The sequence below is a fragment of the Hippopotamus amphibius genome, chromosome 1 (assembly GCF_030028045.1).
Source record: "Hippopotamus amphibius kiboko isolate mHipAmp2 chromosome 1, mHipAmp2.hap2, whole genome shotgun sequence".
Taxonomy (NCBI): Eukaryota; Metazoa; Chordata; class Mammalia; order Artiodactyla; family Hippopotamidae; genus Hippopotamus; species Hippopotamus amphibius.
Window position 1 is genome coordinate 154,197,428 of NC_080186.1, and position 144,179 is coordinate 154,341,606.

At 36.2% G+C, this 144,179-nt stretch overlaps 3 protein-coding genes and 2 long non-coding RNA genes across 7 annotated transcripts in view; all 5 read right to left on the reverse strand.

The window, feature by feature from the left end:
• SPINK14 (serine peptidase inhibitor Kazal type 14 (putative)) overlaps positions 1–2,169 on the reverse strand; it is a 4,919-nt gene extending 2,750 nt beyond the window's left edge. Inside the window, exons 1-2 of the mRNA XM_057718797.1 lie at positions 2,096–2,169; positions 564–570 (exon numbers count right to left, since the gene is read on the reverse strand). Coding sequence (XP_057574780.1) covers positions 564–570; positions 2,096–2,169 — 81 coding nt within the window. The remainder of the gene's footprint in view (positions 1–563; positions 571–2,095) is intronic.
• Positions 2,170–10,927: 8,758 nt separating this feature from the next.
• Positions 10,928–15,134, reverse strand: LOC130842187 (double-headed protease inhibitor, submandibular gland-like). The gene is made up of 5 exons (XM_057718865.1): positions 15,068–15,134; positions 14,434–14,447; positions 13,781–13,902; positions 12,265–12,307; positions 10,928–11,044 (listed from the first exon to the last, which is right to left on the reverse strand). Exons 1-5 carry the CDS (start codon positions 15,132–15,134, stop codon positions 10,928–10,930), a joined length of 363 nt encoding a protein of 120 aa, XP_057574848.1.
• A 9,372-nt stretch (positions 15,135–24,506) lies between these two features.
• SPINK5 (serine peptidase inhibitor Kazal type 5) lies at positions 24,507–96,077 on the reverse strand. Of its 3 annotated transcripts, XM_057731787.1 has the most exons (30): positions 95,946–96,077; positions 94,554–94,579; positions 90,424–90,551; positions 88,756–88,822; positions 78,790–78,917; positions 77,261–77,327; positions 74,318–74,445; positions 72,832–72,919; positions 70,997–71,124; positions 69,426–69,507; positions 65,684–65,811; positions 63,019–63,067; positions 60,276–60,403; positions 58,584–58,683; positions 54,970–55,097; positions 54,271–54,331; positions 51,522–51,649; positions 49,545–49,641; positions 47,975–48,102; positions 44,347–44,419; positions 43,332–43,459; positions 43,135–43,213; positions 40,936–41,063; positions 40,085–40,142; positions 39,292–39,381; positions 39,055–39,182; positions 38,105–38,204; positions 33,081–33,211; positions 30,490–30,577; positions 24,507–24,814 (listed from the first exon to the last, which is right to left on the reverse strand). In XM_057731787.1, exons 1-30 carry the CDS (start codon positions 95,998–96,000, stop codon positions 24,806–24,808), a joined length of 2,856 nt encoding a protein of 951 aa, XP_057587770.1. In that variant the 5' UTR covers positions 96,001–96,077; the 3' UTR covers positions 24,507–24,805. The 3 variants fall into 3 exon arrangements, with proteins under 3 accessions (XP_057587770.1, XP_057587751.1, XP_057587760.1); XM_057731768.1 differs by lacking the exon at positions 39,292–39,381; XM_057731777.1 differs by lacking the exons at positions 39,292–39,381; positions 58,584–58,683; positions 60,276–60,403; positions 63,019–63,067; positions 65,684–65,811.
• Positions 51,667–54,255, reverse strand: LOC130851448 (uncharacterized). The gene is made up of 3 exons (XR_009053199.1): positions 52,227–54,255; positions 52,037–52,116; positions 51,667–51,863 (listed from the first exon to the last, which is right to left on the reverse strand). It is a non-coding gene; the product is annotated as an uncharacterized LOC130851448 (long non-coding RNA).
• A 20,687-nt stretch (positions 96,078–116,764) lies between the features above and the next one.
• LOC130858168 (uncharacterized) lies at positions 116,765–117,679 on the reverse strand. The gene is made up of 3 exons (XR_009055010.1): positions 117,649–117,679; positions 116,969–117,085; positions 116,765–116,818 (listed from the first exon to the last, which is right to left on the reverse strand). It is a non-coding gene; the product is annotated as an uncharacterized LOC130858168 (long non-coding RNA).
• Between the last annotated feature and the right edge of the window lie 26,500 nt (positions 117,680–144,179).

Consider the following 144,179-nt stretch of genomic DNA (forward strand, 5'->3'; position numbering starts at 1 on the left):
CACACAGGTCTTTAATCAGTGACTCCAGTAGGTAAATCTTCCTCACTGCTCTCCACCTGGGTGGCTCCTTTTCGCCCTTCACGTCTCAGATATCCCCATGCCCAAGAAGCCTTCACTGATCACATTGTTGACAGTAGTATCTCTACTTTCAATAGATATTCTCTATTGTACCATCCTATTTCTTTTATTTATAGAATTTACTGCAAATAACAGTCACACTCTTCCTTTTTTCTGGCTGTTTGTAAGCTTCATGAGAAAAATAAGTAAGAATGAGTAAGTTTATTTTTGTTTATAAATTGATGGGCAAGTGGGGGACTATGCTTGCAGGCAACCTTCTGAAGAGGAAGACTCTAGGACTGAACACTGTGAGACTAGAGTATAAATCCTGGACAAATTCTACAGATTCTTTTGCTGGAGCTATAGCCTCTGACAGGTTCTACACTCTGATCTGTGGGTCCCTTGAAGGCCAAGCTGCCCTCAAAACATGTTTCTCACCAGTCAGCTCATGAATGTGCTTTGTTAAGAAGTAAAATTTAAAATTTACTAATGAGACAAAAGCTTACAGTGCTCCTAAAGTGAAGGAGTACAGTGACACAAATCCACATCAAAAAAACCAAGACAAGCTTTCATTTCACCGTTCCCCCATTTATTAAACATTTATTTTACCTCATAATATATTCAGTTCTCAGAGGTATAGCTGAAAATGAAAAAGGTGTCTCTGTCACTTTGCCTTCATACAAGTTGGAAACAGAATTTGAGGCTCTGTCCAGAGGTTTCCTGTTCCTTACACTTCCTCAGTCTATATCTCAGAGTTGGCGTTTGCCACTCACAGCTCCTGTAGGCATTCTCTGGGCAGTTAGGCGCGTTCTCTCCACCAAACTGGGAGCCCCTCCAGAGCAGAAACCATGTTATGCCCAAGTCTATGGGCATATAAGAACCTGCCCTGCCCCCTGGCAACCGCCAGTGTCCGTAAACATGTTTCAGGTATTGCTGAGGGTTCTGTGGTGTGGTGTACCTATGACCAAATCTCAGCTTGGGTCCCAGTTTGGATTACTCTCCTCTGGGCTCATATACCTACAGTGTACCTGCCTCATTCATGTGCCTGAAACTTGAAGAACATCACTTGCCTCAGTAAGGTTCTAAAATAGTAATTCCAAAGAAAACTCAGCGTCTTGTTCCTACGAAATTTAGAGGAAAATTACCTTCATGTTTCCATGTGGTGGCCATCAGCGTGGAGGGCCTAAAACTATAGCAAATGAAAATAGTTACAGAATCTAGTATCTGGTAAGTCATAGCTTAATTTGTTGACAGAACAAGAGTTCTAATGCAGTACCAAGAAAGGTTGCAGTAATTGAAAACATTATTTCCTTTATACATATATTCATTCATTTTTTAAAAATGTGGGATAACTCTTTTACTCCTGGTAGATAATCAGCAGAAGACTATATAAATGCATCACTGCCAGCCCAGTGTACCAAATAATTTTTTGATTAACAGTAATTAGCCTAGGTTTGAGAGGATTCAGAGTTGACAGCCAATATATGAAAGAAATTAAGACATGCTAGAACTTTAAAGAGATCTTTTAACCCAATCCCCATATCTTATGAAATGCCCAAGAATTCATGGCAGGTATGGAAGAAAGCCCAGCTCTTCAGTCTTTGAAGCTAGGTCACCCTACGCGACTTCTCTGAAAAAGAACACAGAAGATAATGACCGATCAAATATATGGCAAAGCATTTTCAGAAGTTCTGAATTTTTGTGATACACTGTGGTGGAGGCATATTGCCAGTCACTTTCACACGTCACCTCACCCACCCACCCACGCCCCTGGTCCCCATCAGTTAGGTCTCATAGTCTGCATTAATAGATGGGAAAACTAAGGCCCCTGCCCACTGGCCCAGAGCCTTTTTTATTTTTATTTTTTTGATCACACTCCATTGTCTCTATCTCTATAGATACGGATACATGAGTATAGTAAAATGACACACTTAAATAAAAATATGTATAAATAAGAATTTCAAAGCATTCTCTTTCAGATTATAACATCAGAGCCTACCAATAAGCCTTACATCCCGGCCCAAAACAGCTATGTTACTCATCAAAAGGTAATGCCAAGTGTATCAGGGTAAAGAATAGAAGGGAGCAGAGTACTGGGAAGGATTTGGCCATTTTTCCTCCTGGCGTGTCCTTAGAATGATGCCCTGAGATATTGCTTCAGGATGTTGCCTTTTGATACAGTCACCAAAGAAGGGGTAATCAGGATATTAAGACCACTTCTGAAGTGAATTTTCATCCCCAGTTTACCTATTGTATGCTCCTTCCCCAAGAACAAATGCTCAGGAAAAGTTAAACTTTGTTTAGTTATAAGTAAACGTATAGGTCTCAGTGATAGACCTGTGACTACTTAGAAGTAAATCAGAGGTTACTGTTTGGGAATAATTGTATTATTTTAGCATGGAGGTATTTTAAATGTCTTGAAAAGGCACCTTACCTGACGATTCTCTCAAATTTTTTTTTGTTTGAGAGGAAACGAAGAAAATGATGAGGCCGCTGGAGGCCTCTAGACAGCAAGAGCTTCTCAATAGAGGAAGCAGGTCTGTATTAGGTCATGAAACAGAGATTTCCTCTTGGGATTAAGACAAAGATTTCTAACACTTCAGGCCTACTTGGCTGTGCTAAGAATCTTCTGGCTTGGAAAGCTAAACTCTCTTGGAGCATTCTGGGAGAGTGCATATGGAGAAAAAAAGAAATATTCCATCTCTCGGGAGTTCCAAAGCTATTTTCTTTCAAACACGGAAAGGAAGAATTCAGTGAGCAAATCTTCCCTTGGGATTGCCTTTCCTTGTAGCAGCCTTTCCAACCCTAGAGAATGGTATATGGAGGTTCCAGGGCTTAACCAAGGACCGCATTGAACTCTCCCTGTCTTCCTGATCCTGCAAAAGTGACCTGGTCCTCCCTATGTCCTAGAGGCCTTTATCTCTGCTCTGTAGCATATATTGATAGGTAATTTACGTGAACTCTTTGCCTTTATGCTATGGTGTGATATTTGCTATCTGAGACACTGAAATGTCTCCAGAGTACTCCACTCTCCAGGGTGTCTGGAGGCTCCTGGCACAATGTCCAGAACTGCCTACTTGGCCGCTCCTGAGTCAGTTTATGACTCCATGTTTTTGCTAAATACACCCCCATCTCTTCCTGACATCTTCCCTGGATTCCTTCAGGGATGGAGCTTCAACAGTGGAAGGTCCAGCTCCACTAGAAGACAATGCCAGATGCCCACTCTCCCTTTGTCTACCCAGGCTGACTCACCTCAGAAAGGAAGTGAGATGTAATGTGCTTCTTTGTGGCTGGTGCCTCTCCTTTAAGGAGCATGTGTTAGAGCCTCAAGAGTGGGTAGAACAGCTGCGTAGGAGAGAGAAGGCACTGATGCATTGTGTGCTGTGCTCAGCAGGCCTTGGGAGGCCAAACATTTAGGATGAGTCAAAGGCAAGCTCAGCAGGAGGTGTTGGGGAAGGGAGCACAGAGATGCCTACAAGACTTGGGGGATGGGAACAGATCGCTGGCCAGGGCAGCCCTGGGCGGGCAATCCAAAGAGGCAGTAGCAGAAGAAACATACCGCAGTAGGAAAGAGCATAGTAGGAAAAGTATAGAATGTTCCACAACAATAATTAGTGCCTTTGGCCGGAATGAAAAACGTGGAAACAGCTGAGGAGGAGAGGACGTTGCAATGACAGATGAGGTCCGTGGATGCCATTTGCAGTGGGTCCAGCCTTGTCCTGTAGCAGTGCAGACCTTTGCAATTTTGTGACAGGGAAGATACCTTAACATAGCTGGGTTTCCTCCTAATTTCTGGACTTCCTGCCTCTATATTACGTTTTGTAAAGAAAAATTCTTCTTATATCAAGGAAATACAAGTTTAGTCTAGAAAATTCAAAAAGTAGAAGTATTAGAAAAGAAATAAAAAGACAAGAAACCTCAAAACCCATAGACAACTGTGAAACATATACTGTATTGAATTACATCATTTCAGTTTTTTTAAATATATATATGGATACACAGAGATGAACATGTATACATGTTCTTGTCATATTTAATCAAATTTTTATAGTATATATTGTTTTCTGTTTTTTTGACTTGGAAATGTACTGTGACATTTTCTTGATCTTTAAATATAGTCATATAGAGCATAAATTTAGATGCCTAGTGTCATATTCCATCACATATATGGGGTTTTATTATATCAATATTCTTCCATAGTTGCTCAGTTAGGTTGATTTCAATTTCATTTATTCTTAACAATACTAGAATGAACAAATCTTTATTTACCTCAGTTAATTTGTCTCATAACTTCATTTCAATAAAAGCCTAAAAACAAACCTGCTGGAAACTTCCAGAAAGGACCTGGGTCACCTAGAATATGAAAGAAGTGGTTTTCATCCAACCTGTAGGCTCTGTACTTGTAATTCTAATATGGAACAATCTGAAAATACCCTGTCATCTTCCTAAGTAAATCAGTCATCTCCCAGTTCAGAGAGGTAGAGGCACTCCATTGTTTAGAAAGGATTCTGGACATAAAACCAAGAGATCAAGTTACAATATTTTTGTCAACTTTAAAAGTAATTTCTCCTCTCTGGATGGTATTTTCCCATTTGCACAATGGGGTAATCAAACCTTCCTTAAGGAACTCTTTGGAGGTTTAAGTGAGTAACATTTAAACAGCTTGGAAAACTGCCTGCCTCAGCGACTGATATGGGCTCAGAGCCACAGATTCATTGCATTGTATGAGTATTCAAAGGTAATAATGAGCGAGAAATTACTTCCCACCCGATAATGAATAATTTACATTTTTTTTTCAACTTTGCTTTGTCACAAATTTTGTTATTAGTAGGGCATCACTGGTTAAATGAGTTCCTGTAGGCTTTCCATTGTCTGCGATTCTGGTTTGTCATGAGTTGTATGGGTGCTGGAAATATAGCAGCGAGAAAGAATGGCATCTTCTTTACCCTAATGGAGCTTATACCTTGGCAGGAGAATATCATTAAACAAACAATTACTCATGGAAAGCAGACTTGAGGAAGCAAATTTTAACATTCGTGTTTCCTGAATCTTATGACATTCCAGCATTAATCATGGCCCCTCTGATTCTCATCCATATCAGCACTGAAAAATCAAACAATAAATTCCGTAAATCCAATATATTGACTAGGTAAAAGTGAAGCAGACTTTCCTAAGGTAAAAGCAATTGCGTATTATCACCATGTGATTCTGTTTAATAGACACAAAAATAAAAGTCTACAAACAGTATTTAATCCTATAGATTAAATAACATAAAAGAAAATACATAGAAGAAAAAGAAAAACATAGGAAAGAAATCAGGGTAAAATATTTTTTGCTTTTCCAAATTCCCCCAAATTCCAGTTGAACTAATATTGGGAGAGGAGAGTAAATAAGGCAGAGGGACCACATCTTCCTCAGACAATCCTTAGTATCTGACTTCCTCATCATCTGCCATACCTATGGTCTAATTCCGGAAGCTGCAATTTGGGGCTTTGTCCGTGGTTGTCAGGCTCCTATTCCTAGCTATGAAATAATTCAGTTTGTATGTTCCAATGTCACCTCAAATTAATATTTTAAAAAACCAACTCCTCACTATAGTCCAAAGCAGATTCTTTTTTTTTTAATTTTATTTTTTTATTGAAGTATAGTTGGTTTACAATATTGTGTTATTTTCAGGTGTACAGCAAAGTGATTCAGTTATACATATATATTATATGTATATTATATGTATTATATATGTATATATATTCTTTTTCATGTTCTTTTCCATTGTAGGTTCTTACAAGGTATTGAATATATAGTTCCCTGTGCTATACAGTGGGTCCTTGTTGTTTATTTCATATATAGTAGTGTGTATCTGTTAATCTGAAACTCCTAATTTATCCCTTCCCCCCTTTCCCTTTTGATAACAGTAAGTTTGTTTTCTGTGTCTGTCTGTTCATTGGTATCATTTTTTTTAGATTCTACATGCAAGTGATATATGATAGTTCTCTTTCTCTATCTGACCTCACTTAGTATGATAATCTCTAGTTGCATCCATGTTGCTGCAAATGGCATTAGTTCATTACTTTTTATGGCTGAGTAGTATTCCATCATATACATGTACCATGTATTCTTTATCCATTCATCTGTCAGTGGACATTTAGATTGTTTCCATGTTTTGGCTATCGTGAATAGTGCTGCTGTGAACATAGGGATGCATGTATCTTTTTGAATTATAGTTTTCTCCAGATACATGCCCAGAAGTGGCATTCCTGGATTATATGGTAGCTCTATTTTTAGTTTTTTAAGGACCCTCCATACTGTTCTCTATAGTGGCTGCACCAAATTTGCATCCCCACCAACAGTGTAGGAGGGTTCTCTTTTCTCCACACCCTCTACAGCATTTTTAATGATGGCCATTCTGGCTGGTGTGAGGTGATACCTCATTGTATTTTGATTTGTGTTTCTCTAATAATTAGCAATGTTAAGCATCTTTTCATGTACCTCTTGGCCATCTGCATGTCTTCTTTGGAGAAATGTCTGTTTAGGTCTTTGCCTATCTTTTGATTGAGTTGTTTGTTTTGATATTAAGCTATATGAGCTGTTTGTGTATTTTGGAAATTGATCTCTTGTCAGACACATCATTTGCAAATATTTTCTCCCATTGTGCAGGTTGTCTTTTCATCTTGTTTATGGTCTTCTTTGCTGTGCAAAAGCTTCTAAGTTTAACTGGGTCACATTTGTTTATTTTTGCTTTTATTTCCATTCTTTAGGAGACAGGTCCAAAAAAATATTGCTACAATTTATGTCAAAGTGCATTCTGCCTGTTTTCCTCTAAGAGCTTTATAGTATCCAGTCTTACATTTAGGTCTTATTTTTGTATATGATGTTAGAGAATGTTCTCATTTCATACTTTTATATGTAGCTGTCCAATTTTCCCAGCACCACTTACTGAAGAGACTGTGTTTTCTCCATAGTACATTTTTGCCTCCTTTGTTGAAGATTAGTTGACCACAGGTGTGTGGCCAAAGCAGATTCTTACCACCTTTAGGGATGTGAAAATCCTTCACAGAATTTAGCCTAAGACTCCATGTTCTCCAGTAGATAGGAAAGTCTCAATTCTACTGCCCAAACCATAGAACTTTCACAGTCTAGCCCATTCTTTAACCAATTATAACCACCACAGTACCAAGCTTCCATTGTTTAGATCCCCAAAGCTTTTTCTCCATCACAGAAAAGCCACCACACAAGTGATTAATCCTTCCCTGGGCTGTAGGGTAAAGTCTTTCCCTTCTTAGGGGTTTTATGGAAGCCACAGACAACATTGTCCAAACTTGCATATCCACCTAGGAAAATTTTGTTTAGACCAAAACAGAGTTTATATGAGTAAACTCACTCTCTTGATTTATAGGTTAAAAAGAAAGTTATGTAATTATTGTATAATTACATATCTTTTTAAAACATAGGTTACATAATATACTCTACAATATATCCACTTCATAATATGTAGACTTTTTCATTGTTGTTGTTTATAGTTAAGCAAATTACTTATTATTATAGAGTCAACACCCACGTGCCCACCATTCCAGTCATGAGCTAGAAGGACCATCATCCTGAAAGTCTCCCATGTGTTACTGCCTGAATATTTGTATCCACCCCCCCCAAATTCATATGTTGAAGCCTAATCCTCACTGTGATGGTATTAGGAGGTAGAACTCTTTGAATAAAGGTCACGAAGGCACAGCCGACATGAATGGAATTAGTGCCCTTATGAAACAGAGTCCAGAGAGCAACCTTGCCCCTTCTACCATGGGAAGACACAGCAGGAAGATAGTAGACTGTGATCCTGGAAGTGGGCTCTTACCTGACACCAAATCTGCTGGTGCCTTGATCTTGGACTTCTAGAACTGTGAGAACATAAATTCCTATTGTTTAAGCCTGTCAATCTGTGGTATAGATGGTTCCCTACTTAAGATGGTTCAGATAATTTTTTGACTTTATGGTGAAGGGAAAGCAATACACACTTAGTAGAAATTGCACTTGGAACTGTGGTCTTCTCCTGGACTCGTGGTGAGCAGTACAGTGCTCTCCTGTGATGCTGAGCAGTGTGCTACAGCACCCCGTCGGCCACACGATCACCAGAGTAAACAGCCCGTATGTGGACAGCCATTCTGTACGCATACAACCATTTTGCTTTTCACTTTTGTAGTATTCAGTAAATTACATGAGATATTCAACAGCTTATTATTATATAAAATAGGCGGTATGTTATATGATTTTGCCCAACTGTAGGCTAATGTAAATGTTCTGAGCACATTTAAGGTAGGCCAGGCTGGTAGGTTAGGTGCATTTTCAACGTATGATATTTTCAGTTGATGATGGGTTTATCAGGATGTAACCCCATCCTAAGGGGAGGAAGATATGTGTTTTTTACGGCAGCCTGGGCATGCTGATACACTAGCTCATTGCGTGATTATCACTCCCCCCTCTTCAGTTCTTACTGAAATTTTAATAATTCTGAAGTATAGTCTTTCTACATTTAGTGATCAGACTTTTCTTTAAAAAGTCTGTCTCTTTGACTAGTCTACAGATTCCTTAGTGGCATGCACTCTTCTTTTTGTCTGTCTGTATTGCCTCTCCCACACAACACATTCCTTAACCTCTAGTGACCTTTCTATATGTGTTAGAAAAATCACACAAATCTTTAACAGCATAGCTGGCAAGCATTAAACCAGTTTTGCTAAAAAACCATTGTGCTTTGTTATTTACAATAGCCAGGACGTGGAAGCAACCTAAATGTCCATCGACAGTTAAATGGATGAAGACGATGTGGCACATATATACAGCCATAAAAAGGAATGAAATTAAGTTATTTGTAGTGAGGTGGATGGACCTAGAATCTGTCATACAGGGTAAAGTAAGTCAGAAAGAGGAAAATACCATATGCTAACACATATATATGGAATCTAGAAAAATGATACTGGTGAACCTAGTGGCAGGGTAGGAATAAAGACGCAGACATAGAGAATGGACTTAAGGACACGGGGGAAAGGGGAGGCTGGGATGTAGTGAGAGAGTAGCATTGACATATATACTCTACCAATTGTAAGATAGATAGCTAGTGGGAAGCTGCTGCATAGCACAGGGAGATCAGCTCGGTGCTTTGTGACAACCTAGAGGGGTGGGATAGGGAGGTGGGAAGGAGACTCAAGAGAGGGATATAGGGATATATGTTTACATACAGCTGATTCACTTTGTTGTACAGCAGAAACTAGCACAACATTGTAAAGCAGTTATACTCCAATAAAGATGTATTAAAAAAATACACTACCATGTGTAAAATAGACAGCTAGTGGGAATCTGCTGTATAGCACAGGGAGCTTAGCTCGATGCTCTGTGATGACCTAGATGCATGAGATGGAGGAGCAGAGGGAGGTCCAAGAAGGAGGGGATATATGTATACATATAGCGGATTCACTTCACTGTACAGTAGAAACTAACACAACATTGTAAAGCAATTATACTCCAATTGAAAAATTTAAAAAATTTTAAAAACCGTTGTGCTTTGGACACATGAACGTATAAGGCATTACGGCGCTCATATTTGGAGACCCACTATTAGACAGTTCTTTACCAATGTAAATATTTACCTCTGCACACTGGCCTTAATGACCTGAGCACTCTCTGTGGAGTCCCAGACATTAGAAAGTTATCATATCTCTCTCTCTTGAAAGTCCAGCACATAACCTAATATTCCTCAGGCCTTTTTAGTGGCTTCAACATTTGATTAGAGTATATTGTTTTCTATCACTTCCCCCCCCCCCCATGAACAACAAGATGCCTCCCTTTGCAGATGCCCACACGTGACTGAGTTCTCTTTAAATGGTGATACTAAAGTATTGTGTTATTCCTGGCCTGTTCTGATTCAGTTGTAGTATTAAGGATTCTCACTCTTTCCCCAAATCTGGATTTTCCACTTTTCATTAGTGTAGCTAAAGGTAATGTAATACTAATGGTCAGATCCACTCTTTGATCCATGTTTACTTAAAAAAAAGAAAAATTGAGTCTTTTTAAAGTGGGATGCTGTGAGCAGATTCTTTTCTTACCACCATGTGTATAATCTCTCCAGCTCCCAGCTTGAGTAGAAATAGAGGAAAGATTTCTGTGTGACAAAGTTTAGGAAAAGGACCAAAGATAAGAGAAGAATCGCACCCACAGAGACAGGCCTGACAATCTTCTGCTGAGAATCTTTTATTGAGGAATCAAATCCCTTATACCTGTCCCCACAGCCATTGCAGAGAAACCGATTCACTGTGTGGAATCTGCCAAAGGAAACTCGGTGCCCTTGAGCACCAGGGAGACTCAGCACGGTCCATAATTCACAAAAAAAAGTGTGCCGTGGCTCAGCCTACAAGGGAAAGAAATCGTAATTTTAAAAGGAAGGCTTTGGAGACTTAAAAGTTGCATATTCTTAAAAAAAAAAAAAGTTGCATATTCTTAGATCAAGCCAGCTAAATGAGTACACAGCATGAAAGGTTAGCACTTAATCACTGAGCTTCAGCATGGTAGAAAAAAGGAGTTCAGTGTACTAGTGAAAGCAAATGTTAGGAGCCAAAACTTCTGCACATTTCTCTTTTATCTGCCACTTAACAATGTTATGATGTTGATCAAGTCTCTCTTTCCCACGCTTCAGTTTCTTCTTCTTATGCATTTTCTTTCTGTCTCCCTTCCTCTTTCTCTCTTTTGACTTCTTTTTGTAAAATATTAAGATTATCAGTCAGCCATCTCACTCTCATGCTTCATAGCAGCAACTGGCTTATGTAGCTAAAATGGTTTCTGTCTCTGTGGGAGAGGCTCTTTTCTGCAAATAAAATATTGAATTAAGCACTTACACAACAGCGTTGCAAAACGAACATTTGTTGCCATAAACTTTTCCATCAGATCCGCAGTGAGGAATGTACTCCATGGTGCATATGTCCGAATATGTGGTGCACTCAACCTGCCTCTGTTAAAAAAAAATAATAACAATTTCAAGTCGTTAAATTATAGAAAAGAAACTTTTTAAAAGCCTGAGGGACCATTAGTTCAAAATCCCACATGCAAAAATATGTATTCTCAGCAGTTTACATAATCTGACCCAACAATGGTGAGAATCCCATCTCAGCAAGGGATTGCTCAGCCCAAGTTTAGGTCTGCCCTCTCACTCATTCTCCATATCTAGTTGATGAGTAGAATCCATCCTGTGGATTCTATCTTATTCTTAATTTCCAGATTAGTCCTTTCCTCACCGTAGTGTCCTCTGCTTATTCAGGCTCTCACTATGTCTTGCCAGCACAGTTGCACTACCTGCAATTTACTGCCCAACCTCCATGCTTATCTGAGATTTCAGTCACCCTCCACGTTGATGTCAGAGTGGTGTTTTTAGAAACCAAATCCGATCTTGTTCAAATATTTAACTGATTCCATCAATAGAAAGCCCCCTCACGACCAGTGCTTATCTCTCCAGTCTCACCTGCTCTGCCTTTCATCCCAGCTGAACTTAAGGACAGAATTCCCAGTGTTTCCTGCTCCTGTGCATCCTTGTGCCTTTGCTTCTCGTATTTATCCTACTTTGCATGACCTTACCCACTTCACCCATCAGACCAACCCCTACTCCTCCTTCAAATGTCAGTTTACGTTTGTAACAGTTTCAGGGGGACATTTCTCTCCCTCACCCATCACAATGGGTTAGGTGTCCGTCCTTAAAATGAACTGTCTTTACTACTACAACCCCATGTTTGCCGTTCTCTTATAGTATCACATTTCAAACTCTATTAAAATTACAGACTTTCCACTCACATAGCTCTTTACCCCTAAATTATCTCTACACTTATGTTCTTGAATTTTTTTGTGCTTTTTAAATAACTTTTGTACTGTTATGAGAGTGTTCTTAAGTCTCTACTGTTCTCTTCTTAACCTGCTAATTAGTTGAAGTATTAGAAAATAACCATGTCTATCAATCTGCCCCAGTTAAGGGCTATGAATAAAGTTTGTGGCGTCTTCCTCTGGGTAAATAAATTATACTTCAGGTTTTCTGTTTAGTCTGGCCAGGTGTCTTATCCATGACTACTAATAGTCATAGATAATTTCTAGAATACATATTTTAAAATAGTTTTTCTCAATGAAAGTGAGACATTGTTGAAACATTTTATATTAAAAATAAAAAAAAATTCTGTGTATACTTACACATTTACCATCATGAAGTTTCCTGAGTTGAGATCCTTCCTGTCTGGAAAAGATTTTAATGAACAGGTAATACAGTTATTTGATGTTTCGTAACATCTGCAGAGTAAAACATAGTCATATGTCGTTCTGTGTTGTCTGACCTGAACTGAGAATGAAGAGTTCTGGTTAACACTCTACCTTAGTTAGCTAGTATTTACCATTAACATCTTTGATAGATGATCATTTTGCACACAGATAAAAATATAAAAAATGAGATAAACATTAAAAGGAGATTGGACACTTTTAAAATAGTCCATGAATATTCAGATGGAAATCAAAAGTATAATATAGTGTGCAAACACTTTTGCATTTTTTAAAAAGAATATGCACATATCCATCTCTGGCACTTATAGGCTGAGTAATTTTGTAACAGTCATTTCTCCTTTCTGAGTATTAGATTTCTTCCTTCTAAAGAGAGGATATGAGATAATGTAATCAATACCATCTCAGTCTTTACTCTCTGATGGTTTTATTAGGGCTTGAATTTGCATATCTTGAGAGACTATTTTGGATAATACTTGCTGTTATATTTGACTGTAAATTTTCAGAAGGTCTAGAAAAGAAGGAAGAAAATGATAAAAAGGAAGAAGAGTTTATTTCTTTGAGTATTCACTCTGTGTCAGCCGCTTAGCTAAGATTTGACATGCTTTATCACAGTGAATCCAAAACACCATTATAATTTCTATCTTACTGAATACAGTAGTGTGTAGCAGATTGGGTATTTGCCTCATGTCACAGATCTACTAAGTGTAGCGTGGATTCTAATCCAGATGTCTGACACGAAAGCCCATGATTTTCACTACTAATCAGAAAGGAGTGAATTCAGGTTGTTGGATTGGCCGGTAATAACCATTCTTAAAGTCTCCCAGAAGCTGAAATGTTGTTTATAATGAGGACTTAATATTTAACATGTGGGGCTGGTAGCGGTAAGGATTCCAACTAATTCCAACTATCTATTTGTACTTTCATTCTCTTCCCTAGACTTTCTAGACAATCAGAGAAGCAACATGATTTTCCTCTGGGGTATGAAAGATAGATTGCAGCCTTATAATAGTGTCCATGGCTAACAGCCCAAATAAAGACATCTGTCTTCTGAGTTTCCATTAAATGATAAGAAAGATGTAACACAAGAAATTCATGAAACTTTGACCAAGAATACATTTCCTGCCTGAGACCCAGTTTCATTAAATGTAATGTGGGAATAAACGTATCTATATGTAACAGCTGATGTCCAAGGGACATTGTATAATATAAATGAGAATTTGGCTGGATAGTAAAGAAGTATATGTGCATATATCTATCTCTACATATAGCTAATTTTTTTAACATAGCAATGTCCAAAGAGTACTGGAGGATCATGACAAAAGGTAAAATTTGTCAAACCATGTTTTTAAAAACCAGGCAGATTTTGGCCAATGTGAATTTTGTGATCATAAAACAAAACAAAACAGGGCTCCAAATTGTGTCCTATACTTACTGATTTAGTATACAAAACATGCATTCATTACTGTAAGTTTTCTGATCTATGCCACATAGTGGTCTCCAGTCCTTGGTGCATGCAATTCTGGAACTGTTTCTGTTGTATTTGGTGCAGTCCACCTGTAATTGGAACAAAAATAATACCTTACATTCTCTTCCTTCAATTCTGCTGTCATTCTCATATCAAGATGGTAAAGAGGGAGAAGAGAGTGGAAAGAGTACTAGTCTCTTCAACTTTTCAGCAAATGTGTCTAGAAGATCTTTTATAGACCAGGTGCTGTGCTGCAAAAATAAATCAGACCTGGAATAGTCCTTATATGAGAATTAGCAGTTTGGGAAGGAAATATTAATGTCTCTTTTTAGGGCTGTAATAAGAGTCCAGTAGACAAAATGAATGTGAAAATTACTGAGAAAAGTTTAAAATGCTAACCCAAAGGTAAAAGTTCAATTATCTACTCTTCCCCTTTTGCAAGGAGATTCCTTTTGCAACCTTTAAAGAAAGAAACACCACTAGGAAAGTAGAGTAGGAACAGTTTTACATCCTAGGGAATTATTTCAGTACACTGTGAGTCAGTTTAACTACTTTCCCGACTCATTTACACATTAGCTCTGATTCCATTTTACAAAGAGCATGCTGAAAAAGGTACTCACCTCTGTCCCTATTTCTTGATCACCAGAAGAGAGTAGGATGAGATTCATTTCGAGAGAAGGAATTGGAGAAATAGTAAATTCCATGGTTAGAAATGCAACACTGAGTTCATTGTTTCATTGTTCACAGTAACTAAACCCATTGCCCAACATCCCTTGCCCAGGCCAGGCCTAAGAGCAGTCACTTCTTTACTCAGAGCCAACTCAAGGGGAAGTCAGAGATATATGATCCTGACCAAAATTTTAAAAAAACAAAAATGAGGTGGGTGGGGTGAGGGGTGTAGAATCTCTGGTCCTTGGAGAGAAGGCTGTCATAGGTATCTAGGAGATCCTGTGGGCATGCCCAGCTTAGAGCTGGGGTTATGGTCTCAGACTTGTATAGGTGGTTTCTGAAAGGGCAAGTCAGAAACCTGAGAGATCCTGATGAGGAACTGAGCAGAAAGCTCACAATCCTTTTATTCTTCTCAGTCTCTCTTCCTCTTCCTGAAGGTCTGATTCACCCAACTCTGTTAAGCAGACCAATCCAAATAGATGTCTTCTAAATTTTCTTTTGACTTCAACATTCTGTAATTACTGAAGGCTGAATATGTTGCAGTTAATATAAAAGCATGAATATTGAAAAGGAATCCTAACTTACCAGGTGGAGAGAGAGCCCATGCAGTGGCTGCCACAGCAAGGATGGCAGAAGCAGTGAAGCTCTTCATAGCGCTGATGAATGAGGGTGGTAGAGAGATGCTGCTCTGAGGCAAGAAGTTCAGAGAGAAAAAGCAGGCTGCCAAATACACACACACACACACATATATATACACACTCAAGGCAGAGTCCCACCCTCATTAAAACTGGCCTTTGCAATGATGATTGGCTGTTAATCCAAGCTAGGGTATTTATTTCATTTGTCAAGGAAAGCTTCCTTATTATCTTGAGTTACGGACAGACAGTTGGAACAATTACATCCTGAAACTCAACTACCAGCAGATCTTTTACATAATAACCCTTTGATCGCTCAGCAAATATCATTGCATGGCTATATTTGAGACCAAATAAAATCGTAGGTGTAGTAAAGAGCAAACAGACATTTAAATGACATGTGTAAAGAGTATTAAGATTATATTAAATGCAGGAAAGTTGAAATAGATCATAGAAGCACATTTCTTTAAAATGTAATATAGTAGACAACGTTAATAGCACTATAAACCTTGCTTTTCTAGAGCATGAATACACTTTACATTTTATGAAAGTGTGTTAAATGATTAACCTTATGAAATATGAAGACCAGTATTATTGCTATTTGGCAGATGAAACAACAAAATCAAAAAGATTAAGTATATTCTTTTAGTCATATACTTAACAGTTGGGAGAGCCAGTTCCTCCAAATCTTAGGCCTATACTTTTTTAAAAAAACTAGGATATACTACTTCAGTCACTAAAATGGATAAAATCCAGATTTTGGCATGCTGTCTCATGCCTCTTAAGATTATAACCTTGATATTCCATTTAATACATTCCCCTGCACCCATATCTATATATTTCTCTTTATCCACATGGCCAATGTTTTTTCAATAACACAGCCCAGTGATTTCCAATTATTTAGCAATTTCACCTCTGTTATCTCATGTGGCCGTCACATCAGCTCTCCAGAAGACAGTTAATATAAAGAAAGAATTAATTCACAAAGGGCAAATTCAGAGATTGGAGGAGTGACACAGATTCTCCAAAGTAGACAGCTATTGTGATCTTGACCAAGACCAGATCTTCCAGTTTCAGATCTTATGATCTCCCAGTAACTGACTGCATTTGTTTTCAATTTTTTAAGGTAGGTCTCTCACATTCATAGTTTCCATTTTCCGATTCCACCTCTTTTTCTGAGATAGAATTCTACAACTTTAGTTTATGCTATTGTAAAAATTTGAATACTTCACTCATATCTCAAGGCTTCATAAACATTTGAAATACATATACCACAATGAAGTGCAATCCAGAAGGTTTTCGGAATGGGATAAACTGTCATCTTTCCAGGTTATAGTGAAACATCTGTTTAGATGGACCATTGTTCTAAGTAGACGACAGAAATAAGAACAGTGGCTCACAGGATGTTAGAACTGGTGAATCCCTGAACAAACATCTGGATCTGCGGTCTTCAAACTTTTTGTTGTTGTCTAATTAAAAAAGGGAACTTTTTTTCACAATCAAATGTAATTTTATGAGGCAAATGATAAATGAACAGATTTTTTAAAAAGTAACTTCGATAGAAGCAATACAAGTCTCATGAGTACTGGCATTTCCACCACACACCTCAAAACTGTGGAAATTCATTTGAAAACTTCTGATCTAGACTGGGAATAAAACAAAACAAAAACAAAAAAAACAAACAAAAAAACACCAGGAAATGAGATACTGAGAGGACGAGTACTTTGCCCAAGGCCACTCAGTGACTCGGATCCCCTGATTTAAGCAGCAGATCTTCCTGCTATTCCATATCTTCTTGCCAGCATACAGCTCTAAGTCAACATTTCTGCCCCAACTTACTTTCCAAAAGAAGGTGAGGGAGGATCTGCCACTGGGTCCTAGACCCAGCTCTCCACTGTTTACTGGGTAGCACTTTCTGGGCATCCGTAGGATCTTCCAGGTCAACTTGCTCCCCCAAAACCTTGCTGCTGAATCTCATTTTTAGGCTTCCCTCCAGTTTCACTCTGCTGATAGCTGTCAGTAGTAACCCAATCCAGGAAGATTTAGGAGTCCTCATTTCCTGTCTGATTTTCACACTCATCTAATCTCTCACCAATTAGGTTTTAATTTGTGTATGTGCTTTCCAGGAAGAATTTTTTTTAAAAAACTTTGTTTCATTCACTCATTCATTCATTCATTTAAATTCAGAGTTCAAGAATAATGACAAATAAATCCACCTCCCGTTCTTCCCTTTTTGGAAATCCTCATAGGAAAAATTAATCTGGTCAACAGACTAACAAGGCTGCATTATCATTTCTTCCTTTTGCCATCTATTCAGTAACTAAGGATTTAAAAACAGTGTATAGAATTATGTTAAACTCAACAACATCACGATACATTGCCCAAATCAAAAAACCCTGCAACGAATCCATACCCATGTCTATTACCAGTTCCTTAACAGGCTCAGGGGTTTTGTTTCAAAACTAGTTGTTTGCCTGTGATTCTGGGGCAGCCAGCCCCTTGATGTGGACATGTACTGCACATGAATTCCTAGCAGTCCCCAACCTGGTCCCACACAGAGTAGGTGTCAGTTTTCATCAATAAATATAGATGTACAACTTTATTTCTTTTTCTCTAAATACAATTACATCTGATTCTGAGCTCTTCATCCTGCCTGGATTTGGGGAGATTTGGTCTCGTTCATTATTGGAGTTCACGAGGAGTCGAGATGCTTAAGCGGTGCATAGAGAGTGAGAACAGGCCCTCTTATCTCTGGACAGTCATGGTTGCTGCCTGCATCTCAGCAGTGCAAGCCAGCCTTTAGTGGTTCCCCTCACTGAGGCTGCTGCCTGATTCTGTGCCACAAGAGACAGGGTGATTTTTGACTGAAATTGAGAAACCCGTGAATCTAGAGTTCAGCAGATACTTTGTATAGTCATACACTCAGCAGTCTCTTCCTCTTCAGGAAGCTGCCAAGCAGCAGTCTTGGGCAGTGTTAGAACTTGGTCCCTTTGATTTCTCTTGGAAATTTAATTTCTTCTGCTTTGATTTCCTTCTAAAGTACTCAAGCCATTAAGAGTAAATTTTTGCCTATTTTTATGTTTTTGTCCAGTTTATTTCAAACACTCTCTAAGGCAAAAGTACATACGTTTTTCTTCAAGCTTTGTGATAGAGGGTGGAAGAAAGATAAAAAGAAAACTATTTAATAGCTTTTACCTACTGCTTTAGTTGTTGATGCTGGGTTATTATTTCTTGTTTGACATATTGACATTAAAATGACCATATCAAAATTCCATTCTTCTTTAGAATCTTACTTTATGCTTCCAGATAAGTGCTAATCTGGGGGGTTAACAGCTCCACCAGAAATTCTTCAGTGGGCACTTATAACTGGAGGTTATCCAACTGCCTACACCTCTCCTGAGTGCCTGGGAACAGCCTCTAGGTAGAAACGGATGTGGCATTTCCTGCTTGAATCATCAACATCTGTCTTGTGACCAGAGGCCGGTACCAAAGCAAATATTCTTTGTGAACACAACATGTTCATAGCTCATTTTTAGAAACCTTGGCAGTTGGAGTTCTGGCAACTTTCTCACATAAAATTTTAGGAGCAAAGTGGATCAAGAGAGGAGAATATAATAGCTGGCAACTTTCCATTTTATTACTGCTCCCAGGACTTCTTTTATGTTAAGTCAAGCCATCAACGTTCACTTTTCATCGCTAATCCCATGACTCTATGCTAAAAAATCTGCATGTGTACTGTCTCCTGCCACATGATCCATAGATTTGGAATTGAAGCATTCCACAAATTAACAGAAGTGACCATTTCTGTAGATAATGAACAGTTTTCTAGGATCACTGGATACAAAATCCAGTCTTTTGTCTGAAAACATAATCAGATTATTTGCATGAAAAGCATGGAACTGTGGTTCATGAGGCCAGAGGAAGTGGTGTAAGGGACATGAGATTAAAAACCATTTATTTGAATTTGTATTTCTCATTTACACTCATATAAGTAAGCTTAGGAAATCACTTCACCTCTTTTGGCTTTAGGATTCCCATATACTGTACTAAACATGCTGGGTAGATCATCTCTAATTTTCTTCTAGCTCTGTCAGTATAGGAGTTTATCAGTCTGAAATAAAGTAACCTTTCCCTGATTGAGATTTTATTTACCACTACATATCATATATTTAGCTGAAAAAGAGCAATTAATTAGTTGAAAGTTACTACAAGGTTAATTATCACAATACACTTTACAGCATATTTTTTTCTGGGCTCATACTGCTTTTACATTCCTCTTTAGCTGCAGCTTTTTCTAATGTTTCTGAGAAACTCCTCACGAATCCAGCCTTCATCTGGAGAGGAGATAATTTTATAAGTTCATATTTTCATGTAACAAGCTTGTCTCCAACCATCAATGCCAGCAATTTTTAATTTGTATGGGGAAGGGAATGCAGAATCTCCAAGTTCTTTGAAAACAAAAGTTCTTGTAGGCTTTATGTCACTGACCATAACTGAGCATGCCTGTTCTAAATTTCCTTTTAAAACTCTTAAGGGTCTAGCTTTACTCAACAACTTTAGGCTTGAAAGATATTTACAAGGACTGTAACAGATTAGGATACAGCGCATGGAATAGCCTGGAGGAAGACAGAGCATCATCCCTCAAAATAATCCAGAAGGAACTACCATCAAGTAAAAAGTCCATCAAGGATGATGAATGTTTTATAAGATTTTTTTTCCTGGGACTGATTTTCAAATGACCAAGTCTTTTTCTTTGTTCTCCCTTCATGCTTGAAGGATGGTTTATAGTCACATATTATTTATATTGAACTTTAATTTCAATACTGGAAAGAAAAAGGGATTCGTGTGCCAGGATGGTATCAGGCAAAGAACAAGATGTCTTATTATGCTTTTTACTATGAGGGAAACAAATATTATCCATCATTGGTAAAGGCCACAGGGAGTGTTATTTGAGGGCACATTCACTTCATTTACCATAATCTAACTGTGTTATGTATGAAACTGGCCTTGGTCAAAGTCAACCAGCAAGGCCACAAAGAGTATTGGACTGAACAGATGTGAGTCTTGCCTTGTGCTTTTCTCAGTTTCAAACACATATTAAATGTTTAGAAATGTCAACATTTATTATTTTCTATTATCATAGAATAAGAAGTGTGTTGGTGTTTAAGTGTACAAAAGGGAGCAAAGAGAAGACAACGAAGGTACAAATAAGAAGGACGAGAGATTCTTTTTTAAAAATTGAAATATAGTTAATTTACAATATTGTGTTAGTTTCAGGTGTACAGCAAAGTGACTCAGTTATCCATCTGTCTACATCTATATCTATATATAGATATATATTTTTTCAGGTTATTTTCCATTATAGGCTATTATAAGATACTGAATATAGTTCCCTATACTATACAGTAAATCCTTGTTGCTTGTCTGTTTTATGTATAGTATTTTGTATCTGTTAATCCTAATACTTCTCATTTATGCTTCCACCCCTTCCTTTTCCCCTTTGGTAATCATAAGTTTGTTTTCTATGTCTGTGAGTCTGTTTCTGTTTCGTATATAAATTCATTTATATTCTTTTTTAGACCCCACATGTAAGTGATGTCATATGATATTTCCTCCTCTATTTGACTTCACTTAGTATGACATTCTCTAGGTCCACCCATGTTGCTGAAAGTGGCAATATTTCATTCTTTTTATGTCTGAGTAATATTCCACTGAATATGTATACCACATCTTCCTAAACCAATTATGTGCAGATGAAAACTTAGGTTGCTTCTGTCTTGGCAATTGTAAATAATGCTGCTGTGAATATTGGGGTGCATGTATCTTTTTGAATTAGGGTTTTCATCTTTTCTGGATATATGCCCAGGAGTGGATTTGCTGGATCTTCTGGTAGTTCTATTTTTAGTTTTTAAGGAACCTCCATACTGTTTTCCATAGTGGCTGCACCAGTTTATGTTCCTACCAACAGTGCACAAGGGTTCTCTTTTCTCCACATTCTCGCCAACATTTGTTTGTATTCTTTTTGATGACGGCCATTCTGGCTGTTGTGAGGTGATAATTCATTGTGGTTTTGATTTGCATTTCCCTAATAATTAGTGATGTTGAGCATCTTTCCACGTGCCTGTTGGCTGTCTGTGTGTCTTCTTTAGAAAAATGTCTGCTTAGATATTTTGCCCATTTTTTGATTGGGTTTTTTTTTGATATTGAGTTGTATGAAGTATTTGTATATTTTGGAAATTAATTCCTTGTCAGTCACATCGTTTGGAAATATTTTCTCCCAGTCTGTAGGTTGTCTGTTCTGTTGATGGTTTCCTTTGCTGTGCAAAAACTTTTAAGTTTGTTTTTTGTTTATTTTGTTTATTTTTTTATTTTTCATTTTATTTGTTTATTTTTCATTTTATTTCTTTTCCTTGGGAGACTGATATAAGAAAATATTTCTGTCAGAAATACGATTTCTGTCAGAAAATGTTTTGCCTATGTTCTCTTCTAGATGTTTTATGGTGTCATGTCTTATATTTAGGTCTTTAAACTGTTGTGAGTTTATTTTTGTGTATGGTGTGAGGGAGTGTTCTAATTTCATTGATTTATGTGTAGCTAAAGAGACAGATTCTTCACCTATTTTTGTAAATATAGTTTTATTGGAACACAGCTCTGCATGTGAATTTACATAATGTAAATTTATTATATTTAAATAGCATTGAGTGGTTGTGACAGAGACTGTGTGTCCCACAAAGTTTATATGGCTCTTTAGTGAAAAAGTTTGCTGATCTGTAGTCTACACAAGTGCTCTCTGTACTGGTTTCTGAAGTCTTGAGAGAGAGAGGGAGACTTCAGGTGAGTTCCTTACATGAAAAAATAAGGAGTTTGACAGTGGTACTTCTAACAAAACCCATATTCTGAAAATGGAACCTGAAGTATAGTTACAGAGAAATGCATAGTCTGTGGTAATGAGCAGGAAGAAGTGATAGAAATATTCTTTAGGTCCATCTCAGGATCATTTGTCACTTCCTGGTTGAGAATTTTAGGGCTGATTCATGAAACATCAGTAAGATGGGTCTGGTTTCATTGGTCTCCCATTCAGATATCAAGATATAACTCAAGAAGCAACTCAAAAATCAGTTTACTTGATAGTTAATGTGGCTATTTTGTTGTGACCATTTTGACACAGATGACATTATATATTTGCCTCTAGATTGTGTCTCCAAAATAAACAACTTTCAGTTTTGTTTTGTTTTTTTTTAATCCCAAGTAAGGTGTTCAACACATTCACGCTCTTAACCCTAATCCCTGAGCCTCAGTCCATTCCCCATTTATTTTCTTTGGTCCCCATTCCACTCCTGACCTCTGCAGCCCCACTTCCCCCATGACCTTCACTGCATCCCTGGGAGTTTCTCCATTCCTGTGTCTCATGTTCTAGACCACCCTGTCCTTTACCTCGCCATGTCCCTGAGCCACACTCTTTCCCTAGTGCTCACAGTGATTATCAGGGGTGCTTAAGTCTTGAGTGTGAGATGACATAGTCCTCTGTGCGTATTACCTGATAGTCATAATCAAAGTAATAATGATGAAGGCAGTACAAAGGGTTTTTTGTTTTTATCTCAATAAAAACATGACATGACAAAGTGACTACATCTCAAAAAGTCATATGTCTTGGCCATGAAAACAATGTTTCCGGATTTCCTAGAGATAACCAGGAAGGAGATACAGTCTCATAATGTTATAGTATCTCTAAACCCATTCTGTATGTCTTGGAATTACCAAAGAAAATAGCAACATGTTTTCTCACTTTTTTTTTTTTTAATGAAATGGCTCTGTGTTTTCCTGCTTGTGAAAAAATGATTTATAAGTCTTCTTTCTTTCTTTTTTCTTAATGATAACATAGGAAACAAACAAACAAACACTATAGGGAATGATTTATCTTCACTCAGTTAAACAGGACAAAGCTCACAAAATCCTACTATATTGGGCTAGTGGCAACTTATCTGAAAGAAAAAGGGCAGAGGAATAAATACAAAATTAACTTCCCAAATCCAAGTAGGCCTGCCATTCCTGACACAGTTCTAGAGCTGAGAACAACTTGAAGCATGATGGATTCCCCAGAGCTTCCTCCACCGACAGTATGTTCAGCATCAGCCTGGAATCAGCAAGTGAACAGCGTAACTGGGTACTGTCACAGGACCCTGGTAGCAAGGTCCTGAGCGTGACAGTGTTTCAGCGTTGAGGCAGGAGCTTACACACTGTTCCATCCCACTCCTAGCTAGTGCTTATATTCCCTGGTGTATTTCTCATGTGTGTTAGGTTGCTGTCTAGTTTAGCAGCCTCTAGCTACATGTAGCCCTTGAGCACTTGAAATGTGGCTGGTCCAAATAGCAATGTACTATAGGTATAAAATATATACCAATATCAAAGACTTAGAAAAAAAGTTTATATTGATTATTATATTATGATTATAATGTTATATATATTATATTATTACTACTACTACTACTACTACTACTGCTGGCTGTGTTGGGTCTGTTGGGTCTTTGTTGCTGTGTGCAGGCTTTCTCTAGTTGTGGTGAGTGGGGACTACTCTTTGTTGCAGTGCGCCAGCTTCTCATTGTGGTGGCTTCTCTTGCTACGGAGCACAGGCTCTAAGCGCGCGGGTTTCAGTAGTTGTGGCATGCAGGGGCAGGCTCAGTAGTTGTGGCGCACAGGCTTAATTGCTCCACAGCATGTGGGATCTTCCTGGACCAGGCATCAAGCCCGTGTCCCCTGCATTGAATTCCTAACCACTGTGCCACCAGGGAAGTCCCTATTACTATATTTTAAAATGATAATAGTTTTGAAATATTGGGCTAAATATATTGGTGAAATTAATTTTACCAACTTCTTTTGTAGCTACTAGAAAATTTGAAGTTACATATGTAACTGTTATTATATTTCTATTAGACAGTGCTGTTCAGACTTGCACACATTGGTAACTCTCATAGCCTTGGTCTTCCCCCAGACTATGTATGGGTCCAAGGCCCTGATATAGGAAATTATCAAGAAGCATGATTAATATGAGAAATTACTAGTTTGTGTCATTGGATGAGATCCATGTAACTGAGATAGTTTTGCTATTCATGGAAATACAGAAGATAGATAGAGGAACTAGTAAGGTACCAGGTAGTGAAGTTGAGGTTGATTCATAACTGGTTTGGCTTTATGTAGGTGTTGGCTGCCTGGGAACCCCTACCTCCCCACCTCTCCTCTAGACATTCCTTTCCAACTATGACAGCAACTTGAATTTGAAAAAAGCATTCTCTGTCCACTGATAGGCTTAGAAAGACAAAAGGGTAGAGTTCATTCAGTTTCTGCAAAAACAAGTCCCTATTATCCAGGCAGTGGCAAAGAAATCCCAGAAATGGTGTTCTGCTGGGTTTACTTTTATTGAATAAGCAGTTGAACAGACAGCATTGTGATCAGGAGGTTTCCACAGCACAGACTGGGTAAAGATGTCTCTGTGCCCTCAGATCACAGAATCTAGGAGGAAAGAGACGGGAAAGACTGAAAGTCAGTGAGTCCATTCCCCCAACAGTTCTGTATTGTTTTCTATAGTAAATAAGATGAGCTCTGAAGAATTCTTTGTATATACAGATGGTGAAGGTGGGCGATTCAGAATCGGGGTACGTATTTTCCCTCACAGCTTTCACCAACTCTTGCATCATTTGACCTAGAAGAGAAGATGCATAGGTTAGATGTTAGAAACTCAAACACATTGTAGAAATGTGCGTTATACATTTATGACAGTAACATAGTCAAAGAAATCCATAGATTCCAGCATTCTACCAAGAACACACAATTTTAAATCACTTTCACATTTTATTCAGTTGATTCAGTGAGTATTTATTATCTAGTACATACTACCTGTTGAGATGGATACAAAAATAAACTCTGCTCTTGATGAAATGTGACCCTCATGGTAATGAAAAAATGAAAGTGTCATTCACATATTTTTCACAAAGGAAGAAATTGAGCTTCAGAGACGTTCACTGACTTGCTAAGGTCTCACATTTGGTCAGGACTTAAGTCTAATTCCTCTAACAATTAATGTTTTACTATTATAGTTTGTTTTAGGCCATGAGATTTTAATCAGCTCTCTCCCTGCCTGACTCATCTGTGTAGTCATATATTCTTGAAATCAACTTTTAAAACATTAACTCAACATTTAAAATTTTTAAAAAGGTAACTGCATCTTCTCTGCCGGTACTACCTAGAACACTAGCAACATTATTATTCCAAACTCAAACCTCCAGTTTAGTTCTTGTATTAACACCATAGGACTTCCTTTGAGTTGGCAAGCTATGGCCTTGTTTGAATCCTTGAAAATCTTTGCCATGGAATTGAGAGTGGTTATTTATTCATCTCAAAAAATAGTATTGATATTTCTTAACATAGGATTTCCTTCGAGTGTAGCTAATCTATATTTAATTGAGATAATGCCTTTTCAAGAACCCTTGGTTTTCAGAATCTCCTGACAACTAAAGGATGGTGGCAGAGCACAAGAAATGAAGTCAGGGCTACAGTGGACCCAGAACGTGATTCTGATTGACTTTGGTAAATGGCAGGATTTCTCCCAGGCTGATTGTCTCTAAAATGGGAAAGATAATGACCCTTGTCCTAAATACAGATCTACTGTGAGGATGCAGAAGGAAAGAGCACATAAAACTCTATAAAGAGTTACATAAATCTTAGTAGTTACTGTATAATGAAAATTACTTCTTAGAATAGGAAGTAAAAGTAGGATTTTCAGTCTATTTTTCCAGGAAAGTTGTGACTGCCAGGCCTTTTATTTGTTCTTGGGATTCCAGACTCTCTTAGAGAATCTTCTACCCAGGAACAGGATTTAGGCAACAGGTACCAACCTCCAGGATTTGCACCCATAATGGTTATCAGAGCAATGCTGGACCATGACCCACGCATGTCACCTTGGTGTATCCAAGGTCACATAATGGAATCATACAGCAGGAACTGAACCCATGCCTAGGTCACCTCTTGCTGTAATGATCTGTTCCGCTGGATAAAACCATAGTAATTCCTGTCATTAATAATGCCTCTTACATAACTGTAGTGGAAGGAAAACACCCAGAATGAAAGGAAGGAACTTATAAAACCTTTTGTTCTTAGCTCTGGCAAGAGACTTCATTATTTAAATAAGTACATCTTAGTACTATTCTATGGCAAATTTCTCATAAAGTAGCTTTCATCAAGTTGTCTACATGAGATTACAACAAGGCACGGTCTAAGATGTGGTCTGTAGGACTTGCATAAAGATTATTTTTGAGATGTATGTGACCAGATGTGTCTGTAAGATGGAGGGACAGTATATTCTGGCAATAAAATTAGAAGCAAACTACTAACAGCTTATATGTAATAAGATAGAAAACACAATATAGGGACTAGAGCAAAAGTAAAAAAAAGCCTCTCTTGATCTTTGTGTAAAGACGCACAGTAGATAAATGACTTTTTTAACCCGCATGAGAAAACAGTGAAAGTCTCCTGATTTCATTCCAGTACCCTGCCTGCTCTACCCTGCCTTCCATCTGCCAGTGTGAAACCAGAAACACCTAGCTTATAGCTCTTGTTTTTCCACTTTCCCATATTAAGGCTTGCTGAGTAGTTCTTGTGAATATGGTCTCATCTAGTGTTGCTTAAGATCCTCAAATCTGGCAGAATCGTTTTTAATTCCATTATTGCCAAAGCTTTTTGTGGCAGTGGAATGCAGTAAAAACAGTTGTGAATAATAATAACTAGCTATTAAATCTAACTTATTAAAATGCTGTTTGTTTTATTAAATATAAGTATATTTTAATATCAAATATAAATTAAAATATAATTTATTAAAATTATTAAAAGGAAATAAGCATTGTGCCAGGGTCTGTTTCTCTACATTCATACTTTAGACTCCTAGGCCTGATGGTAATAATAATAAAAAATAATAATAATAATAGCCATTACTTTTTAAACACTGGGCCAAGTGCTTAAAAGTATTTATTAAATATTTTCAATAACTTATTGAGAGCTTTGGTTTACATATTTATGTGGTTTGCCAAAGATCTCATATATGAAAAACATCAAAAACTCTGAACCCATATTTATCTGATAACAAAAAATTTTCTCTAATTTGAAAATTCCTAGTTTTTTTCCCCAGGTCGCATATATCATCTTGCCTGAGGAAGAGATTCCTCAAATGCAATCACCAGGGAGAATGTTAAACTCAATGCGGTAGTCCTCCTTACCCTCAGGGTATACGTTCCAAGACCCCCAGTGGATGGCCTGAAACCACAGATAGCAACAAACACCACGTATACTCTTTTTTCCTATACATGCATACCTCTGATAAAGTTTAATTTATAAATTAGGCACTGTAAGAGATGTACAACAATAATAAAATAGAGCAGTTGTAAAGTTATGTGAATGTGGTCCCATTCTCTTTCTTAAAATATCTTATTGTACTGTACTCGCCCTTCTTCTTGTGATGATACAAGATAATACAATGCCTATGTGATGAGATGACCTGAGGTGAATGATGTAGGTATTGTGACGTAGCCTTAGGCTACCGTTGACCTTCTAAATAGGTCAGAAGGAGGAGCATCTGCTTCAGGTGATCCTGTGTCATCAAACTATGATGATGTTGATGGCTGGATGTCAGGAGCAGATGATGGCAATGGTTGGAAATCTTTGATAGCTGAAGGTATTTTTGCCAAAAACTTTTGGAAGGACATTGTAATTGGAAGCCGTTGCTCTTTCTTCTAACTCATCAAATTGTTGCTGCAAAGGTTGTAATCCTTTGGTGATCATACCAGTGACTTTAATGCTGTGTTCTGTCCAAGGATTGTATCCCATAATTTTGTCCTTTAATATCTGCAATGTGAAACACTTTGGCAAATTTTGGTAATGTTCACATCGCTGGTTCTGCTTCAGTTTCTTCATCTTCCTCTTCCAGTTCCTCAGTTTTTAACACTTCTCAGTGGCTTTCAATATGTTCTTCCACTTTATCAAGCACGTCAGAATATCCTTCTCCATCAACTTGTCTTGCCCTGTGAATGATTTTCCTAACTTCTCCACTGATCCCCAGGAAGCCTTTAAAATCATTCATGACTTCACTCCATAAACTTTTCCATCAGGGAGACGAAGCGAGAGAGTAGCACAGACATATATGTACTACCAACTGTAAAATAGATAGCCAGTGGGAAGTTGTTGTATAACAAAGGGAGTTCAACTCGAGGATGGAAGATGCCTTAGAGGACTGGGGCGGGGAGGGTGGGGGGGACTCGAGGGAGGGTGGGGGGGCAGTCAAGGGAGGGAGGGAATACGGGGATATGTGTGAAAAAACAGATGATTGAACTTGGTGTACCCCCCAAAAAATAAAAAATAAAAAATAAAAAATAAACTTTTCCAGCAGGCATTTACAGTTTCTGGTTCTAATTTATCCATTGCAGCTTTGAGGAATGTTATTGTGTCAGCAATAGGGAATGAGTTCCAGCAGTGCATTTTGTCCAGATTAGGGTCTGCATCAATTGCTGATCAAATGTAATCAAATACCAGGCAGGTGTATCTGACATTGACAAATTGAATGATGCCCTGGTCAAGGGGCTGAAGTCATGAGGTTGTATTTAGAGGCAAAAATACAACTTGACATTTTCATTTTCGTAGCAGATAGATTCAGGATGGACAGGTGCATTGTGTAGTATTGGTAGGACTTTAAATTCCAAGCCTTCCTCTTCCAAGTATTTTTTTCATTCCTGGGATGAAGCATTGGTGGTACCATTCCATATACAAGATGGCTGTCACCCATGCCTTTTGATTATGGTATCAGAACACAGGCAGATAATTTTTGGTTTTGAGAGCAAGTGGGCTCTTCGCTCTATACACTGTGTCTGGCTTAATCATATGCTCTATGGCATTACCATGTAGTACCAGAGTTAATCTGTCCTTCCATGTTTTATGCCTTGGTGCCTCCTTTGCAGTTTTATGAATGCAGGTTCTATTGGGTATCTTCTTTCAGAGGAGTCTCGTTGTAATTGAAGACTCGCTTTGGATGATATCCTTTCTCTTTAATCAACCTTTTCAATTGCCGGAAATGTGGCAGCAGCTTCCTCACTGGCAGACGCAGCCACTGCAGTAATTTTTATATTTTTCAGTCCAAATCTATTCCTGAATCTGTGTAACCAAATTTTACTTGCAGTAATGGCTTGGTGTCACTAATTTCAGGGGATGCCTTGCTGAAGTCTTGGTATGGGCTTGATGCTTTTTTTTGGCCCAACACCTTGCTGCCTGTCAGAACACATTTTCTGTGCGTGTCTTCCACCCATACATCTAATGCCTTTTTCATCTTAACTAAGCACTTATCACACAATGTGGCTGTAACTTTTGCAGTTTGGAGCAGCAAAACTAGCATAAATTTCTTTTTCCTTCTTCACAATTTCATGGATAGAAGATTCATTGTTACCAAAGATCTGAGCAACCTCAGCTTACAATTTTTTTTCTTTCCTTAAGTCGAGCACTTTCACTTTCACTTTGCACGTAGAAGAACTTTTTGGCTTCTCTTTGGCATATACGAATTGCCAGTATCACTACTCTTGCACTCTGGGGGCAATATTCAGTAAAATAAGGGTTATTTGAATAAAAGACTCTGATATCACAACAGTTGATCTGATAACCTAGGTGGCTACTAAGTGACTAAGAGGTGGGATATGCTGTACACAGGGAAGATTTACCTCCTGGGTGAGATGCAGCAGGATGGTCAGGATTTCATCATGCTGCTCAGAATAGCACACAATTTAAAACTCATGAATTGTTTATTTTTGGAGTTTTCCATTTAGTATTTTTGGGCCTTGGGTAACTAGAACCATGGAAAACAAAACCTCAGATAAGGTGAGATTACTATAATGTGTGTTGAAACATCTTTGTAGCGATTTAAATGAAAAGGTCAACTTTTCATGTTGGGAAACAGCTTAATGCAAAGTATTGATACAGGATATAAGGTTTAAGTCCACTGCTGTCACTCTCTGACCTCGCTTTGTCTCTGTCTTGTCTTTGTGTTGTAGATCACTGAAAATAAAACCTGCTCTGCAGAAGGGTTAGTTACATTGTGCACATTGCTCATAAAGTCTGTTAATAATTCCAGTAAACTATAAACATTTAAAAATGTTAACTACTATATTTTTATTCCCACATATTTCAGTAATTACTTAATTATCTTCACAGTGAAGATGTGACCAATTCTGGGGTTACCTGACCTGGGATCATTTTCCCGGCCAGAGAAATGTCCATCATTCAGTACAAGAGAACAGAAGCAGAACCACCTGGTTTTAACACTGTAATCTTGAACGAGGGTGTACTTACAGATGCTGGCACACTGAGAGTTGTTTCAGGGATATTGTTCTCCTCACACCTTCCTTCACTGCGTATGTATATATTAGTTTGGCGTATTCTAAAACAGAACAGGAAGTTTCAAAGATGGGAAAACTCACACTTATAATGAAAAACAAAAAACACAACCAAGGATCAATATGAGTGACCTTTGGGCATCAAACCAGAACTGAAATTAGGGGTAGGGGCTGGGATCTGCATTCAGCTATTTTCCATTAGGCATCATTCAGGTTTACTCTCTCTATTCTGATTTAGCTCCAGATTTGTGCTCCAGGCCTGGATCTATTTCATCACATTTAATTCTCCTATATGCTGTGCACTCATGGAATTGTTGAATGTTGGAAATAAACTTGAGATCATCTAGCGCAAAAGCCATTATTTTATAGATGGGAAAACTGGATCCCAGAGAGAAGTTTGACTTTATTGGATACCTATAATGTAACTTGGAGATTACAAAATAGAATATATTTTATAAAATATATTCTGTATAAATATATATAAATTCTATATATATTATAAAATATAACAATTTATGATCATAGAGTGAAGTTTATATCAATAGTTGGAAAGAATCTTAAAACATATGAATATTAATGCCTTTCTCACTAGAAATATTATATAGCAAACATTAATATAAATATAAATATAATATTAATATAAATATTATATAGCAAATATCTACTTGTTTGCTTTGGTAATAGGAAACTCAAAATCTATCAGGACAGTCCATTTTGTCTTTGAACATTGCACAAGTTGAAATTGCTTCCCCATAGCTTCCTCTAAGACCACAGAAACCAATAAGTTCCATCTTGCCTGGGATAGCCTGAGTCTTCTCTTCATAATATAATCTCCCAGTTCTTTAGCTAAACAATCCATCTTGAGGTATCCTTTATCAATATTTTTATTATGGACACTTCTGTAATTTCTAAAGTTCCCTTGAGTAAAGTATAACTTATTATGGGTTTATACAGTTAATGGAATGCTTGAAGAGCATTGGACGGATAATTTAGGGCCTGACATTTACAATAAAGAGAAGTTGAAGGATTTCTGGGGTGAAAATAAGGCAAATATAGTAATAGATTCATGAATGGTTTTACTCATTCCTTAAACATTTAAGAATTAAAATTCCTTAATTATTAAAACTTTGTAAGATCCATGGATGTATCTCAAGAGATTTATGTGCCCACAGATATTATGCATACACATTTTTAATGTTTCATCATTTTCTTTTCCTTTGTGGAAAGAGGTAACTTTCTCCATATTATCAAAGGAATCTTTGATCCCCAAATGTTTAAGGAACTACTGCCTTGGATATAACAGTTGAATAGTAGAGAGAAAAGAAAACTGTATTTAGACCCAAATAAATAAGGTTAAAACCCAGTCTGATCTACTTCCTAGCTTTGTCATTCTAAACAAATTACCTGGACTCTCTGAGCCTCAAATTAACCTTCTGTACAATGACAATGATACTACTCTGTAGTGAGGATTCAGTGAAACTGTGGCTATGAAAGTGCCTTACTTACAGGTATAACACATAAAGCCCTCATATTCAGATTTTAGTCTATGTATATGAACTGCATAATGGCTCCTGCTTTCATGAGTTATTTGATTTAAAAGGAAATAAATGTAAGTTCAGATATTTTCCTGGGATTGAAAAGCAGGTTATCAGGCCAATCCTCACATTCTGGGCCTTGCTTATAGTGTTCTAAGAAAGATAGAATGAACATATGCGGTCTGCAGTGTAAGTCTGAGGAAGGGTGGGGTAGAAGAGTCAAGATTTGCCACCATGCCCTTATTTAAAGCCAGTCAAATGAAGGCTGAGAACAGGTGAAGAATGTGAGTAGAGGTGAGAGTAAATAGCATTTGAGCAGAAAAGCAACAACAAATCTATAACCAATAATTACAATATTAAAACAAATTCCTTGTATTGAACTAAAACAAAAATAGCAATTCTTCTCAATAATCCTGTGAAGTCAGCTGGCTCAGAAAACTATCTCAAGTTTTCCAGTGAAAGAAATGAATCTCAGAATGATGAGATAATATGCCCGCAGATATTCAGATTATAATAAATCTGAGAATAGGTCTGCTGTTTGCCCCAGTGTGCTTTCTTCTCCATGATAGCACTTCCTGCTCCAAGAAGACTTGCAGAGGGTGGGAAATCTGTGACTATCAGGTAGTCATAAGGCCATTAGAGATTAGAGGCTGAGCTGACTCTGTATCACAGTGATTCCCAACTTTTTTCTCTTTACACAAAGGATAGATGATGTTCACGCTCCCATGAGTGACCATGGGCTTAGATTTTCTCTACTTATTGTAAACCCACCACTTTTTCCTTTCTCTTCCACTCAGTAAAGTATATGAACAATTTTCTTAAAGGGATAACCTTTGATCTTCTCTATTTTATGAATGAATAAGATCATTCACAACATTTGAATTTTTAACTGCTCTGATTAGTAAATTGGTTGCAACACACCTCACATTCATATCAGCACACTACTGTGGGTCAACACTGTTGTCAAGAACCTCTGCACTGGAAGATGGACTCGTTGGACTTGTATACTTACAGATTTTCATGACAGAGCATGCAGGGGTTGTTGTATGTCTGGCCATCATCACCACAGACAGGGTGTATATCCTTTGGACAAAGGTAACCCATCCTGGGCAATACTCGGTAGTGTTTGCACATCTCAGAGTTCTGGATAAGCAAAGCATAAAGCAGATTTGCTCAATGGCTTTCAAGAGATATGGGCTTGGGGAAAACCTCTGGGTTTCTTTAACAATTTATGAATAAATGGTTAGTAAAGGAACCGTAACATAAGTTATACAAACTCACATATTCGTTTCACACCATTGTTAGGTAGATTTAACCTCCTGGACTTGGCTTCTTTTTATTAGGGTAGATAAGTAGCTAAGCCAAGATACAAGGAAGAACAAAGTAGTAAGAAGCAGAAATCCTACATGATACTGAGCACAGATAAACAGAGGTATGCCCATAGGAGGAAAACTACCATGTGAGAAATAATATCCTTTTTTTTCTTAAATGAAGACACTGGTTATATACAATCTAGAAGGGAAAGACTCAGAGGTAAATGCTAGATAACCGCATGGATTTTTGAGCCCCCTCTCTGCCACTAGCTAGAGGAGTGATTTGCCTGACTTCTCTAAACCATGGTTTCTCATCTGAAAAACATGAATAATATAACTCTTGCCTCATACTGTTGTTTTAGGGAATCAAATCAGATAATGCATACATAACACAGTGTTTGGCACATACTAAGTGCTCAGTATATGTCAGCTGTCAGTATGCTTCCCAAGGTAAAAAATACATAGATTTTTCATGTAGAAGAAGAAACATATTTGTGCTTGGTAGTCTTTTGGAAGTGTGAGTTTAATAATGATGATGGTGATGATAATAATAACTTTATTAATCTTAAAAAAAGTAGGACCAAAGGGGAAAAAACAGAGAGAAATTTTAAAACTAGGATTATAAAAGACTTAAATTCAATGGTGTCAATAATTACATTAAATATTAAAAGGACCAAGTACTCCAGTTAAAGAACAGAGATTATCAGACTGTAGAAACAAAAATAACTCACCTTAAAGTAACTATATCTTTATATTTCAATCAATAGGTTGAAAATAAAAGGATAGGAAATATATATATGCAAACACTCATCATACAAAAGGTGGTATATCTATATTAATATCACACAAAGTAGAATTTAGGACAAGAAGTAATAGCAGAGATAAAGAAGAGGATTTCTAATTATACAATAATACAGACTCAGTAATTAACCATGCCAAACATTTATGTACCTAAAGTATAGTTTCAAAATACGTGAGGCAAAAATTGACTGACTGAAAGGAGAAATAGGCAAATTTGAAAACATAAATGGAAATATTAACATACTTCTTTTTTATAATTGATACCAGAGACAAAAAAATCAACATATATAATAGTTGAAAACCAAAATTAACCAGCTTGACCTAAATGATATTTATAGTCCTCTATATCCAACAACTGCAGACCATGCATTCCTTTCAAATGGACATGAAATTGTTGCCGAAATAGACCACATTCTGGACCATTAAGCCAATGTTGATAAATTTCAAAATTGAAGTCATAAAATGTAAGTTTTAGGATCATAGTGGAATAATAATAGTAATAAATATGATAGCTATAAAATTCCTCAGTATTTAGAAATTAAGCAACACACTTCTGAAGAACTCGTGACTCTAAAGTAATCATAATGGAATGTAGAAATGTTTTGAACTGAATGATAATGAAAATACCAAACATCAAATCTCAGCAGCTAATGCAGTGATTTGCAGGAAAGTTTTAAGTAAATACATAAATAGAAAAAGTTTTAAAATCAATAAACCTCCATCTCAAGAAACTGGCAAAAAATAAGCAAGTTAAGCTCAAAGAAAATAGAAGAAAACAAATAATAAAGAAAAGAAATTTACGAAATAGAAAACAGAACAAAGCCAAATGTTCGTTGTTTGAAAAGATTAATAAATTGATAAACTATGCAAAATTGACAAAAGGCAAGAAACACATATTACCAATATTAAAAATAAAAAGTGGTGCACTATATAAATATAGATATTAAAAGGATAATTGGAAATGTTATGAATATCTGTATGCCAATAAATTTAACAACTTGGAATTAACAAATTCCTTGAAAACCACTTTCTGATGAAACAGACACGGAGAAGAAATGGAAAATTTAATAGTAGTATATCTGTTGATAATTATTTCAGAGGTATTAAAGAAGTATTTTCTAATTTGTTTTGTTAAATAATTCAAACATCTAAAGGGACTGTTTTAGATTGTGGTGAGTTCCATATCAGTAGAGATACTCAGGGAGAGTTAAGACAAGCACATTCTATGAGTCACTGGCAAAGGTAGGACTGAAGCAGGTATATCCTTAGTATTTTTCAGGTATCTGCTGCTCCAAGGTTGAAAACTACTAAAATAAAGGATTATAAAGAAGCAACAAAGACAGAATTATGCTTCTCTTTTCTTACATAGCACATCAACTCTGAACAAATTCACCTCAAAATAGACCTAGGATTCAACCACCTCTCACGACTATAGCCTCTGTGGATTACTACTGCTGCTAACTAACTGTAGCTTTTGCTCTTGCCCTCCTGCAGTGTATTTTCAATTCAGCAGGCAGAATTCTTCTTTTAAAACATAAAGCAGATCAGGTCACTCCTCTTTTCAGAAACTTAACAGCTGACATCTTTAAAATGATTACAAAATCCTTCATTACATGGCTTCCTGTCACTTTAATGACTTCCTCCTTTATAACTCTCTCTGAGGTCAGTCTGTGTCAACTGTACTGGGCTCCTTGCTCTACTTTGATCCATGCCTCAAGGCTTTGCTGTTCCTCTTCTTGGAATGTTCTCCCCTCACTTACATGTATCGAATTAATCCCTTTAGGAGTTGCAAATGTTACCTTCTCAGAAAGCTCTTTCCTGTACAAGCTACTTAAAATTGTATCCCAGCATTTACTATAGCATTTTTCTACTTTATTTCCCCCTTGCTATAACATTTTATTTATTCACATCATCTATGATCTGTGTTCTTCCAGTATAAACTCCATAAGTGTAGAGAGTTCTATCTGTTTTGTTTATGGCTATTGTTCTCATACTCATAGTAATACTGGGAAAATAGTAGGTGCTCAATAATTATTTGTAGAATGCATAAATGATGGCTAAATAAATGACAAAATGAATAATGAATGTTGTTCTCTTCCGCAAGAGAAAGCTCAGCTCAAAACCAGGTTATACAGGAGGAAGCATGGTGGGGTTTCTGGTGATACCTTATTTCTTGATCTAGGTGTTAATATCACAGATGTGATCACTTTGTAATATTTCATTTAGCTGTACACTTATGTGCACGTTTTCTATATGACTATTATACTTCAGTAAAATGTTTTTTTTTAAATAACAGATTTGGGGACTGATAAATTGAGAGATTGGGATTGACATATACACACTACTATATATAAAGTAGATAACTACTATATATAAAATAACCTGCTATGTAGCATAGGGAACTCTATGCAGTACTCTAATTGCCTATATGGAAAAAGAATCTAAAAACAAAAAGAGTGGATATATGTATGTGTGTAACTGATTCACTTTGCTGTACACCTGAAACTAATACAACATTGTAAATCAACTTTAGTCCAATAAAAATTTCAAAAAAACCAGATTTTATTATTCACAGTAGCCAAGATACACACACACACACACACACACACACACACACACAATGGAATATTATTCAGCCACGAGAAGGAAGGAAATCCATTAGTGACAACTTTGATGAATCCTGAGGGCATGATGCTAAGTTAAATAAGTCAGACAAAGAAGGACGAATACTGTACGATATCACTTACATGTGGAATCTAAAAAAGCCAAACTCATAGAAACAGAGAATAGAAGGGTCGTTACCAGAGGATGGGATTGGAGAAATGAGGAGACATTGGTCAAAGGGTACAAGCTTTTAGTTAAAAGACGATAAGTTCTGGGGCTCTAATATGTGGTATGGTGATTATAGTTAATAACACTGTGTGATATACTCAGAGTTGGTGAGTAGATCTTAAATATTCTCACCACAGAAACAAATTATAATTATGTGAGGTGATGGAGATGCTAGTTAACACTACAATGGTAATCATTTTACAATCTGTAAGTCTTATCAATGTGTTGTACACAAATTTACATAATGTTACATGTCAACCATAGCTCAGTAAAGCTGGGGGGAAATAGCAGATTTTATGAATAGCTCTTCTCCATGCTTAGGTATCCCTAGTATAGCACCTAATTTACTAGAAATATGTAGTTAGTATGTATTTTGCTAGTGTATTTCATCTATTATTCTACTTGATTTGGGAAAATAATTAGATAAAATTCATATTTGATACCTTTCTTTATTCTTTTTTGGGTCATCAGACTAGGTGCTAAAGTCTCCCTTCTAGGACCCAATTTGAGTTCGCACTTTGTGAATGAATATACTTCATGCTCTGATATGTTCTTCTTTCTACTCCTGACCTTGACAAAGCTCTAAAAAAGCAATTCCATTAGGCTCAATGTAAATATAAATATGTCATTTTACACTTATAAGTGTATAAGTGTATAATAAATATAAATATGTTCAGCACAGCATTCCAGGCTATTGGGAAGAGGACTTGGTTTGGAGGAAGTTGGGTAAGGAGCCTTTCTGGTCTGCTGAAATTAGAGAACTGAGGCTGCTAGCTACTTATTTGACTGCATGTGCCAGAAGTCACATTCATTATATACCCACTGTTGAAAATTTCAAAAATGTATTTAATTCACTTGAAGTAGGGCTAATAATCTCAAAGAGCACAGAATAATGCACCAGTGAGTAACTCAGAACTCTTTACTAAGCATGAATTCCATTTAATCCTTGAAGGGACTTGAGGCTGTAACTGAATCAGTCTTTCCTAGACCTTTACATGAAATGAGGTTTATGGAGGGCAAATGGCAACAGGCCTCCCAAAATAAAGCGAATTAAGTTAATGAGTAACTTTTTAGAAATAGTAATTCTTACCAGAGAAGAAATGGAAGACTTTGGGCTGTCTTCCTCTTCAGAAGATCTAAGGTGAGATGGCTTTTCTTGAATTCTTTTCCTTTCCAAAACTTCTTTTTGACTAGAGAGGAAGACAAAAGTATTTTAAATTTACATCCACAAAGACTAGCTCCTATAACTTCCAGTGGGAAGTTAAACATTTCTAATAAAATATGATGGAACCACAGAACATTGAATGAGAGAGTGACCAGGGTGACATGTTAAGAAAAATACACAGCTGGGAGCTAGTTTAGCACTCCCATCACTTAATAGGTGTGTGACCTTGGATAAGGTTTTTAAATTCCTTGAACTTAGATTTCCTAAAATAAGAAAAGAGGATAGTGTTGGTAATTCCTTCCTCAAGGAACATACTATGAGGAGCTAAAAAAAATGCTGATTATTATTATTGTGTTCATACTGTTTTTTTCACAACCATCATCATCACCATTATCATCATCTGTTATGTCCATTGGTCCTCAAATATGGTTGTTTATCAGAATAACCTAGAAACCCTTTCTAAAAAACAAATTCCTTAGCCTTGGAGATTGTGACTTAATATATTGTGAGGTACAAAAATGTGTGTGTGTGTGTGTGTGTGTGTGTGTGTGTGTAAGACTTCTCTGTTGAGTCTGATCTAGTTGTAGAACAAATATTTGGAATAATTTCTTGTAACTATGATCCCGAGAGTTGAAAAACATTTTTTAAGTGACACAGCTAGTAAATATCATGGTTAGAACTTACGTCTGGATTTCCTATCTTCAAGCCGGAGTGTTCTTTCTCTCGTACCAGGTTTTCTCAACCTTAAGAGCCTTTCATCTAAAAACTTGGTTTAAGGCTCGCGTGAATACATGAGCACACGTGTATTTAATCAACAGTCTCTAAAAATGCAGTGCCCCTACTAGCTGAAGTAGTCACAGGATCCTCTTACTCACAAGATAGTTCTGCACATGTAGCACTTGTTTTTATATAACTTCCCATCAGCATCACGCACAGGGTCATACTCTCGAGTGCACATGAGCTCGTCATTCCTCACATACTCCCGAAAGTTCCTGCACTCATCCTGGAAAATGAGAAAGGGGACGTGGGCATGGCTTTTTCCCTTCTTGGCTTGGTGGTTTTCTCAAACTTGGTTTTAGGAAGTCCTCTCTTGGCTCTGGTATGAGACTCACTGCACTTATCCTGGCAATGGAGGCCAAGATATGCCCAGACTGTCTAAACTTTCCACCCTCCACTTCCTTCCAAACCTCTCTGCACTGGTCCTGGAAATGTAGGGAAACACAAAATGACACTTGAGAGACCTCCTTGTCTCCCTTGCCCTTTCCATCAATCCTTCCTTCCCTGCCTTTTCCACATGAGATATACTCTTGACCAAAGGACAATCACACAGGAATCTGAGTCTACAAATGTGATTATCACTGTTAAAGGACTGACTGAAGATGTCTTCTTTGTGATCTTGAAAAGCAAATAGAAAAGGAAGCATCATGCATGCTCACTATTGATTCATTGTTGCTCAGAAAACCATCTGGAGAAAACAGGGAAAAGACAACAAGGAGAGACACTAAAGAGGAGGCTTTGAGACTAGTTTATTTTACCTGAATTGTTAAAATCAATGTCCACAAGCAACATGAGGCCTCATTTCACATTTAAAGTGTCAGACATAAGCATGCAGTTGAGGTGGTAAAGAATTTTACCCACTATTTTCCAATCCACATTTCTCCCAAACAGGAGAGACTAGGCAATAATTGACACACACTGCAGGAGAATTCTCTATAAAATTGAGAAAAACATTAAACCTCAAAGCCAGAAGATAAATCTTATTATAACCCAAAGTGACAATATTGGCAAAATCAATTTTCTTTAAAGCAGAAGATTAGCAACTTTATTATCCAAAAAGTTGAGGAGAAGGCAAGAAACTAAGAATGAAAATTAAAGTAGTTATCTTTGTATCTTTTAAGAAATAACCTTTACGTGACTTAATTTTTCTTCTTTATTCTGTTTTCTTTCACTAGCTTCTCGCTCACTGCAGAATTAAAAAAGAAAAAAAGGATAAGGTAGTTTTCCAGAGTTATTATTGAATTTTTTAACCAAGTATTTCTCCAATTCTAAACATTAGACTATCTAACACTCTTTTCTCATATCTAAAAAATATCTAAGATACTTTTTAAAGAGTTCTGATCATTGGAATTTTCATAATACATTGGTGACAATGCTATCAACTTTCATAAATCCAGTTACTATACTGTTATCCAGATGATATAAATCTAAAAGGCCATTACTTTTTTTCCTTAATAGGATGTATTTATGACTCTCATATAGAGAGTTACTTCATTTCTCCTTTTTATTTTCTTATTGAGTTATAATGAAACTCTTCTGTATTGACTGTTGTTTACACAGTTATCATGCTTTAAAGTTTATAAACATTTAAAAAATACTATTTCCTTGAATCCCTATGAAAACTATACTGTGTAGTTATTATTCTGTTAAACACAGGAGGAACTGAGGCTCTGCAAAGTGAACTGGCCTGTCCCATGTAACTTATCTGATATGCTTCCTCCTTGAAGGTCAATGATGTTGGCATGATACAACAGGGTATTCTTCTATCCCTGGTGCTCCAGGTATGATTATGCTGCTCATAACAATCAAAATAAAAATTCCTTATGAAAGTGCTTTGGAAACTGACTTTTCTAAAATGAGGAGCTATTACTATGTTTTTAATGTGTGATGCCAAGCACCTTAAGTTTTAAATTAAGAGGAACTATTTTCTGGCGAACAGGCACAACATGTCAAACTGATCCATAAACTTCTTCACTTACAAGAGGCTCTGACACATAGCACACTTGTTGACGTGCATCTTGCCATAAGGACCTCGAACAGGGTCATTTTCTCTGGTGCAGATAAGCTTTCCGTTTCTCACCATGTTCTGGAATTCACGACACAGATCCTGCCAACAGGAACAAAGGGGAAAAAAGATGTTACTACAATAGTCTGATCTTTAAAACTGAAACATGATTGGTTGGTTATATGTAAAGTAACACTTGAGGAGGAAAATAAAAATCTAGAGAAAACTTTGGAGATGGAATGTGTTTTAAAGGCACTGTATTCAATATCTGCTTAAGAAGTTTGAATCCTCTCCATAACATCCCTCTCAAATAATTGTCTGCCCCAGTGGAATTTCACTGCCACCTAAGGCCATTTTTATACAGTATTCATTAAGCTGAATCCTAAACCTGTCTCTCTGCACCTCAGCTCATCACTCCACACATAAAAAGCCCTGGAATGAAATGAAAGATGCTCTCTGGCAAGACATATAAACATGTAAAGTTTTAGCTTTATTCATCAGAACAAAAAAATTTTTTAAATTGTTTCATCAAATCTGTATTATATTTCAGGCACTTAGTTGTGTGCTCTAATGGATTTCCTTTGGTGGTCATTAAAAAACCTGTAAGATAAACACTCATTATGCCCATTTTACAGATGAGAAAAATAAGGCTCAGAGAGAATAAGTAATGAAAATCAATGTTAAAACTGTGGTCAGAAACCTGCTAACAACCAGGCTATACTTCTTGCCTTCTTTGCCTTTACATGACAGAGAATAAGACTCCTACACATCTATAAGAACATGGAACCGCCTTTTTAACTCATTAAAAAATAAGAACCTTAAAAAGCAGGCAATGGAACTGAGCCCACAGGATTTGACCTCTGCTGAAATTTTTGGACAGTTTGTCTTAGACTTTTTTTAAGCCCAAAGAGCCATAGTAGAGATATGGGAAGATTACCTTAAAAAATACTGCCAGTTACCTAGATTGAAATTATCCTTCTTACTTTAAATTGTGGTACCCATGAATAACTCCAGACCTACTTTTATCTGTAGCATTTTAACAATTCTCTGGAACTGAATACCTGATCAACATTAAATGTCTCATAGCCATCATTTTTAAAACTTACTAGAAATTTTTTCCTCTTTCAGGTGCCCAAAATACCACATACGTCTATGTTTATGATAGCACCAATCTGCCTCTGTTGCAACGTGTGCTCTTTGGATGCAAATCTCTAGCTCTTCTATTGGTTATCTGTGTGTAGTTAACTCTGAGTTTTTCTCAACTGTAAAATTGGAACAGTACCACCTACTGCCTAGATTTGGGGCAGGTTTAAATATGATGGCATATGTGCTTTGTAAAGCTTATTTTACTTTGCATATGTAGATAAGACCAGAGCTTTCTTTTTACCACATTTACAAAAAATTTCTTGATATTTTCTATACATATACAGATTTTCTTCTTGTTTGAAATTCCTAAAATAGATATTTTAAAACTTGAAAAAAAAATGATCAATATTAGAACTAGAATAGATGTCCAGTAGAGATCATTTGAAGTTGTACAATAGTCTTTTCTCAAAGCCATTCATCTCCCAAAATGCATAACAGATTTTCCCAACATATTTTTCAAAGATGCACATTGCTATTAATGTTTCATTTTGTTTAGTCAGTACAGAACTAATGAAAAGTTGCCTCATTAATGGGAAAGCTTTCCTGGGGAAATTTCACTATTTCACTTTTCTAATTGAAGTCCATAGATGGATTAGAAGGGATTGTGCTATGTCATATTCTACGTGCTGGTGTTGTAAAGCATTGAACCTTGTTTTTAAAACCCCAAATTTAACACAAGATGGCACTAGAATACCAAGTGAAAAATCATCTGGAGCGCCAAGCTTTTGACACTTTTTTCTTTTTTGTCATTCTGGCATCTATTTGCTTAACTGTTTTCAGAAAAAAAAATCCACTTGATAATAAGAACAATATGACAGTGTTCCTACAAATGTGTGGTAATTGCATCAGAGTTGCTCTTAGGGCATTGAATTTCATGCTGTTTCTCTGAAGTTCTGGCCATGTCTTTCTTGTTTATCATTATATCCACAACTGGGACAGAGTAGGCCTTCCATAAGTGTTTGTTGAATGAATCAATCTTGTAACCAACCATCCAAATTTAAATATAAGCATGTCTAACATATATTACCTCTTTTCCATTGTTCTTTTCATTTGTGTTTCTCGTGTAGTCCTCCTCTTTGTTTTTTCTTTCAGCTGCTTCCCTTTCCCTTGAAGAAAAACATGAGAAGAAATGTTTAAAAATAATTGTCATTTTCTCAAACTGATGAGAAATGATTATTTCCTTTAAGACTCACAATTAAAGGCCCATTTTTGAAAAATACTCACAGTTTTTCCTTACACATAGTACACTTGTTGCCATGTGTCTTGCCATCTGGACCCTGGACAGGGTCACTTTCTCGGGTGCAAATAAGTTGTCCATTTTTCATTTGACTTCTAAACTCATTGCATACATCCTGAAAAGAAGGAAAGATTATATTGGAAATGTCTATTTTCACACAGTATTTGACTGAGCTTGAAAATTGGAAGATTTTGACTCAGGAGTTGGGCAGCCACTTAACCTTGCTGTGGAAGGCTCTATAATGGACCACAAAGGTGTCCAAGTTATAATTCCTGGAACCTGCAGATATGTAGCTTTACATGGCAAGGATGGAATTCGGGTGAGCTTAGAATGGAGAGATGATCCTGGATTATCTGGGTGGGCCCAACATAGTCACAAAGATTCTTGTTGAGTGAAACAGGAAGACAGGAGAATCAGTGTCATAATAATGCAGCATAAAAAAAAGAAAAAACTCAACTGGCCTCTGCTGATTTTAAAGATGGCCACAAGCCACGGAATGCAGGCACTTCTAGAAGTTAAAAAAAAAAAAAAGGCTAAGAAATAGAGCCTCCCCAGAGCCTCCACAGAGAAAAGCAGTCCTACTGACACCTTAGCTGTAACACAGGTGAGACTCATTTAGGACTTTCAAACTCCAGAAATGTATGATGATGAATTTGGGTTGTTTTAGCCACTGTTGGGAGTAATTTGTTACAGCAGCTGAACCTCATTTTCCTCATCTATAAAATGAGGTTGAAAAAAACTTGGTTGACCAGGCTATTGAGACAATTAAATAAACTACTATTTCTAAAGCTGTTTTGTAAAGTGTTAGACTGAAAGATTTCCATTCGGTGTTAAATTTCTACACTGAACAAATTATCAGTGATAGTCACATTAATGATGACTTCTGATCTTCTAAGGGCAAGATCTTGACTGGCAACCTTGACACCCTCTATCCACATTTTTGATAGTCAAGTAATGACTTACAGAAAGACCATTCTTGCCAAAACCTAGTTAATGATTCACCTGTCCTGATGCTGATTCAGTCCCATTTGATCTGTAGCCAGAAAGCTTTTTGTTTTCCTCTGCTTCTCTTTGCCTGGAAAAGGAAACAGTCAATAGTCATCTTGCAAACACATACTCAGATCTGGAAGGCACCTTAGAGTTTATGTATCCTAAACTACCTCCTTCACAGAGAATCTCTCTACACCTCTCAGAAATGGACAGTCACCTCGGTTATTAAGAAGCTCCCTCGTTACAAGGTAGATATTCTAGGTAGATCAATTCAAGTTAATCTCAGAGTCTCCTTTATTTGTATCCAAGTTAATCTCCCTATAGCTTTCATCCTTTAGTATTACTTCACATTCTCAGGAAAACACAGAACAAGTTTGCTGAATCCATTACCTCTTCCTGATAGCAAGCCTTCAGATATTTAAAGGCAAGTTTCAGGTCTCCAAGTTCAGCTTCCACAGTTCTTTTATCTTTTTATCATAATTTGTGGTTTTGATTCCTTACCAATTCACCATTCTTGTTCCTCGATTTGTAGGTCAATCTATCATAATATCATTTCAATTCATTATAATATCATTGGAGCCCAAGACAGACGACAAGTAATATAGGAAGCACCTTAGGATCGTGGTTTTTTGTTTTAATCTTTTACCTTTCTGATAAAATATTTATGCCAGTAGTTCCTAAGTTTTCATGTACATTAAGAATCACCTATAAGATTTTTAAAATCAGTTTCACTGTCAGTCCCAACAGTTTTACTGACAAGATCTACATTGGGATTCAGTACCTGATTTTTAACAAGCAAGCCAGGTGATTCTGATGCAACTGGCCCAAGATCCAAATACTGCAGAACTCTAGTACACGTATTTCTCTTTCAAAGTTTCATTTGGCTTTATGCTTAAGAGAAACGTTTATGAATGTAAATAACATGAATGTGTGTGTATGTATTTTAGGGAGATCCCTTTTCATATGTAAGAAATAGGGAAGTGGTAGTAAATATATCCTGAAGAAATTTTAATCAAATACTAGGAAAAGGAGACCACCTATAATAATTCAGTCTAGTGGAATTCAATTTACAGTCACAGACCTGCTCAAAAATCTGCAGTAGCTTCTGATCACACATAGAATAAAATCCAATGTCCTTCTCTTGGCCTAAAAAGCCTTACATGATCTTTCCAAATTAATTTCTTCAATTTTCCACACAATAATTTTGAGACATAATGACCTCCTCTCTCTTTCTTGAGCTTGTGAATTTCATATATATCTTCAGAACTTTGCACTGGCTCCTGCTCTGCCTGAAACTTCTTTCCTTCAGATGGCCAGATGGCTCATTTCACTCCCTTTTTCAGGTCTCCCTCACCTGTCAGGCTTTCCTCGCACACCGTAAAGTAGCAGCTCCAATCCCTTTCTGTTGCCTTCTCCACTGTATTTTTCTTATCATCACCTGGTCTGTTTTTTTTTTTTTTTTTTTAGCTCTTTATTGGAATATAATTGCTTTACACTGTTTTGCCAGTTTTAGCTGTACAACAAAGTGAATCAGCTGTATTTATACATAGATCCCCATATCCCCTCCCTCCTGCGACTCCCTCCCACCCTCCCTATCCCAGCCCTCTAAGTCATCACCCATCATGGCATTGATCTCCCTGTTTTATGCAACAGCTTCCCACTAGCTATCTATTTTATATTTGGTAGCATCATCTGGTCTTGTTATGTAGCTTTTTACTTCTTTGTTTATAATCTGTCTTTCCTATGTTATATTATAGTTCCATATGGCAAGAATTTTGTCTTGTTCACTTGAAGAGCACCTGTCCGTGAAGAGTGCCTATTATATAGTAGGCAATCAAAAACCATTTATTGTCGATGAATGGCTTCCAAAGACTGTAAAATTATTTCATTTATGTTCTTAAATATTTTGTTAAATACTCTAGGTAAGTATCTTATAACATAGATGACATGGGTTATATCAGCAAAGTTTTATCTTAATATTTGTTTGCATCAGAGAATCATCATTTATCCCTTCACAAAATTATCCACTATTAATATGTGCTGCAGAAAGAAACAGTCATATGTGGAGAGCTATCTCAATGACGTTCATCGTATCTACAAAGTATGAGGTGTGCAAAGGGGCAACATAGTATAGCGTAACAGATCATAATATTAGTCATTATTTTATTGCTATTAATGGTGACACCTGTTATTTGCTGAACACTGACAGTGCTAATAGTGACCATTCACATTTACTGTGCACCTACTTTGTGCTAGGCACTGTGCTAAGAGTTTTACCTAGTTCTTCTCATTTAACTTTCAAAAGAAACATTATGTGGCCACTATGATTATGGTTACCCCACCCCCACTATATATGTGAGCAGATTGAAGCCTGGGGAAGTGAAATAACCTGTCCAAGAACATGGAGCTGAAAACGCCATCTGATGCTAAAACCCTAGCACTGCCCCATTCTGCTTCTATTAAAGAATTTTTATAATGTGGAATAAATACTAGACTGGTATTCAGAAGAACTGGATTCTAGTTTCACCTCTGAAGTCACTCCCCCATGAGACCTTGTACTTAAAAAAAAAAAAATTCTGTTTTTCTTATCTGTAAAATGCAACATTTGGAATAATTAGATTTTATCACATGGCCTATATTACCACAAGATGTGATTTTTTTTTCAAGGAGGAACAAAATGTGTGTGGAGAAGCATTAAGTACTTATTAAATGCATATCAATTAAATACCATAATTAATAACACTGTGCTATGTGCATCAAATTTTAGAACTATGAGTACCTATCAAGGTCACCTAAAAAACTACCATAGTGGTTATATTACTTGCCCCAATAATACAAATCAAGAGTGGCTGAGTTGGATCATTAAGCACTCCAGTCAGTACCATTCACCAAAAGAAAATAAATAGAAGGAACAAACCCTGGATTATGCAATAAATGTGTCCCATACATATGACAAGAACCCTCTTAAACTATGCTGGTTAACTATTCCAAATGACCACAGCAAATCCTCCCTAGGATTTAGGCGTGATGTGTTCTAAAGAGCAATTATCTACCACAATGACACTTACAGTTCACAGGATTATGATAGCAAATAGATTAGGGGGCCTCCCTGGTGGCGCAGTGGTTAAGAATCCACCTGCCAATGCAGGGGACACGGGTTCAAGCCCTGCTCCGGGAAGATCCCACATGCCATGGAGCAACTAAGACCGTGCACCACAACTACTGAGCCTGCGCTCTAGAGCCCGCGAGCCACAACTACTAAGCCCACGTGCCGCAAGTACTGAAGTCCGTGAGCCTAGAGCCCGTGCTCTGCAACAAGAGAAGCCACCTCACTGAGAAATCGGTGCACCACAACGAAGAGTAGCCCCCGCTCGCCACAACTAGAGAAAGCCCATGCACAGCAACAAAGACCAAATGCAGCCCAAGGTAAAAAAAAATAGAGTAGGAATCAGCCACTGATTAGCTGCCCTTGCTAGGGCTCATTGTTCTTTAGGGGATGCAAGAGAAAGAGATAATATTTGAGAATTAACAAAAAGGGTCATTTTCATGAAAGGAGCTATTAGCCAAATGAGAAATAGCCATTAACTCAGGAGGAATACGTGGCTGTCTTTTAGACATGCAGGTTGAGAAAAGTACTTACAGTATCTCTTTACACATGGTACACTTATTGTTGTATGATTTGCCATCTGTGCCACGTACAGGATCCTTCTCCCGAGTACAGCTGAGTTTTCCATTTTTCATTTGTTTCCGATACTCAGCACATTGGTCCTGAAAAGGAAGAAGAGAACAGGCCTCCTGGATGACTTGGTCTGTTGTATTGTTACTAAGTTTGTTAAATGCTTTGAGTAAGAAGTTCTTGTCTGTCTCCTCTTATAAGGCATGTAACGTCTAGGATTGCTGTCTACAGAAGAAGAGGGGCTGGGACCATCCATATTCTAAGATGTCAGGTGTCATGGGTAATGTTGCTGTTAAGGTTCTACACGGGGAAATTACAAAGCTGGCTGGGATTTAATCGCATAGATCAAGGGTCAGCAAACTGTAGCCTACAGGACTAATCTGTCCTGCTGTCTGTTCTTACATATGAAGTTTTATATATAAAACTTGAAACACACCCTCACTCATTCATTTAAATATTATTTATGGCTGCCTTCCCACAACAGTGGCAGAGTTAAATAGTCGCAACAGAGACCAGGTGACTCACAATGCCTAAAATACTTGCTATCTGGCCTTTTATAGGAAAAAAAAAATTGCTGACTTCTAATGAAGATAGAAGGGAGAAAGAAGTGCTGGGAGAAAGCACAAAATCACGCGAAATGCCAAGGAAGACAGGCTTGAGCAAATTATGGAGAACACAGACAAAGGGTCTTAACAAGTCTATCACTTGAGAGTGAGAACTCAGCTTCCTACAGGAGAAAATATGGAAAAACAGAAAAGCCAAAATTTATCAGAGGCAAATATTGGGCCTGTGTCAGGTCTGGAGGCAAAGAGATGGTTTTGATATCCCCAGGTCATAAGAATAGAAATAAGGTAGCTGTGATCTCAGGCAGTTGTGTTCTCATGCCTGAGGAGTGGGCTTACATGCAACATTGTCATGCTGACACTTAAAAATGTCTCAGGAAATGTGCTAAACACTTGCCTAAATTATTTTATTGTATCCCTATAAGAGTACTGCTAAGTAAGAGAAACTAGAGTTGAGTGAGATGAAGTGATTTATTCAGTCCTTCACAAGCCCAAGGGTAGGATCATACCCCAAACTATCTGACTTGAAAACCTGTGCTCTTTCACCATATTATCCTACCTTGGAACAATAGAAAATATACCTCCAAAAAGTAGCTCCATTCAAAGAAAGAATAATGAAAGGAAGAGCACGTGAATGCTGATGTGGAGCGTCTCCACGTTGATACCACTTACTCTCCTAGGGTCATTTGTTGGCCTAAAAGCTAGATGATATAAAGAGGAGTAAAGAGACTGGGATCTCGTATTCATGTTAATTATTTCCAAGTTTAAAGAAGCCAAAGTGAGCCCGGGAGAAACTAAAAATTGCTCAGATATTACTCTACAGTCTGAAGGGGAAAACCCCCTGTCCTTCCAAGGATGCTTTCCAACTCAGCACTACATACACTCATAGCCTTTGACCACAGGCTCTGCCATGGTCCCAGTGCCACTGAGTTGAGCCCACTATGGTTGTGGAAATTAGAAGCTGCTCTCACCTGATCTTTCCCTCCTCGATTACCATTGGAACCATCCCCTGCAGCATTTCTCCACTCTTCCTCTTCTTTTCTCTTTCTTTCTTCATCTTCTTTCTGGCTGGAAATTAGAAGGTGGGAGGTAGGGAATAATAGATTACAGAGAGTGGAATGCATTTCTATGAGTTTCTCATCATATGACCAAATTAGATTTGTATGGAATTCACCAGCATTTATTGAACATTTTTTACACTGCAGGCCCTCTTCTTCGAAAATATCAATAGAAAGATGAATTATATTGCATCCTTTTGCCTGGAAGAGCTCTCACTGCAGTAGAAGGAAACCAACATTTACATAACCAGAAGCAAGACTAGCTGGGCGATTAATTAGCATTTCATATGTGCTCATGTGAGCCTCCAGCTGGATTTCTCTCCAATACCTCAAATTCAAGAAGCCTGAAAGTAATTATCTTATCTGCCAAATGTGTTCTTCCTCCTGGACTCTCTTTCATGAAAAACAAAACACTGGGGCCATCCCTGACTGCTCCCTCTCCTTCAGCTCACATGGCTGTTGCCACAGGACACTGGTTGCACTTTCACAGTGTCTCCCATGTTGATCTCTTCACCTTCTAGTCTAGCTCCCGTGCTGTCGTTACCTCTCACTGGGTTACGTAATCCCCTACTACCATCAGCAGTATTTTAGTCCCTTCCTTCTCTTCTCCTTTTTACTGCTGACATATGAATCTTCTGAAAGGAACCACAGTGATGCCACTTACTCTCCTAGCTGAAAAATTTTAGCAACTTGCCACTGTATGTAGAATTGACTTCAAAATCCATGATCTGGCATTCAAAGTTGGTAAAGTGGGTAAGGTCTAGCTAAACTAAAGTGACTTCTTTTTATGTACATACTACAGTTTCTATTGGGTCTTTGCTGCTGCACACCACGCTTTCTCTAGTTGTGGTAAGCAGGGGCTACTTTTCGTTGCAGTGAGCAGGCTTCTCAGTGAGGTGGCTTCTCTTGTGGAGCACGGGCTCTAGGTGTGTGGGCTTCAGTAGTTGCAGCACACAGGCTCAATAGTTGTGGCTCATGGGCTCTAGAGCATAGGCTCAATAGTTGTGGCACGTGGGCTTAGTTGCTCCACGGCATGTGGGATCTTCCTGGAGCAGGGATCGAACCTGGGTCCCCTGCTTTGGCAGGTGGATTCTTAACCACTGCGCCACCTAGGAAGTCCTCCTTAATTTTAGATTTTACCTATGCTGTTCTCTCTTTTCCTCTCATTCCTTCCTGTACTGTTCATACATTATCCAAATTACCAGATCCAGTTCTATCCTTCCATAAAACTGTCTATTAACTCTCCCTTTTCTAAACTACCATAACACATTGTATATATTGTTTTTCATTTAGCAATTCCTTCTTTGCATTATATTAATTTATGCCCATGTCTAATCCTTACTGAAATTTATGATTTCTGCTAATACTGTTTCATTCAACTTTGCATAACCAGTATACACATTGAACATTGCAGAAGTTCAGCAAATGACTGTTGAATGACAAATATTTTAGGTGTACTTCCAAACTTTGTGTAAAGAGCTATTTTTAATTTCCTAAAAGTGTGATTTTTTTTCAAAATGCAGGCAGAAGAGTTAGATTGGTAGTAAAATCCGTATGTGTTCTTCCCAATGGGGATTACAAAATAATCCAGGAAAGGGATCCACCTGATAGCAAAGGACTTAGAGTTTTATCAGAAAGATGGTATGATCCATTGAGAGGCGCTACCCCAGAACTAATGGAGAATGCAGGGAAATAACTTAGTCATGTACTGTCTGTTTCTAGAATCGTGAATCTTAGCCTCTGTAAAGAAAGACTCACCCCAGAGTGCTTTATGGACCATCATTTGTTACTTTTACATGTAAGGAAAAGACAAACACAATATATATTATCTTCCCAGCTCTTTGCTCCCAGCTCTGCCACCCACAGCGTGGGCTTCATCTGTGCACTCACAAGACTGCTTTGCACATGGCACACTTGTTGCCATGGGTCTTGCCATCTGGGCCACGCACGGGATCATTTTCTCGAGTGCAGAAAAGACTTCCATTTTGCAAAAGGCTCCGAAATTCACTGCATGTATCCTGAAAGGAGGAGAAAAGGCAAGAGCTTGGGTATTTTCTTAGAAATTACTTTGTTGGGTCCCTACTAAGTGCTTCCTGGAAACAAAAAAGAAAATGACCTATGAATGTTCCTTTCTGGGAGTTGTTTTGTTCAGTTCCTACTGAGCACACAGGATTTAAAAAGAGGTTTCTGTTTCTTTTTCCTTGAAGTATAGCCTCCAAATCCAGACTGCACCTGCAGTCACACACAAGCAAGAAGCTCTTAATAAACTGGTTTCTCTGCAGACTGGTCACAGTCCTTAGTCAAGATTTTATTGTCCATCTCTGTTATATTATACTGCAACAAAAGCACAGTACATGGCATAGAATTTTAAAGAATTAAGGTTTAGGTAGAACTTTGAAATTCACCTGGTGTAACCATCTGTACTATGTCTCAGTCCCCTTTATGTCATGCCTGCCAAGAAGTCGTCTAATTTGCACTGGAACACCTGCGGTGATAAGGAGTTCATTACCCTCTAGATAGTTCATTCCAAAATTTCTATCAGATCATGCCCACAAATTAGCCACAGTGCTACTTTGGGAGGATGTTGGAAAATACCTCTAATCAAGCCTATAGGATCCTTATTCTTAGGGTTTTATTTTTCTGAGATGTCACTGCTAATAGGATGAGTATGTTCCTTCAAACCACTGAGCAAAGTCAACATATTTTACTTCTCCCAGAAGAACTGAGGATATTTTTCTTCTTGCACACAGTCTTCAAATATTTGGAGAAAGCTTTCTTGTCCTTCTCTGTAGCTCCCTATGTCCTTTTCCAAGAGCAAAACATCCCCAGGTACTTCATTCATTCTGTTCCAATCTGTTTCAGTCATTTGCACCATTTCTCATTCTGAATTCTTCCCCGTTCCTAAAGGATTTAACATAATATTCCAGGCATATCCAGCGAAGCCCAATATGTTGACAGCTATATCATACTGCTAGTTAGCATTCCGATCTGTCACCAAGAGACCTTGGATGGGGGGTCTTGCCTCTGTGTGCCTCAGCTACCTCTTCTATAAAATGGAAATAATAATAGTATCTGTTCCACGCAATTAAAATAATAATGGCCAATATGTATTAAGTATTCAATATATGTGCTGAATTGTTGTGAGAATGATGTAAGAATAATGTATATCTACGTATATCTGTTGTACAATGATTGACACGTAGGAAGTACGCAGTAAATTTTAGCTTCAGAGTTAGGAGGATTGAGATAGAATAAGCAAATCACTTAATATCATACAGTTAATTACTGGTGGCAAGTAAGATTGAATTTGTGTTGTTTTTTTCCTGTATCTTTCAGTTCAAGTTGAAACTCAGTGATGATAAGAGTGAGTTTCCCTAGCTCTCGGGGTTCACTGCCTGATGCCCTAACTGGTCATATTTAGCAAAAGAAATGTGATATGAGAGGATAGTTTAGTGGCAGTAGCTAATGTGAAATCAGAAATTGTCTCATACTGAATATTCAGAATATTCTCTTGTTGATGTTGAAAGAGAAGCATATAAGGTACTCATTATTTTTAAATTCAGACTCACAATTGTGGGAAATACAATCGTAAACAAACCAATCATACAGAATTCCAAGTGATACTTCATTAGAGATAATTTGTTAAGCTCTTTATTGGAATATAATTGCTTTACACTCTTGTACCAGCTTTTGAGGTACACCAAAGTGAATCAGCTGTATTTATACATATATCGCCATATCCCCTCCCTCCCGGGACTCTCTCTCACCCTCCCTGTCTTGGCCCTCTAAGGCATCACCCATCATCGAGTTGATCTCCCTTTGTTATACAGCAACTTCCCACTAGCTATCTATTTTACAATTGATAGTGTAAATATGTCTATGCTACTCTCTCAGTTTGTCCCAAGAGATTATTTTTAATGTCAGTAGTTTTTGATGGGGGCAAGGAAATGAACACAAACCTGGAAAAATCTACCTGGAGTCAGTCATTTTGAAACCAAGAAAATATTATTTGGGGAAGTTGCTTTTCTCTTTTTTCCCCCGAATTCTGGGACCAGAGATAATTAAAGTTAAAGCAAGGAACACACCTGGTTTGACCAAATGTGCTCATCCAAAGCTACACAGTGTGTCAGGGATAATGCTAGATTTGGTGTTAGGAAATCTAAGTTTGAATTCTGTTGTTCCCATTTTTCAACTGTGAGAACTTTGAAATATGAAGATCCTGATATCAATATTCTCGCTACCTTTGTAAGCAAGTTCTCCCTCTCTCTGGATTTAAAAATCTTCATTTAAAAATAGGGCATGGAGTAAATCATAGGTTTGCAAACTATGGCCTGTGAGCAAAACCTGGCCTCCCACCTCTTTGTATAAATAAAGTGTTATTGGAACATAGCCATGCCCATTTGTTTGCATATTATCCATGGCTGCTTTAGAGCTACAATAGCAGAGTGGAGTAGTTGTGACAGAGACTGAATGGTCATAACCTAAAATATCTACTGTACAGTCGTTTGTGAAAATTTTATGAACCCCTGGACTAACTGAACCTTGAGTTCTCTCACATTGGCCTTCAGTGGTTCCATGAGTTATTTTTAAAGAGAAACTGCAAAACTTCATTGTGGTATGAAGCTTCCAGGATACCTACCTTTTCAGCTTCTCTCTTAGTTCTTCTGGATCCAGCTTCTTTTTCTTTTGCTTCTTGCTGGCTATGAGAGAAAGGCAGGGGGAACAATCATTGCTAGTACCCAATACCTATTATCCTAAAGGGGAATCTCTCTTGATAGATATATTTCATTACTTCTACACCTATACCAACTTAGCTTGGGAGTAGAAAGGTAAATGTACACCTCTCCATATTGTTCTTGTTTTTAGTGTTGCTTAAAGAATAAGACACACGTGCCATGGCAAACCAGTAAATAAATTTTCACTACTCTATTTCTTTTGGAAAACAAAGATATCACCCTTCTTCCCAGAAAGCAACTAGGATACTTAAAAAGTTGACTAGATGCTAGCAATTTTTCAGTTTGTTAGCACCATCTTTGGATTATTCATGATAGTGTGTATGCAGAGAACAAAAATCCCAATCCTTGTATGCCTTTAACTCTGGGGGAATTTCCCCTTAGTACATGGTCCTCCCTTAATGGCAATTCAAGTTCCTTTCAGAACACTGAGAACACTACAAAGAAGTGCACCAAGTATATGGCTTTGTAAGAGTAAATCCCCACACTGAGTGCAAAGATAGCCATCTACCTCCTACAGAAAAACTTCAATATCATCTCTGTTGCCCACCACAGGCCTGTCTTCTCCAACATGCAGCAGGAGCAGTGACTGCAGCTCTACTCACAAGAAGGCCTCACACATGGAGCAGGTGTTGCCATGGATTTTCCCATCTGGGCCCTCGATGGGGTCGTTCTCTCTGGTGCAGGGAAGGCGTCCATTCCTCACATAGTTACGGTATTCACTGCACAGCTCCTGCCAAATGACGGAGGATTTAAGAATCAGGTAAGAAATATTGGAAGCTTCCTGCACATTATCCCTTTGAAAACTGTGATGTAACACCCCAAACATAATGGATGCATCCAGAAGGTGATGCCGAAGGTCGATATTAGCCAAGACGCTTTTCAGAGGCCTCAGTCACACATTATTTGGAATATAAGATTGCTGTCACTTATCTAATTATAAAACCTTTGATTTAATTCAAATATTATTTTGGGCTAGGCACTGTGAGAGATACAAAAAAGAATAATTTATTGTCCCTTTTGTAAAGCAGTTTGTGGCTGGCAGAATAATAGCTCCTGCCTCCTAATTTGTCCAAGTCCTAATATCCAGGACCTGTGAATATATTACAGGGCAAAGGGGACTTTGCAGATGTGATTTAGTTAAGGACCTAGAGATGGGGATATTATCCTGGATTATTCTAGTGTGCCCAATGAAATCAAAAGGGTCAGTCCTTAAAACTGGAAGAGTAAGACAGGAGAGAGTGAGAGGGAGATGTGACTACAGAAGAACAATTAGAGAGGCAATGTTGTTGGCTTTGAAGATGATGGAAAGAGTCCAAGAGCCAAGGAACAAGAACGGCCTCTAGAAGCTAGAAAAAACAAAAAGACAGATCCTCCCACAGAGATTCCAGAAAGGAACGCAACCCTACCAACCCTTTAATTTAGCCCCTTGAGGTCCGTGTCAGAGTTATGACCTAAAGAATCATAAGATCGTGCTGTTTTTTTTTTTTTTTGTATTTCATCAGTTTTTAATTTCTATTTTTGTGTACATTGTATAATATTCATGCAACTCATAATACAATTGTGTAATTCATACCATTATCTTAGAAGGACCTATAGAAGCAATAATATATCAAAGTGATTAAGGGTGTGCCTCTGGAAGCTGAACACTTAAGTCCAAACCCTCCCTTCATCACTTACTAAATAAGCCAATTTCAACAAAATTACTTCTCTGTGCCTTATCTTTTTTTTTTATTATTATTTTTTAGAGGAACACCAAGTTCAATCATCTGTTTTTATACACATATCCCCGTATTCCCTCCCTTCCTTGACTCCCCCCCCCTCGAATCCCCCCCACTCTCCCCGCCCCAGTCCTCTAAGGCATCTTCCATCCTCGAGTTGGACTCCCTTTGTTATACAACAACTTCCCACTGGCTATCTTTTTTACAGTTGGTAGTATATACATGTCTGTGCTACTCTCTCGCTTCGTCTCAGCTTCCCCTTCACCCCCCGCCCCCTCCCAAACCTCGAGTTCTCCAGTCCATTCTCTGTATCTGCATCCTTGTTCTTGTCACTGAGTTCATCAGTACCATTTTTAGATTCCGTATATGTGAGTTAGCACACAATATTTGTCTTTCTCTTTCTGACTTACTTCACTCTGTATGACAGACTGTAGTTCTATCCACCTCATTACATAAAGAATCATAAGATCATAAGTTTGTGCTGTTTTAAGCTACTAAGTTTGTGGTAATTTGTCAGAGAAACCATAAAAAAAACTAGTATGTAGATTTTAGTTTCTTTGGAGAAAATACATAGAAGCATCTATAAGTTACAATTTTCAAATGGTATAATTGAGAAATAAAGAAAAATTGCTGGCATAATAGATAATAGAGCTATTAAGTATATGGTATAAATGGGGAAAATCTTTAGGGAACAGGAAATATTTAGTCTGAGCCATGAGAAGTGGTCAGAATTTTGACACCTGGAGGAGATGAACACTCATGAATGAGTAGCAAGAAAGCCACATAGAAGGTAGAGTTCATTGTATGTATAATATTGAGGACTTAAGATGTGTGAGAGACTATGCTGTTATATACGGGTAGGTCCCATGGGACTCCATAAACATAATATACATACTAATAACTATATTATTCTTTTATAAATGAGGAAACTAAGATGCAAAGATGCTAACTGTCTGACCTTAATGGTAGGGAGATGGAGCCAGTATTAAACCCTGACAGTCTGAGTCCAGAGTCCAGATTTCTAACCACAGTGTTATTGAGTTCACAAGCTGGGAAGCCAAGAATCAATGCTTGGCATGTCCACAAAGCAACCAGGTGACCAGTATGGCACTGGGTAGGAGAACAGGATATTCAGTCTGAGAGGTGACAGAGGTCAGATTGTATATGGCATTGTCAGTCACTAGAAGACCTTGGTTCTTACTCTTAGTGAGATGAGAAGCCAGTGGGTAGCATAACCTGCCTTACGTTTGTAAGTAATTATTTTAGTTTCAAAGTAGGGACCAAAGATCAGAGCAGAGAGAAGAGTAAGAAATGAGATCTTCGAAGTTAGATAAGGATAAAGGAAAGGAGTAATGGAGACGTGAGGCACAGCCTGCAGGAATGTCACAAATGGAAGTAGGGTGCAAAACCTAAAGAGCATCATGGGCTTCAAAGCCAGAACTTGGGGTTCATTTGTCAGCCCTCAAGTTACTGTGTGTGTGTGTATACACACACATGTACAATTATTACATATATATTTCCTAACTTATTATCTAAGCCTCCCGTTCCTCTTTTATGAAATACAGATAATAATATATACTTTGGTTACTACAAAGATCAGGTATAAAATTGTTATACAACATGTCGTACAGTAGGAACTACATAATTAACAGCCATGACCATCACCATCATCATCATCTTGTGAGATGTTACAGAAGGCAAACCCAAGGCTCAAAGATGCTTTTAAGTAATTTTCTTAAAATCTTACAGAGAAATAACTGAGATGGGTTTGTGGTTTGTTTGTTGTTGTTGTTGTTGTTTTTAACTAAACCTCCTTATGCAAAAAGATATGGAGGGACTTCCCTGGTGGTGCAGTGGTTAAGAGTCCGCCTGCCAATGCAGGGGACACAGGTTTGAGCCCTGCTCCAGGAAGATCCCACAGGCTGCGGAGCAACTGAGCCCGTGTGCCACAACTACTGAGCCTGCACTCTAGAGCCCGTGAACCACAACTACTGAGCCCAGGTGCTGCAATTACTGAAGCTCGAGTGCCTAGAGCCTGTGCTCCACAACAAGAGAAACCACCACACTGAGAAGCCTGCACACTGCAACAAAGAGAAGCCCCCTGTCTCCGCAACTACAGAAAGCCTGCGCACAGCAACAACGACCCAATGCAGCCTAAATAAATAAGTAAATAAGTAAACAAAAGGATATGGAGAAAAGTCTGAAATCTACCTCTACTGGTTTGCATTCAGACACATCTTTCCTGGGATACTATAATTTACATGGTCAGTGGAGAAAAGCATGGTTGTCTTCTTAAAATGCACAAGCAACTAGATCAGATCTGAGGTGGATAAACTGAATGAAGAAGAAGGGATCTTCTTAAATATGAGGATCCAAATATACCTCCTCAGTTGAGGTCACTAAGTCACTGAGGTTTGGTGGGATTAGCAGGAGGGAGCAGGAGCCTTGCCCAGAGAGAATGGGATATTTATGTGGCTCCGATGACCTGAAACAACTACCTGTACTGCTCCTCTCTTAACTTTCTCAGTCTTAGCTCCAGCCTTAGCTTTCTGCTTTTCTTCCTTGCCATTATTTTTCTTCTCTTCTTCGTCAAGTTTGCTGCAATAAAAAAAGAAGATACAAGCTAAATAAAATTTCCCATTCTCTTTGGTAATATATTTTAAGAAGGAATGAGGATCTCCTAGACCAAAGCTCAGATTCAGTCTTCAGTACAAATTTATCCAGTCAAGAGGTGCTAGCTAATACTTTGCCCAATAATGCAGATAAATTCAGTAGTTTAAAATCTCCCTTAAAAAAATAAAACTGGTATGCTTTTTTTTTTATCAGTATGTGACCCTGGGGTAGTCTTTTTTTCTATTGACTAGTGACTTCAATCAATGATCTGAAAAAAAAAAAACCCCACAGTTGCTTGATTTTTTTTAAATTGTGAAGCTTCTTCTATCTAAATAATTGCCATATTAATGATGAGAGCAGGGGGTGATACCACGTCAGATGATGGGCCCATAATCAAAATAAACCATGTTTCACTATAAAATTAAAAATTTAAATATTATTTTAATGGCATTAACATTCAAATTAAAATTCATATTTTAGAGTGTAATAATGATTCAAGCCCAAGAAGATTCAACAATTAATATTTTGAGGTCAATCATGAGCCTAAGATTCTGGCATCCTTATTATTTTCTACTGACATGTAGCATATCAGAGCTGGGAAAATCCTTAGCATTTATTACATCTAATATAATCATCTAATACGGCACTAGCAAATCAAGCAGGTGAGAGAAGAGCCCCAGTTTCTTGAATCTCAGGCACTGTTTAATCTACTGGCTGCCTCTATCAATCTCTCCTCTAAGGAACTATGTGCATATACTTAAGATTAGACATGTGAAAATTAAGGGGCAATAACTCTGCACCTCTTTAAATAGATATTATTTAAATATTTTTCTCAGCATTTATTTTAGTGTGAGGCTCACTAGGGGATTGAGAATCTAAGAAGGAGGAGAAGCAGATTTGGTAGTAATCCACTTCCATATCATCCCACACAAGGGAGCTTTGGGCCCACTCAGCAAAACAATAGCCCAGAGGGCCCTGGACATAGCTTAACAAGAAGACATTTTAGTAAACGTCTATCATGTAGGCCGACCTCTTAGGGATTTCACTCTCTACAGTAAGCCACTTATCCAAGTATTTACTTCACCTGCATATGGTAATGCCCCTGAAGAGATAAATATAATCCCTTCTATTCTTTTTCTTGTTCAGGCTGTTCCAGAAGTGTTTACATACTGGTCCCATAGACCTCTGTTCAGCTGGCTTTCCCTTAACCAGGATCTGAATATACTCATAGAATCATAAAATGTCAAGTGTGGGAGAAAACCAAAGAGATAAACCCACCCAGATCATCAAACCTGTACTCTCTTTTTGTTATAAATGATGATTGTCAGGTGTTAAAAACATATTAGCACTAAATTAAGACTCTTCCCATGACTTAACTAGAAGATAGAAAGGTAACTAAATAGAGAATAACATTGTCATTGTGTGATTCAATATTACTTAATGTCTTGTCCATGTGCTTTTAAAATTGTCTAGCATCCAAGCCATGGTATATATCCTACACATTTATGAAGACACTGAGACTCGGGGATGATAAATGGTGAAGAGATTCAGCGGAAGAGAAGAGCATGGATACTCACAGCACTCCTGCACACATGGCGCACTTGTTTATATGCATTTTGCCATCCGGGCCGCGGACAGGGTCATTCTCCCTGGTGCAAATGAGCATTCCATTCCTCACCTTGTTCTGAAATTCACTACAGAGTTCCTGGAAAATGAAGGAAATGTGTTCTCAGAGTGGTTTCCTACCCTCCCTACACTTTTGTCTATTATGAAGAATAAGTAATACAGAGTAAGAAGAAAGAAGAAAAGTGATTACATGTAGCAGTCAATCAGTAAGCATTTAAAAGCCTCCTATCATGGATTCAGAAGTGTGCTGGCACTACAGGGGATCTGTGAATATTTACCACCAACATTCTTTTGAGGGTGCTTAAATGTGAGTGCAGAAGACGACTTGAAATTGATGGAGACTAATATAAAATATATATGTTTATGATGTGTTGCACATCACAGTCTATAAAAGCTAGGAAAGATCAAAGGTGAGGAGATTCAACACGCCTGGAAGGGGAAGCTTCCTGGAAAAACTGAGGATATTACTGGGCCTTTATGAGAAAGGAAGAACTCCTACCATTTACAACAATTTAGATAAAACTTGAGGGCATTATGCTAAGTAAAATAAGTCAAACAGAGAAAGACAAATACTGTATAGTATCACTTATCTGTGGAATCTAAAAAAGCCAATTCACAGAAATAGAAAGTAGATGGTGGGGGTGGGCGGGTGTATGTGTGAGAAAGTGGTCAAAAGATACAAACTTGAAGTTATAAGATGAATAAGTTCTAGTTCATGGTGATTATAGTTAATGATACTGTATTATATACCTAAAAGTTCCTAAGCAATTAAATGTTCACAACACAAAAAACAAATGTAATTTTGTGACATGATAGAGTTGTTTGCTAACGCTATGGTGGCAATCATTTTGCAATTTATGTGTTCCAAATCAACAGGCTACATACCTGAAACATATACAGTGTTATATGTCAATTATATCTCAATAAAGCTGGAAATTTTTAAATTAAAATAATGTGCCAAAAAAAATATTGTGAACCTTCATTTGTCTTTAAAAGGCTGAGAAAGAGAAAAAAACATTCTCAAGCTAAGAAATAAAGACGTATCTCAAATAAAGATATGGGGGAAGAGAACAAATATAAGAGTATGATGCCTGGAGAAACTGACACCTTTCTGGGAGTTACGTGATAAAGTCCATGGATGGGGGATGCATATTTGAAACAGAGGAGTAACAGTGGGAGTGGAGAGAAGGAGGAATGTGTTAAGACCACTTGAAAAATCCAAGAGGATTTAGAAACTGATCAGACATTATGGATAAAACAAATTTTCAATTCTGAATTACTAATAGGAAGATGGTTCCAGATAACAGAAAGTTATTGAGAAAATGAGTCAGTTTAAAGGAAAACTTTTCCATCGTGTCAACTTTCCCCCCAAATTATTAGGCTTATACTTTGGCAGCTGTCGTTACTGGAGAACTCGAGGTTTGGGGGGGTGGGGGGTGAAGGGGAAGCTGAGATGAAGTGAGAGAGTAGCATAGACATATATACACTACCAACTGTAAAAGAGATAGCCAGTGGGAAGATGCTGTATAACAAAGGGAGATCAACTCGAGGATGGATGATGCCTTAGAGGACTGGGACGGGGAGGGTGGGGGGGAGTCGAGGGAGGGAGGGAATATGGGGATATGTGTATAAATACAGATGATTGAACTTGATGTACCTCAAAAAAAAATAAAAATAAAAATAAAAAAAGTAAACCTTGTATAAGGTTATGTGAAAGTAATCCAACACCTATGTAAAGACAGAGTTTGCTCTGCTACTTGTAAAATTGTAAAATTATAAAAATAATGTGAAGTAGATTAAAATAATTAGTCAAAGGATTTACTTAATAGTCATAATTGAGGGTGAGAATACTAGCATTCCTCTATAGCCGGGGGCTGACAGGATCAAATATGACAATATGTGTGTACTTTGCTTTGTAAATTGAACTAATGTGAATGACAGGTATCTTGTACCCTCTCTTTGAAATAACTAAGAGGTAGGAATTATGTAAACTAAAATTAGTAAATTGTAAAAATTGATAGTAATAACCTGTGCCTGACAACAGAAATCGAAGAAAAGCCAAATATGGGAAATATTCCTTACAAAGTAAGTTAAACTCCACTTTTTATGAAATAAACCTCAAATTTGGAATTATCATGAAATAAAATTGGTACTCAGGAAACTTGTAATCAAGACCTTTCTTTTTCAGGTTAAAGGTTATATTTGTTCATTTCATTTTTTAAATTAATTTCTGTTGGAGTAGAGTTGATTTCCAGTGTTGTGTTGGTTTCTGATATACAGCAAAGTGAATCAGTTATACATAAACATATATCCACTCTTTTTAAAATTCTATTCCCATATAGGTCATTAGAGAGTATTGAGCAAAGTTCCCTGTGCTACACAGTAGGTTCTTATTAGTTACCTATTTTACATATAGTACTGTGTATATGTCACTTCCAATCTCCAATTTATCCTTTTCCCCGTTGGTAACCATGAGATTGTTTTCTACATCTGTGACTCTATTTCTGTTTTGTAAATTGGTTCGTTTGTTCCATTTTGTTTTAGATTCCACATATAAGCGATATCATGTAATGTTTGTCTTTCTCTGTCCCATAACAATTAAACAGGGAAACATTTATGCTAATAAGATATCTTGAATGCTATTGTAGAGAAGAGAGTGTCAGGGTATAATATCAGAATCTGTGAGGAAATCACCTTTGCTGTTTCTCTTTTAGCCTTTGCACTTGCTCTTTCTTCTTGTTGACTGTAAGATACAGGAAAAAAGAGAGAGAAGAATCTGAGCGTGGTAGAGTAGATTCTTAACATTCACAGGTTGATCATTCATTGTTTTGATTATTCTCAAGCAGCTCCAAAGTTCCACTCATAGTAGGTGTAATTTTATTGGGTAATAGAATGATTTACCACACCTCAAGACAATGGTATTCAAGGGAAAATTCCTTAGTTAAGGAGTAAACCTATTTAGCTTCCCAGCAAATATCCTGCAATAGTACTTTCTTATTTGTGGATTCTTTTACATCTGCAAAAGGTGCAGAACTCTTTATAAAATGGTGATATTTAGCTTCTGGGAGGCAGTATAGCATAGTGATTAAGAAGAAAGACTCTGCAGCCAGATAGAATAAGGAACACAAAAAGTGTCAATGTCTCTGTGTTTTCGTCATCTTTAAATGCGGAAATGGAGTGCAGAGATAGAAGAGGTAATAAGAATACTTCTCTCATAGGACTGTTGTGAGCATTAAATGAGTTGATACTAATTCTAAACCAATTAGAGTTAGTATCTGGTACATAATAAAGTGATTGATAAAAGTGATTGGTATCATTAGCACTGTAAGCACTATTGAAAGTGAACACTCCCAAAACAGGCAAATGATGAAAATGAAATGACAGTAATAGCTCTTAATCACTTTGGATCAGTAACAGTGTTGCAAATTGAGTTTAATATAGTCTACAGCATAATTGGATCTATAATGCAGGTAATTCAATCATGTTGTAGAGACAAAAATAATTTGCTCAAATGTTTTCATGTTTCAATCAACATAAAAATTGCTCATTGATCAAATTAAAACTTTTTTAAAAGTTGAAAACACTATTTGTATATGCTATTAAAGTGTGCAAGAAATGACTATGGAGGGAAGTATGATTCTTAAGAAAGGCAATAGCCTTAGCTAACATATCCATAAAATACAAGATAATAAAACTTTTATGGCATAAGGAATTTTTATATTGATGGAAGAAACTAAAATAGCTCCCAAATTGTGGAGGTTCTTATACCTCTTTATATGGAAACTGATCCAAACTTTACTATGAGTCTAAGTTGACTATAAAATTTAAGAAGCATTTTCTTTCCATAATGGAAAGTTATCAGAGGAAACGGCAGAGATGACCACTAGGTGGCAGACTTACTTCCTCATCGCTGAAAGATTAATGTAAAGAAAAACAGACTGAAGACTAACAGGCAAATGTTACTACCAGAAGTTGATAATGGCTTTGCTAAATAATTACACCCTGTCTACACCCTACAATGAGAAATTTTATCATTTTCTTCATTTTTCCTGTGGCGAAATTTCGATCTTTCTCAACTTCTCTGGGCCTTAATTTTTTTCATCTATAACTTGTGATAATACAGAACACATTTCATATGGTGGTTGTGAAGATTAAATGAGATTGGGCAGCAAAGCCCAAGTATATGCCAATTATATGCATTCAGTAAATGTTGGTTATGATAATTATATGGTCATTGTCATGGCTTCCATCTAACAGATTTTTTAATGCTTCCATCGCTCACTTACACTATGGGACAAATCTGCTGGGTTACATTGCTGTCCGCTAGGGAAGACGGAATGACTGAACGCTTTCAGAGATTCTGGGCATGTAGAAAATAAATTAGCATATTCCTTGGGACAAAGAGCAACAGACTTAAGGAATATCATAGACTCTGGTTTGAGAGAACATACCACGTTGTCTATTCTAGAGTCATGCTTTAGTCTCTTATAAACAGGGTATCCCAACTCCTCTACAACAAAATCATCATTCCTGAAGCAGCCTGTCTCTATTGCAAAGTTCGTCTTCATGTTGTACCCAAATCTGTCTCCGTATAACTCTCATCAATTTTAATCCTGTTCTTTGAGGTCACACAGAATGAGCAGAAAGAAAAATTGTGAACTAAAAAAAAAAAATTCCTAGGGGCTTCCCTGGTGTCACAGTGGTTAAGAATCCGCCTGCCAATGCAGGGGACACAGGTTCGAGCCCTGGTCTGGGAAGATCCCACATGCCGTGGAGCAACTAAGACCGTGCACCACAACTACTGAGCCTGTGTTCTAGAGCCCACAAGCTACAGAGCCCACAAGCTACAACTACTGAAGCCTAAAGCCTGTGCTCTGCAACAAGAGAAGCCACTGCAATAGGAAGCCTGAGCACTGCAATGAAGACCCAATGCAGCCAATAAATTAAATAAATAAATAAATTTAAAAAAAAAATTCCTAAAAATTGCCATGCACCATAATGATACCAATATATTACATGTAATCTCAGCCATTTCCTCTTTCAGCTGATAATCCTTCAGAAAACTGAAAGCAATTATTATGGTTGTCATAGAGTATTCTCTTCTCAGAAAAAAAGATTCTGAGTTCTTTCTGAAGAGTCCTGAAATTATTCTGTGTTCTTTATATCACAGTAGTTATTATATGAAAGCTCTCCACTTGTTTTGTGGTTTGGATTTTTGTGGTTTTTGATTTTAGTTCATTTAAATGTGACACAAAAGAATGCTACACTGAAGAAGAAAATGCATTATTCATAATTGTTTGAAAGCTTCCCTTAGCAGTTCCCTGTCTCCACTGCCTGAGATGCCCCGAGCTCTACTCACAAGAAGGCCTCACACATGGAGCAGGTGTTGCCATGCATCTTCCCATCTGGGCCCTGGATGGGGTCATTCTCTCTAGTACAAGGAAGCCGTCCATTCTTCCTGGATTTGCGGTATTCACTGCACAACTCCTGTGAAATCAAGGAGGGAAGCTTGAGGTGTTGAACACGGGTTGGATCAGATTGCAAAAACTGCTGAAGTTTAGACTTTTTTTCTAAATGGGGGTCAGCACTTGGCAAATTTTCGAATAGTTCTTAATTTTGAAGACATGAATATTTTTAAATGATAAGAGTTACAGACCCTCCACCTAGAAATAGTCACATATGCACATGTGTACATACACACATTAAAACAAACACACATACAACCTTATTGATGTTACCCCCCCCCCCCCCCTCCTCAAAACCTCACCCAAAAGAAACAATGGGGAACCTGAATGCCAACAAATGAAACCAAAAGGTCAATAAATCCTGGACTTGTTGCAGAAGGTCCACTCACCTCAAAGAAGATGTATTCTCAGATTGCCTTTTCACCCCACCACACCCACACCAAAACAAACTTTTCTTTTCCTTTTCTTCTGCTTTGCTAAAAGAGAGTGATATAAAAAGAGATGAGTAATAATCATAGACACTCCCAGATTGAAAGTGTCTAAAATACTCAAATAATCATTAATTACTACAGTGATATATTATTACCTGTGTATGAACTGATATACTGTTGGCATATTGCTATGTTTGCTAGTGATTGTCATGTGATTTCGGATGAATTTCCCCTATCCACTCCTGCAAGAGTGGATCCTTGTTTCATATTGTTTACACTTCCACGGGTACTCAACCAGTGATTGATATGCCAGGAATCATTCTCTGGCAATTCTAACATTTGCAAAAATGTGTCACAAAACAAATGGCATTGACATGAAAGAAACAGTTAAACAAAATAGAATAAAATTCCAAAAAAAGAGAAATGAAGCAGTAAAGGACAAAACCTTCCCTCATTTTCCCAGCAGCAGCACTACTCACACGAAAGCCTCCACATGGAGCAGGTGTTGGCATGCATTTTCCATCTGGGCCCCTGAGGATCTACCAAATCAACACACTCCCACAGTTTTCCCATTTCTCACAGACTTGCGGTATTCAACATGCAACAGCTCCTGCCAAGATAGGAAGGTAATTTTTTTGTTTGGTTTGGTTTTGGTTTTGGTTTTTTACTCTATAGCACAGGGAACTTTACTCAATACTCTATGATAAACCATAAGTGGAAAAGATATAAAAAGAATGTATATATGTAAATAACTGAGTCACTTTGCTGTATAGAGAAAAAATAATGCAAATACTGTAAACCAACTATACTTCAAATAAAAAATTAATCTATGGAAACTTATTAAAGCATGATGCTTAAGTATGCCCATTTTTCACCCATTTTCCATTCCAGTGTTTCATTTTTCTTCACTGCTACAGATTGGTTCAACATTTTATAAATTTTATCATGATTTATTTATAGTGTGTTTTGAGTATAGACTTTTTCCTTATTTTATTGAAGTATAGTTGATATCTAATATGAGTTTCAGGTTTGCAACATAGTTGTTTGACATTTGTGTACAGTACAAATTGATCACAACAATGTCTAGTAACCATCTGTCACCACACAAAATTGTGGCAGAATCCTTGTCTATAGTCCCCATGCTGCACACCATATAACCATGAGTTATTTATTTTATAACTGGAAGCTTATACCTCTTAATCCTCTTCACCTGTTTTGCCAGAACATCTTACTCCTTCCTCTGTGGCTATCATAGGTGGTTCTCTGTACTTCAGTTGTTCCTGTTTTGTCTTGTTTGTTCATTTGTCTTTTATTTAGATTCTACACATAAGTGAGATAGTATGGTATTTGTCTTTCTCTGTGTGACTTATTTCATTTAGCAAAATACTCTCTAGGTCCATTCATGTTGTTGCAAATGCTAGGTTTCATCCTCTTTTTATGGCTGAATAATATTTGTATGTACACACACACATATACACACATATATATGTGGGTATATAAATACATGTATATACATACACACACACAGAGACACACACAGATACATCTCCTATCCCTATCCATTCATCTGCTGATAGACACATCAGTTGATTCCTATCTTCACTATTGTAAACAGTGCTACAATAAACATAACTGAATCACTGTGCTGTACACCTGAAAGTAACACAACATTGTTAATAAACTATACCCTAATATAAAAGTTTAAAAAATAAATATAAATAAATAAATAAAATAAATTGCACTATAACAAAAGCAAAAAAACAAAAACATAAGGGTGCATATGTCTTTAGAATTAGTGTTTTTGTTTTCTAGAGAAGGTAATTTGGACTACATTTTACTCTCATTCAAAGCAGAAGTTTGAAGCATCTACACTGGTAGAAACTAATCTTTGAGCCCAGGATTTTAGCTGTGTTTCTCTCAAATATAAAATTAAATTCAACAAACAAAACTTGTGATTTGCTGAGAGATGGAAGCAAATAAGACATAAAAGGATGTAAAATAAAAGAGGTTGACAAGTAAACTCCACTATAAATAGAATAAGTGCAAACATACAGGTACAAGAAAATCTGAGAACTCAGAGGTTGGGACGATAAAATCTGATAGTGAAAATCAGGGAAGATGTCAGGGAACTAGAATAATTTGAGTGCGACTTTGAAGAGTAAATAGGATTTTCTTAGTTAAGGAATGGATTGAGAAATATATGTTTTAGAGTGCTAAAATAAGCTGAGAAGCACATGTTGGAAACTACATGGCATATAGCAGAACATGAATTTCTGAATGACGGTAAGGAGCCAAATAAGAAGAGAGTTAAGGAGATTGAAATGCATCCGTTAGTTGATAATGAGTTATTAGTGCATTTTAAGAAGAGCAGTATTAGGATCTGGTTAGTATTTTGAAACTTTACTCCAGCTGTGTTAGGGAGGATGGTTGGATAAGAAAAAGAACAGAACTTCGACGGAAGATTAGGAGACTTTCATCATCTCAACAGGAAGTTATGATAACTTATATAAGGCCATGAAAATGAATATTGTAACATTACAAAGATAAAAACCATGTTTTCTGTGTGCGTGCAATGTATTTTTAACCCAACTCAGATGTGAAATTTCAAAAATTCACATGTAGAAAATATACACCAAGTATCTCTGGAAAGTGGTTAGCAAAAGCTAGGAGTCTGTAAGTGATAAAACTAGAACTAGAGATCATTTTTTTTTCTCAGATTGCAAATAAGTTCTTTTTATTTTACAGAGTTAGTCTCTGAAACAGCAAGAATTGATCAATTTCCCATAGCATTCATCTCAATGTCATCTCCAGATTGAAAGGTTAAGATTTTCTGAGGCACTTCCCTAGTGGCGCAGTGGTTAAGGATCTGCCTGCCAATGCAGGGGACATGGGTTCGAGCCCTGGTCCAGGAAGATCCCACATGCCATGGAGCAACTAAGCCCGTGAGCCACAACTACTGAGCCTGAGCGCCTAAAGCCCGTGCTCCACAACAAGAGAAGCCACTGCAATGAGAAGCCTGTGCACCACAACAAAGACCCCCGCTTGCCACAACTAGAGAAAGCCCATGCACAGCAACAAAGACCCAAAACAGCCAAAAATAAATAAATAATTAAATTTAAAAAAAAAAGATTTTCTGCGAATTTTTGCAAGGCAGTATTCCAGTCTTTAGGCTCTTTGAAGTGTGTTCAAAATACAGCCTACTCACTGCATATGAGGGTGCTTTTCCAGATTCTCTTTTACTTCTTGCTTTTGCATCACTCTTTTTCTTTTCTTCAGCTTCTGCTTGGCTGCATGAAAAAAACAAAAAAACAAGCAAAAAAACCCAGGATTGATCCATGGGACCAAACACAGGTAGTGGTTTCTCCACATTTCTGCACTGCTAATCTGTTCCCTCCTTAGGAAGGAGCAGTGTTGCCTCTTTATCACTACACATTAATGAGAAGCAACAAAACAGCCTCCAGTATGCTAAGATACCATAACTTCATCATAGATTCTACATAACATTGAAATAAAGATAGCAATACTCGTGGATCTGGGAGACTTGCTTGCTGTAAATTACCTTTCTTGGCTGTGGTCAGATAAGCAACATTATTAGTGTTCATCAAGGAGATATCAAAACTAGTACATGGTGACATTACACCTGGAGCCTGAAAGTGGCCTGAACAAAGCACATTGAGTGGTCCCCGTTGTTTTACAGAGAAAAGGTGAGGTAGTGAGGGCTTTGATTATAATCTTAGGATATGACCACAACTAACCAAGATCTCTCCTCTCAAGTCTGTGTTCTGCCTACCACATCATGTATACCCTCGCTTTATTAATTCAATATACATGTATTGCTTACTCATAGCTACATTATCTATAAGAAAATGTAGGATGGGTGGAAAAAGATTAATAATTTCCATACATTGATAAACCAAATGAGCCAAAATTTGCTTTGCACAATGGAATTACGTAGTATGTACAGTTAACTGATGGTATTTCAACCATACATAGCTGTCAATCAAAACAAAAGCCCGAAGGTTGCACAAGTGTTAGCCATCAAGAAGGAGCTGGATTCACTTCTGATGAAGAAGTGAAGACAGTGGCGCATTCATGCCTCGTAGCTCAGCCTAAAACAATTTTTAATGAGGAAATGCGAAAGCTTGCTGACAAAGTGTATTGAAAAGCAAGGAGATTATGTCAAAAAATGATCTATTTGTCTGTTCTAAAAGTCAATTAAAATAAATTCTACAGCCAAAACAAAACAAAAGCCCACAGATTCTAAATGTAGTCAACTACTTAATCTGAACTCAATCAAATAAACTGAGTGCAGTCCCAAAATTTAAAACCAAACTCAGTTATAACTTATTGAGAAATGTCATATTACATAAAGTAACATTAATTTTATAAAAGTTCATGGTTGTTTCTTGGGCAACTTTAATAATCAATTTCTGCAGTAAGTGTTAACGCTAGGTCCTAACCCCTCTGGAAGATGAGATGCTTATAAACTTGTACAACACGTTGACAACATGAAGCTTCGGCAGGAGGGAGAATTTGATATTTGCGTAAGTCAGGGTGTTCCAATGCTAAGAGAGTGAGTGTCAGGGGGAAAGAGACATCTTGGCATAAATAGCTCTAGCTACTTACTCCCAGCTCTATTACTAACATTCTCTGTGTAACTTCTGCAAGTCCCTTCCCAGTTCTGAGCCACAGTTAGCCCATCTATGAAACAAGCTACTTCGGTTAGATTACTGTAGGGTCCCTTATCTCCTTGACATTCTAAAACTCTGTACTCACTAGACGGCTTGACACATGGAACACAAGTTGCCATGCATTTTCCCATCTGGACCACGAACAGGGTCATTTTCTCTGGTACAGAAAAGCTTTCCATTCTTTGCATGATCCTGATATTCACTGCAGAGTTCCTGAGTAATGAAAATGAGACAGTTTAGATATGGTTCTCTGTTTATTAACTTTAGATACTTTTTATCAAAGGTATTGGAAAAGAGGAATTAAGGATAAAAAAATTAAAACTTTTAGGATTTAGACTTATCCAAAAATTTTGTTATATTTCTCTTCTCGTAAGATTCATCCATTTACGTATTCAACAAATGTATTGTTAAAGGGATTAAATATGAATGTGATTTAGCCCTTTTATGTCAAGTGAAAAGGATAAGGAATTACAGTATAAAAAGCTAGGGAATATGACACATGTCTAAATGTGCACCAGCAAAAAGGAAAGAATAATTCAAGGAAGTTCAGAGAAGGGCCTATATCTGAGTTGTATCTTTAGAATGTGCCTAGGAAAACAATGTGGCCAAAAAAGTCCTCCAGGAGGAATTATGATACACAAAGACATAGAGACATAAAAGAACATGTTGTTTTGAGATAATCTATTATAGTCATGAGTATAGTGGCTAAAGAATTAGCAGGACACAATGAAGAATATTTGGGAACTGGTCAAAAGGAGACCTTGAAGATAAGTCAAAATCAGACCACTGAATTTTGAAAGTACTTTGGACTTTATTCTTAGGAAATGGGAAAACAATATTTATAGCAGAGAAGGACCTAATCAAATCTTTGTTTTAGAAAGATTATTCAGTCAGATGTGTGGAGGGTTTAAGTGACTAAGGACTGAAGTTAGGGAAACTATAGCAGACAAGGAAAGAAGAGGGGAGGGAGGGTGGGAAGGAGGTGGGGGAGGAAGGAAGGGAGGGAGGAAGAAAAAGAGAATGAAGCAAGAGAGGAAGGAAGAAATTGAAAATGAAAGATAAAAAGAAGGTTGAGGAAAATTTGACAGCTAAAATTAAGAAGACTTTGTAACCTAGAATTGAAGGGAAGAAAGCAATTAAAACTGAGGCCTTAGCAATTAAGATAAGTTACATGAAGGCAGAAGGTGGACTAAGGGAGTGAGTTATTTTATGAAACTGAACTACACTTCGTAGAAGGTGGGATAACTCACTCTAAGAAATAAGTTAAAAAGGGTTTCTTCATGGAGTGAAATGGTCCAAATATACTCTAGAATACCTTTAAACATTAGATTTTCATAATGCCATTGGTTCATGGAAATATTTCCTACAAAACAACATGGAAGATGAGTTGAATCTTGAGGATTGAGGAAGATGTCGGCTAGAAGTATAGACACCAGGCAGGATGCTAATGTATCAATGCAAAGGAAAGCTGTTAGGTATCTGAGCTAAGATGGTAGCAGTGGAAAAAAGGCAGATGACTAGTTAAGAGAAGTTTTAAAAGTAAAATGTAGTATGATTTTAAAAGGAGCATATTAAAATTTTACATTGCTATAACTTTCAAAATGAAAACCTCCAAAACAATTGTCACATATTTGAAGAAGAATATATATCAAACTTTGAATTCAGATAAGGCTTTGATATATCACCTTCAATCAGGAGTGTGGAACTATTTTTACTAATATGCTTTAAATTTACTCCAAATAGAGATAAAAATTGTAATGCCATAAGTATTCTTCTAAATCTTATAAAATAAGAACAAAAAATTCGTTTCCAGAAAAACCATTAGTTGTGGAGGAAAAATAAATGTTGAAAAATGCATTCCACAGTAAAATACACACACACTACAAAAGTCATAAGTAAATAGATCAAACTAATTCTCACCTCAATTTTGCTTTTAACTTTAACTTTTTCTTTAGCCTTTCTCAGATGTTCATCTGCTTTATTTTTTTCTTCTGAAAAACGCTGTTTGCTGGAGAAAGAATCAAAAATTAGGAAGTCAATATAGATGTTTTGAATCTTCAAGCTACAAAATAGTCATTTAGGTGCAGGTGGAAAAAAGCTAAGTGTTCCTGATTTTTAGAACAAACATTTTCAAATCACCCTAAGGCCCTTTATTAAATTGAAATCTTTCCTATATCCCCATAGAACCCCTCTCATTTTGCCTTCAGGTTTGCCATTTCCTTCCACTGTAACAATTTTTTTTTGGTCACCTTCCCTTTTTTTATATCTCCCCAGCTTAAATTCTGCCTTCTTTAAGAAGATATCCCATACTTCCAACTGGAAATGAGTTCTACATCTTTTACTATATTTTTATACCTGGATATTCTTCTCTTATAGGATAGTTTTCATCCTGTCTTGCAGAGTGTATGTGTGTGTGTGCGCGCACGCGCGTGTGGTGTGTACATCCAAGGATTATTTTCGCTATTAGCCTTAAGTTTCTTGAGATCAGGGATCTCTGTCCATACATTCACTCATTCAAAGTTATTTATTCAACATTTAGTCAGTAATTATTTTTTGGTAAGCATTGGATAGCACCCTGGGCATATGGTACAGTAGTTCACAATATAAACACATACCTACCCTGCCTTCTTAGAACTTACAGATCAGTAGAGAAGAGTGACAGTCAACAAATAGGACTAGAAATAATTATACAAATACCAACTCTCATGATTGCTATAAAATAAAATTATCAAGTGTTCTAAAGATTGGATTTAATTCGTGATTTTAGATCTTATCCAAGGAAGGACAATCTTGAAATGCAATCCATAGAAGAGACATTAGCTGGCCAAAACAGAAGAACTGGCAGTCAGAAAGTGTAGAAAAGAGCTAGTAGAGTTCAAGGATCTGAAAGAAAGTGTGATCAGACCTTTCCTGAGCCATCTTTATAAATGCCATAATTTGTATGTTGTGGGATTTGCTCTTCCCCAGGGTCAGATGTCCAAGATGAAAAGATAGAGTTAATCTAGTTCATATATGAACATGAATTTTTTTGTGGGCATCCCACCTATTCTGCCACAGTGGGGTAATTACTGGAAGAAAAGAATCAAAGTCCTAGTGCCTACTTTTAACCCTCATTCTATACAATGACTAGCTCATAAAAAGGCTTACAAAGGTCATGGGAGGAAATGTTAACAAGTATTTTGTAATCCAGTCATCCAACTGGAAATTAGAATCCATTTGTATTAAAAAAGAAATATACAAGCATTAGAGCCTACTTAATAGGTGGTATTATGATTTGTGGAGGACATAAAACTGCTAAAAAATTCTCAACAATAAATCTTCCCATGAACATTGTTCTTATTCATCATTTTAGTCAAACTCCACTTCACCTTTTGAGTAACTCCAAAGAAATCACATCTATACTTACAAAATTTCAGCACACAGAGCACATTTGTTGCCATGCATCCTGCCATCAGGGCCACGGACTGGGTCATTCTCCCGTGTACAGAAAAGTCTTCCATTCCTCACTTGGTTTTCATATTCCTTGCAAAAATTCTTTAAAAGGACAAGTAATTACATTTAGCACTTTTCTGCTCCTTAATCTATAGAATGTACATCATGGATTTATAGTCAAAGAATGTCATATCTAGAAGGTGTTGGTAAACACACACAGCATATTAATGAGAATTATTGAGAAATAGTAATTACATTGTCAAATTACTCAGTACCTATATCTACTATGTGGTGTATTTATTAAAAGATAAAAGAGCCTAGGAAAGAATAAGGCTGAGCAAATATTTTCTAAAATCAGATAGTTATTGTTAACTTTCAAATCTATGAAAAAAGATAGTAAAAGATCTGTCATGGGATTCCAACAAGACATAACAAAACACAGCAGCCAAGACAAAAAAAAAAGTTGCCAATGAGCAGACTATAGAATCTGTGAGATGAGATACTTAAGAGCTACATTACATGGAATAAGTCAAGAACAGTCTGCTTAGTTTGCGAGGAAAAAGGAGTAAGATGGTATCCAACAGCACTATGCTTATGCTGTTCGTTTTCTCTGTGGATCTGTGGGTCATTTTTATATACTCTGCCTCCTTTATGAGTGTTCATTTCTAACACTGCAGGCGGAAACCTCAGAGACAGTGAACCTACTTTTCCTTAACTCTTCACTTAGAAATGCAAAACATCAAGACTAATCTTTACTTAGAAAACCTAAAAAGGTTGTGACTTCCTTCCAAAATTCAGAAGGTTTACACACACAGATTTCCTGTTTGATACTTTGATTCAGTATTTTCAAGTTTCTCTCTCTGTTTTGAAAATTCTATTTGATGAGGGATATAGATAGATAGATAGATACATAGATATAACCAAAATAGTTGTATTTAATTATATATGATAAATATAAATATATAAAAACTTTAAAATATATATTTTTATACCAAAACAGTACTTATACTTAATTATACTTAAATATATATATATATATAAAAAATTATTCTAGGCTTGAGAATCTATTTCAATAAATATATTTTGTAATAGCATATATGACTATAATATAATCTATAAAAAATGCTTCTCTGTGGCCTTTTTCAACTGTATGACCCTCATCTTCCCATTTCAGCTAAAAAAAAATGTGAGCATAAAAAGTATGGCTTACTCATTGAAGCAGTATTTACAGTAGCCAAGACACGGAACAACCTAAGTGTTCATCAGTAGATGAATGGATAAAGAAGATGTGATATATATATATATACACAATGTATATGTATGTATATATGGAATATTATTTAGTCATGAGAAAGAATGAAATCTTGTCATTTGTGAAAGTGTGGATGGGTTGTAGAGGGTATTATGCTAAGTAAATTAAGTCAGACAGAGAAGGCAATTACTGTATGATTTCCCTTATATGTGGATCTAAAAAACAAAGGAACAAATGAAACAAAACAAACTCACTCATAGATACAGAGAACAAACTGGTGGTTGCTGGCGGGGAGGGGGGGCAGAAGGGGGGCGGGAGGGGGCTGAGGAAAATAGATGAAGGAGATCCAGAGGTACAGACTTCCAGTTATAAAATAAGTCATGGATATGTAATGTAGACTATAGGGAATATAGTCAATAATGTTATAAGAACTTTGAATGGTGATAGATGGTAACTAGACTTATGGTGATCATTTTGCAATGTATATATATAATATCAAATCACTATGATGTATACCTGAAACTAATGTGATATTGTATGGCAATTATACTTCAATTAAAAAATTTATTTAAAAAGAGTGTGGTTTAGAGTCAAAAGTGAAATTAAACTATAGCTCTAACTCACTGGGAGACCATAGCAAACTCCCATCACCTTTGAGATTTCAATCTCACTACCAACACAAAGGAGGTTTTCAGAATAGCTGCCCTTTGGGACTTTTCTAGATCTAGTATTCTCTGATTTTTTTTTAATAACATACTTCATTAGGACACTTTGAAAGAGGATCTAATGAGAAGATATTTGTTTTTGGAAGAGTAATGGGTGTGCTCCGAACTTCCTGGTTGTGATAATCTAGGAATACAGATGCAGTCACCAGATAATCATAGCGTGGTAATAAAATTAAGGTTCAATGGTTCCCATAAAAGAAACAATGATAATTTCAGTTCATAAGTTGTGATTCATCCAAGGAGATTCTAAAGAAATGCTCTGTGATCAACCCACTGACAGGTTAATTATGGGGCACATATTGAGCCATCACTATAATACAGTACTGTTCAACAAAATCATGTCCAATGACCCCACCAAAGCAATGACCCCGGCCACAGAGAAAAAGAAGGAAAAATAGCTGAGACATGATGAAAGACAAGGGAAAAGAAACTCCCTGTTTATGAAATGATAAAATGTTGAATATCAAAGATGACCCAAAGTGTTATGCTGAAATTTAACAACCACCACAAAAGAATTGCTTTTCAAATCTCAGTGAGTGTTGAACAAATTATTGATAATTGTGAAAGTTCTGTGTTTCTTAATTTAAACTCTGAATGCCCTGTTTAGGGTGGGACATTTGTTTCATTGAATTGCATTATGAAGTGGAAGTTCAGCTCTTAACTACCAAAAATTGGACCTGTGTCTCCCCTTAGGAAATCATATGCCCTACAAGCCACAAAAATAGTATCCTTTTATTAGCACAAAAGGGTGCAGCACACAGAATCAGAATCCAACAGGAGGGTAAAATTGAGATCATTTACCTAGCCTCCTTATTTTACTAATAAGAAAATTGAGACCTGGACAGAAGAGATGAGTTGTTCAGTTTTACACACCCAGAGCAGGACTAAATTGTTAATATTTATGTCCACAAGAACCAAATTGTGTGAATGAGAAATTTACCTTTTCAGCACTTCGTCGAATTCTGGTTTCACCTTCTCGCTTGGCATTTTCTTCAGCTTCTTTTAAGCTGTTAAGAAAAGAAAATTGTTGGTTGATTTATGACTTTATTGTATTTTCATGTCCAGTTCTATGCTAAGCAATTTCATATCCTTTGCTCTTACTTGCTCAACCCATGCACTTACATGAGACAAGCTTTTCCCTGTCTAGAATGTTTGAGCCAGAAAATTGCCAAAGATAAGGATGGGTGTAAAACTGACTCACTGACAATCAATTAGAAGCTTTGTTCTGTAAAACTGGATGGATGTGACTCCTTGATTGACAAACAGAAGACTCTCAGGAAAACTTGCTTTAACAGGCAGAACCAAGAGCTTTAAAACAATGCTGTGACAAGGGTGAAACCAAACTGAGCATTTGAAGTGCATGTTGTCATCCACACCCTATGTATAGCTCTTTATACATTGTAAAGTATTTGTCTGCCTTCATGTAAAAGCACCCTTGTCAATAAAAGCTATATTGAACTGAGCGTCTAAGCCCTTTTAGATCTACTATCTAATTGCAGTCTCAGCTTGGAGACAGGCAAGACTGTCCTAGTTCTACAGAGGAAGAAACCAACTAGGAGTCAGGGAGGTCAAATTCTCTTTTTTAGCCAGCGCATGAGAAGAAACACAAAATCACAGAATTAGGGCAGGTTTGAGCACTAAAAGTGCATGCCTCCTACATAAGAAAGTGGAAATGAGGATGATTTCCTGTGTGGAAACCAGTTATAATCACTATTTTGTAAACCTGAGAGGACATGCCCTTGAATTCCACACAGCATATTGAAATTTTCGAAGACAGGTGTGAAGCTCTTTAATCTGTTAAATCTTTCTCTCTTCTGATTTTAAAGATCCAGTGATGTAAGTAGAGCACTTTAAGGCTTGTTGACACACGGATTAGAGAGTCTATGCTTTGTGTAACAGCCAGAATATTAAAGACTCATTGGATCGTATTCATATCTGGATCTCAGTGCTCAGAGCGGTGTCAAGAACTGAGAGATTAACCTAACAGTTCTTCCCTTTCATAAGGTCCCACCTTTTATACAGTTAATAAATTCATCCATGACATTATTATTCTCATTTTAAATTAGACTGTCATTTTCAGTAAGAGTATCTTACATGCCTGAATGAAGCAATGCACATCAAATGACTGACCTAGAGTGTTCCACGAGAGCACCTTTTAAATTTTGAAACATTGTGCCTTAAAAAACACTGCATTTTCAAGTCATTATAATTAAACAAATTAAGAGTCTTGAATTAAATAGCTAGCATAATCACTTTATCCACTCCTTTTAAGAAACTTTATCAGATAATACGAATTTAAAAAAGAAGAAGCCACTCTGGGAGCAGGGACCATTTTCACCTTATAAAGACAAAGGATAACATGCTTGAGGAAAAGGACTTTATCTCTCTGTGGAGTGGTTCTCAGGACAGCAACCAAGTGCATCCTCATCAGGTCCACCTGATGGCCCACTTGGGGATGAGGATACTTACAACAGTTCAGCACACATCGCACACTTATTGCCATGCGTCCTTCCATCAGGACCAAGAACTGGATCATTTTCTCTTGTGCATCCAAGTCTTCCATCCTTCACATAAGGCCGAAAATCACTGCATATATCCTGAAGAACGGGGAAAGAAACTTCACATTTACCATCCTGATGCTAATGCTTACAATAAATACTATTTTTAGAAATCTTATAGAGCCCAGTGCCCCTCTGCCCAGTGCACACTAGCTGTCTAGAGCAGTGTCAGTCATGTAGAACTAGGTCAGTAAATACTGTATAATTCACATGGTTAACTAGAACTCATTTACTTTTTATTGTTTATTAGTAAACATAGATAACCTATGCTGTGCTAAAATGAAGACAGAACACAGTCCTTGCCCTCAACTTGCTCAAAATCTACTGGGTGATACAAAGAGACATTTAAAATACAATATGCTACAGAGAACTGTATTCAATATCCTATGATAAACCATAATGGAAAAGAATATTTAAAAAAAGAATGTGTCAATATACATATAGGTACTGGGCTGCTTAAAAAGTTCATTCGGGTTCTCCCATGCCATCTTACGAACAAACTCGAACAAACTTTTTGGCCAACCCAATGTAACTGAATCACTTTGCTGCACAGCAGTAATTAGCACGTTGTAAATCAACTATACATCAATAAAAGAATCACGAAAGGTAAAAATGTTACCTTCTCACTATTTTTTTAATTATGGAAAATGTAGCTTTTTTATATAAACAGGTAATTTATGTTAATTTATGTTTACTATAATTTAAAATGAAAAATAGATAAATGTATTTTTAAAGTTCTCACTTTTTACTACTGATACAACAAATATCTATAGATATAACTCACATAAACAAAGCCCCTTGGGGTCCTCAATATTTTTGAGAGTTTAAATGAGCCCTAAGACAAAAAACATTGACAACTACTATCCTGGAGTAATCCTACTTTCCAGCAATAAACATATTTGTGATATTTTAGCTATCTCCCTTTTTTCCCTAAGCATATAAAAGCAAAAGCACATTTATACACATATACATATATTTTTTTCTCACAAATAAAAATATGCTATAAAGCTAAAAAAAATACAATGTGGTAATATCCTGTGATAAACCATAATGGAAAAGGAAATAAAACAGAATGTATATATGTATATATATAACTGAATCACTTTACTGTACAGGAGAAATTAACACAACATTGTAAGTTCAACTATACTTCAATTTAAAAAAGACAAAAAATATATATAGTTTAAATAAATCTGAAGAAAAAAATACAATGTGCTAAATGTCTTGGTGGAGGTAACCTCAGGTGCTGTAGTTGCGTATGGCAAGGGCACCAAACTTTGACTTAGGAAAATCATTCAGCTAGAAAAAATAAAGTATGACATGTATGAGACACTTACCTCCCCTATTATCACAGGCTCACAGAATTTTAGCATAGAAAGAAGGTATTTAGCCCAATTCTCATTTTCAAATATGGAAACAACTTTAAGTTATAAAAAGTGCTGTGAAAAATAAACTGCACAGTATGATAGCACGCAGGATGGTGGCTATTTTAAGCAGTGTCAAGAAAGATCTTTCTGCAAAGGTAACATTTGAGGTGAGATGACATTAATGAGGAGGACACGGGCATTAAAATTTTGCAGGAAGTACATTCCAGACGTGGAGGACTGCAATTGCAAAGGATCTGTGATAGGATCTAGATTCTCCTGTTTAAAAAGGGCAGAAAGAAGAGAAGTGTGGCTGGAGCATAAGGAAAAAGCAGGAGCATAAGGAAAAGCTGCTGATTTTCTCTCAAAAATCATTTCTGGAAAAATTGCAGAAGCATGGGGATAGGGATCCAAGCAATTAACTTGCGGCCATCCGTCCTCTGCCCCCTTCACCAGTGAAATCAACAGCAGCATACTAGGTCACAGGTGCTGGCAGGGTGATGGGCGGATCAAAAGCCCACCTGGGAGGTGATGAGAACAGGTGCCATCATTTACTACTTCACTTCTTCCTCCTCCAAACTCCAAGGTCTGGTGTGTCACAGCCTACAGAGAACATCTTCCTAATGCTGACAATTTCTGAGAGCTTACAGATAGATTCCTGACCTGTGAAGTGGCAGCAACCTGGAGGGGGCAACACTGGTTCTACAGCCTTCAGCTCTGGGCCTTATTCTTTGTCCTCTCCTGACACTCACCAGGAGAGGCACAGGCTGAAGCTTGACCTTGAAGATTTTCTAACTCACTTTAGCAGAAAAAATAATTACTAAAGAAAAATTAAAATTAAAAAGCACACAAATGTTATAATAGGATAAAAGATACAAGGCAAAAGTGAATAAGAAGAGAGCAGAAGCAACAATATTAATATTTAATACATAGAATTCAGTCCAAACTGCATCATAGATAACAAAGAAGGACATTACATGAAGTAATAGGAAGAAAAGAACAAGAAGGTGTAATAATCATGAGCATACATGCAATCCAGCCTCTAAGTACGTCAAACAATAACCCATAGAATGTAACAGATTTACACAAATCAATAACTGGTGTTAGAGGTTTTAGCACACACTTTTCAGAAATTGAGATATCAAAGGAAAAAAGTAAAATGCTTAAGTCATTAGATTTTAATAGAAAACTACATCCAAGAAACAGAAAATCAACATTTTTTTCAGAACATATAAAACATTTATAAAAGTAGACTATTTATCAGGCCACAAAGAAAGTCTGAGGAAATTCCAAAGGATCAATGTCATATTGCCTACGTTCTCTGACCACAATTCAATAAAATTAAAAGTTAATTTAACATGGAAACAAAGTACCATATATTTGTAAATCAAATAATGTATCAATAAATAACTTTGGGAGGGAGGAAAATTAAGAAATATTTGGCAAAGAATGACAAATGAAAACACTTCAAGTACAAACCTGAGATAGATGATCACTGATATCTTCAAATACCCTTGTCATGAAATTTAAAAAGTTAAAATTTAAAGAACTAAGTACTGCTCGGTTCATTGTAAAATGAGCAGCAGAGCAAACATTAACAGGAATGAATGACATAAAGAACAGACACTATGGAGAAAATTAGTAAAAAAGCTAATAAAAAACTAATGTTATAGTTTTCCAGGACAACTGGTAAAAGAGAAAGAGAAGATGACAACTCAAAAATATATATGATGATATTGGAAATAATTGTATGAACATTGAGAAATAAATACAATGAATGTATATTTCAAATATATAAGCTAATATATTTGAAAACCAAAATGGAGCTATGGCTACAAAAAGAGGATAAAATACCTACACTGGTGTACTAAGCAGGAGGAAAGTCGAACAGATCAATAAGTATATTAACTAATTAATATATTGATCTGAGATATTCTCTCCCCAAAGTGCCCCAGTTCTAATAGAGTTAAAATCCCTTTTTCTAAAACTTTGAATTTAAGGAGTATGTACTGGAGACATAGTTGCTTTTTTTAGCATATAATAATTGGGATGTTAAAATCATTTAAAATAATTATTTATTTTATTAAATGAAATATCTTTAATATATTTTATATTAAATGAAATTACTACATTTAATATAATTATTGATAGGATTGTATTTACATATGCTATGTTTCTATTTGTTTTCAATATACTCTTGTTCTTTTTACTTCTCTAGTCTTCCACTACTGCCTTCTTTTGGGTTAAATATTACTAATGCATCTTTTTTATTCTCCTGTTGATTTTATGTATTTATTATACATGTCATTTTCTGATTGGTTACTCTAGTGATTACAATAAGCACCCTAATTTATCACAATCTACTACCAATTAACGCTTAATTCTAGTAAAATATAGAAACTTTGCCCCAATTGTAGCTCTATTTTCTCTGTCCCCTTTCATACTATAATTATCATATATGTTATGTTTGTACACCCAGTAAAACAGCATTATAGTCATTGCTGTATACAATATTATATCTTTAAAAGTAGCTAGGTGAAAATAAGCGACATATTTATAGAGTACTTCGTATTAACCCCTATATTTACCCTGGTGTTTTTTATTTCTTTCTCTAATTCCAGGTTATCGTCTGCTGGTTGGTCATTTCTTTAAGGAACTATATTATTATTTGTAAGACAGATCTGTTAGCAACAAATTCTTTCAGATTTCATTGATATGGGAATATCTTTATTTTGCCTTAATTTTACAGGATAATTTTTGTGAATATAGAATATTGGTTAACATTTTTTTCCTTTCAGCACTTTGAGCATCTCATTCCATTTCCTTCTGACCTTCATTATTTTAAATAAGAAGCCAGTCATCAATTATAACCTGTATATATAATGTGTCATTTTTCTTTTGCTGCTTTTAAAACTTTCTCTTGCTCTCAACATATTGATCATGATGAGCCTTAGGTGTAGATCTCTTTGATTTTTCCTATTTAGAGTTTGTTGAAATTCTTTAACATAAAGATAATTTTTTCATCAAACTTGATATATCTTAAGCCATTACTCCTTCAAATAATTTTTCTATCCAGGCTCTCTCTTTTATTTCTGCCATTCCTATTTCACATGTACTGGCATTCATGTTGTCTCAAGAACTCTGTGACTGCATTTTTCATCAGTATTTTTTCTTTCTGTACTTCTTTTGTTAAACTTTATTAACCTTCAAGTTTACTAATTCTTTTTTTATACAATCTCAAAGCTGCTTTTGAGCCTTTCTACTGATTTTTTAAATTTGAGTTATTGTGCCCTTCAACTCCAGAATTTTCATTTGAATATATATACACACATATGCACATACATGTGTATATGAGGGTGTTTTATATATATATGTGTATATATATGTATATATATATATATATATATATATATACATAAAACTTTTCACTGAAAATCCCTATTTATGTATTGTTATATTTTCCTTTAATTCTTCAAATACTGTTTTCTTTAGTGTTTGGACGCCTTATAAATATAATTTTTAATTATTTATTATTTATTTTTGGCTGCATCTGGTTTTAGTTGCAGTACATGGGATCTTCGTTGAGGCATGTGGGATCTTTCATTGTGGCGCATGGGCTCTTCATTGCAGCACGCGAGCTTCTCTCTAGTTGTGGTATGCTGGTTTTCTCTTCTCTAGCTGTGGCTTGCAGGCTCCAGGACACATGGGCTCTGTTGTTGTGTGCGTTCCAGAGTGCATGGGCTCTGTAGTTTGTGGCATGCAGGCTCTCTAGTTGAGGCACACTAGCTCAGTAGTTGTGGTGCACAGGCTTAGTTGCCCAGCATGTGGGAACTTAGTTCCCTGGCCAGGGATGGAACTCACGTCTCCTGCATTGGAAGGCAGATTCTTTACCAGTGGACCATCAGGGAAGTCCCTGGACACCTTATAAATAGCTACTTCAAATCTTTGTCTGTCAAACTAACATCTGAAACCACTGAGACAGTTTCCACTATCTTCATGCCAACTATGGTTCATATAATCTAGTTACTTTGCCTATTTCATAATTTTTGTTGAAAACTGGACATTTTGGATAATACAGTTTAGCAAATCAATTTATTATTTTATTCCAAAGATTATTTTTGCTGTTTATTGTTTGCTTCCTTGGTTGGGCTAAATCTCTGATTTCTTGTTCTCCCATAGTGTGCAGCTGTTGATGTGTCTTCTAAGAAAATGTTTATATAGTCATACCCTGGTATTCACTGGGGGAGTGGTTCCAAGATCCTCATGGATACCAAAATCCATAGATACTAAAGTCCCTTATATGAATGGTATAGTGTTTGCATATAAACTATGCACCTCCTCCTATATACTTTAAATTACCTCTAGATTACTTATAATACCTAATACAATGTAAATGTTATGTAAATAGCTGTAAGTACAATATAAATACTATATAAATAGTGGCCAGCAGGGCCAAATTCAAGATTTGCTTTTTGGAACTTTCTGGAATTTTTGTTTATTTTTAATATTTTTGGTCTGTGATTGGTTGACTCTATGAATGTGGAACCCACAGACATGGAGGGATGACTGTAGTTTTTTATTTTGGGTTTTTTTTTTTTTAAGCCTGACTTTTTAGGATCCGTGTAACTTAGCAGTAGGCCAATGATTAGACATAGTTTATGCTCAAACACCTCAAGCCAGTAAGGTTTCCAATCTCCACGGACCTGTGTATGTAGGAGAGGGTATTCAAAATTCAGGCTATTTTTACATCTACTTCAGCATTTGCTTTCCACTGGGATTTTCTTGTGTCTTCTAAGTGCTTGCACACAGCCCTATGATTGGCCAGGACTTTGTGAATTACTTAGTCCCTTTTTGTCTCTGCCACCCTGTTATGAAGACTTAGCCAGAAATATGCTTACTGCTATAACCTAAGATCATTCCCCTTACTGGAGTAACCAAAAATATCTCTGGATGTGACAGTGGCCCAATACTCCAAATTAAATACACCCCTTTCAACACCAGCAATGTGGCTGCTGATTCACATAGCCTGCTCTGCTGTGGTAGACCCTCCATATCAACCAAGCCATGGGGGCAAGATGGGACTATCATTAGGCAAGAACATCATAGACTCCCATTGTTCTTACCCGAAGTTCAACAGTTTTTCAAGCATCACTGATTGTCAAATTAACATAGGCTGTTGGTCAATTTCCAGAGTGCTAAAATGGTTGTTTTACTCAATTTTGTGTCGCCTTATAGTTGTTCTTTGGGGAGGGAATTTGCTGACCTCCTTATTCAGCAGTAGTCTGAAGTGGCACCTCGCAGGGTAATTTTATATTGATTCCCAAACCAGATAAGAATAATTAGAAAGGGCAAAGTATAGACTCATTTTACTTATAAAAAAAAGTTTCAAATTTTCTAAATATTAACTAGGCAAATTCAACAGTGTATTAAAGCATTATGATTAAGTATAATTTACCCTAAGAAAATAATAATGATTTAACATTAGCATGGTTATCAAGAAATGTATTACATTAATTGAAAGAGAAAAATCGTAAAATTATTTCAATAGCTGCAGAGAAGGGATGTGAGAATGGTCAAAATGTATTCAGAAGAATAAAAACAGAAAGGAACTTACTAAGGTTTACAGAAAAAAACACCTGTGGTAAACATTATACTTAACGGAGAAACTTTAGCTATATTACATTTAATATAGGCAGAGAAAGGAACTGCTGTATTGAACTCTAGATCTTTGCCAATGATGTACGGGAAGAAGAAGAAAAGTGACAAGATTGAAAAGGAAGTTATAAAGCTTCTATTTTTTGCTGATGATGTGATCAACTTCCAAGAAAAAGACAACAAAATTAACAAGATATTATAAAGATCAACCTATAGAAATCAACAGAATTTGTCTATGCCAACAATAATCAGATATAAATCCAGTAAACAACAAAATACCACTCAAAAGAGCAGTAAAAATATAAATTTCCTACGTATTAGCAAAAAACATAAAAATACCTGTGGAGAATATTTTATAGATTTCATAAAGTACACAAAAATTATATGAATTAATGATAATATACCCTGTGCCTTTGACTTGGGCAAGTTACTATTATAAAAAGTCAATTTTACCCAAATTAATTTATAAATTCTCTGTAGCCTTAACCTCACGGAGTTCCCAAACTCAAGCTGTATTTTTTATGAACTTAGTAAATTTTTTACTTCAAATATATATGTGGAAAAATATATATCTGCATAGTTAAGTCAACTTTGAAAAAGTGAGCTAAGAAAGGGGACTTGTCTTAACAGTTATTAAAGAAACGAACTAATATGAACAAAAAAGGTAACTAGAACTACATGCATGTACCCCTGTGAATTTAATATCCTACAAAGTTGGCAACCTAAATCAATTAGAAACATTGAATGAATGAATTTATAAATTAAAAAACAAAAGTTTCTACATAGACCAAAGATGTTAGTGATTAGAAATTAGGGAGGATTTCAGAAAACTTGGGTGGTAGGAATGGAAATCATGAAAAGGAGTCAAATTGGAATATACATTGGATGCAAAACCAACAAGACTTGTTGATGGACTGGATACCAGAGTAATAAGGTGAAAGAATGACATACGTACTGATGAAGAAAAAATTGGTAATGTAAGAGAGAAAGCGAGGATATCTGTAGGAGGAAAATTCTTGAATAAAGCATCTTATTCTGAGAGTAAGAACCAGGGTTAATTTTTGATGGGAGAAATCTAAGCAGAGAAAGTAGATTGTTTTCTTTTACAGTTAAGAGAAAAATAACAACAATAGAAACATAGTATAATTGCATTAATGTCTTCAAGCACAGACAAGTAAAAATCTAGACAGCAATTACTTGAAAGCAAACAGCCAAATATTAACTGCCTTAATTTATAAGTAAATAATTTCCTATGTAGCAAAACATATAACCGTAAGAACTTTATCTAGAGGTCAAAATTATAATTCAAAAATGGTAACAGAGAAGTATAATGTCTTAATATTCTATAATTTTATTTCTTAAAAATCCTATTTCATTACAATTCAGTAAATGTATGTCTACATACAAAACATACCACTAGTAATATTTTAAAATAGTAGGTTTAAGAATGATATGTGTGTGTGTGTGTGTGTGTATTTGGGAGATTTTTGTTTGTCACTTTCTTGTATTTTATATTTTTAAACACCACTGATATATCAGTTTTTCCTGAAGAAAAAAGAGGAGGAGGACAAAGAGAATGAATTCTGCAGAATAAGCCTCTCTCTAAATGTGACAAAGAAAGGCATATTTGAAACATACCAGTAAACCTTTCTGACCCTCACAGATTTGGGGTAGCATAGAAGCAGCTCCCTTTTGCTCCAAGAGTTTATAATTATTGACTAGTTGTGTGGTAACTATATTATTGTTTTCAAAGTGAGACTGGTTGAGCCCAGGCACAGTCTCTGGTTGACTAGGTCTACTGTGGAGGCTGAGGTGCTCACACAGTCCTGAGTAACACTGACAAGGAAGACGGCAGCTTGGTTAGACCAGGGATATTAACATAATTTGGGTGTGCCTTCCCTGACTGATTATTTTAGTTATGTGTCAGAAGCAGGAGAGGAGGAAGAGAAAGAAGATACTGGAGAAGAAGCTACACAGGAGACCTGGAATAATCTGAGTAGTTGTCAGAATACCTGGTGATAGCCCCAGCTTTGTCAGTAACTTTTGTGAGATGTTGTAGGCCAGAGATTGCGCCCAATCTGAGCCTTGAATTTTTTTTTTGTATAAATAAGAATTTTTGTATAAAAAATTATTTATAAAGGGAAATGGTTGTGTGTGAGGTTGCATCTGTATAGTTACTTTCATTTTATTTATGAATAAAATGAAATCTTTAATTTAAAAAAAATTTTTACCACAGAACAGTTTTCTCCAACAAATATTAGCTTGAATCCCAATTTGCAAAATAGATATAAATAAGCAAGTCTATTTGAATTAGGGGAAATCTCCAACTATTAGAAAATACATTCAGTAGGAAGAAAAAGAGGAAAAGAGAAGGAAAATAAAATGAATCAAATGCCTGCTAACACATGTTAAACATTGTAGCTGGCTTTTTAAACTTAATTTCTCATTTGATGCATGTTCCATCTCACAGGTGACAAAATTGAGACCCAGAGATACATAAATTGTCCAAATTCTGAGACTTGAACTTAGTTCTACAGTCCCATGAGGGCTGTTGTTGGAGCTAAGACAGGACAGTAGGAATGAGAAATGGCCGTGGGAGGCAGACATCACCCTGGCTTACTCCACCTCTTAGCATCTGTCAATGCCCAACATGTTTTCAGAGAGTTGGGTCATGGGTTGGGCCTGTGGACAGCTATACTAGATATTTAGCCCATCCCTGGACTAAGCCACATTCCCTCCCTTCTAAGTAGCTGGCTTCACAACAGGTATGACCTAGTAATTAGGAAATAAACAGATCTGAATAGAGTCAAACATAATCTCCAAAGCAAATATGACAAGTTGACTCCAAATAGTCTCACCTTTGCAGTAGCCCTGGTGGCTCTTGCTAAATGCCTGGTTCTTCTCTGGGATTTTGCTTCTTTTTCCCTGGAAGATAGCAAAGAATAGAATAGCTCAGACATGCGTAATTTTAGAGCTAACATCGTAACATGGTAAACATAATTTTGGCTATACTTCTCAGCCTAATCCAGTTTGTCAGAAGTGGATATGTCCAGAAGTGACCACAGGTACTGCAGATCTCTCCTCAGGGCTGAAATATATCTCAAGTGTGGTTCTATTGAAGGCAAGAATCTCTACTGTTAATTGCATAACAGACCACCCGCCTTAAATACTTCCAAGCAGTCACCAACTCTAAAAACCATTTGTATCATTTTTGGAATGCTCTCTTTGAAAGGCCATGTTCAGACTGATCCATCTACCCACCTGTCTGGGTCTGAGGTTCTAACCTCTAAGGACCCAGAGAGCAAATACAGCAATTTAAAGATAACTTTAATGCATCATGCAGTCTCCTTTTCAGGTTAAGAAGCAAAGTTTATCCCAATATAATTTATATAAATAATAAAGATAATAATTGAGTGAATGACTTCAAAGTGGTAAATAACCTGCTCTGTATGTCTAAGTATGTTTTAAATTATTTTTCAATAAATTTATTCTATTTATAGTTTCGATCTCCTAACAAAACATCCTATGTAACAAGGAGGAAACTCTTTAGTAAATAATACACCTGCTGATTTACATTCAGCTTTCCAGAGACTAAGAAAGGGTTGTTCAACTTGCCCTGGGAGTCCCCCCGCCTTAAATTTTGCCCTGCCTTCCTTCATCTTCCTACAGTGTCTTCATTAGTAGCAGCACATGTGATCAGAGCTTCGTTATCCCAATATTAATGACTATGTCAGATTAAATCCCTTGATTACCAAGGGATTACCATCTTGGCATTTTCAATGCTAATTATAACATAATTATCTTCAATGGGTAAGCTTAGTATTGGCTTGGTACCAGAGTTGAAGTTTTGATGATAGTCAGAAACCGAGAATGAATTCCCTGTTCAAAACCAAATTAGATCCCTTTGATTTGAGAACTTGCAATTGATAACTCAAGGCTTTTTCACCTATGGAGTGTCACTGGAGAGAAGGAAATCAAGTTAAGAAGCACTGCAAAGATGACAGTAAACTTCCAGGATATTAATTCTTCTGAGTTGTGGGGAGTTGGAAGCCACTATCAATCCTAGAGTCCATCTCATGCTGGCGTAATCCTGGATGTCTGAAGACATCGGCAGCTCACTAAGTCAGGTTGTATCCTGCTTCTCCTGGTTGGCTTTCACAAGAAGAGTCTGGCATCATTCTCAGGGGTACAACAGAGTCAGGTCTTAACAGGCCCAAGAATTCTTTTCTCCCAGGGTCAGAAAACTCAACTTGGAACTACAACCTCAAAAGGCTATTAAGTACTACATAAGGTATTGATACAGGGCCCTCTGGGGGATTTTGGAATACCATAAGTGATTATTAAAATCTTTCTGGGTGGGTGGCATATATCCAACTTGATGACAGGTATCATAGTGATCTGCTAAGCATTTTTTTTACCCATTTAGGTTTAGAAAAATATACATGACAGAAAATAAAAATAATACATTTTGTAGTTCAGAGAATAGCTGGTAACTCAAAACACTTGAAAGATTAAACTTTACTCACAATATCATTTTACATTTGGCACATTTGTTGATGAACATGATTCCATCAGGGCTTTGAAAAAGTTTTTTATCTTCGGAACAGAACAGTTTTCCATTTTTCATCAATGCCCGAAATTCATTGCATGTTTCCTTAGGAAAATATGAAAAAAAGTGTTTATGGAAAACTCATCAAAGCAAGACTTTACCTTCTAAGAACAGTATTATTTCATGACCACCACCCCCTTTACATGGAAGACATTCACTCAGTTGATACAGATAATACAAATAAAAGTAATGATTCTGGATTGCCTGTTAGAGATTGAAAATTCACCTAAAAGCATTCATCTAAAACCATTAGTGAAGTGGAAAGAACAAGGGACTTGGAGTCAAAAGATCTGAGCCTATATTCCAGGGTTCTCATTTACAAGCCCAATAGCCATAGCAAATGAACTCAAAGGCTTACTTACCATGTCTGTAAGAACAGGGGACATGAGTATACATGTTTCATAAGTTTTGAGTGGATTAAATGTCATAAGTACGTAAATCCCTCAAAGAGTGCCTGATACATGACATATAGATATTCAGTAATTAGATTCTCTACCTCTCCTCTTCCTCCTGCTGTATTATTATAATTGGTGTTGTTGCTATTGCCATTATTATTATTGGGATATGCTAAGATGACACATGTAAAATACCTAGCACACAGTAGTTCAATAATATTTGCCATTAAAAGGTATATGAAAAGTTTGTCGAGAAGGTTAATTCAGTATATTTAATGAAGGCCTGCTGTATGTCACTTACTTTTTTTCTAGGAGCTTAATATTAAGGTGCATTTGCACTACCTAGTAAAGTACTGATTTAAAATGTTATACTACTTATTAGTTTAGATCCATTGGTCCTTTAAAGCCTTTGGAATCTATGGGGTATTTTGTTTTGTTGGGTTTTTTTGTTTGTTTTGTTGGGCTGTTTTGTTTTGTTTTGTTTTGACTTTGGAAAAAAAAAGAAAAGAAAAACATCAAGATCCTTGTACCAGAAAAAATAAAGAAATAAATCAAGCCTTTGCTCCAATTCTGACAAATGCAACCTCTTCCAAAGGCCTGATTATTCTATCCAGCCTCCTATATCTTTATAATAATCACTCAGTTAGTCAACAAACACTTATTATGAGGCTACTGTACTTTTCTAGGTGTCATGGATATAGCAGTAAATAAGGCAGATGGATCCTTGCCTAAATGGTGCTTACCGTCTAATGGATAATGAGGTACCTAACCTAGCATCTTATATGTGGGAGGCAGTTGGTAGCACTTGCAGAATGAAGAGTGAATAATGGTGAAGAAGAATAAGTAATTTCAGAGACCAGCCCTGGGAAATTTTGCTAAGGGTGACCTACTAAAGCATCTCTAAGATTATTATCACCACCCAGTGATCTTATCTGAGTAGCACAGCAGTAATTTCTGGGAACAGACTGACAGCTGGGCCTCCTGAGATCCACGTCTGGTCTCTGATTCTATAGTATCTTATACCAATATTGCAAGTTACAGCTTAGCTGGCCAGATATAACTGATTCTATAAAGTCTAGATAAAAACCTTGTCATGGAATAAGAGAAGAGCCTGGTGTCTTTGTAACAGAAATACATCCCTCGTGAGGTAGGTCTTAAAGAAAGTACTGAAAACAAAGATTCATGATAACACTAGAATGAAGCTTTAAATAGTTTTTAGTGGTCAACTGAAAAGGAACATTATCAATCAAGATAACTCCTGAATTGGACTTTTCCTATGTCATAATTAGATAAACACCTAAATCCTAGAAAGACACTCTTTATATATATATATATATATATATATATATATATATATATATATATAGACACACACGAATGGACAACTGAGTCCCAGAGAATAGGTGAAGAAATTTCTTTGCCAGTTTGTAATTAGTAAAGCTGGAACTCAGCGCTATTTTCCTGAGTTATGGTGTTATCCAGTGTATTCTCTTGGGAAATAGGAAAAGGCCATAAAAATTGAAAGCAGCAGTTACATTTTTCTCTGGAAAAAATGAAATAGCCTCCCAATGACCATATTAGAGAGGGCTGAAACAGGAGCAGTTCTGGACCGTAAAGGAATCCTGAGGTGGTGAGATGAATTCTCAGCAACTGCTTACTTGCAATCGAACTTTTTGTTTTGTTCTCTTTGTTGTAGTTGCTGTTTGTGTTTTCTCCACCTATCCCAGAAAAACTAGAGCCCTGTAGGGTCAAGCTCTTTCTGTCTTCCTTCAATGGCTGTGATAGCGACCATTGTCTTCCATTGTTCTTCCCCAGGCATCATCATAAGCCCCTCAGGAGCAGGCATTACCCCTGCTCTGTGGTAGAGCACTAACAAGCCTGTTGTGGCTTCATAATAACCCTTCTGTGATGTCAAATTTAAGCATATGGTCGAGATCCTTGCAGATTACTCCAGTGCTTTTCTGTGCTATTCTGGCTCATGTTTGTAACATTCAACATGTTTTTATGGTACTGGAAAGAACATGAGCTGCTGAACATGGAAAATAAAAATTCCAGCACTGTAAGAAAGACTAAATCAATAGTTTTCATTTCTGACAAAATATCCAAAGACTATGCTCAGAAATATTTCCAGATAATTACTTTTTATTTTCTTTTTGCTTATGCCAACATAAGAGGTGGCTAAATTTCTGTTTTTAAAATGTCTTTCAGTGAAATAGAGTTCAATAGTACAAGAAATATCAGTGCAAAATTTGAAATATCCACCAGAAACTTTCACCCATTATCATAGACTCTGAAAAGAGAAAATTATGGCTTCATGCACAGTGAGATTTACATAATACCCTTCTTCTTCCAGTATAAAATATCCAAATGAGTATGCTCTTTGATTCTCAAAAATCCAGCCTTTTTTTTTCCTACCCTACCATACCATTCTACTTATGCAATAGAAGTTTCCAAACCTCTCTTTAATCAGCAAACTTAGATGAAATAATGGAACTATACTGGAATTCTCTTGACTATTCCTATAAGAAGTTTCCTTTTTAAAAAAACTAGCAATAAAATACAGCAGGAGTATTTTAACCATGTTTATAAGCGTTTTAGTGTAGAAAAGAATCTTTTTACTATTTTATTCTTTTAATGTTCATGGTCTTTAAGAGACATAGCAAATATCTGCTACATAACGAAATATTTTAAATCTGAAATAATGGCACAGTTGTGTGTGTGTGTGTGTGTGTGTGTGTGTGTAATTGGCTGTTTCAATGTGCTTTTCAAAGAGATTAAATTTTTTTAATTTCTATAGAAAATGATTCTTTCATTTTTTCAATCAAAAGACCTCTAAGAGTTGGTACAGACCCTTCCAGAGTCAGGGCGTCTGCCATCACAGGTTCTTCTGCCTGGTCTACTGTGAGTTGCAAGTATCTTCAGGATTCACTCCCTCTGTACCTTCAGATCCTTGTTCTAATGCTGTCTTTTCAGAGAACTTTCCTGACTGTCTCAAGAAGAACTGATACCATCTCCATCCCCAGAAATTCCTATCTTCCATCCTGCTTTATTTTTCTTCTAGCACTGATCATTATTTAATATACTATATATTTTACTAATTTGCTTATTAACTTGTTTGTTTTCTTCCACTAAGATATAAGCTCCATGACAGCAGAGTTCTTTTTTGTTTTTATATCCCCAGTATCTCAAACAGGATCTGACATACAACAGATGCTCAGTAAATATATATCGAATGAAACATATACACTGACTATATATAAGATACAGACAACCCCTTTTTGCATAATGATCACAAGAAAACTTATTTCAGCTTCCTGTGTGTGCCATGACTTTTTCAACTGTTAAGCTGAACAATAGTAATTCACTAGTGTGTTTGTTTATGGAATTTTAAAGCACTCCTTTAGTGTGGTAGATTGCTTCTTGCAGACATCCATTATCATTAATACACTGGCTGGTGTGTGTGTGTGTGTGTGTGTGTGTGTGTGTGATTCATGTCTTGATTCATAAAGGCCTGCTTCTATGTTTTTAACAAAAGCTATTAGTGCCCATCAGTATAATGTGTCTGTATTATTAATATGAAGGTGTTGGCCACAGAACTTTTTTCTTTAGGGATCTTGGAATGAATTCAGTGAACAGAAAAAGCAGGACTAACCTGATTTTCATCTTCACTGGCAGCATCTGGGACAAAAATACAGAAACCAAAGTTAAGGGAATGTAAAACATTTAATAAGTAAAACAATTCACCGAGTGTAGTATCTTGCTTATTTTAATGGCAATATATTTTAAAACCACAAATTGATTTGAACACATTAAAATTTACCATGGTAAATAAAGTGAGAACACTGCATCAGGCAGTATGTATAGTCACAAAGATCTCTCGCTCATAAAGTTCCAATTACTTTGAAAAATAATACTCATGTACTTTCTGACCCCCTCAAAATATCTAATTTCTAAAAGATCCTTTCAGAACAAAGTACTGTAGGCCTCTTTTAAAATTATAACACACATATCAAACTTAGTTATAGTTTTAAGGTATAATGTAGTATAAAGTTTGTATTATATATAAACTTTACATAGTTTATATAGCATAAAGTTTATATCATATATAAAAAGCACTTTATACATGAACTTTATGATAAAAAGTTTATATCATATAAAATTAAATTTTCTGATTTCTGGTAACTCTGCCTCATTATAGCCACAAAAATTAGAGATCTGGTAAATATTAAGATTAATTAAAATCACAGACTAATATGCTTTCTCATTAACAGACTTCTTTGTACCTATACGCTTATTTTAGGAAAGTGGGCATCATATGTGTATAATGGTCTCTTCACTCTCCCTCTCTGAGGTTTCCTTTTAAAATATGTAAATGCTTCATAGCAAGTTAGGTATAGGCAATCTTGTGCTCCCTTCAAATTCAAATAGCAGAAGCAAAAACCTACCTCCTAGCTCCCATAGACATCCCTTACCATTTAGAAGAAATATTTTCAATCCATTTAGGATTTGAAAACACAAAAATAAAATTTGCTAGAAAGCACTACTTCTTTAAAATAAAAACAGATGGTTGAATTTGATTTTTGTTTGACTTATAAATACAATATTAAAATATATATATTAAGTACATCTAAGTTTTAAATATTATATACATAATTCATATCAGTATCAATTCATATGCTTCATATCCTATACATGCATAATATATATAATTCATATCATAAACTTATATGTTTGGTGCGGTGAATATGGAGAAGAATCTATTAGCTTTTCAGAATTAATGTTGAATTAATAGGATTTCTGATGGATAAAAATTCAGATTATCTCAAACTACCTGTCCTATCTAAAGATAACATAGTTATAAAGCCATATATGTAATTCTTCAAAGCTCTATGTCTGGCAATATATTTCAGGATTATACATATGTAGGTATATATATATAATATACATTATATATATGTACTGAGGAGGGAGGGAGGGAGACAAGTTCCTGCCTAGAGCTTTGGGATGTGTAGCAAGAGGGTTGGATTACAGGCAAACTGCTCACCTTGTATGAGGCAAAGAGCCAGGGTCAGAAGCACTGGCACTGTGGCTGTCTTCATGTTGAAAGTGATATAAGTTGGTTACAAGTCTGCTCCTTGCATTGCTCACCAGCTGGTGCTCTAAGACAGAACCTGTGGAGATGCAGCTCACTTTTATAATATACTGTGGGTGACACCCACAGCAACAGCTAACACTGTAAAACCAGTTGTTCAAGGTCATGCTAAACTTAATATACCACAGCCATTTAGTTTCCATTTTTTAGGATCCTGTCAAATTTGAACAGATACTATTTATAAAGTAGTTCTAATGTGTTTTCGTGATACCTCCCCTAAGAAGGCAATAGATTATGTGCAAGGACCCTACTCAAAGTTTAATACTCCATAGTCCTATATAAGAACTGAATTCCTCACCAACACCGGACGCATTTCCTCGTAGACAAACATATTTCTAACTCAGCTCCCTTCATAAGTGGGAGGGGAGGAAAAAAGAAGACAGATGAGTTGTCCTGCAAGTCAGGTAAAGATTTAAAGATTTCCACAACTGGAGAAAGCTGCTTATAGCAAGAGCACCTAGGATTCCTTTTGCTTCCATCTGCATCTGTTCCAGAGTGTCTCAATTCAGCATCACAGACTCATATAAGTTAGAATTGAATGACCCTAAGGGACAACTTATTAAAATTCTAACACTGAATGCATGGGGAAACAGAAACTCAGAGAAGAGCACACCATTTAGATGGAAGAGACAGAGGTGGCACCTGAAAGAAGACCACAATTTCAACTTTTTTTGCAACTCCATATCCTGCTTCACTATTACACATTAGTAAGGGCAGAAACTATGTGAAATCAAAGCTTGCACATAGCTGCCCACATTGTCCACCAAAAAACAAAACAAAACATAACAAAAAATAACAACCTTGTACAAGACTACTTTTAGAGTTTTTCAATCTGAAGGACATTTTATATTCTAAAGCCTTATCTGTAGTCTAACCAAATATCATAATCATAAACATTAGAGACATAGAGTTTAACTTTCCATAGTCCATCACTTCCCAAATTACTGTCTGGAAAATTTCACTCAATCAGTTTTCCCCTACATTAAGTTTACTCCTATAATGCCTCATTATTTAGTCTCCCCACCAAAAAAAGAAGAAATAAAATATTTAAAAGTATAAATATATAAATGTAACTTTTCTAGAGAAAGTATTTTCTCCTTAGTTCCTTCTTCCATTCTTCAAGTAATACCTTTTGTCTACCAGCTTATTTTAATTCACTCAATAAAACATCTGAAGAAGTATGCAAAGATGACTGAAACCAAAGCCAAATGGTTTGATTCCAGTATTCTACACATATCCACATCTATAGAAGGAAAGTTTTTGATTCAGTGGGATCGAAGTCCTTTTAAACATTGTTCCAGAAAACTGATCTAAGGCTAGACAACGCTGAAATCACGTCAATATTCTGAATACCATGAAAGCCAGAATATTTCCTTTTCTTTGTTTTCATGAGTTTCTTTCCTATAAAATGTAATCATTGGTCTCAAGGTCTGTGCTATTAGCTTTATTTCTTTCCAATGGTTTAGTGAGATTAGTGACCATGGAAAACAAGTTCAAATTGCATTACTATTACAGGTTAGAAAATAGACATACGTCATAGCTTCATAGAAAGAGAATGGGACAGGGAGTCAGAAATTTTGTTTCTGTTCCTGTCTTTGCAACTGTGTAGTGTAATGGAAATGAACCTGGCTTTGGTGCATAATAGATCTGGGTTCAAATCTTGACTCATGAGTTACTAGCTGTGTTGCCTTGGGCAAGTCATTTATTTGCTTTCAGCCTCAGTTTCTTAATATGTAAAACAGAGATAATAAAACTACATTGTACAGTTGTTATAAGAGTTAGAGGTAAATCGTGTGTGTGTGTGTGTAAAATGTTTAGAACAGTCCCAAGTGTATATGATGTTTTACAGTTAATGATAGCTGTTCTTACATTTTTATCTCTTTATAATGATGTGGTTTACCAGGTAATTTCTAAGACCCCAAGAAAAGTCAACATCTCTTAAACGTGGTCCACAATGACAGATTTAAGTTTACTCACCATAGAAATAACAATCCCCAAATATTCTGAAGTAAAATCAAAAAGTCAAAATATAGGTCCTCTTTTTCATCCTATCATTGTGTTCTAAACTATGATACCTAAAACAAATCAAAGTATTAGCCATCCAAAATTTGCCAAAGCCATTGCCATTTCAGTCATCATTGATTCCTGTAAAATCCTCTTCTGCATAATGACGTACCAATACTAATTTGTTAATCTTCCATTTGGTCTGTTAGACCATATGAAATGTGTCCCAACCATATGCTCTATTCTTGATGTGGGAAAGTTTAATGCCTTACAATAGAATTGGTGACTGTGTAATATGCTCTGATGAACACCCAAATGGACACTGTTCCCAGGAGTGGAAGTGGTGATAGGGTGTAATACAAGAACCAAAAGATGATTGCTTCTCTAAAGTATCCCTGCTATGAGGAAAGGTTGAAGGAGTTGGTTTCCTTCTTACTGGAAAAAGAATTCCTCACTGATACCCAGAACCTTCTGAAATGATGAATAAGAGGATTGAAACTGATAACGTCTTCCAGGAGAATAAGATGGCCAAGAGAAGTTTCAGTGAGCACCCCCAATACTGGAAGTACATGTCAGCTGGCTCTTGTCATCAGAGCTACTTCTCCATTTCATTTTAGAAATGTAAATTCGGAGGTGATTGATCATATACTCTGTTAATCACTCCTTATTTTTGAAACCCATGGACTTTAAATTCAAATGAATGGAACTGAGGTTTTAGAAAATTGTGTTTTGGGTTAATAGAGTACTTTTATATTAGGTCTATCAGAGTACTTTCCTGAAATTCTAAGTTCTTTTTTTTTTTTTTTTTTTTGCCAGCTCTTTCAGTCACTCGTCAAACGTGTAAAACCCCTTTTCTTCTCATTACAAAAGAATGGAGCTAGGTTGTAAAAAGTATAAACTTTATAATTTAGCACATGTATCAACTGGCCCACAGTCTGAATTCACATCAACGGTATTGACACAGAGGGAAGGGATGAGAAAACTATGACGTAAACAAGGTTTTGTAGATCAGTAATGTTACTAAAGACAAAGGTTATTTCCAAAATCCAAAGTTAGCAGATCATTGTTCAGATCTTCTGTTTTTCTATGCTGAGATATCCTTGACGATCATAATAGTTTAATAAATAACTATAGTTGCTTACAATTAAATCATCTTCTGCATCTTTCCAAGCAATCTGTCGTCCATTAGCTCTCTTGATTTGTTATGCAGTGCTGTGAGGCAGCAGGGTAGGTGTTATTGTCCTTTCCTTACCTGCCAAAAATGGTGCCATTAATAAACCTCAGAGTAGGAACTAGCTTGGATGTTAATCCCAGCCTTGCCACTTTCTCACCTTTTACACCCTATGTGGCCGTCACATAGCCTTTCAGGTAGTTTGAAAGAAAATCAAAGTTACAGTGCTTTAAACTAGGTACAACATTCTGCTACTAACATAGTCCTTTCTGTTTATCTCCTGCTCTCACAGATTCATACACACACAACCATAAACCCATAATGACAAAAAGAAGTATGTTGTGACCATGACTGAAAAAGTATATGTTCTAAAAGTTCTTAGAAGATGAATTAATATTTTTATTTTCTTAATTTTTAATTTCCTTTCCTAAAATTCTTACGTTTTTCCCCATTAATTTAACATGTCTGTATTCTTTTTTGAAAGACGCTAACTGGAAAACAGCCTTCACCTCCCTTCTTATCTTGAAATGTCCCATTAACAGGTACCTTCACTCCTTCTCTGGGAATTCCTTTCTGTTTGTCTGGAAAGGCTGAGAAACTATAGAGATAAGCATATCATTTTTTCTAAGAACAGGATGGGATGGGCACTCTTTGATCACTAAGCATACAGACCATACTATTTATAGATATAATTATTGCTTTTGTTAGATTAGGATTAAGAAAACAGGAAAGTTTTAATACCTAATTTTTAACCGTATTGAGTTTTATGCATCAGGTTATATTTGGTTCTTAAATACAATATCCAGCTTCTCCCTACAGTTGATGCTACTGGAACTCCTATTCCATGACCCTGCACTATCCATCACTTGAAAATTTGGTACATTCTTAAGTCTCCTAGGATTCATTCTGACTGTAGAAAACAGGTTTGTGGAGCTACAGTCCTTTGGGGGGAAAAAATCACAATGAATTAATTCCAAAGTATCTAGTATACTGAGTTTGGGCAAAAAAGTAATGCATATTTTACAGTGAAATATTTTTTTTGTGTGTATATATAATAAGAAGGAAATTGTTAGATTTATAAGCAAAATTAGGAAAAGATGGTGTATATATATATTAAACTATTTGCAAAGAAATATAAAATTTGCTATCATTTATGGTGCACTTACTAAGTGACAGGTACAATAATAAAAGGTAAGTATCATTTTTTTCTTTTTTTATAGGTTAAAAAATGGAGGTTTGGTGAGATTCTATAACTTTTCCAAGGTCATATAGCCTGTAAGCAGTGGTCTTTGCAAATGATAACAGCCAAAGCAAATAAAGGCAGTGAAATCCAGAGCCCAAGCTCTAAAATACCACACACTGTAGTGACCATACTACTTATACCTATAACTAATTTATCTCAGACACTCCCTGTTATAGACTGAACTGTGTCCCTCCAAAATTCATATTTTTAAGTCTTAATCCCCAGTATTGCAGAATGTGATTGTATTTGAGGAGAGGGCCTTTAAAAATGTGATTCAATTAAAATGATTACATTAAATTAAAATGAGGTCTTTAGGGTTGAGTCAGGTTGAGCCCAACCTGACGGGTGCCCTTATAAGAGGAAATTTGGACACAGAGAGAGACACCAGGGATGCCTGTGCACAGTGACTTACACCAGGCCACACGGTTTGTCTGTGGTCAAGCTGTGGCTCATATCTAGGTTTTAAGACTTAAAAATTTCATTCAAACAAGTAGCAAGTTTAATAGCACCAACCATTGTGTCATACCACAATCTTGATTCATTAGGCAGAAATAAGGAGTAAGAATGAATAATAAATCAGAGAATTCTCAGGTATGGGACCAAATTACCAAAATGTGATTTAAAAAGTTAAAAATATAAGTCCAAAGTTAGATGTTATAGTATTCCAGTAGATTCCATAATACTCCCTACATGAATACAACAAATATTTACTAAATGCCTACATTTATCTGGTATCATGTGAGAGCCCAGTGTTAAGATTGTGAATGAAATAGATATGATCTCTAATCTCTTAAGAAATTATAGTCTAGTGGAAGAAGTAGAAAATAATCATACAAATCATTGTTCATCTGAATCTGTGAAAATCTTTTAAAAATGATGTCCATAGAGTAAAACTAGCATATAATACAGATAACTGGCCTCTAGAAGGGGATTCCCTGATGATACTCTCAATTCTAAAAAAAAAACAAGCTGGGGTTAAAAAGGTATATAGCCTTAATCCATCTGAAAGATTCAGTTAATCAAAGTGAATCATTCCTTGTAACTTATGGTTACTGGGGGGTAAAGGAGGGGAAGGGATAAATTGGAAGATTGGGATTGACACATACACACTACTATATATAAAATAGATAACTCATAAGGACCTACTGTATAGCACAGGAAACTCTCCTCAACACTCTGTAATGGCCTGTATGGGAAAAGAATCCAAGAAAGAGTGAACATGTGTATAACAGGTTCACTTTGCTGCACACCTGAAAATAACATGACATTGTAAATCAATTATACTCCAATAAAATTTTTTTTTAATTTTTAAATGAGTCAGAGAACTGAAATTTTCCTGTAGTAATTTCTTTTATCTGAATTTTTAGTGCTATATTACTAGTTAGTTAAATAACACTATTTGGGGGCAGGAGTTGAATTTAAAAGTCAATATAGAAATTATTTTGCATTTAGTGGGTTTTTTGTTTATTTTGAGTGACAGCTCCCACATGATACTAATGCATTTCATCACCAAGTCCTTACTATGAAACACCTATGTTTAATAAAGTATTTTTCCAGAAAGTAATTTTAATATTTCTGGGCAAGAAGCTGTAAGTAGTGGACATTTATTTATTATCTATATAAACAGCCTTGGAAAATGCAATAACCAGCTTTAGTCTACAGTGTAAGATAGAGATTATTTTTTCTCTCACTTCTAAACAGAAAATACCACTTATGCTTCTGAGAAGTATGTAAAAGTGTATAGGAAGTTAAGAACTCTATGCAGTTACTAGCATTAATAAAGGCATTCACCTTATTATTGTACTTACATAGCAATTGTATATAAAATTTATTTTATAATAGAATAATATTTATAGAATGAGTACAATACCAATTTGTACACAATACATATATATAAAAATATTTATATACTGTCTATATTTTATATATTTAATCCTCACATTAACTCTTTGAGGTAAGCAGATAATATCTTATTTCCATTTCATAGTCAGTAAAACTGAAAATCAGCACGGTTGAATGATTTTCCTCAAGCCTATTAGCCACAAGAGGAAGAGCTGTGACAGGAATTCAAGTCTCCTGATATACAAACATATATGTGTACATATTTGTTCTGATATATTTTTTCACACTTTCCCATATTTAATAGAGATCTAAACACCAATTCAGTGAGATTAGGATAGGAAAGAAGAAAACATGGAAAGAGTACAAAAGAGAGGCATGTATTCAGAAAGAAACTAAAGAGACCAGAAGGACACCAAATATACTGAAAGAGAGAAATAATCAAGTTTGAACCAATCTTGGTAATGAAGGTCAATATTAACATGTAAAATGCTTTACAAATTACAGTTTTTAATACATATTCTCATTTGGGCCTCATGATCAACCTTTTGAGTAGGTTGGACATACATTATTGTTAGCATCCCCATTTTACTGAAATTTAGAGAGATACAGGAACTTTCCCAAAGATACAAACAGTAAGTGGTGAAAGTTGAAATCAGACAGGAGTCTACTCAATCAAGATTCCATTGTCTTTTTCCCATGCTCTTTGGCTTTCCTAACACTGTGAAAGATGCTTGAAGGTATAGTTTTCATAATTTCATTAGGAAGAAAATGATGAGAAGGCTGTGAGAGGGCAAATAATGAAACTAAAAACCTGCTTTATTTTCTGAAAAGAGAAACAAAAAATTAATATATATGCTAAGGGATACACCAGGCTTTTTTTTTTTTTTTTCCATTCTTTTTTTTAATGATAAGATTTCTGCTTCTGGCCAAGATGCAGTAACACGGGAAGAGTATTTCCTCCCACCTGAAACAATAAAGAAAACTTTTAAATTAAAAAACAAGCTACATGAAACAGTTTTTTGACACTATACATTAGATAAGGCAGGTCATGATTCCTGGGAGTGGGAACAAAACCCAAATTAGCTCTACATTGCCACAGGTTACTGTCTATAGTTTCCAGTCTGTTGACTAGAGAGAGAGAAAACACAGGTAGAGCACAGCAGTTTCCCTAAGATGAGGATGCAAAGCTGAGAGCTGGGGAGACAAAGGGAGCTAGAATTTACATGGCATGGTGCCAAGAGGAGAGAACTTCAAAGAGAGACTTGCAGCAAATTATCCACCTAGAGTCTTCAACTGAGTGATAATCAGTAATTGTATGTGAGAAAACTACTCAAGGCTGGGGAACAATCACCCTAAGAAGTAGAGGGAGTAATATCCAGAGTTAAACAGGAGAGGAGATGGCTTGTGTTCCTACCAATCAAAGGGAAAAGCCTGTCATTCAGTTAGAGATTGAGAATGGTATTTCCTAGGGGGAGACAAAATTAACCACAAAAGGCTGCTCTGTTTCCACCTAACAAAGCTTAAAAGCAAGGCTGGAAGGGATCAAGGTATTTTCAAGTAACTTCACTGTGTCCCAGAACAAACCTCAAGGACATTTAGAGGCAAGAAATATATTCATCACCTAACAAAGCATACAATCCAAAATTACCAGACAAATCAAGAAATGGGAAACAGAATTCATGTTAAGAAGAATAATCAGCCAAAAGAATTGACTGGACTCATGATTCCAACCAAAATAAAGTAATAGGAACTGGAGTTATACTGCTGCCTGCAAGAATTAAACAAATAAAAACAGATAAAATATATGAAACAATGGTTTTCAAGATACTGGACGATAGTCTCTTGAAATGAAGACAAGTGATCCATGAGAGAGAGTAAACAAACAAGCTGAGCCTTAAAATTGCTCCAGCTTACTGTGGAGAAATTTGCCAAGTCATGGAGAATGAAAGAGAAACTCTGGCACAGCCATGCAGACTCTGCGTTAAAGAGACAGCTGAGATTCCAGGGAGACAAGGCAGCTGGAATTTACCAAAACAGAGTACTGGAGATGAGAGAGCTGAAAAGAGCAGGAACCCTAGAAATATGAGTAGCCCTTAAGGATGCAGCATACATACATACAAAAACCTGCAAACAGTCTTTCACAGTAGCTTATCTGTAATAGCCCCAAATTGGAAACAACCAAAACATCCCTCTGTAGGTGAATGGTTAAACAAACTTTAGTAAACTGCACCATGGAATCCTATTCAGCAATAAAAAGGAATGAATTATGTATACATGTAATCACTTGGATGGATCTCAAGGGCATTATGTTAAGTGAAGGAAGACTATCTTCAAAATGCATATACTATAATTCAATTTTTATAACATTCAAAATTATAGACATGGAAAACACATTAATGTTTGCCAGGGGTTAAGGACGGCTGCTGGATGGTGAGTAAGGGGCGTAGATACTGAGGTAGCATGAGGGAGGCAGGTCTTTGTGGTGATGAAAAATTCTATATCGTGATTGATGTGTTGATTACACAAAACTATGCATTCAATAAAATAACATCGAACCACACACACACATTTTATCAAAATCAAATTCCTAGTTTTGATTTTGTACTATAATTATGTAAGATTTAATTATTGGGGGAAACTGGGTAAAGAGTACATAGGACTTTGTACTATCTTTGCAAAATTCCAAAAAAATGTTTTTAAAAATGTAGATTACAAAATTATACATTCTTTCTATAAAGTTAACCATATACTTACCATAGGACCCAGAAATCTCACTCTTAAATATTTACTCAAAAGAAAATTAAAATCTATGTTCATACAAAACTTAGAATATTTATAGCAACTTTGTTCATAATCACTGGGAAACCGACAATCCAAGTGTACATCAATTGGTGAGTGGATTAAAAAAAACTATTGTACATCCTTACAGTGGATTTCTATTCAGGGAAAAAAGAAATGAACTACTATACCTGCTCCAGCATGGATGAACATCAAGAACATTATTCTAAGTGAAAGCAGCCAGATACACAATTCCATTCATATAACATTTTTAAAGTGACAAAATTACAAGGGCAGAAATCAGATCAGAGGTTGCCAGGGGCTCTGAATCAAAGGAGAGGATACAGGATTGTCTACGAAGGTGAAAAAGTGAAAATAGTTTGAAGTGATGGTAGTTACATCAGTGATTATCAAAACTTATTAAACTGTACACGCAAAATTTTGAATTTTGCCTTTATAAATTTCACTTCAGTAAACTTGACTTTAGAAAAAAAATGACATTCAATATAATACTATTTTAAAAAGTTATACATTTATGTATTAAGGAAGATAGAAATGGATTTACAAGAAAGTCCTAACATTCATTATCTCTGGTAGAATTACTTGTGATTTTTTATGTTCTTTCATTTTTCTTGTCTGATAAGTCTTTGCACCAAGTAGGTATTATTTTTAAGAATAAAAATGCTATTTTTAAAAATTAGGTATTTTTAGGGCTAGATAGGACATTGAAAGTCATCCAGCTCCCCCCTTTAGTTTACACATGAAGATATGAGGGTTAAGACAAATAGAATGATTTTTCCTAATAATTTAAATTAATATCACACATCCTCAGTGCCTTCACCCCCTAAGCAATGATCTAACTGCAAAGGTCATAATTTATTTTGATGGGGTGCGGGCAATTTTCATCCTTCCAAACTCTCACTTGATAAGGCCAAAGCACAGTGTCTCAAGACTTTCTTCTCCCGGAGATCCTGGAGGTGGATCCCAATAGTGTCTGGACAGAGATTAGGTCTCAAATCTGCAGCACAGAAGACTAGTGGTTTTTGGAAATGTGTGACTTGCTAGCATTTTGATCTCAGCCAAATCATAAGAGTATCTTTCACCTGACGGAACTGTTGAGCAGATTGACATGATTGTGTGAAAAGGCTAAAGCAACTATTATTATTGGTAGCAGTTCAAGTTATACATGCTGAAGCCTATTTGAAAGTCAAAGGAGATATAACTTAGAAGTGTTGGGCTTTGGAGCAATGCTACCTGGGTTTTAAAACTGGCCTTTTTGCTGTGTAACCAGGGACAATTTATCTAAACTGTCTGTCTCAGTTTCTTCACCACTAACCTGAGAAGGGTAACGTGACTGCCATGAGGATTACATGAGGTAATTCATGGAAAGCCTTTAGATAGTACCTGGTATATGGAAGTGCACAGTGTTATCTCTTGTTAGAAAGGTCTTCTTGTTAGTCTGTTGGCTACACTGAATTAGAGATCACAACGGGGAAACCCACTTCCAGGTCTTACAAAGTATTGAATATTTTGTGGGAAGTGCTAAAAACCAGTGCTAATTTTAGGGACACGACTAATAGCCTCCAGGGTGAAGGAGTCATTTCCTCATTTGTGCCTGTCCCTTACTGTACTTCAGATAGTGCAGCTTTTCTAAGGAATTGGGCCACCCGCAATGAACACACGGCTGGATGCACTGACAGGTCATCTGAGCCATCAAGAAGTGACACCTTTTCAAATAGGTCAGAAAATCAAATAGCTCATTCTAAGCTCTTAAATTTTCAAACATTTTCCCTCTTTAAAAGGGAAGAAATGTCTTATTATCCAGCAGGGGATGAGACTGGAGGGAATGCCTTTTCCTGCTGTTACCAGTCCCTCTTAAACATTTAGCTCATTTGTAAGTTCGTGAATGAAGTTAAAATAGTGTTTGATGTGGAATTAGGAAGTGTGCATTTTAACTCCAGTGCTCACTTTTAGCTGAAGTGAGACAGATTAAACTCCTAAACTACTAATGAGGTGAGGCACATTGGGAAATGAACAACGGGGATGAAAAGAAAGACCCATTAAACTATACTAATGAGGTGTATCGACCAATACAATAAAAATATTATCTTCACCGGGGATTTTTAAGACAGTGAAACTACCCTGTATAATGCTATAATGGTGGAAACATGTCATTATACATTTATACATGTGTCCAAACCCACAGGCTGTACAATATCAAGCGTGACCCCTGACAGAGATATAATTAAAGAGTACAAGTGGAAGAACTTCACGAGCTATGAGGTGCTAAGCAGAAGCCAGCTGCTGTTCTTGGTGTAGATGGGTACTGTGTGCCTCACGCTGCCCCAGCTCCTATCTTTATCAGGCATATTCACTTAAAAGGCTAGTTCATTACTTGTCAAAATCGCAAACAAGTGTGTGGGGTTCGGGAGGAAGAGGGGGAAGAGCTGACCCATTTTTTTGCCCCCGGATTAATGACTATATGTAAGTTTTAAATTAAAGGTAGGCCCTAAAAAATACAATCTGCTGTCACCTGGGCGTGGCTGCATTGTAAGATGCCACTGCTCTGAGGGCAGCTGGCAGCGGCACCAGGCCAAATCCAGTGTGGGTGTGGAGACATCCAGAATAATAAAGTATCACCCCACCCTGTTGTCTTGTCACCTGATTAGCTGGTGTACTCTGAAAACAACTCTTGGGAGTCAGAATCTTAGAGGTGTGATGCAATGGGAAAGTGGCAGCCTACTTAGGGCGGAAATGCAGGACATCCTCTGATGCTGTTTTCTGGGAAGAGAGGCCAGTGGAGAGAAATGGGTCTGCAGTTGCCATGGAAGTTCACTCTTGATTCTTTGTCCACCTGGCTTATGTTTCTGAGCTCAGCAGAAGGTGCCTGAATAACCCAAACAGCCTAGCCCCAGGCCTCTTCTCCAGAGGTGGAAAAAATGAATATCATCTTAGGGCCCAATAAATGCCTTTGCCAGAGCACAGTTTTTCCTTCCATTTCTCATGGAAGTAAACAGTGAGAGTAGATATGCAGTGAATCCTGTCACAAAAGGAAAAAAGACGGAAAACCTTTCAGGTCAAGCCCTGACAAGAAAACACACTCAGCCCTCTTGAGTGTCTAGTCTTTGCGAGAGTTCAGTACCCAAAGAACCAGGTGCATGCACATTTATAAATAGTCACAAACTTATCATAGTCTTTGAAAAGAAATGGGCCACGGTGTATTCTCATATTTTCAGATATCTTCATTTCATCAGTAAGGCCTGACAGGGGGAAGCTGTAGAGTCAAAGACAAATAGCTAGAGACTGGCAGAGCTGGAACTCATTTCACTTCTGACTCCTAGCCCCATGTGTTTTTCCCAAACCATAACTTTTTCAACCACTCACTCATGCCTAATTTGGGGACCCTTTTTTTTTTTTATCACTCTGTATTCCAGGGAACAAACTCAGACTCATATATAGTATTTCATGTCATGGGGGCTGACCGCTAGTTTACGTTTTTATTAGTTTTAATCAAGTAAAGGCAATTTTGCCCCCCAGGGGACACTTAGCAAAGTCTGGAGAGATTTTTGGTTGTCACAGTTAGAAATGTTCTATAGCCTCTTGTGGATAGTGGCCAGGGATGCTGTTAAACATCCTGCAATGCACAGGACAACACTCCCCACCCCAACAAAGAATTATCCAGTCTAAAATGCCAATAGAGATGTTGAGAGACTCTACTCTAGAATTATTAACCAGAATTAACTTCAAAGCTTCATTAATTATCTTGGTGATTATATACTTGATTCTGGAACAAGGGATTCTGCTATGCCCCACAGAGGGTATAATATACTGATAGAAAAGCCAAGTGATACTTATTTTCAAAAGTTTTGCAGGATCGGCCAATTTCTTATTTCTGATTTTAAAAATCAAATCCTTGCCTGAGTGCCGAATACATGAACAAATCTTGAATCCATCAATAACCGGTTTTTGCCAAAGAAAGGACCACTTTCAAAAAAAGATGTAGAATATTGGACTTTTTCTTTGGCCTTCTTTCTGTTTCCTCCATGTTTTCCAATCATTATTTTGTCATTAGCATCTCCAGAGCTGAACTCTTAGATATAACTTCAAGACCCTTTCCTTCCAAGGACCTTTTTTGAGTGACTTTTCACCTTTGATGAAATGTCACCAAACTAACTAGGATATCACAGTTGGTCACATAATAACGGTTTATTTGTATTTCTGATTCTCTTCACTGTTAAAACCACAGTCTACCTTAAGTTTGCATTCTAAAGATGCTTTCCTAACTTCTGTTCTTCTCAACTCTCTAGAACTTTCCTAAGTGTCTTCTGTTCTTTCTTTGGAGATTTGGAGATTTGGAGATTGCAACATTTCTGTCTTTGCTACATGTAATTCAATGCTTAAACAATAAAATTTGTTCAAATAAGATCTTGACTATAACCATAACATACATAATACATAAAAGTATTTTGTTTTCAAGCAGAGATCGGAGGACAATATACCTCATCCAGCCTCCCCCTTCATTACAAGTGCAGACACCATAACTTTTTAAATCATCCATATATATCTAGTATCTTGGACAGGGGTACATGCAAAGAAATATGTACTTATTTTATTGATCAGAATGAAAGAAGGAAAAGGTACAAACCATTTGAAAATCACAATGATGTGAAGTATGGACTTTTCTCCCTTTTCCCCCCCGTACCTGTATTTCAATTGCTTGGAGGTATGCTAAATCTTGTATCAGTTGAATATTCCTCATGTTGTGAAGAATTGTATTGTTCCTCATTGAACACATTATTCAAATTTGCTCCCCTCCTCTTCATTTTTAAAGATGACTTCTCATTTTCCATTATCTCTATCAAAACTATTTACTCACTGTGCTTGCTTTGGCAGCACACATAGTCAAACCATTCATTGATTCACTGAGTCATTATTGAGCATCAATTTCTAAGTCAGTACAAGTTACTGAAAATGAATCAGATACAAGTCTTGTCTTCAAGAACCTTGTAACAAAGTAGACAAGGCATATGCCCAATATAGCTCTACTTTGAAATAAAAAGCTGTAACTGATGAAAGATAAAGTAGCATGGGAATTTAGAATGCAAAAATTTACTATCAGCTGAAATACTAAGCTCATTCACTTGGTTGTACAACAGAAACTAACACAACATTGTAAAGCAATTATACTCCAGTAAAGATGTATTAGGGGACTTCCCTGGTGGCGCAGTGATTAAGAATCCGCATGCCAATGCAGGGGAACAGTTTCAAGCCCTGGTCCGGGAAGATTCCCACATGCCACGGAGCAACTAAGCCCATGCACCACAACTACTGAGCCTGTGCTCTAGACACTGTGTGCCGCAGCTACTGAGCCCATGTGCCACAACTACTGAAGCCGATGCACCTAGAGCCCATGCTGAGCAACAAGAGAAGCCACTGCAATGAGAAGCCCGCGCACCACAACAAAGAGTAGCCTCTGCTCAACGCAACTACAGAAAGCCTGCGTGCAGCAACAAAGACCCAGTGCAGTCAATAAATAAATAATTTTTTTAAAAAAAAGATGTATTAAAAAAAGAATAATTAATAGAAAGTAAAGATTTATAGGAGACATGAAATTTGAAAAAAGTCTTGAGAGATGAATGTTCTGAACACACAGATATATGGGAGAGGCTCAGGAGAAGTTTATTTGGAGGAAAAGTGATATTGCAGAGCTTAATTCAGCTGTAACAAAAGGTGAATGAAAATACTGATAGATGCAATTAGAAGAGGATATTGGGACCAAAAATGCAAAGGGCACAATACCTGGATCTTGGGTCTCATTCTGCTTTCTCTCTCGTGGCTTTTTCTACCTAATTTTTTTTATATCAAATATTTTATAGGAAGTCTGTATACTGGATTAATGTTCTATTAAAATAAACATCTTAGTTACCTATTCTGCTTTAAATATTTTCTGAGTATGTGAAAATTTTGACATGCCAAATTGAAGGGTAATCTGATATACCTTCATAAATTAGAGAATATAATGAGTGGAAACATCATCTACACATAATCAATAAGGAAATATTATTTAAAAACTTGGCGAAAGTTAACACAAATGACATTTTAAAATGAAATTGAATAAGCAATTTCACTGCAAATGAGCCAGGCTTTATGAGTAATATTTTGAAAAAAGTAAAATGAAAAATTATCAAATTTGTTTAAAAAGAATACTGAAAGCTTGTGGTTTTAAAATATACTTGTATATCTATATATCTGTATCTATCTTTACCTCTCTATCTATTCAAATATTCAGTCATGATAACAGTTACTACGACAAATGCAATAATAGATCAGTGCTGCTAAGGAAAAGTGTTGCTATATGATAATTTTCTTTAACAGTACTGATTACCACACTGAAAATACCTGATATAGGAGAGACATCGGAAACGGAAATCCAGAGACATAGACTACAAGCTTGGTTCCTAATTACGACTCATCTGGCCTTGGACAAGCTACACTGTCCTCTTAGAACAGAGATTACTTGTTTGTGGCATATAGAGAATAGACCAAATGTCTTCTATTTCCAACAGCAACAATAATAGTAATTTTGCCTTCCATGTTGCAATGCAATGTCTATGAGGAAATTGCCCCACGTGATTTACTTGAAGAAAAAGAAGCTCTAGGCTATTCTTTGAGTATGGGAAGGCATGGCCACTAATTGGACAAAGATGGACATATAGTCCAGGAGCAGTCAATCCATAGGCTGAGAATACTTTGCTCAAAGACTCTGCGTAACAGGAGCAATGAATATTGTTTTTGCTAAATAATCCTCTATTTTAGCTAAATTCCCCTGATGGAATTTGAGTGGTACAATATGGAGAGAATCAAAATACTGACAAACAGAAAAAGAAATAAGACACAAAAAAGTAGCTGAGGTTAGGAGAGTAGTGGATCAGAAGAACTAATGAAAGGGTTGGTAAAAAAAAATCTATTGTTACCAGAGATGAAGCAGTTCTGAGTGTTGCAATTATATTGACATGGCTGTCTACAAAATATGGAATTCAAAATTGTAAAATTACTAAACACCAAAAGATGTCTACAGCAGTTCAACACACGAGTTTTAACTTTATGACTATGCACTGATTGTAATGTAGTATTAAAACCTTAAAAAATAAAACTCTGGTACCTCAGCTTTGTAGGTCCCTTAAGTACATTGTCAGTCTTCCTGTTGGATCATTTATTTGAACTGCTTTTGGTCTTCAAAAAGCCTTTTGAGGGTTCCCCAACGATCCTTCTTTCTTCTCTTTTATTCAAATTGGGTAGAAACTACACAACTTGAGATTTACCCTCTTAAAAAAAATCTTAAGTGTACTGTACAGTATTAACAGTAAGCACAATGTACAGCAGATGTCTAAGATGTTTTTCATCTTGCATGACTAAAACATGCATGATTGAACAACTACTCCCCTTCCCCCTCCCCCAAGTCCCCAGAACCCATCATTCTACTTTCTGTTTCTATGAGTTTGACTACTGTAGATATCTCATTCAGGTAGAATCATGTAGTATTTGTCTGTTTGTGTCTGTCTTGTCTCAGCATAATATCCTCAAGATTCATTTATGTTATAGCATGTGACAGGACTGCTTTCTTTTCTGTGGCTAAATAACATTTCATTGTATGTATATACCATACCTTCTGTCATCCTTCTTTCTTATTGCCACATGTTATCCTCACAATTCATTCCCGTTACTAGAGGTAGCTTAGGTAAAATCTCTTCTCCTCAGGGCCTAGAGAAATAACTAATATATGTTTCACCTGTCATCTGATTTAATGTTTCCCATAGACCTGTGAGATATTTCATCTCCATTTTAAAATTAGAAACTGAGGCTAAGAATCTTAACCTAAATCACAAAACTAGAGAGTGGCACAGACTGGATTCAAACCTAGAAATGTGTAACCACAGAGGCCATGCTATTGTGCTGCCTTCCAAACTTAAAATGCCAATGGCTGGGAATGTAAATTGGCACAGCCACTATGGAGAACAGTAGGGAGGTTCCTTAAAAAACTAAAAATAGGGCTGCCATATGATCCAGCAAGCCCACTCCTGAGTATATAACCAGAGAAGACTATAATTCAAAAAGATACACGCACTCCAGTGCTCATAGCAGCACTATTCACAATAGCCAAGACATGGAAACCATCTAAATGTCCATCGACAGATAAATGGATAAAGAAGATGTGGTTCATACATACAATGGAATATTTTTCAGCCATAAAAAAGAATGTAATAATGCCATTTGCAGCAACATGGATGGACCTAGAGATTATCATACCAAGTAAGATAAGACAGACAGAGAAAGACAAATATATGATATCACTTATATGTAGAATCTAAAAATAGTGATACAAATCAACTTACTTACAAAATAGGAACAGACTCACAGACATAGAAAACAAACTTATGATTACCAAAGGGGAAAGGGGGTGTGGGAGGGACAAATTAGGAGTTAGGGATTAGCAGATACAAACTACTATGTCTATAACAGATAAACAACAAGGTCCTACTATATAGCACAGGGAACTATTATATTCAATACCCTGTAATAAACTGTAATGGAAAAGAATATGAAAAAGAATATGTTTATACCTGTATAACTGAATCACTTTGCTGTGTACCAGAAATTAATACAATAAATCAACTGTACTTCAATTAAAAAAAAATTTTTTTTAATGCCAGCAGGCTGTGATCTCATACTTCTAACTGAAAATAATAGTGTAATATTTTAAAAAATACTTTCATATCTGTAGCCCATTGGGTAATAAGAATGTTTTACTTGTTCCTATGTGGGATATAAATGAGAAAGGTAATAACATTCTAATTTTACAGATGAGGAAACCTAAGATTCCACCCAATCTGGAGACTACGTAAAGCAAACTATTGCAGAGGAAAAGACACATGCTTTAGAGCCAACCGCCTCCACATACCAGGTATATGAACTTCTGCACCTTTTTAGTAGAGAAGGAGAAATAATGACACTGATCTCACAGAATAATGTGAGAATTAAAGTTAAATGAAATCTAGCCCAGTAATTGGCAAATAAAAGGTGTTTAATAAATGACTGTTCTCTTCCTCTTCCATTCTAGATCCCACTCACCAATTTTTTTAAGAATGAAATCACACTGTCCTTAATAGCCACCAAACTCTCCAAGGTCAAATTATCATCTGAAATGCATGAAGTATGATTCATCATATAAGATTTCCTTAGATATAAAGAATGTCATTTTATCCAGGACTACTCATGTCTATTTATGCTTACTTGCTAATTTATTTCCACCCCACCTTCTTCTAAAAAGTATTTGAGGCAGACAACTCAACTCCTAAATCAAATTTCATCCATATAAACAGTGACATAAATATAAGAGCGCTCATTCTTTCTGAGGTCTTCCAAGGAAACAACTGCCTATAGAAAAGGAAAGAAATGCTAAGGTACACAGATCTAAAAGTCTCATACATTTAGAATTGAGTACTGATTATATCATCAAAAAAGCTACATTCTAAAACTTTGCCCTCTCCGAGCCCTAATTTCCACATTGGTAAAATGAGAAAGTGGGATTAGTTGAGCCTTCATTTTCTTCTCAGTTTTATGATGTGATGTCATTATGGAAGAAGAGCATCAATCAGGGAGTCTGCCCACTACCTTAAAATTGAAATGGAAGAGAGTTCCAGCTGCTACAAACAACCTTCCCTATCCACCTGGCTTCCAGGCCCACTCCCTCCTTGAACCTCCTCTAGCATATATATGTTGACTCGATCACCCATTTGACACATTATTTTAATGATTAAATTATGAGTTGCTTTTGTTTTTGTAGCTGTATATCTAACAGAACAGAGTCAATGCCTTATACATTTTCACAACCACAATACCTGATAAAGTATCAAAAGACAGTGACCGCCTTGCTGATAAGGGAAACTTTTCATTTTTTGTTCTCCCCAAATTTAAAAATTTAAATTCCTTGAATCTGTTTACAATTATGAATGTTCCCTGGTCCATACAGAACATTTTCTGTCGTTAATATTAGTCTCAAACATTATAAACCACTTTCACCTTAATTATTACATTTGATGCCGCCCATAATCTCAGATCTCGCATAGTTTTATCTGATCTACATTTCTGTAACATTTTATAAGCAGGAAAGCATGACAAGTAAAGAACAATAGGTTAGGTTATGGGGCCTAAATCCACCATTACCAGCCATAAGAGCTTCAGAAAATTATTTAAAATTTCTGAGATTTGGTTGAGATTAAACTATTTCACAGAATTATCATAAGGATTAATTAGAAAATATTTGAAAACTCCTAGGATTTAGGAGGTACTTAATAAATAACTATTAGTTCCATAAAAAATTAAGGTATTAGGAAGGAAAACATAAAACTGTCTTTGTTCACAGGTGACATGATCATCTGTGTAGCAAATCCAAAAGAATCATAAAAAGACTCCTGGAACTAATAAGCAGTTATGGCAAGATTGCACCATAGAAGGTTACTATACAAAAGTCAATCACTTTTCTATATTTCAGCAATGAACAACTGAATTTAAATTTTAAAACACAATACCATTTATATTAGCACCCTCAAAAATGAAATACTTAGGTATAAATATAACAAAATATGTACAAGGTCTATATGAGGAAAACTATAAAACTATGATGAATGAAATTTTTTAAAAAACTAAATAAGTAAAGAGATAGTCCATAATCATGGATATGAGGACTTGATATTATCAAGATGTCAGTTTTTCCAAACTTGTTCTATAGATTCAATGCAACCCCAATCAAAGTCCCAGCAAGTTATTTTGTGGATATTGACAAACTGATTCTAAAGTTTATATGAAGAGGCAAAAGACCCAGAATAGTCAATACGATGGTAAAGAAGTAAAACAAAATTGGGGGAGACATGCTACCTGACTTTAAGATTTACTGTCATGCTACAGTCATCAAGACAATGTGGGATTGGCAAAAGAAGACAAAAGATCAATGGAACAGAACAGAGTCCAGAAATAGAACCACATAAGTATAGTCAACTGATCTTTGACAAAGAAGCAAAGGCAACACAATGGAACAAAGAAAGTCTTTTAAATATATGATGCTGGAACAAATGAACATCCACAAGCAAAAAATAAATAAATCCAGACATAGACCTTACACTCCTCACAAAGATTAACTCAATAGAAAGATTACCTCAAAGTGTAAAATGCAAAACTATAAAACTCCTAGAAGATAATGCAGGAAAAAACGTAGATGACTTTGGGTACAGTGATTACTTTTTAGATACAACACCAAAAGCATGATCCATGAAAGAAATAATTGATAAGCTATAGATAACCAAAATTTAAATCTGCTCTGCAAAAGACAACATCAAGACAGTGAGGAGACAAGCCACAGTCTGGGTGAAATACTGGCAAAAGATATATGATAAAGGACTGCTAACCAAAATATACAAAAAACTCTTAAAACAATAAGAAAACCTCATTTCAAAATGGGCTGAAAACCTTAAAAGAGGCCTCACCAAAGAATATATACAGATGACAAATAAGCATAAGGAAAAAATGCACCACATCATATTTCATCAGGGAAATGCAAATTACGACAACAATAAGATACCACTACATACCTATCAGAATGGCCAAAATCCAGAATACTGCAAACACCAACTGCTGGCGAGAATATGGAGCAGCAGGAATTCTCATCCATTGCTGGTGGGAATGCAAAATGGTACAGTCACTTTGGAAGACATTTGGGCAGTTTCTTATAATACTAAACATACTTTTACTATACAGTCCAACAATACTGTCCTTGGTATTTACCCAAAGGAGTTTAAAGTGTATGTCCACAGAAAAACCTACAATGGATGTTTACAGCAGCTTTACTCATAATTGTCCAGACTTGGAAGCAGCCAAGATGTCCTTCGGTAGGTGAATGGATAAAGTGTTGTACATCCAGAAACAGGAATATTAATCAGTCTAAACAGAAATGAGATATCAAAGTATGAATATATATGGAGAAACCTTAAATGCATATTACTAAATGAAAGAAGCCAATCTGAAAAGGCTACATACTGTAGGATCCTAACTATATGACACTCTTGAAAAGGCAAAACTATGGAGATAGTAAAAAAAAAAAGTCAGTGGTTGCTAGGAGTTGGGGGTGGGGTGGTGTTTGGAGTGAGTAATACGAGCAAAGAGGATGTTTAGAGCTGTGAAAATACTTTGTATGATACCATAACGAAGGATTCATGCCATTACACATTTGTCCAGACTCATAGGTACCTCATAGGATGTACAAAGAGTGAAGCATAATGTAAACTATGGACTTTGGGTGATTATGATGTGTCAGTGCAGGTTCATCAGCTGTAACAAATGTACCACTCCCGTGGGGGATGGTGATAATGGGAGGCTATGCATATGGAGGTTGACAGGGGGTACATGGGAAATATCTGTATCTTCCTCTCAATTTTGCAGCGATTCTAAAATTGCTCTAAAAAATTAAGTCCTAATTTTAAAAAACACTTTTAAATTAATCTTACCTCGTGACTTCCATTTTCAAAAGTCTTCCAATGACTCCTCCCAGCTTCAGAATCAAAATCTTCCTACTAATCTCTGCTTTTCAAAGTTCACATAATTTGGCTATGACTTACCTATTGGAATATATGTTGAATCTATGTGAGTTCTTGGACCTTGACAACATCCTGGCTTATGAATATATTTTTTACTCTGCCACGTGTCACTGTAGAAAGAGTAAGAATTCTAAAGCTAGACACAAACTGAGTTTGAATCCAGGCTCTGCCACTTCATACCTATGGGACCCTACACATTTCACTTAACCGAGCTCCATCTGTGAAAAGGTGATGGTAACATAAGGATTGCTGATAATACCTATAGTGCTTATAACTCAGAACCTGGCACTGGTAGGTACTCACTAGTTGAGAGTACTAGTGATAATGAGGATGATGTTTTTTTGGCCACTGAGCAGAGATGCAGAAAGTGGAGAAAATCTCTCTCTTTGAATGATTCAACCAAGTCCTAACTAAATCAATACTTACTTATTCAGCTCACATGTATTTTTCCCTGACTACTAGAGTACCTGATATCTGAACCACATATTCTATCTCATGCTGTTGTCTGTATGTAAATAAAGCTTTCACCAATCGGATGGTTTGTAGACTGTCAACAGAATTTAATGATTACAAGTACGGATTCTGGAAGTAAATTGCCTAGCATTGCATCTGCCACTAACAAACTGCTTAAACTTGGGCAAGTTACTTTCTCTCAGTTTATTTATATATAAATTCTGGGCAGTAAAAGAAGTTATCTCATAATTAAATAAGCTAACACATATATAAAGTGCTTAGAATGGTTCCTGACAGTCGTAAGCTCTCAGTTAAGTATTTGCTATCATCATTATATCATTCTTGGTTCTCTTCGCTAATCTTCTCCCCACCTCCCTTCCAAAATAGTTACCATTAGCTGACCAAAGAGAGGGTCCTTAGTAAAAAATTACTTGAAATAGGATTCAATTTGGATTCACAAAGTTTAAAAAGAAAAATGCTGACAGTGTCAGGAGAGTTTGTGGAAACCAGCAGAGTTTATAGAATTTAGTATACTAAACTCTGGTGGCAGAAGGGTGAATTGGAAAGCCTTTCTGAAGAGAGCAATTTAACTGTCATGCCAATGAAACAGCAGACCAAAGGCACTAACCTGATCATATGAGACTGATAATTATATACCTTTATATAGAAGAAAATGGCAATTTAAACATATACCAGAAGAAAAACAGTAAAATAAATCACAGAATATTCACAATGCAGCTATTTAGACTTGAGCCTATAAGCCTTTGAATCCTAACTCTCCACTACGATAGCCTACCTCAGTAAACATCTCCAGCTTCAATTCAATTTCTCAAGCCAAAAACCTATGATTCCTATCTGACTCCTTTCTATCTAATCTTTCAGTAAGTTCTACCAATTCTTCCTCTACTAAATACCCTGAATTACTCAACCATTACCAACTTTACTAAGCCATTACCATCTCTCATTCGGACTGCTTCTATAGCCTCTTCATCAGTTTCTTTGCTTCCATGCCAATACAGTTTTCACAGAGTAATCTGAGAAGTCTTTTAAAAATATAAATCAGATCCATTAAAGCATCTTCTTAGAGCTTCTGATTATTTTCCATCAAATCTCACATGTGGAATTTGATCCAAACTTTCAGCTGCAGTCTACAAGATGCTAATTAATCTTTCCAATGTCAACTTGTACTATGGTTTCTTCTCCTCACTTACTATATTCCAGTACAATCAACCCTCTTAACTGTTTCTCCGACATGCCAGGCTCATTTCTATCTTAAAATCTTATACCTGCTTAACCCTCTGCCTGGAAAGTCCCTCCCCTAGATTTGTGAATGGTTGACTGCTATACAGGGCTCAACTTAAATATTTCTTTTCAGATAGACCTTTCTTCACAACCAAACCTAAAGCATCTACTTCATCCCCATTCCCAGCCATTTTCATGACACAGTTTATTTTATTTTCTTTGCAGAATAATCACTGTCTGGAATCCTCTTGCTATTAACCTGTTTACTTCTTTACTAGTTGACTTTTCCACAAGAATATAGGCTCCATAAAACAAAGAATTCTGGGTTATTTCTCAGATTTTACTCCATGAAAATGTATTTCGTGATTATTGTTGTTGTAATTATCACTGTCAACACTATTACTGTATATTGTCTGACTTGAGAATTTCCACATGATTTTCACTATTTCAGAGAAAAACAAGAGCATTCCTTTACATGGATCTCATAAGCCATAAATATACCTTTTCTCCCTCGTTTTTTCTTGTACTCCCATTTAAAAAATAGTAAATCCATTAATTTGGTGCTGATTATTTTTATTTTGCCTTAAATCTTCTCATCATATCACATTCCCAACCCTCTTTTAATAAATTATGTTTATATTTAACAATAGGACTTGAAGTATCATTAAAAACTGTCAGTCATTCAACCTACCTTATCTCATTTAACTATCTTCTATGATCTGAAGAGATGAGGTATCATTATGTCTATTTTGTGAATAAGCACTACCATTTATTGACTTATTATTCTGTGCCAGGCACTGTTAAACGTGTTCTTCTATGTTAACCAATCTTCATAACAACTTATACAACTCATTTTACAGATCAGGAAGGCAAGGAGCAGAGAAATTAACTTGTCTGATATTCATAGATATTGTTAATGGCAACATCAGGACTCAAACCCAGTTCATGTGACTCCATATTTTCTTTTCTTCACTTCTATGGTATATTGATTTTCTTAATTTCTATATTATATTAACTTCTTTATTATATTGCTTAACTTATTTTCTTAGCTTCTCTATTATATTGCTTTTATGCATGAAGAAATTTCCTTAGAGTTTGAGGAATTTGAGAGTAAGTGGCAGAACAGGATTTGAAGGAAAAACACATACTCCATTAATCTATTAAACTATTTTGTCTATTCCAAAGAGATTTGGTACCTTGGTCAAGAAAATGAAATGTTTTGTGATGAGAGAAGCTGTTAGAACCCGCATCTTTTCCCTCAGATCACTGTTTGTTCTCCTCATTTAACTGTCCTACTCCATTATCTATTGAAAGTTTTCTTCTTTGTGGATTGTTCACCACTCACTGATACATCCACTTTTGTCCCAGCAAATGTGAACAAATGGGACTGGCATAGAAAGGGAACTTCAGGGAGAAATTGTAGTCGCAGGAGCCCAGGATGGCAGACTTTGCTGAGAAGCACCAGCACTAATAGCTCTCCTGGATGGAGCACTGCCCATTTTCCAGGCTCTCTGAGCACTTTGCATGCATTATCTCATTTGGATCTTTATAACGACCCTGTGAGGTAGCTATCATTATCTCCATTTGCAGGTGAGGAAACAGATTTGGAGAGTTTAAGACGAGGTCATGCACGAGGGTAGAATATGAGTTTATCTAACACCACTGACTACTCTTAAACACTACCCATATGGATTCCTAAACAAAACGAGGAGGGAGGTTTGTACCACAGTCCTATTTTAAGCCTGTTTATCAATGACTTTTTAAATTGCAATACAGACAATTCAATTTAGTAATTCACACAGGGAGAATGCTGGATAAGGGAGGGCTCAGAAGTCAGTGAAAGTATCCTGAGATAGAACAAATTTCTATCCTTGCATAACACAGGTGCATAAAATGTTTCCAGCCCAGACATGCAATGTCAATGCTCTCATAGGATTATACATTCAGAGCTGTCATTTCCAATATTATTATGGTATCATGGCAACTGATTCAGGACAGAATTCCTGCATTTTAAATCTTACCAAACAGTGGAAAGAATGTCTCACTTATTTTCAGAACTCAAAAAATCCTTAGAGTTTATCTAGCCCCACCCATTCATTGTACAGATTAAGAAATAGAATCCCTGCTGACGTTAAAACGTGAGGTAGCAGCTTGGATGACTCATAAAGACAGTATGTGGAGTGAAAGAAGCCAGAAACAAAATACATGGATCACCATGTAAAGTTTTAATATAAGAAAAATAAAATGAATTAAGCCTGTTTAAAAAAAAAAACTATATGATATATAATTCCTTTTATATAAAGTTCCAGACAGATAAAACAAAATTCAAATAAGGGTAACTTCTGTGGCTGTGGGGAAGAGGCATTTACTATAAAGAGGCACAAAGAATCCTTTAAGGCAATAAAAAAAATTCTATACTTTGATCTGAATGAAGATTACACAGATATATGCATACATAAAAATGCATCAAGCTGTGCACTTAAGATTTGCAAATTTTATTGTATGCAAATTCTATCTAAAAAGAAACTGAAAGAAGAAAATAAATGCCTACATACTAAGATGCTTGTCTGGATATCATCTTCCATTGAATAATACCCAGAGACTATTTCGTGGTACATTTAGAATTACATTTAGGATTGCATACGTAAAAAATTACTCTATACAGCAGGGAGGAAATCTACTCAAGATCATGTAATAAGGAAAAGACTAGGTTGAGATCTTACATTTCATGCCATAGTGGCTTAGAAATACCTGGAATTAAACGTAAGTTTTAATAAAGTCCCCTGCAATACTGTGGGAAAAGCACAGTGCAAAAAGTACTGAGTTTGAAGCTAGATAATTTGTATTTGAAGGTCAGCTTTACCATTATTTGTACAAATTACAAAGTTTGTCACATGATAGTCATTCAATTTATTTTTATGGGGGCAATGTGAAAGGATGATTGAATGAAATATGATAAATCATTTAACCTCTGTGAATTTAGGGACAATAAAAATGAAAATCTTTTATATACTCCAAAACAGTAACCTTTACAATATATTCTATAGAAGACTAAGTATTTACAATTTTATAATTAGAAAAATAGCATTTTAAGGTCAAATGTTGTTTGCTAATCTTGGTTTAAACAAATGAAATAACTTTCCTTGATTCCAGGACTTCTTTCACGTGCTAATATGCAAGTAAAATTCCTAGACAAAAATGAAATGTATAGCATTTTCCAAAATCATTTAACCACTAAATTATCATTAGATTGAATATTTATTAAAATCTCACAAAACAAAAATGTATTATACAATGGAAGAGTCATATCTTTTTAAAGGATGAAGGAAATAAACTTAGTCAATAATACGTGAACAAAAATGAATGAAATGAGATTTCACTTTTATTAATTTTCAAACCCAAATTTAAACATTATTATTTATTAATATCTTTAAAAGATGTGATGTCCTAAAGCAGAAATAATGAAATAGATTTGGGGGTTTATTAGATATGAAGAAATGAAACATAGGACCACAATGGGGCAGATGATTAAAGGGAAGAAATGAAAATATACTATTGTAAGGTTGTTACATAATAAGTGGTAGGCATAATATTTAATCAGAGACTGAAAAAAAGTTAAAATGTATATTGAAAACACTAGAGTAAAACTAAAAAAAAAAATTAAAGACATAAATAATAAGCAGTAGTGGAGATAAAATGGAATCATAGAAAAATAATCAATTAACCCAAAGATAGCAGGGAAAGGAGAAAAAGAAAACAAAAAACAGAGGAGAAAAAACTTATAAAATATGTAATAAAATAGTAGATCCCAATTCAATATTATCAGTATTTACATTTAATGTAACTGGTCTAAATACCCTAATTAAAAGGCAGAGATACTCAGATTGGATAAAAAGCCAAGACCCAACTATATAGTAACTATAGCCAATCCATTTGATTGATTGATAGATTGATTGATTTTCACTGCACTGAATGGCTTTCAGGATCTCAGTCCCCTGACCAGGGACTGAACCCAGGTCAGAGCAGTGAAAGTGTTGAATCCTGACCACTAGACCACCAGGGAACCCCTCAGCCAATTCATTTTTAACATAAAAACATAGATTAATGTAAAAGAGTGAAAAAAGTACAGTTTAGATAAACATTAAAGAACACTGCAGTGACTATATTAATGTCACACAAAGTAGATACCAGAACCAGAAACATTACCAAGAATAAAGAGGTATATTACATTAAGAAAAGGAGATTAAGTTATCAAGAAGACATAATATTACATTTGCATGTACCTAACAACAGAGTGTCAAATACATGAAACAAAAATTGATAGAATCTAACAGAAAAACAGAAAAATCCCAATTAAAATTGGAGATGTCAACAGTCTTAGTTATAGATAGAACAAGCAAGGGAAAATCAGGAAGGTTATGAAGATATTAACATTATCGCTAACCTGGCCTAATTAATAGTGAGAGAACACTTTGTCCAACAAGGAAAGAATTCACACCTTCTTTCCAACACACATAGAACATTCACCAAGATAGATTATATTATGGGCTATAAAACTAATTACAACAAGATTCGAAAGGATTTGAATCATGCAAGGGATTTTTCTCTTACCACACAAAAAATAATAATAAATTAGTAATCTTTGAAGTGCAGGACCTAATTTCCTATAGTCTTTCAACGCATACAACCAAAAGTTTCTTAATCAAAAGTCCAGAAAGGCTATAATAGAATCCAGATGTAGACTGAGTTTTACTGAAACTGCTTAACCCCAAACAACTTAACCCCTGATTTGATTGGTGTGATCAGGCTCTCACCCTGTCTGTCTAAAACAAAATAAAATGGAGGGGCTGGATAGCTCTGGTAGAAAATACCATCACCTTGATGAAGTTATGATTATATTATACACTGTGTCCAAAATACTATAAAAAATATCAGATAAGCAATATGGCAAGAAAATATCACTCATGATCAACAGAAAAAGCATGCAAAAGGAGCAGGTGCAATAATGATCCAGATATTGTAATTAGCAGACAAAGAACTTTAGTTAACTGTGATTAGTACATTCAAATATGGAAGAAAACATGGATAAATAGATGAAAGTGTGAGAAATTTGACCAAATAATAGACTCTTTAAAATTAATCAAATGGACTTTCTAGAACTGAAGAGGATAACATACAAAATTCTGAAACTGGTAGACATAGCAGAATGAAGAATTATTAAACTGGAAGACAGGACTATACGGAATTTCTGAAAATTCTGAAAAAATGTATATTAAAAAACTGAGATAGCATCATATTCTATACTGTAATATTAGCACTTGTTCCTTAAAGTCAGAGTCAGAAAAGTATATGAACTATCACCACTTCTATTCATCATTACAAAGTAAGTTTTACCAAAATTAAAAGAAGGGTTACAATCATTATAAGAGTAAAACTTTCTTTCACAGATCACATGATTGTGAACATAAAATGTCAAATAGATACAACAAAGTTTAAAAATCAAGTTAATTTAGCAAGGTCACTGGATCCAAGGTCAATACACAAAAGCCAGTTGTATTTCTCCATACTAGCAACAAATAATTTAAAAATAAGATAAAACAGTTCTCAGCATATAAGTCTTTCACATCCTTGGTCAAGTTTATTCCTAAGTTTTTGGGTTTTTTGTTTGTTTGTTTTGTTTTGGTGCGATTTTGAAAGGTATTGTTTTTTTTGTTTTTTGTTTTGTTTTTTTCACATTCTTTCTTATATTTCATTGTTAGTGTAAAGAAATGCAACCGATTTCTGTATGTTAATCTTGTATCCTGCTGCCTTGCTAAATTTGTTTAATCAGTTCTAGTAGTTTTTATGTGGTAACTTTAGGGTTTTCTATATATAGTATCTTGTCATCTGCATATAGTGACAGTTTTACCTCTTCCTTTCCAATTTGATGCCTTTTGTTTCTTTTTCTTCTTTGATTCTGTGGCTAGGACTTCCAATACTACATTGATGGGAAGTGGCGAGAGTGGGCATCCTTGTCTTGCTCCAGACTTTAGTGGAAAGGCTTTCATCTTTTCACTATTGAGTATTATATTGGCTGTGGGTTTGTCATAAATAGCTTTTATTATATTGAGATATGTTGCTTCTTTGGTAAGAGTTTTTACCATGAATGGATATTGAATATTGTCAAATGCTTTTTCTGCATCTGTTGAAATGATATGTGGTTTTTGCCTTTTCCTTTGTTGATGTGGTGTATCACACTGCTTGATTTGCATATGTTGAACCATCCTTGTGAACTTGGGACAAATCTCACTTGATTGTGATGTGTGATCTTTTTTATGTGTTATTGGATTCAGTTTGCTAATTTTTCTTGAGAATTTTGCATCTATATTCATCAATGATGTTGGCTTGTAATTTTCTTTTTTTGGTGGTATCTTGTCTGCTTTTGGTATCAGGGTGATGGTGGCTTCATAGAATATCTTTGGGAGTGTTCCCTCCTCTTCAAACTTTTGGAAGAGTTTGAGAAGGATCAGTAAAAATTCTCCTTTGTATGGTTCGTAGAATTTGCCTACAAAGCCATCTGGTTCTGGGCTTTTGTTTGTAGGGAGTTTTTCTTAATTACAGATTCTGTTTTGCTTCTAGTGATTAGTCTGTTCAAATTATATGTTTCTTCTTGATTCAATTTGGTGGGCTGTATGTTTCTAGAAAGTTGTCCATTTCTTCTAGGTTGTCAAATTTGTTGGCTATAATTTTTCATAGTATTCTTTTATGGTTTTTTGGTATTTCTCCAATATCAGTTATTTCTCCTTTGTCATTTCTTATTTTGTTTATTTGGGTTCTCTCTCTTTTCTTCTTGGTAAGCCTGACCAGAGGTTTGTGAATTTGATTTACCCTTTCAATGAACCAGCTCTTAGTTTTATTAATTTTTTTCTATTTTTTTAATCTCTAATTTATTTATTTCCTCTCTGATCTTTAGTATTTCTTTCCTTCTGCTGATTTTAGGTTTTGTTTGTTCTTCTTTTTTCTAACTTTTTAGGTGATAAGTTAGGTTGTTTATTTGAGATTTTTCTTGTTTTTTGAGGAAGGCCTGTATCGCTATGAACTTCCCTCTAAGAATTGCTTTTGCTGTATCCCATAGATATTGTATGATTACATTTTCATTGTCTTGTCTCAAGGTATTTTTTAATTTCCTCTTTGATTTCATTGTTGACCTGTTGGTTTTTTAGTTGCATGTTGTTTAGTTTCCATGTAATCTTTTTTTTTTCTCATTTCTTTTTCTGTGGTTGATTTCTATAAAACTTTAATAAAGGAAATTGAAGATGATTCAAAGAAATGGAAAGATATTCCATACTCTTGGATTAGAATTAATATTGCTAAAATGGCCATACTACTCAAAACAACCTACAGATTTAATGTAATCCCTATCAAATTACCCATGACATTTTTCATGGAACTAGAACAAATAATCCTAAAGTTTATATGGAATCATAAAAGACCCAGAATTGTCAAAGCAACCCTTAGGGAAAAGAACAAAGCAGGAAGTATAACCCTCCCAGACTTCTGACAATATTACAAAGCTACAGTAATCAAAATAGCATGGTATTGGCACAAAAACAGACATATGGATCATTGGAACAGAATAGAGCGCCCAGAAATAAACCCAGACACCAACAGTCAATTCATCTTCAACAAAGGAGGCAAGAATATACAATAGGAAAAAGTCTCTTCAGCAAGTGGTGTTAGGAAAGTTGGACAGCCACATGTGAATCAATGAAGTTAGAAAACACCCTCATACCATACACAAAAATAAACTCGAAATGGCTTAAAGACAAACATAAGACATGACTTATAAAACTCCTAGAAGAGATCATAGGCAAAACATTCTCTGACATAAATTATACCAGTGCTTTCTTAGGTCAGTCTCCCAAGGCAATAGAAATAAAAACAATCAAGCAACCAACCAAACAAATTAAAAAAACCAAATGAGACCTAATGAAACTTACACACTTTTGCACAGCAAAGGAAACCATAAACAAAATGAAAAGACAACTCACCAAATGGGAGAAAATATTCGTAAACAATGCAACTGACTTACTTTGCAAAATATACAAAAAGCTCATACAATTCAAAAACAAACACACAAAAAACCCCCAAAGACCAAATTGAAAAATGGACAGAAGACCTAAATAGACATTTCTTCAAGGAAGAAATACAAGTGGCCAATATGCACATGAAAAGATGCTCACCATGGCTAATTATTAGAGAAATGCAAATCAAAACTACAATGAGGTATCACCTCTCACTGGCCAGAATGGTCATCATTAAAAAGCCTACAAATAACAAATGCTGGAGGGGCTGTGGAGAAAAGGGAACCCTCCTACACTGTTGAAGGGAATGTAAATTGGTACAGCCACTATGGAGAACAGTATGGAGGTTCCTCAAAAAACTAAAAAGAGAATTATCATATGATCTAGCAATCCCACTCCTGGGCATATATCCAGACAAAACTATAATTCAAAACATAGGGATACATTTATCTCTGTGTTCATAGCAGCACAATTCAAAATAGCCAAGACATGGAAATAACCTAAATATCCATTGACAGATGAATGAATAAAGAAGATATGGTACATATATACAATAGAATACTAGTCAGCCATAAAAAAGAATGAAATAATGCCATTTGCAGCAACATGGATGCAAGTAGAGATTATCATACTAAGCGAAGTATGTTAGAAAGATAGATACCATATGATATCACTTGTAGGTGGAATCTAAAATATGACACAAATGAACCTATCTATGACACAGAAACAGACTCATAGACATAGAAAACAGACTTGTGATTGCCAAGAGGGAGCAGGAGTGGGGTAGGGATGGAGTGGATGGTTGGAGATAGCAGATGTAAGCTATTATATATAGAATGGATAAACAACAAGGTCCTACTATACATAGCACAGGGAACTATATTCAATATCCTGTGATAAACCATAATGGAAAAGAATATTAAAAAAAGAATATATATATATGTATAACTGAATCACTTTGCTATACAGCAGAAATTAACATATTATAAATCAAATATACTTCAAAAAATAAATAAATATTATATAATATAAAATAAAACCATTTACAATAGAATTTTTTAGAAAACCAAACAGGAATAAGTCTGAAGAAAGTTGTGCAAGATCTCTGAACTAAAGACTATAAACAATTGCTGAGAGAAATTGAAGACCCAAATAAATGGGGAGATATTCTGTGTTCATGGGTCAAAAAACTCAATATTCAAGATGTTAATTCTTCCAAAATTGGTCTATAAATATCACGCAATCCCAGTAAAAAAAAAAAAAAGGCCAGTATTTTTTGCTGGCTGTCTTTGCAAGTTTTGAAAATTAACATGCTGATTCCAAAGTTCATCTATAAATTCAAAGGACATAGAATAGCCAGGACAATATTTAAAAAGGAGAATAAATTTGGAGGACTTAAACTACAAGACCTTCTAGAAAGCAACAAGCTAAGACAATATGAATTTGATGCAGAGGTAGAAAAATAGACCAATGGAAAAGAATACTGAAACGAGAAATATTCTTATGAACTAACAAGAAAAGAACCTAACTAATAAGTAGGCAAAAACTTGAACACTTCAAAAAAGAGAATATTCAAGAAGCCAATGTGCATACCAAAAGCACAAAGCATTAAAAGTAATCAGATAAACACAAATTAAAATCACAGTAATATATCACTATACCCCCACCAAAATGAGCAAAAATTAAGAGGACTGACAATGTTAAGTATTGGGGCCAAGCTGAGCAACTTGAACTCTCATGCATTCCTGGTGGGAGTATAAATTGGTGCAACCACTTTGGAAAACTATTGAGCAACATCTCCTAAAGCCAAACATTTGCCTACACTGTGACACACCCATCAAACTCCTAGGTAGAAACAAGAGAAATGAATGTGTATTTCCACAGAAAAACATGTACAAGAATCTACATCAGCACCCCCACATGAGAAAAATTTAAATGTCCATCAATGGTAGAGTAGATACATAAATTGCAGCATATTCATACAATGTAATACTACTCAGCAGTAAATAGCAACACACATACATACATCCAAGTAAATAAATTTCAAAAACATTACATTGAGAGAAAGAAGCCAGACACCAAAGCATGAGTATACTATGTGATTCCACTTATGTATATTATGTTCAAGAATAAGTAAAACATATATTTATCAAGATGTTAATTTATGATATATACCTGTTGTATATAAATATCTCAAAAATATTCATACATCCAAGAAAATAAATATAATTAGACAAAACTCAACTTACCTAGAAATAAAAAAAAAAGAAATGTTAAATAATACTTTGGTAAAATAAGAAAATTCACACAAAAAGAATAAATATTTTAAATGAATGTTAAGAAAAAGATGCCTGATTAGGAATGCAGATAATAAGAGAAAAAGAAAAGAAAATTTATAGCTTTAAACATATAATTATTTTTAAAAGAGGAGTCAAAAAAAAAAATCAGTGATCTCATCTTCAATCCCAAGAAGCCTGAAAATGAAAGTAAATCCCAAGAATACTAAAAGGAAAGGAATAATAAACAGAAGAGTAGAAATCAGTGAAATAGAAAATAAATGTACAGTATGGAAAAGCAACAAAGGTAAACACTGATTCTTTAAAATTGTTAATAAAATGGATAAACCCTAGCAAAACTGATCAATAAAGGGGAAAAGCCCACAAATTATCAATATCAGAAATTAAATATAGGATACCATAAAATACTCTATGGACAGCGAAAATACATAATAAACAACTATATACTAGGACTCCCCTGGTGGTCCAGCTGTTAAGACTTCACGTTCCCCACACAGGGGGCCCGGGTTTGATCCCTGGTCGGGTAACTAGATCACACCTGCTACAACTAAAGATCCCGCATGCCACAACTAAAAATGATCCTGCATGCAGCAACAAAGATCCTTCGTGGTGCAACTAAGACCCAGCACAGCCAAATAAAACAAACAACTATACACTACCTAATTTGATAAAATGGAAATGTTCCTATGAAAACAATCTATGAAATATGACAGAATAAGTAAAAAATCTAAATTGTCTAGCATACATTAAGAAAATAAAAATGGTTACTTAGAAAGTTTTGCAAAGAAAGAGGAAACACCCCCAACTCTGCTTATGAAGCCAGCATAGAATTAATTCCAAAACTGACAGAAATAATACAAGAAAGGAAAATTAGAAACCAGCTCTCACATGAATATAGACACAAAAACCCTTAACATGTTAAATGTGGGGAGAGGGGAGAGAAAGGAGACGATATATCAAAACTGAGTTTTTCCCAAGTATGCAAGGATATATTAAAAAAATATATCAATGTTATTATCATATTAGCAAAGAAAATAAATGACATGTGATCATATAACAGCAGAAATAGCCTGAATAACAACTCAATACATGTTAAAAACATTTAGCAAACTAGAATCTTATAAAGAATCCATGGAGAAAATTAAAGCAATCATTATTCTCAATGGTGAAATATTAAAACTTTCACTTGGAATAGGAAACAAAGCAAGGATTTCTGCTAAAACCATTTGCATCCATCACTGTACTGGTGGTGGTCCTAGTCAACGTAACAAGATAAGAAAAGGAAATAAGAGGCATAAGAATTATAAAAGATGAAATAAAACTGCCATTATTTATAGACAATCCAATTGTGGGCACCAAAAATCCAAAAGAATCTATAAACAAATTATTAGAATAAATGTGTGAATTTAGCAATATTGCTATATGTCATTTTAAAACTCAATTGTAGCTTGATAAACCAGAAATAAAAAACAGGATGAAATTCAAAATGAAGCAGCAAAATTTAAAGAATAAATATAATGAAAGATGCGCAAAACCTCTACACTGAAAACTATAAAACAATATTTGAGAGAAATTTTAAAATATTGAAATAAATGGAGAAATACAACATGTTCATGAATAGACTCGATACTATAAAAATCTCAAATCTTCCCAAATTTAATATATGAAGCCAACTCAATATCCTTCAAAATTCTAACAAGATACTTTGTAGGAAATGAGTAGCTGCATTTATATTATGTATTGAAGATCTATTTTAATGCTAAAATAATTTAAATGATTAATTAACTAAAATAATTTAAATGGTGTAAGAATAGACAAAATGAACAATGAACAAAATCAAATCTAGAAACAGATCTACACATAAACAATAGCATGACTTGTGAAAAAGGCAACATTGAAATGTATTGTTTTGTTAGGGAAGATAAGGTCTTTTCAATAAAGGGTGCTCAATCAATTCGGTATGCAAGTAGGAATGAACACACACATACACACACGTGTGTGTATATATATATGTTTCATACCACACACAAACAATTCCAGATTAAAGATCAAAAGTTGAAAACTAAAACAGTAAATCTTTTAAAGAAAACATAAGCAATTTCCCTTGTTGCTAAATTAAAAAAATTTTAAATCTCTAACCATAATTTTTTAAAAAGTGGAACTATATTAAAATTAAGGAATTCTGATCACCAAAACACCTCTAGGAGTTGCAAAGGCAACTAAGAGGGTGGCAAGATATTTGCAATGCATTTATTCAACAAAGAACTCATTCAACCTCTTACAAATCAATAAAAAAAAACCACAGGCAACTCAATAAAAATTAATGAACACATCTGACACAAAAGAAGACATCCAGATAATCGACAAATATGAGAACGCTTTAATATAATGTCATAAAGGAAATGCAAAGTAAAACCACAATAAGATATAATTTCACACCTACCAGATTATCTATAAGAAGTAAGACAAGAAATACAAAGTGCTAGTAAGCGTATGGAACAATCAGAACTTTTAAACACTGAGAATATAAATCAGAATAAACACTTTGGAAAATTCTTGGGTAATACAGGCGGCCCTCTGCATTCTTGGGTTCTGCACCTGCACGTTCGACAAACTGCAGATCAAAGTTATTTTTTAAAAATTCCAGAAAGTTCCAAAAAGCAAAACAAATTTGTCACCAGTCAGTAACTATTTCCGTAACATTTACATTGTATTAGGTACTGTGAGTAACCTAGAGATGATTTCAAGTACATAGGAGGATATGCATGGGTTTTATGCAAATACTACACCATTTTATATAAGGGACTTGAGCATTTGTAAATTTCAGTATCCACAGGAGAGTCTGGAACCAGTCACCCTGGATACTGACAGATGACTCTATCTGAATGTATGCATACATACACTTTCTTAATCACATTTACTTGTTTTCCTTTCTTTCATTGCCTACTCTTAAGTGTGATATGTCTCACAATTTAATTCTTGACTCATTAAGTTTCAGCTATGTGAGTTTATCCCCAAACCATTATCTCCCATTTCAATCTCCCTCTTGATCTAAACTTCTAACTTTCTATCAGTCATTACTACTCACAAATCCAAAAGCAAACTCACTATTTCTACCTCATACCCAAGTTTCTTCCTCTTTAGTTCCCTATACTTAGCCTTCCTCACCCCCAGCTAGAAGCCTAGTCACTGTTAACATCCTTGTATCCAGCCACATCTAATTGGTCATGTCTTATTAATTCTATGCATAAAATCACAAATCTATGCCTATATTTTTATGTCCATTACCAGTACTTACATGCTTGCTTACTTGACTTTATTCATTTAGATAGAATGCTTGATTTCCTCTACCCAAACTCGACCTGCTGTCTGTCCTATTAAAGTAAATGAGAATGTTCTGTTTTAGAAAAGAACAATCTCCCATGACTGAATCAGGAAGAAATAGAAAATACAAACAGACCAGTCACAAGTACTGAAGTTGAAACTTTGATTAAAAAACTACCAACAAGCAAAAATCCAGGAACTGATGGTTTCACAGTAACCATCAATAAGTGCTCCTGCAGCCAAGGTGAGTCTAGCTTTAGCAGCTATAGATTTGTGGGCACATACATGTGGGGGTTGGGTCAGGCTAGAGTCTGAGCTGCCCTGACAGCACCCACAGCAAGTCCAGATCCTTGATTACTGCAATCCTAGGACCTGACATTAGTGGACCTATGCTGGTGGCATGGTGAAAACAACATCTGAGAGACACCAGGGCCAATTGCTGGCATACCCACAGTTAAGGTGGGGCTGAGAGCAGTGCCAAAAACAGTGTAATCTGAGAGTTCACACAAAAGGTGAAAGGTGACACAACAGAGTACACCCACAGTTGAATAGCTCCAGAGGAGGAATACTCAGTGGCTTCCCTCCCAGTGGGAGTGCTCCAATCCTGCCTACCTCATACCACAGATAAGAAACACAGGGAAGAAACAGATCTGGAGGCCTCTGCTCTAACAACTAGGGAGTGGACCCTGCCCCTGATAGGGCAGTGACAACCACAGAGCAAAGTGGAGGCCCCATTCAATATCCAGGGCAGGTTCTGGTCACCACAACACCCCCTATCAAGGGGATAATGGCACAAGTCTCTAGACTAACCTCACCCGCCAGGGGCAGACACCAGAAGCAAGAGGAACTATGATTCTGCAGCCTGTGGAAAGGAGACCACAAACACAGTAAGTTAGGCCAAATGAGATGACAAAGAAATATGTTGCAGACTAAGGAGAAGATAAAAACTTATAAGAACAAATAAATGGAGAGGAGATAGGTAATCTGCCTGGAAAAGAATTCAGAGTAATGATAGTAAAGATGATCCAAGATCTCAGAAAGAAATGGAGGCATGGATTGAGACGATACCAGAAATGTTTAACAAAGACCTAGAAGAACTAAAGAACAAACAAATGGAGATGAACAATACAATAACTGAAATGAAAAATATACTAGAAGGAATCAATAGCAGAATAACTAAGGCATAAGAATGTTTAAATGAGCTGGAAGACAAAATTGTGGAAATCACTGCCACAGAACAGAATTAAGAACATACAGACACCAAGTGGGGAAAGTGGGGGGGGGGGGGCGTTGGGGTGGGATGAATTGGGAGATTGGGATTGCCATATATACATTACTAGTAAGAAAAAAAATCAAATTGTAAACTTTAAATATATTGTATGTCAGTTTATGGTATGTCAATTGTATCTCAATAAAAGTTATTAAAAAAAAAAAGAAATGAGGACAGTCTCAGACGCTCTGGGACAACATTAAATGCACCAACATTTGAATTATGGGAGTCCCAGAAGAAGCAGAAAAAGAGAAAGGGCCTGAAAAAATGTGTGAAAAGATTATAATCCAAAACTTCCCTAACATGGGAAAGGAAATAGTCATCTAAGTCCAGGAAGTGCAGAGAGTCCCATACATGATAAACCCAAAGATGAACATGCCAAGACACATATTAATCAAACTAACAAAAAATTAACTACAAAGAAAAAATATTAAAAGCAACAAGGGAAAAGCAACAAATAACATACAAGGGAATCCCCATAAGGTTATCAGCTGATTTTTCAGCAGAAACTCTGAAGCCCGGAAGGGAGTGGCATGATGTATTCAAAGTGATGAAAGGGAAAAAACCTACAACCAAAAATACTCTAGCCAGCAAGGATCTCATTCAGATTCGACAGAGAAAATCAGAAGCTTTACAGACAAGCAACAGCTAAGAGAATTCAACACCACCAAACCAGCTTTATAACAAATGCTAAAGGAACTTCTCTAGGTGAGAAAGATACCAGCAACTTAAAACAACCTTGTACATATATAGACTGCTAAATCAAACTCAAAACTATAGCAAGGGGACTTCCCTGGTGGTCCAGTGGGTAAGACTCCGTGCTCCCAATGCAGGGGACCCAGGTTCAATCCCTAGTCGGGGAACTAGATCCTACATGCATGCTACAACTAAAAGTCTGCATGCCACAACTAAAGATCCTGCATGCTGCAACTAAGACTACTTGGTGCAGCCTAAATAAATAAATAAATAAATAAATAAATAAATAAATAAAATATTAAAACAAAACAAAACAAAACAAAAAACAACTATAGCAAATCCAAAAACTATGGTAGGTACACACACAAAAGAAAAAGCAACCCAAACACAACACTAAACAGTCATCAACCCACAAGAAAAGAGAACAAAAGAGGAAGGAAAGGAAAAAGACCCACAAAAGCAAACCCAAAACAATTAAGAAAATGGCAATAGGAACATACATAGCGATAATTACCTTAAATGTAAATGGATTAAATGCTCCAATCAAAAGACACAGACTTGCTGAATGGATACAAAAACAAGACACATATATATGCTATCCACAAGAGACCCACTTCAGGCCTAGGGGCACATACAGACTGAAAGTAAGGGGATGGAAAAAGTTATTCCATGTAAATGAAAATTAAAAGAAATCTAGAGTAGTAATACTCATATCAGACAAAGTGGACTTTAAAGTAGACTGTTAAAAGAGACAAGGGAGGACACTACATAATGATCAAGGGATTAATCCAAGAAGATATAACAATTGTAAATATATATGCACTCAACACAGGACCTCCTCAATATATAAGGCAAGTGCCAACAGCCATAAAAGAAGAAATTGACAGTAATATAATAATAGGGGGGACTTTAATACACTACTTATACCAATGGACAGATCATCCAGACAGAATATTAATAAGGAAACACAATCCTTAAATGACACCGTAGACCAGATAGACTTAATTGATATCTATAGGACATTCCATCCAAAAGCAGCAGAATACACCTATGGTCACCTAATCTATGACAAAGGAGGCAAGAATAGACAATGGAGAAAAGACAGTCTCTTTAATAAGTGGTGCTGGGAAAACTGGACAGCTACATGTAAAAGGATGAAATTAGAACATTCTCTAACACCATACACAAAAATAAACTCAAAATGGAAAGACCTAAATGTAAGACCGAACAGTATAAAACTCTAGAGCAAAACATAGGAAAAACACTCTCTGACATAAATTACAGCAAGATCTTTTTTGATACACCTCTGAGAATAATGAAAATAAAACCAAAAATAAATGGGACCTAATTAAACTTTTTTTCCAAGAACTTTTATTGAGATATAATTAACATACAATAAACTGCATATATTTAAAGTGTACAATTTGATATTTTTTATTAGTAATATATATATGGCAATCCCAATCTCCCAATTCATCCCACCCAACCACCCCTCCCGCTTCCCCCACTTGGTGTCCATATGTTTATTCTCTACATCTGTGTCTCTATTTCTGCCTTGCAAACTGGTTGATCTGTACCATTTTTCTAGATTCTGCATATATGCATTAACATACAATATTTGTTTTTCTCTTTCTGACTCACTTCACTCTGTATGACAGTCTCTAGGTCCATCCATGTCTACAAATGTCCCAATTTTGTTCCTTTTATGGCTGAGTAATATTCCATTGCGTACATGTACCATATCTTCTTTATCCATTCATCTGTTGATGGACATTTAGGTTGCTTCCATGTCCTGGCTATTGTAAATAGTGCTGCAATAAACATTATGGTACAAGTTTCTTTTGGGATTATGGTTTTCTTTGGGTATATGCCCAGTAGTGGGATTACTGGATCATATGGTAGTTCTCTTGGTAGTTTTTTAAGGAACCTCCAAATTGTTTTCCATAGTGGCTGTACCAACTTACAGTCCCACCAACAGTGCAGGAGAGTTCCCTTTTCTCCACACCCTCTCCAACATTTGTGGTTTCCAGATTTTGTGATGATGGCCATTCTGATCAGTGTGAGGTGATACCTCATTGTGGCTTTGACTTGCATTTCTCTGATGATGAGTGATGTTGAGCATCTTTTCATGTGTTTGTTGGCCATCTGTATGTCTTCTTTGGAGAAATGTCTATTTAGGTCTTCGGCCCATTTGTGGATTGGGTTATTTGCTTTTTTGGTATGAAGCTTCATGAGCTGCTTGTATATTTTGGAGGTTAATCCTTTGTCCGTTGTTTCATAGGCAATTATTTTCTCCCATTCTGAGGGTTGCCTTTTAGTCTTGTTTATGGTTTCTTTTGCTGTGCAAAAGCTTTTAAGTTTCATGAGGTCCCATTTGTTTATTCTTGATTTTATTTCCCTGATTCTAGGAGGTGGGTCAAAAAGGATGTTGCTTTGATGGATGTCATAGAGTGTTCTGCCTATGTTTTCCTCTAGGAGTTTTCTAGTGTCTGGCCTTACATGTAGGTCTTTAATCCATTTGGAGTTTATTTTTGTGTATGGTGTTAGGAAGTGTTCTAATTTCATTCTTTTACATGTTGCTGTCCAATTTTCCCAGCACCACTTATTGAAGAGGCTGTCTTTTTTCCATTGTATACTCGTGCCTCCTTTGTCAAAGATAAGGTGCCCATATGTGTTTGGGCTTACTTCTGAGTTCTCTATTCTATTCCATTGATCTACCTTTCTATTTTTGTGCCAGTACCATACTGTCTTGATCACTGTGGCCTTGTAGTATACTTTGAAGTCAGGAAGCCTGATTCCACCAACTCCATTTTTCCTTCTCAAGATTGCTTTGGCTATTTGGGGTCTTTTGCGTTTCCATACAAATCGTAAGATTTCTTGCTCTAGTTCTGTGAAGAATGCCATTGGTAATTTGGTCAGGATTGCATTGAATCTGTAAATTGCTTTGGGTAGTACAGTTATTTTCACGATGTTGATTCTTCCAATCCAGGAACATGGTAGGTCCCTCCATCTGTTTGTGTCATCTTTGATTTCTTTCATCAGTGTCTTAAAGTTTTCTGCATACAGATCTTTTGCCTCCTTAGGCAGGTTTATTCCTAGATATTTTATTCTTTTTTGTTGCAATGGTGAATGGGATTGTTTCCTTAATTTCTCTTTCTGCTCTTCCATTGTTAGTGTATAGGAATGCAAGAGATTTCTGTGCATTAATTTTGTATCCTGCTACTTGACTGAACTCATCAATTAGTGCTAGCAGTTTTGTGGTAGAGTCTTTAGGGTTTTCTATATATAATATAATGTCATCTGCAAAGAGGGACAATTTTATTTCTTCTTTTCCAATTTGGATTCCTTTGATTTCTTTTTCTTCTCTGATTGCTGTGGCTAAAACTTCCAAAACTATGTTGAATAATAGTGGTGAGAGTGGACACCCTTGTCTTGTTCCTGTTCTTAGAGGGAATTCTTCCAGTTTTTCCCCATTGAGAATGATGTTGGCTTTTGGTTTCTCATATATGGCTTTTATTATGTTGAGGTAATTTCCTTCTATGCCCATTTTCTGGAGAGCTTTTATCATAAATGGATGTTGAACTTTGTCAAAAGCTTTTTCTGCATCTATTGAGATGATCATATGGTTTTTATCCTTCGATTTGTTGATATGATGTATCACGTTGATTGATTTGCGTATATTGAAGAATCCTTGCATCCCAGGGATAAACCCCACTTGATCATGGTGTATGATTTTTTTAATGTGCTGTTGGAGTCTGTTAGCTAGTATTTTGTTGAGGACTTTTACATCTATATTCATCAGTGATATTGGTCTATAATTTTCTTTTTTTGTGATATCTTTGCCTGGTTTTGGTATCAGGGTGATGGTAGCCTCGTAGAATGAGTTTGGGAGTGTTCCGCCTTCTGCGATATTTTGGAAGAGTTTGAGAAGGATAGGTGTTAGCTCTTCTCTAAATGTTTGATAGAATTCGCCCATGAACCCATCTGGTACTGGGCTTTTGTGTGTTGGGAGATTTTTAATCACTGCCTCCATTTCCGTACTTGTCATTGGTCTGTTTATGGTTTCTATTTCTTCCTGGTTCAGTCTTGCAAGATTGTATTTTTCTAAGAATGTATCCATTTCTTCCAGGTTATCCAATTGATTGGCATATAGTTGCTTGTAGTAGTCTCTCATGATGTTTTGTATTTCTGAGGTGTCCGTTGTTACTTCTCCTTTTTCATTTCTAATTCTGTTGATTTGCATCTTCTCCCTTTTTTTCTTGATGAGTCTGGCTAATGGTTTATCAATTTTGTTAATCTTCTCAAAGAACCAGCTTTTAGTTTTATTTATTTTTGCTATGGTTTCCTTCCTTTCTTTTTCATTTATTTCTGCTCTGCTCTTTATGATTTCTTTCATTCTGCTCACTTTGGGGTTTCTTTGTTCTTCTTTCTCTAGTTGTTTGAGGTGTAAGGTTAGGTTGTTTATTTGAAAATTTTCTTGTTTCTTAAGGTAGGACTGTATTGCTATAAAATTCCCTCTTAGAACTGCTTTTGCTGCGTCCCATAGGTTTTGGGTTGTTGTGTTTTCGTTATCATTTGTTTCTAGATATTTTTTGATTTCCTCTTTGATTTCTTTAGTGATTCCTTGGTTATTTAAGAGTGAATTGTTTAGCCTCCATGTGTTTGTATTTTTTGCAGTTTTTTTCCTGTAATTGATATCTAGTCTCATGGCGTTGTGGTCTGAGAAGATGCTTGATATGATTTCAATTCTCTTGAATTTGCTAAGGTTTGATTTGTGACCCAAGATGTGATCTATCCTGGAAAATGTTCCGTGTGCACTTGAGAAGAAAGTGTAGTCTGTCGTTTTTGGATGGAATGTCCTATAAATATCAATTAAGTCGAGATGGTCTAATGTGTCATTTACAGCTTGTGTGTGTTTATTTATTTTCTGTTTGGATGATCTGTCCAGTGATGTAAGTGGGGTGTTCAAGTCTCCCACTATAATTGTGTTACTGTCGATGTCCCCTTTTATGGCTGTTAGCATTTGCCTTATGTATTGAGGTGCTCCTATATTGGGGGCATAGATATTTACCATTGTGATATGTTCTTCTTGAATGGATCCCTTGATCATTATGTAGTGTCCTTCCTTGTCTCTTTTAATAGTCTTTACTTTCAAGTCCAATTTGTCTGATATGAGTATTGCTACTCCAGCTTTCTTTTGACTTCCATTTGCATAGAATATCTTTTTCCATCCCTTTACTTTCCGTCTATATGTATCCCTTGGTCTGAAGTGGGTTTCTTGTAGGCAGCATATAGAAGGGTCTTGTTTTTGTATCCATTCAGCCAGTCTGTGTCTTTTGGTTGGAGCATTTAATCCATTTACATTTAAAGTGATTATTGACATGTGTGTTCCAATGACCATTTTCTTAATTGTTTTCGGTTTATATTTGTAGGTGTTTTCCTTTTCTTGTGTTTCCTACTTAGAGAAGTTCCTTTAGCACTTGTTGTAAGGCTGGTTTGGTGGTGCTGAATTCTCTTAACTTTTGCTTGTCTGGAAAGCTTTTGATTTCTCCATCGAATCTGAATGAGATTCTTGCTGGGTAGAGTATTCTTGGCTGTAGGTATCTCTCTTTCAGGACTTTCAGTATATCCTGCCATTCCCTTCTGGCCTGCAGAGTTTCTGTAGAAAGGTCAGCGATTATCCTTATGGGTTTTCCCTTATATGTTGTTTGTTGCTTTTCTCTTGCTGCTTTTAATATTTTTTCTTTGTGTTTAATTGATGTTAGTTTGATTAATATGTGCCTCAGTGTATTTCTCCTTGGGTTTATTCTGTATGGGACTCTCTGTGCTTCTTGGACTTGGTGAATTATTTGCTTTCCCATGTTGGGGAAGTTTTCCACTATAACCTCTTCAGATATTTTCTCAGACCGTTTCTTGTTTTCTTCTTCTTCTGGGATGTCTATAATTCAAATGTTGGTACGCTTAATATTATCACTGAGGTCTCTGAGACTGTGTTCTATTCTTTTTATTCTTTTTTCTTTTTCCTGCTCTGTGGCGTTTATTTCCCCCATTCTGTCTTGCAACTCACTTATTCATTCTTCTGCCTCAGTCATTCTGCTGGTTATAGCATCTAGAGTACTTTTAATTTCAGTTATTTTGTTATCCATTGCTGTTTGTTTTTCTGAGTTCTTATGAACTGTTTCTTGTAGTTTCTCTATTTTGTTATCGAGATTTTGTATCATTTTTACTATCATTACTCTGAATTCTTTTTCAGGCATTTTTCCTATTTCCTTCTCATTTATTTGGTCTTGTGGGTTTTTTTCCTGCTCCTTTGCCTGCATGGGGTTTCTTTGTTTCCTCATGGTTGTCCAAACTTTTGGGGTTGCTTGTCCTGGCGATAGAGGTGTTTATAGAAGACAGTCCAAGCCTCAGACTAATGTCCAAGTATTGCATTAAACAAATATTAAGTCTAGGAAACACATACATGTATAAGACACACAATTACTGAATCCATTAGGACATAAGGCTCTAGAAAGACCTGACAGAACCCCAGTGTGCTATCAGATATTCAAAGAGAAACCCAACAGAAATTGACAGCTGAAACAGAACAAATCAGAGACAAAAGCAAAAGCAAACAAACAAACAAATAACACCTTATACATACAAACATTAATCCAGGGAGATTTTTGTAAGCTAGGATCAAATATAGAAAAGAGCCAGAGTACCACCAGAGAGAATGGAGATTCTCAGAATGTAATTAGACAACTGTACTAAGAACTAAGATAAAGACAAAAACCTAATATTAAATACCACGGCAGTGTGTCATCTGGAGAATAGAGCAAGGAGTCTGAGCAGACCGATAGTGTTGCTTATAAGTATGTTAAGATAAAATAAACTTAAAAAGGCTGGAAGAAAGGGGAACAGAAGAGCATAATGTGGTTGGAAATATGCAAATAAAAAGAAAGGAATAGAAATATATAAAAGATAGGGATGAAAGGAAAGTATGAGAGATATATTTTCCGTACTACCAAAAACTTAGCTAGATATAGAAGTATATAAAAAGGCAAAAAAAAAAAAAAAAAAAAAAGAATAAAAAAATCATTAAAAAATTATGTTATAAAACTTGTAGATCCCTTAGGGCTAAGATCGTATTTAATAAAAAAAAAAAAAAAAAGAGAGAGAGAGAGAGAAAAAGAAAAAAAAAAAAATCCAGAACTGATCCCAGAATGGACCAGTTCAATAGGTATTGATACTACTATTTCTGTTTCCTTAGCGTCTCAACTGTAAGTGTCCTTCTCCTTGCCTTGGGTTTTTTTGCATTATTCTGTGACCAGCAGAGATTCCTTTATTGTTCGTCTGTAAGCGTCGGTGTGTGGGGAGGGAGAGAGTACAATAGTGGCTCCTTCTCCTGGGAGTGAGTGAGCAGTGGCGCACTGCTGTTTCAGTCGGGCTTGGAGGTGCCTGTTGCAGAGGGACGCAGGTGGCTCAGGCTTAAACAGAAAGTCTTAGAGTTGGGCCTCTCTCGGGTTTTTTTTGTTGTTGCTGTTGTTGTGGTTGTTGTTTTCTCTCTGCAGCCTCCCTGCTGCTGGCATTGCAAGGGGTTTTAATCTAGCCCTGCCCGAGTGCCTAAGGGTGCTTGTTATCCCTGAGTGCCTTAGGTGGCCCACAGGCATCTCTCCACTGCCTGTTGCAGAGGCACAGAAAGAGAGAGAGAGGCTATGCGTGTGGCTCCTCCCCACTGCCCGTGAGCCTGCAGCCTCCAGCCGCCATCATGGCCGGGCAGCTCTCAGGGACGGGCAGTCCTCTCCGCGGACCTCCTCCCTCCAGTCCTCTCGGTCCGTCACCCTACCGGCAACAATGTTTCTCACCCTGAACCAGCTCTCTGGTTCCCACACTCCCGCTCCCGGACCCTCTGTTCAGCCGCAGATCGACGTCTTGGTCCGGGAATGCTGAGCTGCGCTGCGGACCCTCCGTATGTTTCTCACTCCCTCCCGTCTGCCACAGCTCCGCCACTTCACCCTCTTTGAGCCTTCGTAGATGCCTCCCTACCGGCTATGTCGGGCTCCCCGCGGTCCTTTCTGGTGTCCGAGGCCATCTGCTGGTGTTCAGCTGGTTCTCTGTGGGAATTACTGCGTCCTTCCGTGCATTCCCAATACATCTGTGGAGGGGGATGCACTCCACGTCTCTACTTCGCCGCCATCTTTTCTCTTGATAATTCACATTTTTTAAAATCTACATTAGTTCCACTATATTCTAAGTGCTTGAAATACAAAAATGATCAATGTGGCTTGCAAGAACGTGCATTCTTGTACAGAAGTAGACAGATAATTACAAAACTATGTGGGAGATGCCATAAAAAGGCATTTGTAGGAAAAGGACAACTTGGTCTTTCTATAGGAGGCAAGGAAGGTTTCATGGAGAAGCTGACATTGGAATTAGATAAGAGGTTCTCAACAAGGTTTCAGTTTTGCTCCCAAGGGACATTTGGCAATGTCTGGAAACATTTTTGATTGTCACAACTGGGGAAGGTGGGGATTGCTATTGATACCAAAAGGGTAAAGAGCAGGGATCATCCTACAATGCACATGATGGCAACCCCCAAAGAATGGGTTATCCAGTTCAAAATTTCAATTGTGCCTAGCTTGAGAAACCCTGAATTAGATCTTAATAGATTAATGAGGATTTCCTGCCAGCTAGGTGACCACAATAGATTTCTGTCTCCCTGAAAACATCCATTCTACACCCAGTTGTCATTTACACCCAGTTCTAAAATATAAATTTGTTTATATCACACACAGTTCACAATTTTTTCTGATATTAATATCTAAAAATTTATTGAGCAATTATTCCATGCCAAGGCTTTCATGACAGTCTTGTGACAAAGGTGTTATTGTCCCCATTTTACTGAAAAGAAAACTAAGATTCAGAGAAAGTAAGTAACCTACAGGGTCTCACAACTGATGGCTTCCTTTTGCCTGAAGAATAAAATTCACACACCTTGGCATGTCAACTTACTGCACCGTATGATTCCACCTTTCCTTTCCAGCTTTATTTCCCCATAGCCTTCCTAAACACAAAAGTTTAATTATGACTAATTATCATTACTAATTACAAACT

Bases quoted from the DNA above. Each gene is read 5' to 3' on its own strand.
- LOC130842187 (XM_057718865.1), bottom strand. From the start codon at position 15,134: ATGAAGAGCTTCACTGCTTCTGCCATCCTTGCTGTGGCAGCCACTGCA. The intron at 12,308-13,780 runs GTAAGTATAGGA...AATCTTTTCCAG, and splicing joins ATGTTTTGTATACTAAATCA to ACAGGAAGGATCTCAACTCA. The intron at 11,045-12,264 runs GTAAGTATACAC...TTTTTTTAACAG, and splicing joins AACTTCATGATGGTAAATGT to AGGCAGGTTGAGTGCACCAC.
- SPINK5 (XM_057731787.1), bottom strand. From the start codon at position 96,000: ATGAAGACAGCCACAGTGCCAGTGCTTCTGACCCTGGCTCTTTGCCTC. The intron at 88,823-90,423 runs GTGAGTAAAGTT...GCTATCTTCCAG, and splicing joins GCCAAATGTAAAATGATATT to GGAAAAAGAAGCAAAATCCC. The intron at 77,328-78,789 runs GTAAGTATCCTC...TTTTCTTAACAG, and splicing joins GCGATGTGTGCTGAACTGTT to CTTAAAAGAAGCTGAAGAAA.